Raw genomic sequence first — 144179 nt, 5'->3', positions numbered from 1 at the left:
TAGAGGAGAAGAAGTGGGATCAAGATGATGGGGGTGATACTAATCATGTAGGAGATGAGATTTGAGATGTGATCCCTTCACTAGTGATGGATATAGGAGAAGATGTAGTAAGAGAGGATGATGATGTAGCCCTTTAGAGGCGTATCTCAATAATTTGTAGGGCACCACTACCTAGGCCAAACTCTAAGGCACTAAGGCAATACAAATATGGAAAGAGTAGTGGTATGTGTCCTGAATCATAGTGCCTTAGACTCCCTCCTTGTCTGATTCTACATGGAAGGAAGGGGATCCAAGAAATAACGATGTACTTTTTAAGTTGTTTGATTATTGATGAGTTATATGTATATATGTATGGGTAATATGAAATTATTTCTCTATGCAACTAGCGCATAGGGTTGGCATGAATTTATCTATCACATACTCAACAATATCATCACATCAACATGCTTTCCATAGTCCTCACAGATCGTGCACAAATCTTAGTAGAAATTTTAGCATCTTGAGGATGTCTTTGATGTTGTTAGAGTGGAGCTAGAGCTTCAATACAAGGAGAGAAAATGACTACAACATGAGCTTATAGAGGATTAAGTAGAGTCGATGATGTATATAAGTGTACTGTCATAAAATTGCGACCGCTGCAATTTTAACCATATTTGGGGTCTTCATGTTCACGATGGCATCTCCTTTCTTAACTAAGACCCATTTCTTTATTTCCAACCCTTTTCCATTCCTCCTTTATGTCTTGTGTCTTCTTTAGACCTTGTCTAGGCCCCAAAATAGGGCAGGACAAGCACATGGTGACCCTATCCCTCTAGGACATTGGCATGGCGCCCCTGTCCCCACCTCTTAGGGTGGTCCTATGTTTGGTCTATTTGGCCTCCTATGCATTCCTTGTCTTCGAGGTTTGTTATTCCTCTTTATCGGCCTTCGGTAGTTGAAAATTAGTCGTTGAGGTATGTATACATGGGAATTCAATACCCTTATTCAAGGATGATGGATGGCAGATGATAAGAGAGAGAGCATGAGGAGAAGATACAAAACTTCAAGATCATTATCAAGCATTCAAGCATTGAATTCTTCTTCATTCGTCCATTGGAGCAACATTACAATGTGTAGCGTCGTAAATTGTACGCACTTGCTAGGGTGGTACAATTTCACACCTAGTTTAGCACCCGCCTTGGCACATTTTGCATTTTGCATTGCATTTTCCCTTTAGCACTTAATTAATCAAATTAATTAGGTCTAAGTTTCTATTTTATCATCTCCCATATCATAAAGTTGGGCCCTTTTCATTAAAGCGTGCCCCTTTCATTTTATTCCTCTAATACATCATTTAATCAAAAACCCTAATTAGGTCCTATTTTGAACTTGGGGGCTTGATTTCGGGGGTCAAAACATCTCGAAATCACCTGTAACTTCGGGATTCTCTCTAAAATCATCATATACGACGGCCCTGAAAATTTAGTGAAAAGTTGTCGAGACCATGGCGCCCAGAGTGCACATGGTCCCGGACATTTTTCTCAAAATTTTAGGAGCGCGATCCAATCATAAAATAAAGCTTAACCCCAAGAAATTGGTGGGAGATTCAATCTCTAGGTCGGCCAAAAGTTGAAATTAAGACCTAGGGTTTCATATATAAGAGCTCTCTTTCTTCATTTGAAAGGAGGGAATTTTGGTTTCAAGGGCCTTCTATGCAGCGAAAGAGAAGATCTTTGAAGACTTCAACAACATTCAACATCCATCCATCAAGCATTCATCAATTTCATTCATCCATTTAGGGCTTTGAACACATTGAAGAGCAATAGGGGATCACCGACTGAAGATTGGCTTGTACCCCTCCCTTGGGGTTGGGTATGATTTCATGTTGTTTTCATGTCTTTGCATAAGCCTCATTATATCACTTATATTCATGCTTTAGATCTCTTTACATCTTGATTTGGAGCATTTACATTATCATTTGCAAGCAATTAGGGTTTACTTTCTAGGTTGCTCTAGTTTGCTTACTTTCATTTTAGGATCTTGCACACACACAAGGTCTGCACACACATTACTTTTACAATACAACTTGGCTATTCGTGGAGGTGGAAATCACCAAAGCGGGGGTTTGACTAAGGCAAAACCCTATATAGCCGCCCACCACACCTTTTCAGATATAAGTGCTGGTTTCGGAATTCGGATGACGTCGCAAGTTGCAGATCCGGGAGAAGCAGGCTGAGATAGCACTCCACACCAAGTTTTAGAGAAAAAGACAAGGACGGGGGCATGGGATGCCCTGGTCCTACCAGGATAGAGGCGCTGGACGCCCTGGTCCCTCTGTCAGACAACAACTTTCAGCAACTTTCTGACAGCTTTCCAAGTTGCAAAACAGTAGTTTCAGGGGTAGAATCAGGACAGTGGCGCCTGCACCCTCGTCCCGAACATTTTCACTCAAATTTTAAATCTAGGTACGCATTTGCATTCTTGTCTTGTCCTTGTGTTTATAGCTTTCCATAGTTTAAGTTCAATTCTGCAATCTTGTTATTAGTTCATACTTGTACTTTGGGGTTGGGAATTGAACTTGCATCATTCTATCTATCATTTGCAACAAAGGAATAGAAATCCTAATAGGTAGCTCGTGGCTCTCTCTTCCACAAAAATAAGTAGCCAATTGTGTGATACCTCTAGGCTCTTTCGTATTCCACAAGTGTGTGGTCGAAAGTGAGATTAGGGCCTGTTTGCTTAGTGTCACTTTTTCCCCCACACATTTTGGTGAACCCGACGTGAAACTCCAATCCTCTCTAATTCTGATTTATGTTTTCAAATTTGAGTGTTTATGCTTTTTCAAAATCAAATTTGTATTTACAAGTTTTTTGCAAGATTCAAAAAAAAAAAATCTAGAGGAAATTTTTGCTAAAACCCTAATTTTTCAATTCAAAGTTGAACTTGTCGATAGCTTAATTGGGATCACTAATTTCAAATCTGATTTAGGAACTCATTTGAATCATAAATTTCATTTTCTAAATCTACATTCTAAGTGCTTGCATTGGTTAAAATTAAACATTTCCTTCTATTTTGCATGTGTTATCATTTGAAAAAGGAAAATTGTTGTCATGATGCATTCATTTCATAGATGTGATAATGGGTTAGCTTCCCTTGTTTCAATTTTTCCTTCTCCTAAAGAACCTCCCCCCATCTATAACAACATTTTAGTGCCTAAAAGAGTTGCTTCCAATCCCTTGAGACTCTCCCATGCTCTAAGGATGAAGACTTTAAGAGTGATCTTGACAATTCTCCTAAAATGTGCCCTTCCTATTTAGCTATCCTAGAGGAAGAGAATGATATCATAAACATCTTTCTTAATGTTACTTCATCTTCCCTACATGATGCCTCTCTAAGTGAAAAGGTATTGATGGACATTGACTTATTTTCTCCTAAAGTTGGTCCTTCCAATGGGGGCATGTTAGTGCAACAAGAGGTTATGAACACTTCTTTCAAAGATCTCCTTCCTAAGAATGAATCTTTGAAGAAATATGTTCATGTTCCTCCTAAAAAACACTCCCTTCATGAAGATCCTTTTGTGCAAGAAGATGACATTATCCCTACATTTCCTAGTGATGGCATTTCCCTTTCCAACAAAATTCCCACTAGAGATGATGAATTGATGATAAATGCTTACCCTTCTCCTAAAGTTTGTCTTACCCATAAGCATCCCTTAGAGAAAGAAGATGAAATAAAAAGCAATTTCCTTAATTCTCTCTCCCCTAAAGATCATATTGAGCATATTTTGAGGAAAGAGGATGAGTTTAACACATCTATTGATGCTCTCCCTCCTAAGAATGAGGAATTAATAAACAATGTTATCTCCTCTCCCGAAATTGACAATACTTCAAACATTCCTTTCAACCACTTCACTATTTGGGATGAACCATTAGAAGAAGGTGTAGATTATTCTCTACCCCTAGCCAAAGGGGATGAAATCAAGATTGAAAACTCCCTTGATAGTTTCTCACCTTCCTTGAATCTCAATTATTCTCCCTCTCCTCAAATTGGTTCTATTCATAAGGAAACCCTAGTTCAAGGCAAGATGGTTAACATCTCTTTCAAAGATCTCCCTCTCAAGAGTGAGACTTTAGAGAGAAATGTTGATCCTCATCATAGAGAGTTTATTCCCCATCTAGATCCTTTGATGATAGAGGATGATATGACCTTTCCTAGTATTACTCTTCCTACTAGAACATCAATTCCTACCCCTTGTCTCTCTCCTAAAATTGATTTAATCCATGATGAGATTTTAGTGCAAGAGAAGACTATCAACAATTCTTCCAACACTTTTGTTCATTCCCCTAAACCCTCCTCAATCAATTTGATACATGTGAATGAAACACCTAACAAACCTCTCTTCACTATCCAAGGTGCTTGCCCTTCTCAAAATTCTCAACCTTTAAATAAGCCTATCTTAGTGGTTCAAGGTGGTTATGCTAATGATTCTTTTTTCACTCCTAAGAAAACTATTATTACTGTGCAAGGAGGTTATTCTACTAAGAGCCCTTATGAGTATGATAAGCAACTGACTAGAGAGAGTTATAATGCGGTTGCTCATACCTATAACACAAGAAACAATAGGCAACCTAATCCTCCTCCAGTTATCCCAACTTCACTTCCTCCTTCCCAACCTATTCTTCCTCAAGCTCCTCGTATTTCACAAGTTCTTGGTAAGGAATATGATCTCATAGAACAACTTAAAGCTACCCCTGCTAAGATATGCCTTTGGGATTTGATCCAAACTTCTTCCACTCATCATGGAATGTTACAAGATGCCTTGAAAGATTTGAATGTTCCTCCACTGAATACATCTAGTAATATAGTGTCTTTGGTTAACTCTGTGATGAATCCTAAAGCTCAAATTGTGTTTACTCAAGATGAGTTGCCTACTAGTGAAATTCAACATCAATATGATCCCTTGATGATTGTGGTTATCATAAATGACACTGCTGTAAGATGAACACTGGTAGATAGTGGCTCTGGCCTTAATGTGTGTGGAATTAATCTATTGCATAAGATGAATGTGGATACATCCCTTATTGAGCCTGACTCTCGTCCCATTCGAGGCTTTGATAATGTGGCTAAGTCTTCATTAGGTATTATCACCTTACCCATCACAGTGGGACCTGTTACTTTGCCTACTCCTATCCATGTTATGTCGGGAAATCTAACATACAACTTGTTATTAGGGAGACCTTGGATTCATAGTATGCAAGTTGTCCCCTCTACATTGCATAGGCAAGTTAAATTTATTTATAACAATAAGACATATACCTTGATAGGTGATACTAATTTTCAAACTTGTTTGCAAACATCTACTTCCAAAGGGAGTTCTTCTAAGCCTTCCTCTTCTAGTGATGACTCGTTAAACAAGATACCTATGGATGAATCATCACCCTCTGATAATCAAAATTTTTTGGATGAGTTTGAAGTTCCTGAAGAAGACTCTTCTCAACTTGAATCTACACATGAAAAGGTTCTCACAGAAGATGATTGGGGATCTCTTGATTTTAATCCCACCTTTGTAGGTGAGTATAGGGTTCCTCCTAGAGAGCTTAAAGTTAAAAAGAAGGAAGAAACTAGAGATCAATCAGTCTTACCTGAACCTATGAGCAATAATTTTGTGGCCGCTTCTCAAACTTCTTCTCCTCACACCTCTAATTCTGAAGAATTTGATTCTTTGTCTTATGAAAAACATCCTTCTCTTTCTGAAATGGCTAATCGTTATGGTCGTGGTTTCCATATTTTGGCTAAGAGTGGCTATAGTGGAAATGGTTGTGGCACAAATGAACAAGGAATTAAAGTTCCTTTAGAACATAACATGCATGAATATTCATTTGGACTTGGATATAATCTTTCTAAGCCCACCAAAGCATCTAAAAGACCATCTCTCAATGTGAATGCTATATTTAATAGTGATGATGATCTCACTTCAACTAAATCATCTTCTACTTCTATCAACTCTCAGTCCCCTCATAAGGAAACCTTGGCGATGAACAAATCTCTTTATGAATCCCCTCAAATTTCTAAATCCACTTATGAATCTTTATCTCCTATTCATCATAAAGTCCTTTCCTCAAGGGATAAGGCTCTAATAAATTACACTCAACCTTCTTCTAAGACTTCTTGTGACTTTTCTTCTTCAATTTTTATCATTTTATACATGTTTTTGATCTCACTTATAGTTGAGCATTTAACATGTCATATTCAAATACCTCATTCAATTTGTCATGTCTTTAAATAACATTAATGGCTATTATGTTGCTCATCATTATGTGACATTGGTAGCTCATTTACTGGGGGCTCATTGTCATTCATGATGGTACAATTTCAAGTGCAATCATATTTTTGAAGCAACATAATAGCCTAATTTTCTATGTTATCTCTTGTGCCTATGGGGTAATAGTGTGGAAATATTGATCATCTTTGCTTTAGAATTCTCTTTTCCTAGATATGGGAGAAGATGTGTATTCTCTTTCTTATCCTACCTACTTCTTGTGAGGAACATTTTACATACACTAATGTCTTGCTTGCATGAACTCATGTGAGTATGTAGTACATTTTGCTTATGTCTAGATCTCTCCCTAGAAGATTGTGTAAGTCATTCTCATTATCCTTATCCTTGGGAGGCAATGATCTTTCCTTATTTTTATCTAAGGATCCACTTTTTCCTATTTCGTGGATGGTGTGAACTTTATTACTTGATGTTATTCCTTGTATGCATTTGTTGTTGTTTGTTCAAGGATTCTCTCTTACAAGGGGTGTAAGTCCTTGACTACAACCTCTTTTGCACTTGGTAAAATACATCAATAATGAATTCACTCTCCCAATTGGGTTAAAAAAAGTGTCATCCTTCATTAAGAATCACTTTCACCTCGCAAAAGAAGGAAGTATTGCATTCTTATTCTCTTCTTTGTCGTATTCTAGAAGATGTTATATTTGTCTAAGACAATTCCTCTTGGGGATAGATGTCTTTTGTACAAAGATCTCTTCTCCTCTAAGGATCTCCTTTACACATACTACAAGATATCCCTTTTCAACTATCTTATCCTTGCTTAAAGAGTGCAAAACTCTCTTGCTTGGATCCATGACATTGTTGCATTTTTGGGGTATCTTCTTTTGTGATGAAGGTAGGTATCCTTGTTCTACTTTGCTTATGACATAAACATTACACTTTTTGAACAATGGGTCATTCTCGGAACCAGAGCATCGACTCTTAGAGTGAGATGTCTCCATTTTTCTTTTATGCAAGGTGATTATTCTCGGAACCAGAGCACAGACTCTTAGAGTGAAATGTCACACTTTTGTACTATACATATATAGGTTGTAGCATACTCGGGCATAGACTCCTATGAGGTGCTTCTAACCTCCCTTACACACACATGCACGAGGTTGAGTGGAACTAGCGGCATAAGGCTAGACTTTCTCACTCTCCTCCCTTACATGGATCACCTAGACAAACTCTAGGGGCTAGTTTTCCATGTCCTTTTTCCCATGGATCACCTAGACAAGATCTAGGGGCGAGAAGTCCATGTTTTCTCTCTCACTATTCTTTTCATGGATCACCAATCTGTGTATTCATGCTTTTTTCCTTTCTTTTCTTCTCTTTGCATTTTGTTTCCATTTACATCCTTCATCTTGTGTTAGAGAACTCTCAAATCCTCACACTCTTTGTTGTCTTGGAATTGAGATTTGGTCCTCTTTCTTACCAAATGATTCTCCATTAGTTTTTGATCTCATATCAAATCTTCTTGTGAGCATTTGTCATCAATATTCTTTAACAATTTGAAGTGGTAAACATGATACCCTGTTTCAACTCACTAAAATTAGCAAGCTGAAACAGGGGGGGGCATATAGCTACCCTCGAATTCTCATCACCTTCCTTAGTAAGCATTAGGTGATTTTGTGATCTAACGTGTGTTTTGTAGGGTGCGGTTCCTAACTGTGTACTGCAGATACCGCTGGGGGCTTCGTTCGACAGACTTATGGATATATCCTTTTTCAAATAATGTTTACTTTTCTGTACTTTAGCTTGCATATGCACGTAGTGTTCATATGACCGCTAAAGTGGGCACTAAATGTAGCATCGTAAATTGTACGCACTTGCTAGGGTGGTACAATTTCACACCTAGTTTAGCACCCGCCTTGGCACATTTTGCATTTTGCATTGCATTTTCCCTTTAGCACTTAATTAATCAAATTAATTAGGTCTAAGGTTCTATTTTATCATCTCCCATATCATAAAGTTGGGCCCTTTTCATTAAAGCGTGCCCCTTTCATTTTATTCCTCTAATACATCATTTAATCAAAAACCCTAATTAGGTCCTATTTTGAACTTGGGGGCTTGATTTTGGGGGTCAAAACATCTCGAAATCACCTGTAACTTCGGGATTCTCTCTAAAATCATCATATACGACGGCCTTGAAAATTTGGTGAAAAGTTGTCGGGACCATGGCGCCCGGAGTGCACATGGTCCCGGACATTTTTCCCGAAACTTTAGGAGCGCGATCCAATCATAAAATAAAGCTTAACCCCAAGAAATTGGTGGGAGATTCAATCTCTATGTCGGCCAAAAGTTGAAATTAAGACCTAGGGTTTCATATATAAGAGCTCTCTTTCTTCATTTGAAAGGAGGGAATTTTGGTTTCAAGGGCCTTCTATGCAGCAAAAGAGAAGATCTTTGAAGACTTCAACAACATTCAACATCCATCCATCAAGCATTCATCAATTTCATTCATCCATTTAGGGCTTTGAACACATTGAAGAGCAATAGGGGATCACCGACTGAAGATTGGCTTGTACCCCTCCCTTGGGGTTGGGTATGATTTCATGTTGTTTTCATGTCTTTGCATAAGCCTCATTATATCACTTATATTCATGCTTTAGATCTCTTTACATCTTGATTTGGAGCATTTACATTATCATTTGCAAGCAATTAGGGTTTACTTTCTAGGTTGCTCTAGTTTGCTTACTTTCATTTTAGGATCTTGCACACACACAAGGTCTGCACACACATTACTTTTACAATACAACTTGGCTATTCGTGGAGGTGGAAATCACCAAAGCGGGGATTTGACTAAGGCAAAACCCTATATAGCCGCCCACCACACCTTTTCAGATATAAGTGCAGGTTTCAGAATTCGGATGACACCGCAAGTTGCAGATCCGAGAGAAGCAAGCCGAGACAGCACTCCACACCAAGTTTCAGAGAAAAAGACAAGGACAGGGGCGTGGGGCGCCCTGGTCCTGCCAGGACAGGGGCACTGGGCACCCTGGTCCCTGGGACAGGGGCGCTGGGTGCCCTGGTCCCTCTGTCAGACAACAACTTTTAGCAACTTTCTAACAGCTTTCCAGGTTGCAAAACAGTAGTTTCAGGGACAGAATCAGGATAGTGGCACCTGCGCCCTTGTCTCGAACATTTTCACTCAAATTTTAACTCCAGGTACGCATTTGCATTCTTGTCTTGTCCTTGTGTTTACAACTTTCCATAGTTTAAGTTCAATTATGCAATCTTGTTATTAGTTCATACTTGTACTTTGGGGTTGGGAATTGAACTTGCATCATTCTATCTATCATTTGCAACAAAGGAAAAGAAATCCTAATAGGTAGCCCATGGCTCTCTCTTCCACAAAAAGAAGTAGCCAATTGTGTGATACCTCTAGGCTCTTTCGTATTCCACAAGTGTGTGGTTGAAAGTGAGATTAGGGCCTGTTTGCTTAGTGTCACTTTTTCCCCCACACACAATGTTCATTTGCAAGCATGTGTGTGTGTTAGCATTTGGTCATGTTACATGCTATTTCATACAACATTTGTCATTACATTCAAGAAGAAAAGATATCATCATCAACAAGTTGCAGATCTACAAGGTATACATCTCCATTATTTACATTCAAGCATTTGGAATTACTTTCTTTCGAGGTTGATTCCTCAACCCGGGTTTGACTAAGGAAAAACCCTATCCACAAGCCCCCTTTATTCTCTTTTTTGTGTGTAGATTTTAGGTGTACATAGCTATAATTGTAGGTTTGGGCTTCATTTGTAGAGATAGAAGAACCCTTTTTATTTCGCAGATTTTGTGGTAGACAATGTACATTCCCACCATGGTCTCGATGAGTTTTCTCCAAGTTTTTAGGGTAGATCCGTGTCAGTTTAATTAGTTCAGATCCATAATTATAGCGCGATCCCGCACTAGTAGTACCTCATTTCACTCACTTTCTCTCTCTTTTTCACATAGTCAACAAGTAAACTTTCTCATTTACAAAAGAGGGTAAATCATACTTCAACCACTTGAAATCTACTCAAAATTCACATCTTTGTTTCCTTTGGATTTGGATCTAGTAGATTCAATCCCTCTTTTGAATGTAAAGTTGTTCCCAAGTGAAAATCATCCTAGTGCCTTCCTTTCTCTCTCCTAGGTCAGGAGTCACTGAGATCCAATTTTCCACTTTAGATTTTGGTGAGCCCGACATCTTATACATTAATTCTAATTTCTCATTCTTAGATTTGATTAATTACAATTTTAATTTCAAATCTTCATTTTCAAGTTTAATCTATTTGCAAATTTTAGAGGTTAATTGCATAAAAACCTTAATTTTTCATTTTGTGAGAATTAAGCTTGTGAGGTGTAAAATTTAAATTTCTTTTTATAGATCTAATTTCTATTTCAAAATTACAATTCAAATTTGTCTCTTTATTCTAAAAATTCAGTGGTTAAATCATAAAACCCAAATTTTTAAGATCTTTTCATATTCGACCTTTGACTGCAAACTTGATTGATATAGACATCTCCAAATCTTTTTTTTTTTTTGGATTCCACACTAAAATCATAATCTCTATCATCCCTAAAAAATTTGAAAAAATTTGGTCAGACCGTGTGCTTTCTCGCCATGGTCCTCAACTTTTTTCCTGAAATTTCGAGAGACAGAATTGACTGTATTTTTCTACTCAGATCCTAAAAATCAACATACTTTATCAATTTTAACACTCTCTATGATCAAACACAAATTCAAAATTCATCAAATTCACATCTTAAAATTAATTTTCATAAGAAGGTCCTAATTTTAGATCCACTTTTCCAACAAAATCAGATTTCACTTAAGAGACTTTTAATGGAAATTAATAAATTGGATTTACTTGCTCTTTCACATGTGATTACATTAATTTTTGCATATATTTAACATTTGCCAGATAATAGTTTCTTCCATTTTCTGTTGCTTCTCTTTCTTCATAGCACTTGGTCATATTGTGTTATTAGGATTTCCAAATTATTAGATCTCAAAGATTTCATTTATCATTTATGTTGCATTATTGTGATGTTGTTAAGAAAATGCATTTCCTATGTTAATCACCTTAAAGATTTTGTAGATCCTAAACCTAGAGATCCTAATTTTTGTACCTCTCCTAGGATATCTTGTTTGAAAGAAATGAGATCTAATGCTTTACCTAATGATCTTTCTACAAGAGAGAAAGCATTGGAAATTAATATGGATCCATCTTCTTCTTCTACACATACCCTTGAGCAAGGGGGGAAATATGACAACATCAACATTCTTGCATATTTAGATCCTCCTTATTCTCCTAGGACCTATCTTCAACATTAAAGTTTATGTACAGAGGAAGATGTCATGCATTTTATTCTTGACCTTTCTGTTCACATAGAAATCATGAAAAAATGAGCTTTTACATGATGAAGATGTTCTTCCCCAATCTTCGAAAAAGGATAAGCTTGATAAAGGCAAAGGGATTCTCATGTCACATGATACTCCTCCTTTAGCTAAACATCCTTTTTTGCCTCCTTACACATCAGATTTAAAAGAAATTCATGATCGTGTTCCTCCATCTAGTCAATTGGAACATGCTTATAGTCATGGCTTTCATATAATTACAAAACAAGGTTTTAAAGGACAAGGAATTGGGAAATTTGAACATGGAATTCATGTCCCTATAAACCCTCCTACACAAACTACTACAAGAGGCCTAGGAAGTGGTACCCCTCTTTCTGTGGACGAATTCCTTAGACTTCAAAACTTTCAAGATAACCTTCCAAAATAACAAATCAAGAGATCCTGCAAGAATGCTTCTTCTTCAAAGTGTCCATTTTTTTCATTTCATCAAACACATGACCATAATGGTGATGATTGCCCTGATTTTCAAAAATCTATTCAAGATTCCATAGAAAGTTCCAAAACTAGAATTGTGGATAATAAAACTCTTTCTAACAAACCTTCTTCTTCATGGGAAGATGATATTTACCATCTTGATAGATTAGCTACAAGAATCTATTGGAGGTTGAAATATGAAAAGGACATTTCCTTTCCTCAAAATAAAAACAAAAATCTTAAGCAAGTGAAAGGTATTGAATATTACATTTTTCATGATTTATATTTACATTCTATTCGAAAATGTTATGCATTAAAGAAATGTGTTCAACTACAATATGATCTTGCACATATTTGTCTCACAGAAGATCTAGATATATTTCTTGGTAAAAAAATTGTTCCTTAGCACTTCCTTTCCCTTCATGTTTCTCTTCACCCTATGACATAATTAGCCCATTTACCAGGGGATATTTATCATTACTGGTGGTAGTATTTCACTTTAACACACTTTGGGGTACCAACATGAAGTCCATTTTTCTTATTTTCTACACTTATCTGTATCTTTGTGCATTATCCTTAATAAGATCTCTTTTCTTGCATAGGGCTATTCCTATCTGATCATATAATTGTTCTTTGGTTTTCATCTTTGATGAGTACTACACTTCTTCTCTTTGCTTCATTATCTTGGAAAACTTACCTCTTCTATGGTTTTAATTATTTGCAGGTATGATATGCCCCTTAGCATGGAATGATCTCTTAGGAGGTATGTATCCTTTCCTTGAGACTATTTGTTCCACTAGGCCGACATATCACTTGAAGCTAATTACCATCAGGACATGTATAATATTTCTCCTTGTTCTCCACACTTGGGGGAAAAGGATGTTCACTCCTTTCCTTTATATCTATTTTCCTTTAGGAGCTTCCATTTTCATATGTGATTATCATTTCTTACAATTGTATTCTTTCATGACTAATCCCCTTTGAGGAATGTATGATGCCTCTTCTCTCTTTCTTTTGAAGATTACCACTTTTTGAGATGTGTATTTTTTATTTACTAATGTCTTTTCTTGCATGTGGTCATGTAAGTTCATTGCACATTTTCTTATGTTTAATCTCTCTATAGTAGATTGTCTAAGCTCTTTTTTCATTGTTCTATTATCAGGGGGAAATTATCCTTCTCTCTCTCTTTCTCTAGGGATCCACTTTTCCCTATTAACTCGATGTTGTGAGTTCTATTACTTGATGTCACTCCTTGTGTAGAATTGTTGGTTATTGAGTTAAGGATTCTCTCTTATACAAGAAGTGTTAATCCTTGACTATGACCTCTTTTACACTTGGTTATGTACATCTATGATAAATCCAACCATCTCTCTAGGGGATAAACATGAGTCATCCATTAGCAAGTATCCCTTTCACCTAGAAATAGGAGGAACGATTGTATTCTTGTTCTTTCCTTTTCTTGTTCTGGAAGATGTTATATTTGTCTAAGACAACACCTCTTTGGAGTAGATGTAGTTTTGAACAAATATCTCTTCTACTCCAAGGATCACCTTTACACATAAGATATACACATTGGTCTATGTTGACATATTAAAAGGGGGGCACCCACACTTCTCTCATGCATTGAATAGTGAGACATTCTTCGAACCAAAGGGAAACCTCTTAGCGCAAGATGTCATCACTTTTTGTATAGTGGATAATTATCGGAACCAGAGCACAGTCTCTTAGAACGAGATGTCTTCACTTCTTCTTGTCTTGTACAGTGAGACATTCTTGAAGCCAAGGGGAACCCTCTTAGAGAAAGATATCATCACTTTTCTCATGTACAGTGGGTCATTCTTGGAACCAAGGGGAAACCTCTAAGAGAAAGATGATACCACTTTTCTCTTATGTGGGGTGATTATTCTCAGAACCAAAGCATGGTCTCTTAGAGAGAGATATCACACCTTTCTTGAGATTTGTACTATACATTCTATATAGGTTGTAGCATACTTGGGAATAGAATCCTAAGAGGTGCTTTGAACCTCAGTTGACACATGCACATGAGGTTGAGTGGAGCTAACAAAATTCTCACTCTCTCTCTTTACATGGATCACCTAGGAAAGCTCTAGGGGTGAGATTTTCCATGTTCTTCTCTCCATGGATCATCTATTTTTTGGGGTGAGACGTCCATGGTTTCTTTCTTCTTCACTTTTATTCCCATGGATCACGAAAGTGTGTATTCATGTTCTCTCTTCTTCCTCTCATGAACTCACATTTTTACTATTGATAGTTCATGGATGATGTCAAATTTTCTCTTTTATGTGATCACTTATGTTTATGTGATGGCATTGGTCTTTGTATCTTGATTAGTTGTTAAGACATCTGAGCTCGAGATCTCTTCGGCTAGTTAGTTTATAGTCTTGTTCCATGTTCTTGTTGTGTGTCTTGTGCCTTTTTTTTTTCTTTGTGTGCTCTTGCATATGTTGGCATGATTTAAGACCCTAATATTGGGGGATTTTAGCTCCACAATATTAGTGATGTCTTATACTCCTTGTGATTTTTCTCCACATCTCTCATCTTCATCTCTCTTTTTCTACTTTATCGGTAGTAGTGGCGTAAGACATACTCCCGCTAAAGTGGGGGCTAAATGTAGTGTCCTAAAATTTTGACCCCTGCAATTTTAACCACCTTTGGGGTCTTCATTTTTGGCGATAGCATCTCCTTCCTTAAGTGAGACCTATTTTTGTATTTCCAACACTTCTCTCTTCCTTGTTTATGTCTTGTGTCTTCTTTCGACCCTGTCCGAGCCCCAAAATAGGGTAGGATAGGGGCCTGACTCCCCTGTTCCACCTGTAGGAAAGGGATGTGGAACCCCTATCCCCTAGAACAGTGGCATAGTGCCCCTATCCCCACCAGGTATGGTGATCCTATCCCCACCACTTAGGGTGACCCTATTTTTGGTATTCTCGGTCTTATATGCACTCCTTATGTTCAACGTTTGTTATTTCTCTTTGTCGGCCTTTGTTGGTTGAAAATTAATCCTTCAGGAATGTATAAAAGGGAATTCAATACCCTCTTTCAAGGAGGACAGATGACAAATGATACAAGATAGAGAGAATAAGGAAAAGATACAAGATTTCAAGGTCATTAGCAAGCATTCAAGCATTCAAGTCTTCTTCATTCATCCATTGGAGCAAAATTACAACATTCATTTGCAAGCATGTATGTGTGTTAGGGTTTGGTCATGTTACATGGCATTTCATACAATATTTGTGGTTATATTGAAGAAGCAAAGACATCATCATCAACAAGTTGCAGATCTACAAGGTATACATCTCCATTATTTACATTCAAGCATTTACAATTACTTTCTTTCTAGATTGATTCCTCAATCGGGGTTTGACTAATGCAAACCCCTTTCAACAACCCCCCTTTCTTCTCTTTTTTGTGTGTAGGTTATTGGTGTGCAACTATAATTACAAGTTTGGGCTTCATTTGCAGAGACAAAAGAACCCCTTTTCATTTCATATTTTTTGTGGTGGATCATGTACGTTCCCGCCATGGTCTCGATGACTTTTCTCAAAATTTGTAGGGAAGATCAGTGTTAGTTTAATTAGCTCAAATACAAAATTACAGCATAGCCCCAAACTAATAACACCTCATCTCACTCTTTCTCTCTCTTTTGCACATAGTCAACAAGTCAACTTTCTCATTTAGAAAAGATGGTAAATCATACTTCAACCACTTGCAAGCCACTAAGAATTCACATCCTTGTTTCCTTCAGATTTGGATCTACTCGATTCAATCGCTCTTTTGAATGTAAAGTTGTTCCCAAGTGAAAATCATCCCAGTGGATACCTTTCTCTGTCCTAGGTGGGGAGTCACTAGGATCCAATTTACCACTTTACAAGAAGTATCATGATGGATAGAGATATGAGAAACTTATCAAGGAGTCCCTCACATTCCACATCAATGTTGGCTTGACGATGATTGTAATGGATGACTTCATGTGTTGTCATCGATGGAACATGTTTACACACACATATGTTCACATTGTCATTTTAGTTAAGACAAACCGATATTACTTCTAAAAGCTACTTGTATTGAAACTGGTATTAGATATTTAGTTAAAGATTGTTTAGAAGGTTTCTAACTGGTATATGTAGATAACCAGTATATGCGCGAATGGATTGACATGAGCATGCAAATTCAATGGAAACCATGAAAGAAGTAAATAAAGGACAATCAATTTTATGTGTTGAATGTGGTTAACTTTTAACCGATATCAGTGCTCCAACCCGTAATTGTTGATTGTGCGATGAGTTATCACCGATCATGATGAATTATTCCTAACCGATAGATTTCGCAGCAATCTATGATGAGTTATGTTAGATTGTTCAGATAGAGTCCACCTAGGAAATTTTGATATGATACCTAAGCCGACATGAAATCTAATGTCTATATAATGATATTATGATGAACTATTTTTATACATGAAAAAATGGATGCAAGATAGAAATTTTAAGTTTTTGAAGGTGTTACATAATATGTCGATGATGAAGTTGTTGATGCAGTTTTGAGTGAGCAAAAGAGGATCTATTCAAGCAAATTATGATACTTCTAGATCACACCACCTGTTGTTTTATAATCACTACAACTGTCAAATACCTTAACCGTGTAAGCTCTACCAAGCTTTAATTTAAAACTCCTTTCACAAGGTGATCCATTAGTTTGGATTTAGAAATCCTCTACTAAGGTTACTCCTAACAAGGTGAAACCTTTACAAGGGTATAGCTCCTAACAGAGCTTTGGAATTCTTAATAGGATTCGCTCCTAGCGGAATAGTTTTGTAGACCTTAATCGGTCAGTCATCTATTACTGCAGATAGTTAACTTGTGAGTTCCATCTCACTATAGTTTTTCTTAGATGGGTTTTCCAGGTATAAATACTTGTGTTATGGTGGATGTTTTACTCATTGTGGATGCTTTAATATTATTTGGATTGCATCCATAGTATTTAGTAAACCTATTATGTATCTCTACCAGTCAGTGATTAAAGTGGTATTATTAATGTTGTCACTAATTCACCCCTTGAACTCTCGAACTCTCCATGCTTTATAAGTCTACCAATTGGTATCAGAGACAAACATCCTTAAGGATTATTCAGTTGGAAGGAAACCCTAAAGCCAACATGGGGGATATGAGCTACTTAGAGATGTCTAGAGTTCTTGATGCTACTAAGGAAGAGCTTGAAACCCTAAGGGTCAAATTTAAAGCTTCATAAGTCAAAAAGAGAGAGCTGACTGGGCAACTATTGGAGATATCTAATAATAGTTCTTTAGACGAGGCTAACATTGATGTGCTAGCTGAAGAAGTTGAAAAACTTAAGAGTGAGAAGCTAAATCTCAGAAGAGAGTTAAAAGCCTTAACTATTCAGATGAGCCAAGAGTTGCAAGCAAGGAGGGCAGCTAAATACCTAATCAAAGAAAGAAATCATGAGATTGCTAAGATCAAACAAGAGAATGCAACTTTGCATGAGCATTGGAATGAAAGAAAAGAAAAAAATGAGGCTTTGCATGTAGATCTTGAAATGGCAACATCTCTAAGAGAGACTCTTGTAAAACACAATAAAGATGTTACAAGGGATCTCATTGAGGTTAATAGAAAACTAGAAGAGTTCAATAAGAGTTCTTCTATGCTGGATGAGCAAATCAAATCTCAGAGGATGAAAGGTGACACATCTGGACTAGGCTTTACTACATCTAAGAAAGGAGAATCTTTCGGTACAAAGAGCAACATACACAAGGAAAAAATGCTCCTAAGGCTAACAAGCCTACCGTTAAGAAAGTTTTTAAACATGTTTGCTTTGTCTGTCTTAAACCTAGACATACTACAAATATGTGTAGAAATAGACCCAATGAGAATGTAGGATATAATGCAAATGATAGGTATGTATCTAAGAGATTTGAAGGTCAATATTTTATATGAAACATGTACAGACATAGATTAGTGAACCAAAGACCTAATGGTGACAAAGTGAGAACCTATGACAACTGGGGAAACATGAATTGGCAGAAACCCTATCTCAATCAGTTTAGTCGATTTCAAATGGAAAAGGTAACTAATGTTATTTGCACCATTTGTAAAAATTATGGTCATGTGGCTATGAACTACAAAAGGAGAATATGAAGAGGAAATGTAGGACCTTGGAGATCATCCAGAATGACATACTATCATTATCACAAACTGGGACACATGGCAAAGTTCTATAGAACTAGAAAGAACAAACTGGTTAATCATTTTGCGGATTAGAAAGGTAAGCAAAAGGTAAATGTTGACGAAACTAGAGAGGAGATTAACTGAATCTAGAAGAAGAAGAGTGAGGATAAGCTTGCAAAAGAACCTAATCCTTCACCTAGTGTGGAGAATCCTACATCGGTAAATTAAGCCTTTCATCAGGGCTAAGGGGAGCATAGTGGTAAATCTACTTTCGGACCCCTTGAAAAATGTGTGGTAAGAAAGTTTGCATTTTTGAGTTATTCTAAGAGAAATCTTATCTTTGTTTATCATTTTTTTGAAAGACTGTCAACTGGTTTTGCACCTCTTAGTATTGGAAGTATCGCTAAGCAGTGTATTAGGGTTTGTAACCCTATCAATTGAGAAATTAATGCAGTAGGTAAAGATGATAAAAGTAACTTCTACTATGATATTTTTACCCTAAATGCATTCGAAATTGAATTCCTGAGCACTTGCTGAGCGAAAAGAGAATTGCTAGCTGGTTACAGATGGATTTGTGTTGTAAATTGAAATATTGAAGTTGATTCAAAGATTAGTGAAGGTGGAACTGGTGTATATGTGAAAGATCAACCAGAAACTATGTCAGAGCGGAATAATTAAGGTATTCCTTTGTCAATCCCTTTCAAATCAAGTTTATCAGAATGACATCATCATCTAGGCAAGTAGAGAGACTTATGATCACATCAGAACCTATGGAGACTATGGAATTTGAACAAATAGTGTCTTACATTTCTTTGTCTGAAGTTCCTGACGATGTTATCATAAAAGGTGAATTATCTAGTTACATTGAATGCAAAATTGAAGATTTAGGATCATTTTCAATTTACACTCCACTGAAATCCTTGTCTGGTAAAAGCGGCAAGATCAAACCCAAGTATATTAGGGTTTATGAAAATGGTTTTCACAATGCAGCGTATTTTCTTGAATACTTTGAAGAGGAAAATGTTATGATAATTCTTAGTCAAGTACATGGTAAAAATATGTATCTTGAAAGGTCACACATAATCACTAAGGAAGAAATACATTCTGTGACTAGTTTTTGGCAAACCGGTGAAGTTCCAATACTGAGGAGGATTTCAAAAGAAACTGTAATGAGACTAACGACATGAATTTTCAATTAACAACATTAAGGACCCAATGGTTAGACTAACTAGTATGGTTATGGGCTACAAGATATTTTAATTTAGTAGAATGAATAGTGGTCCATCTGTTGCTATGCATACAACTTAAAAAATGATTACTAAGAATGCAAAATATGACCCATGAAAGGCTATAAGGAGTCAATTAATATTGAATCTGCAATCAATAAAGAATGATAGCTGTCAGAAGTTCAAAGTTGGTTAGTTAGTGATTGGCTATCATTTTATTTTTAGAATTTCTTATTGAGAACTGGTAACATTCCATAGTCAAAGGACCTACTAGTAACTGCTCAAATCAAGAACAACATTAAGGCTATTAAGAACACTTTCTCTGATACAATGAATAGATACTTTAATGAATCCTAAAAGAAGATGAGCATGAGGGTGAGGTTGCCTGAATATATGGTGAAAAACTTTGCAAAAGATATCATTTTCATAGTCACCACTGATTTTTGTCTCATGGAAGCCATCAAACCCAAAGAGGATGAAATGGAAGATATGAGTTATGAAGTCAATTATGACTTATTGATCAGTTATAATAATAATGTGTTGGCATCTCTAGTAGATAAGACCAAGAAAAGACTGGGAACATTTGAGGAGCAAACTGGAGAGAATGAAACCAGTAGTGCTCAACTGAGTAGTGATAAAGGAAAGAAGAAGAAGGTTGAGCAAGAACCTTTGGTGCCAAATAATACAAAAGTGACACAAAGTGTCCAAGTCAAGAAGGAACTGGCACCAAAAGTATATATAAAGAAGGGGACTGACAACTTATTCTTCAAGTAGAATTTGATGATACCGACACTGAAGAGGAGCCAAATAAAATGAAGGCAACTAGTAAGAGAGCCAAACCAATAGAAGACACCTCTCAATAGTGTATTCCTATTAATGCTTTATCTTACAAGCCTATGACTAATTTTGAGAAAACTGTAAAAACATTAGGGAGGAATAGGTTTGATAATGTGAAAAATTATTTTCAATCATTTGATGAACATCAGAAGGAACAAATTGTTCAAAAGTAAATCAACTATTTGTGTCAATATAATCAATTACCTTAGGATATTAAAGATGAAATTTTTGATTATTTGTATTCTATTCTTTCAAATAAGTGGGAAGACACTGTGGAAAAAGATCAAGAAATCATTGATAGTGTATTCATTCAATATTTTCCTGAATTGTCTATAGATGAATTAGTTGCATTGATTGATATTTTCAAATGACAATTTCATTTTAATGCAAGAAGATTAATGTTAATGAATGAAAAAGTGCAATCTATTGAAGTTGAGACTTATTAGATAGCAAGAAATATTCAATAGATGCATAAGTAGATAAAGTCTTATCAGACTGATCAACCAGAGACTGAAGAACAACCAGAGTTGGATGAAGAAGAAATTGTTGCACCTGATGTTGTCTATCCTATCAAGCATAAGGATGACACTACTTCTCAACTAGTTATTTTTTGTTGATAATATTTTGGACACCATTGATCTATCTGGTAACATTATTGAACCAGATAAGCAACCACGATAGCCACTGGTTATTTCTATTACACAGGTTAAAGCACTTGAAGTGCCAGTAATTCAACCAAGTGTAGATATTCCATTACCATCAGAAAAAGATCACCAAGTGAAAACTGAATTACCACTTGTTACAATGGCTACTTAGGAGAAACATGAGGAAAAACATTGAAGAAAAGGCATATAAACATGAAAAGGATCAAGAGAAAGAGAAAATTAAAGATAAAACACTAGCTGAAAAAGAAAAGGCAATAATCAAGCAACAAACTGATGATGAAGATGACTTAATAGGTATCAAAGGGCCTATAGATGTAGAAAATATGAGTTCATATGAACTAATGTAGATTGCAACTATGATGCAATCTAGAGCTCAGAAGAAGAGACTAAAAGAGAAAAGGAAAGAAGCAAAAACAATACAAACTGCTATTGAAATTTAGTCTTGTCTTCTACCAGAGTGATATTGGAAACTTGTCAAATCCTATTGGAAAGCTTGGCTAGTTGGTTGCTGATGCTTTTGACCAACTAAAATCCCTTGAAGAAGCTGCTCAGACTTTAGATGAGAAAAACTATAGAAAGAAAAGAGGAGAGCACATAATGAAAGGTGTGAATAGAGGGAAGATTTCTTTGTCGCTGACGAAAGATATTTTAAGAAAAGATATTGAAATAGGAGGTAGGATAATAGCCTATACATCTAATTTTTCATTTTTCTATATTGATTTAATTCAGAGGCGAACAGAGACAAAACAGGAATTGGAAAATATATGTATTGCATACATACCTTTAGAGAATTCATCCTTAGCTTTTGGAAAATCAGTTGATGATTTGCAAAATCGGTTAGATATGTATGATTTTGAATAGGCTAAGAGACTCTGATCACTGAAGGAGCTAAAGAACTTGTTGAGACCCAAAGTGGACATCCTGCAATGGTCATAGAAGGATGTAGAAGCAATTTTGGCTACTCTAGAAATGAGCACAATTGATGCTATGGAAGAATTTGCTACACTAGTTATGACAACCATAGAGAACATTTAAACCTTACTAGAAACATGGGAAAATGATTTTTCTCAAATGAAGATCACTTTCAATGACATTTTCTTGAAAATTGCAGTTAAGGAGTAGTGAATACTCCTTAATACAGACTCTTTACATTTTTGTATATGTAAACTTTTGATGCAAATTTTTCTCTACATATATGTTTTTTACTTTTCAATTTGGCATTTTTATCAAAGGGGGAGTCGAAATATGTATGGGTTGTGAAAAAATTGTATGTATTGTTAAGGGGGAGTTGAAATATGTTTGAACATTTTTTTTGTAAGCACACTTAGTTGTAAAGATATAAAATTTTATGTGTTTTCATCAATGCAAACGGGGGACATTGTTGGTTTGATGATGATTGTAATGGATGACTTCATGTGTTGTCATTGATGGAACATGTATACACACATATGTTCACATTGTCATTTTAGTTAAGACAAAACGGTATTACTTCTAAAATTTACTCGTATTGCAACTGGTATTAGATGTTTAGTTAAAGATGGTTTAGAAGGTGTCTAACCGGTTAATGTAGACTACCAGTATATGCATGAATGGCTTGACACCATCTTGGAGATTCAACGAAAACCATAAAAGAAGCAAATAAAGGACAATCGATTTTATGTGTTGAATGTGGTTAACTCTTAACCAGTATTGGTGCTCCAATCGGTAATCATTTATTGTGTGATGAGTTATCACCGGTCATGATGGGTTATCTCTAACTATCAAATTTGGTGGCAATCCGTGATGAGTTATGTTAGATTATCCAGATACCTTGCACCTAGGAAATTGTGATATGATTCTTGAGCCGACATGAGATCTAATGTCTATATAATGACATTATGGTAAACTATTTTGATAAATAAAAAACTAGATGCCAGATAGAAGTGTTAAGTTATTGAAGGAGTTATAGAATATGTTGGTGATATATTTTTGAGTGAGAAGAAGAGGATCTATTCAAGAAAGTTGTGCTACTTTTAGATCACACCACCTATTGTTTTCTAATCACTACAATAGTCAAATCCCCTAACCGGGTAAGCTCTAACAAGCTTCAACGTACAAATCCTTTAACAAGGTGATCCATTAGTTTGGATTTAGAAATCCTCTACCGAGGTTACACCTAACAGGGTACAACCTTTAAAAGGGTATAACTCCTAACAGAGCTTTGGAATCTTTAACATGATTCGCTCCTAGCAGAGCATTTTTGTAGACCACTGCAGATAGTTAACTTGTGAGTCCCATCTCAGCGTTGTTTTTCCTAGTTGAGTTTTCCATGTATAAACACTTGTGTTATGGTGGATGTTTTACTTATTGCGGATGCTTTAATATCATTTTGGATCGAATGCATAGTGTTTAGTAAACTTGTTAAGTATTTCTACCAGTCAGTGTTTAAAGTAGTATTGTTTTTGTTGTCACTAATTCATGCCCCCCTCTCAGTGCTTTATAAGTCTTTCAATCAACCCATTCGAGTATTCACTATCCATAGAGTTAGTGATATGAGCACCACATTTTGTGTCAAAGGTGATGAATGATGATGATGATGATGATGATGATGATGATGATGATGATGATGATGATGATGATGACGATGACGATGACGATGATGATGACGATGATGATGACGATGACGATGATGATGACGATGATGATGACGATGACGATGATGATGACGATGACGATGATGATGATTGAGGATGATGATGATGATGATGATGACAATGACGATGACGATGACGATGAGGACGATGAGGCTGACGATGATGATGATGACGACGATGATGATGATGATGATGATGATGATGATGATGATGATGATGATGATGATGATGATGATGATGATGATGATGACGATGGCGATGATGATGATGATGACAATGATGATGAGGATGATGATGATGACGATGATGATGATGATGATGATGATGATGATGACGATGATGACGACGACGATGACGATGATGACGATGATGATGATGATGATGATGACGATGATGATGATGATGATGAGGATGATGACGATGATGACGATGATGATGATGGTGACGATGATGAGGATGATGATGACGTTGATGAGGATGATGATGATGATGATGATGATGATGATGATGATGATGATGATGATGATGATGATGATGATGATGATGATGATCTGTGTTTCTTTAATTTCAAAATAATGTGTTATATTGCTTTGACTAAAAGTGACAAATTTGGTATATTACATATGTCTCATTTAATATCCATGTGATTTATTTCTCAAAATCATCATGATTAAATTGATACATTTGTAATTAAAGTAAACAAATGAAGTGTTTTGTTGAATGCTACTATTGATAATACAATTTCATTATGTTAAAGTAGATGTTGAATGTGATCTAACTAAAGTATGTCTTAACTAAATATAAAATAATGTAATCAAACATACAACATGGAAAAATTGAAATGAATGCTCATAAAGAAATGTAAATTCCTAAGAAAATATAGAATGAATTAAAGAGAACTTAATTTTTTTTAAGATGAAGCAACACATATTAAATAGAGTGTATTTAACACATTTATTTAATGAAGACATTCTAGCATGAAAGAGAGAATAGAAGATTAAGCATAGTATCTATGAAGATGCATAGAATTTATGGGTTCCTTAAGTGGTGTACCTTCCACATCTCCTATCTTGTAGGCATCTAATCCATGAATGACAATGATGATGTATAGTCCATTTCAATTTGGACTAAACTTCCATTTCTCACCTTGGAAAGAATTCACGTTACGCTAATTCTAATAGAGCACCAAACCACCCAGTAAAGAAGAACATCGAATAACTTTATCATTACAGGTTTGTTGTAGAGTCTACTGAGAGGCTTGAATATGATCAAGAGTGTGTAGATGTTTTTCATCAGTATTCAAAGTTTTTGAAGGATTTTTTCTCTATAAAAACCATCATAGATTATCCCTTTAAGAGAACTTCCAAGTGAACAAATCTTTAACTCTAAAGGTGTAATTGTGTTAGCAACATAAACAAGATTATAAGGATTTTTACCTATATCTATGAGAACACTTGTCTGATAGGGCCAAAAAGTATAGGTCAACTAAGTATGCCAATCCTTACAATGCTTATTTATAACCTTATGAAGAATTTGTTTTGAAAAATAGTCTCAGTTTGACCATTTAATTCAGAGTAACATAGGGTATAAATTGATGTTGGATATGTTATTTCTCAAGGAAATTCTTCACAAATTTATTCTTAAATGAAGTAATATTAGCAAAATCAAAGGTGAAGGTATACAAAAGAAAGAAATGATATTATCGAGAATGAATTGACATATTACTTTAGTAGCAGTGGAACAAAGAGGAACAACCTCTACACACTTCATAAAATAATCTGTGGCATTGAGAATTAAAGTATGTAATTATGGTGAAGGAGGAGAAATTTTACTAATAAGATCCAAAATCCATAATGAAAGGACCAAGAAGCCACTTGGATCCTCAATTCATGAGTGCAAGCATGAATTAAATTGCTATGTTGTTGACATCGATGTCACTTTTTGATAAAAGAAAAGGAGTCTCTTTACATGGCTTTCTAATAGTATCCCATTAGGAGCAATCCTTAAAAAAAATATTTTCCCTTGAAATTCTCCCTAGAAGAACTTGAATGTGCCACCTCAAGAGTAATGGGGATCTCTGATTTGTTGAGATAACAAAGGAGGCCATTATAACCTTGTCAATAATAGATATTTGAAAGACTAATGTATTGCACAATAAGTTTACTAATTCGAGCTCAAGTATTTGTACTTGTAGAATCTAAAAATATGTGATCAGTCAAGTATCAAAAGATATGAGAGTACCATTCATCAAATTCTAAAGCATAACAACAAGCTACATCATTAACATTATCAGTAGTAGTAGGTAAGTTGAGATTATGAATGATAAATTTATAATCCACATAAGTATCATTCATGGATATAAGGGAAGCTACATTTTCCATAGAATTTGTATGTCATTTGTCTTTCCTAAGAACAGGATCTATGATGTAGGAAGCAAACATTTTTAATAGTGATAAGGCCAAGTTACAATATTGTGATAGTTTACTCTATTTAGGGAAATAGGTTTCGATAAATTATCTTATAATCAACTATGAATAACCATAGATACACAAATGTTGAACAATAAAGGATAAAGCCACATTTAAACCAACAATAATGTCACAAACTGTATTTTCAATAATGTGTTATTAGGAAAAATAATGTAGGTTTTTATTTATGAATTGAAATTGAAACAAATATGAACATTTATTTTGATGATAATGCAATTTGTGTGCAAATGATAAGAAATTATGTATGTACTTTACTCATGCAATATGTAATTAGATGGATAGTATTATCTTTTTTAGGGATCACCATTGCTGATGAATTATTGAGTGCAAGTGATGCAGGCACAAGGGAATGAAAATGAATGCGAGAACAGGACTCGGGTAGAGTTATTTTAGCTTATGACTTTGGTAGACTAGAGGAATTTCACACACCATAGTAGAAAACTTGTTTGTACAATTGTGACTTCACCGATGGATTATTTTAAATTAAAATGATTTGAGTAATTAGTAGTCGTTACATTGATTTCATCAATAAAAAATGACTATTCTAGTTGGATATTTAGAGTTAAAAAAAAAATAGCAACTTAACATCATGATTTAGAGTTCTATCTTAAGAAAATGCAAATTTTATGTTAATTACGGTTGACATGATTACAATTGTATGAAGTTCGTATGTATAAAATTTGATTATTGTTTAATAAGTTATGTTTCATTTGAAAGTGAATAAAATGATCTTTGTCAATTTGAAGTAATAGTTTATGAGTATATATTACCATATTTATTTTAAAACCTTCTATAAATGAAATCAAATGATATATATATATATATACATATATATAATTATATATTATTAATTTATTAGATATCATTAAATTTTTAAATTAGGATTTCTTTTTAACATTTAATAATTAAATGCAAAGAATGTATTATCAAATATATTATTTTTTAAGTTTTGAATGGTATGTATTAATGTTTATATGTTTATTAGCAAAGGTGGTGGGTGAGTCGACTTAACAAAAACTATAGTCCACTCCTCCACGTGGTGGCTCGCGACCGATGGGGAAGGAAGGAGACTTGGCATGTAGTGCCATGGCAATTTGAAAACTGTAGTTCCCACGGTGATAATTATTTCTCCCTATCTCACAGTGGTAGTAGGAAAGACTGCAGTTCGATAGTGCTAGCATAGAAATCAAAAAATCTCCTCCACGATCCAAGGCTAGAGGAGGTTGACTCAACTGTAGAAAACAACAGTTAGGATCCAACCACCCTAAACTTGTCGACAAGATAGTTTAATAAGAGGCAGATAGACTAGGGAGTCTCTTAGGATGGAGTAGACATAGAGAAGAGGAGTGAAAGACTTGTCAATAATGTAGCTAAGGTGTCAAACCCATAGCAATGTCTAAGCCAAAAATGTAGCAGATAATGTAGAGAAAAATAGTTTAAATATAAGCAAAGGCTCAAGAGAGAGAGCAAAGAAAGATAGGAAGTTAGAGAAAGTTAGAGCAAGTTAGATCATGCTAGATCATGTTATAGGAAATTAAGTTAGAAGAGAGAAGATAGAAAGACAGAAAGTTAAAGGAGAGCAAGATACAGTAGAGACAAGAGAGATTAGAGAGAGAAATTTTGAATAGAGATAGAAAGAAGAATAGAGAGGTAATAGAAGAGAGGAATAGTCAAAGAATCAATAGCGAATTGTGAACCATCAATCAAAGGAGAAGTAGGAAGACATAAAGGAGGCACACGAGACTTCACCTCAAGCCAACAACAAAGTAGAAGGAGGTAGGAGCTACATATATTTTTGGTCAATTTGCATTTAGAAATGATAGTGAAATAGTGCTATGGTTAGTAGAATGAGATCTGATTTATGACATTCCATGTTTAAATTCAATTTGTTTTAATATTCTTTTGAATAGTCATAGAGGGGAATACATTAGGTGGTACATCTTGATGAAATAACTATGAAATGCATGTATATTGTTAAACAATGGTATTTAGTGCTAATGGGTTAGAATAGATAATCATTTAAAGAATGTGTACCCAAATATAACTCATTTATATGAAAAGATTCATACTTGCGCTACACCTTCATTTTAAACTTAGTTTATTTATTTGATTTAGAAATGAAATTATGTTTGCCTATCAAAATTGCGAAATCATTATTCTACGAAAGATTGTTTTCAAATATGTTTGAAAGAAAAAGTGCTTTATTTATGAATGGAAGTATTAGGAAAGATGTTAGTTCTATTAGACAAAAGATTATTTTCTTTATGGAATTGTATTCTTGATTTATGTGAAACAAGCTAGATAGGCTTGTGTATGGGGAAATTTACCTTCTAGGACGGGTGCTAAATATTGAATCCTAGAGAGAATAGTTTTCTTTTTCTAAACTATCTATTTTTTCTATGCATGGCATTATACCCAACCGAGTAATTCAATTGAATAAACCATTGAAATAGATGGAATTCTTTTATTTATGATCTCTACCATATCCTTGATTGAACTTGCTTGTTTCTTAATGGAATTAGAAAAATGAAAATGCTTTTATGATCTAGCCATGCACCAGATTCCATCTTGTCATTCGAATTCTTTTGCTAAATCAATTTGTGCAGGGCCAGGTATTCTTCATTGAACAAGAATTCTGGGGAAGCGTAAGCTTCAAGGTTGGGTAGAAAAAGCACTTGATTCTTGTTCTCATCTTCATTCGATGGACTGAATTGAAGCAACTCAAATTGGAGATCAACATACACATCTCTCTTTTTCTATGTTTGATTATTACTTATGGCATTGGAAAGCCTAAGTATGGTATAAATATATTTAATGAGATATTTGTACCTTCCATTGTTTATGAAACTTTTCTTTAACTCCTTGATATCTATGATTGTTATATCAATTTATTAAGCTTGAATTATATTATGTATGAAATAGACATATTAACTGATTTATGAGTTTATTTATGAATAAAGAGTAGATTATGTCTTATAGAGTAATTTACGTCTTTGCATTTTGGTATCAAAGCTTAGGTTATATAACACTAGGACCTATGAGTCACTTCGCGAGTTGAGCACTGAGAATAATAGCTTTCTGTTGAAAATTACAAAAATGGTGCAAACAAAACAAACAACTCGCAAATCAGTATCTGGGTATGCTCACTACCTAAGGGTCAAGAAGGATCCTATATCTCTTGTCAGGCCTATTGTAGATAATCATCCAAGTGGAGGATGGATGAGTGAGGAAGAAAATATTCCTTTCATAGAGAAACAAGTTTCTGATGAACCAAAAGGAGAAAAAGCTGTTGAGATAGGAGTAGTTCCTACTGATTCCCTTGAGGATAAGACTATCCCTATAGAAGAGGAGGAGCCTACGTTAGAATATTCTCCCATTAGGCCAATTTTGATTAGCTCCGATGAGTCCAAGAAATATTCCCCACTCAGTGATGATGAATATGAGGGATATACCCCACTCAATGCTGATGAATCTAAGGGTTATACCCCACTGAGTTCTAGTGAGTCTATAGGATATACTCCCTTGACTCCACCAAAAGAGTGATGCATTATGTAATATCACTTATATTTACCAATAAATAAAGATGTTACTCTATAATAAATTTAAGTTTAAAGTTTTGTTTTTGAATGATTCCTATGATAATAAAATATGTACTTTGGACCTTAGTTCATTTAATCATGTCGGATATCATAAAACTTGGATGCTATAGATGTGAAAATTATCTAACTATGTCCTATATTAGTACTATATTGTGTTTCTCCTAGTAATAAATATGGATATTAATCTCTATGGCTATATTGTAAAATTAGATTTATAGGGAGCTTTGATTAAGTAGAAGTTATGGATATCGTAACCCTTGCAAATATTTCTTTCTTTTGTGCTAAGAAATATTAACATTGCCTGATGCAAAAATTGTTGAATTACAATGGGTTCAAGGACCATAAGGGTTGGGTATAGTAATGGAAATGAAAGACTTGATCAAATCCTTGATCTAATGAACCAGCATAGTGCCAGAATGGATGGACTCACATAGGAGGTTTGAAGGGTCAAAGAAGTCTGAAATGAAGCTCCAAGGGTTGAGGAACAACCAGATTACCAAGCAAGGATTGAAGGAGAATTGGCTAAGGACCTGAAAAGAATAGCCCCACCAAAGTTTGATGGAAAAACTATTGGTGATGGTGTAGAGGCATGGGCGATAGAAATAGAGAAGTATTTTGGTCTCCACAACATGTCCAATGAAACCAAAGCAGTATGGGCTGCTTACAAGCTTACTGGAGAAGCTGCTACTTGGTGGGATAATGAAAAGTTTGAAAGAAAGTTGCAACCTATAGATGTTACTTGGGATTTTTTTTTGTAATCCTTTAGGAATAGGTGGCTTCCTCAGTTATTCTTTGATAAGAAGATGACTGAATTTCAAAATCTAACACAAGGTGGCATGTCGGTGACTCAATACTGGGAGAAGTTTACCAACCTTCTTAGGTATGTTCTATAGTATCAAATGGATGAGCGATTTCACATCCAAAAGTTCATCTTGGGTTTGAGAACTCATATTGGAGCAGAAGTAGATATTCATAATCCACTGACTATGGAAGATGTATTTGAGAAAGAAACCAAGAAAGAGAAGAAGTTGTAGTAGTTGGCGAATTTCCGTAAACATGTGAATACTAGACCAGGTTTTAGAAATAGGAATTTCTAGAAGAACAACAACACCAACCGACAAATAAGGAATCTAAAGAGAGGACCCAACACTCAAGAAAAGGGAAGAGTGAATCAGGATGGTAATAAGAGTGAAAATTGTAACACCAGCTACACGAACCACAATACTTGACAGAACTTGGATAGAGGTAGGTCAGGTGGCAATTCCGGACCCAAGGATGAGTGTTGCAGTTGTGGAGGGAATCATTATGCCTTAAATTTTCTGCAATGTACCCCCACACAAAGAGGAGCAAGTCAGCAAGGAGCCTCACATCAGCAGATTCACTCAACTGTTTATAACCATCAGGCTGATTTCCAAGACTCACCTATCTAGATGATGGGTAACCTTTTTGGGCAATCAATTTCTATTTTAATAGATACAAGAGCTACTGGATGCTTTGTTGATCCTAAAGTAGTTTCTATATTATCTGTTAGACCTGGTTATATGTCAAATGCATGGATGGTCCAATATAGGAATCAAGCAGAACAGAGGGTAGATTCTTGTCTATTTTGCAGTGAACTAGAGCTTTCTAGTTTCCAAACCCAAGTTAACCTTGATGTGGCACCATTAGGATCATATGATGTGATCTTAGGTATCAATTGGCTGACTAAGCACAAAGCCATAGTAAACTGTGAGGATAAGGTCAATAGTTATATAGATGATTTTGGGAATTCAATTGAAATTATTGGGTCTCAAAAGCCTCTTGAATTGAGACACATTTCAGCAATGCAACTCAAGAAAGCCCAAAGGAAAGGATGTTCCATAATTGTTATCATGGTAAGTGATTTGGATAATGTTGAGAAAAGTCTTAAGGAATATCCTATCCTTAGAGAGTTCCTGGATATTTTTCCAAAAGACCTTACTAAGTTACCACCAAAGAGAGAGTTTGATTTTTCTATAGAACTCTTACTAGGAACGAAGCCACAATCAAAGGCTCCATACAAAATGACAACTATAGAATTGTATGAGATTAAGGCTCAATTGCAATAATTGCTTAGGCAAGGATTTATTAGACCAAGTGTATCCCCGTGGGGTGCACCAGTGATCTTCGTAAAGAAGAAGGATGACACTTTAAGGTTATGCATTAATTACAGGATGTTGAACAAAGTGACTATCAAGAATAGATATCCTTTGCCAAGGATAGATGAATTGTTTGACCAATGAAGGGTACAATGGTATTTTCCAAGATTGATCTTCAATCAGAATACCACCAATTAAGGATTAAGGATGAGGATATTCCTAAGACTAATTTTTGAACATGGTATGGAAACTATGAATTCACAGTCGTACCTTTTGGTCTAACCAATGCCCCAACAATATTCATGAAACTCATGAATAGTATTTTTAGAGAATACCTAGATGATTTTATTCAAATATTCATACATGACATTTTGATATATTCTAAGAATGAAGAAGAAAATAAGAAGCACTTAAGGATAGTCTTGCAATGATTGAGAGATCACAAGCTTTATGGGAAATTTTCCAAGTGTGCTTTCTTTCATAAAAAGGTGCATTATTTAGGTCATGTTATAACTACTGAAGGAATTTTAGTTGATCCTACAAAGATAGAAGCAATAGTGGATTGGCCAACACCTCAGAATATTTCAGAAGTCTGAAGATTTATGGGACAAGTGGAGGATATTACAGAAAGTGTGTGTAAGGATTTTCTAGGATAGCAACACCCATTACTTCACTTCAGAAAAAAGGAAAAAGGGTTTGAATGGACTGAAAAGTGTGAAGTGTTGTTTCAACTCTTAAAACAGAAATTGACAATAGCACCAGCCTTAACTATACCAGATCCTAATGGACATTTTATAGTAATTACATATGCCTCAGGTGAAGGTGTGGGAGTAGTGTTAATACAGGAGGGAAAGATGGTTGCATTTGAATCAATAAAGCTGAAGCAATATGAATTGAATTATGCACCGCATGACTTATAACTTCTAGCTATTGTTCATGCATTACAAATGTGGAGGCATTACCTTTTAGGGAAGCCTTTTGAGCTAAAAATAGATCATTTAGGATCGAAGTATATATTTACAAAACCTAACCTTAATGGAAGATAGAGAAAGTGTCTTGAATTCCTAAGTGAGTATGATTTTGGTATTGAATATATCAAAGAGAAGTAAAATAGGGTAGTCGATACTCTCAACAAAACAAGACATCTATCTGCTATGGTTACAACAAGAACAAACTTGAAACAACAAGTGTTGCAGAATCTTCTAGAAGATGAGCATTACTTAAGAGTTAAGAAAGCCTTGGAGAAAGATTCTTTAGATCATCGCTATGATGGATATGAAATGGAACCTAATGATATTTTAAGGTACCAAGGAAGGATTTACATACCTGAAGAGGGAGAGTTGAGGAAGTTAATATTAAATGAGGTGCACAATACACCTTATTTAGGACACCCTGGAGTAATAAGATGGTAACTGACCTAAGATATTAGTATATTTGTCCTAAACTCATAAAGGAAGTGATTGAGTATGTGTCACAATGTTTGGAATGTCAGTGAGTGAAAGTTGAGCATGTTCATCCAGCAGGACTTTTATTTCAACATGTTATACCAAAATACAAGTGACAAGTAATCAGTGTGGATTTTATCCAAGGATTAATGATGATGAAAAATAAGCATGACACTATCTTAGTAGTGGTGGATAAATTGACTAAAGTTGCACATTTCATACCTGGGAATCTCAAGGATGGATCATTTGTTCTTGCCAATAAATTTATGCAAGAAATTTTTCGGTTACATGGTGTACTAGAACCCATAATATCCGATAGGGATACCAGGATGACTTCTAGATTTTGGACAACATTAAATACAACATTGGGAACTAGACTGAGTTTTAGTTCAACATATCATCCTCAGACTGATGGCCAAATAGAAAGGGTTAATCAGGTTATGGAAGATCTTTTACGAATGTATTGCATGGATCAACAGTACAAGTGGGAGGATTATTTGCCTTTGGTTGAATTTTCATATAAAAATTCCTTTCATGCATCCTTAGGGATGGCAAGTTTTGAAGCACTCTATGGGTGCAAGTGTCACACACCTATCAGTTGCGATAAACTGAATGATAGGATCATCATTGGTCCTGATTTACTTAAGGAAAGGGATGATAAAATGATGTTGATCACGAGTAGGTTGAAGCAGGCAGCTGGCAAACAAAAGAGTTATGCAGACTGAAATAGGACTTAGAGACAATTTTGTACAAGAGATAAAGTCTTCTTGAGAGTCAAACCTCATAAGAACTCTATCTCATTTGGAAAATCATCGAAGTTGGCACCAAGATATGTGGTACCCTTTGATGTACTGGAAGTTATTAATCCAATTTCTTATAGATTAGCTTTACCATCTTCTCTAGCTTGAATCCATAATGCCTTTCATGTTTCTTTGTTGAAACCTTATCATGCTGATGCATCTCATATTCTTGATTGGCGATCTTGACAGGTAGAAAACCCAGGCGTGGTGCTAGTGGATCCCATTTGAATCCTAGATTAGTGTAGCGTGAAGCTACGTAGCAGAGATTTCACTCAGTATAAGGTCCATTGGGACCAATATTCTAAGGATAGTTCTACATGGGAGGACCCTAAGATGATTGACCATCATTTTCCTCATTTTATTTCTTAGAAAAATACTTCCTTATCATATGAGATACCTTTGAAACAATGATTTTATTTTATGATGTGAAATTGGATAGCATGTATGCTATTGTTATTATTTATATTTAAAACTTGATGTATGGTTAACATTTTATGAGATATAATTTCTATTACCTTATTGATGGATAATAAGACATCGAGACAATGTCTCTTGCAAGAGGGGAAGGATGTCATGAACCATATTTTCAATAATGTGTTATTAGGAAAAATAATGTAGGTTTTTTATTTATGAATTGAAATTGAAACAAATATGAACATTTATTCTGATGATAATGTAGTTTGTATGAAAATGATAAGAAATAATGTATGTACTTTACTCATGCAATATGTAATTAGATGGCTATTACTATATTTATTGGGGATTGTCATTTCTGATGAATTATTGAGTGCAAGTGATGTAGGTACAAGTGAACAAAAATGAAGGTGAGAACAGGACTCAGGTAGAGTTGTTTTAGCTTATGACTTCGGTAGAATAGAGGAATCTCACAAATCACAATAGAAAAGTTGTTTGTACAATTTTGACTTCATCGATGCATTATTTTAAATTAAAATGATTTGAGTAATTAGTAGTCATTACATTGTTTTCATCTATAAAAAATGACTATTAGTTGGATATTTAGAGTTAAAAAAGAAAATAGCTACTTAACATTCCTATTAAAGGTGATTTAGAGTTCTAGCTTAAGAGAATGCAAATTTTATGTTAATTATAGTTGATGTGATTACAATTGTATGAAGTTAGTATGTATAAAATTCGATTATTATTTTATAAGTTATGTTTCATTTGAAAGAATAAAATGATCTTGTCAATTTGAAGTAATAGTTTATGAGTATATATTACCATATTTATTTTTAAACCTTCTCTAAATGAAATCGAACGATATATATGTATAAATATATATATATATATAGATCAATTTTCATATGAAAGTGAACTGGCTATCGATGAAAAGGCCGATTCACACTTTGCGGAATGGTCTCCACACTCATACATACATATACATATATATACATACATACATACATACATACATACATACATATATATATATATATATATATATATATTCATATATTATTAATTGATCAAATATCATAAAAAATTTAAATTAGGACTTCTTTTTAACATTTAATAATTAAATACAAAGAATGTATTATTAAATATATTATTGTTTGTTTTGAATGGTACGTTGGTGCAGGAGCACCTAGCTTCATTTCATCACAGGTTTGATAGCAAGTTTAATTTTTATTAGTCTTGAGTTGGAAAGTTTGTCTAAGATGTTTTTGAGTTGTTCTAGGTTGTTTGGATGAGTTTTGAACTCATTGTGTGGTCTTGGTTTCCTGTTTTCATCTTTTTGCTCAAAGTTGTCAGTTTGGAGTTGCTTGGCAAAATGATGGATAAAGTGAGTTTTCAATGTGTTTTTGTTTTGAAAGTTTTTACACATTCTTTGTGTTTGGTTTTTAGGTGTGAGTAGTGTTCTTAGGTGATTGGTAGTCTTTGAGATCAACCTTGCATCATCTAGGCACTAAAAGTTGTCATTTTAGACATGAAAATGTCAAATTTGAGTGCCCTTGGACATGTACCTATCCATAAAGGAGGATAACTGACCTGGAGAGGTACTTATTCTCCTATTTGAACCATTGTAAGGGTTGATCATTTGGAGATATTAAGCATTTTTGAAAGTTTGCACTAATTTTACCTTGTTTTTCTCTATGTTTTGACTCCATGTGAGCAGCAGTCTGTACACCTGCTGTACGTGGCCATACTATTTTTGCATTTTCAAGTTCTCTTGTGCTTCCGGAAGCTTTTCCCTTTGGTGGCATCAAATTTCATTAAGTTTTGAGTTCTAGGCAAAATTATTTAGTTTTGACAGTTTCACTGCCTTATCTAGGAAATTGGCAAGGATGCTTGACCAACTTGGCTTCTTGAGGCCCTAAATGTTCATGGCTTCCCAAGAACCAGTTGGTCAACTTGTAAGATATGTAAATACATGTTTTGATTTCAAGAATGAAGGTGCAAGAAGTTTTGTGGCCATGGAGCCCTAGGCAAGTGTGCCATTTGGCTAGGGTCTTTGAAGAAGTTTGATGCTTTGCTCTTCCATAGCAAATGAATTCATCAAATGGACAAACCTATTTTGATGTTTAAGGTTGTATGTAAAAGAAAAGAAGCTTTCTAAGCCATGACAAGGATGATTGCACTTTCAGTTTGTGAAAATTATGTAAAAAACAGTGTCACTATTTTGGTGTTGGTTTGCATTCATTTGCTTACTCTCCACCATGTTTTGGTGTTTGTAAAACCTTGTATCTCCCTTAATTTGCTTGCAAAAAAAAACAAGGAGTGGTCTTTGACCCTGTCCATGGGTTTTGAGATTGCCAAGATCAATTAATGATCCTTCAGGCAAAGTTGTAATGCCCAGCTGGCTGTAACAGTCAATTATGACTGATTTTTGCATTTTAGTTGAAGTTGTTTTTGCAATCTTCCTTTTCCAAGTAGCAGGTATGAAGGACAACAAGAATCCAAAGATAGAGAATTGATCAAAAGCACCATTCAGACCTTTAAAAAAGAGTTTGGCAATGGTAAATGCAGGGTAAAGTGAAAAAAAATAGTGAAAGAGGCATAGTGCAGTGATGACAAGGTTTGACAGTGAATGTTTCATTGTTTTGTAATTGCCTAATGCCTTTTTGTGCAGAGCTAATGTGGTTCTTTTTTGTCACTAATGCTAGACATGTTCACATGCTTTAGAATGTAACTAGTTCTCATGCAAATGATGTGTTTGTAGAAAGCAAGAATGGAAAAGTTGTCAATATTGCACACTTCCTATAAGCATTGTTTGTAAAATCTTGTTCTCTAACCTTTTAAGGTGTAAAACTACTTTATTTTGGCCTAAATAGTATGTGGCATGGTAGAACCAAGTTTGTATGGTTCACTTTGAAGGTTTCTAGCTTGTAAGTTGTTTCTTGCCTCCAAAACCCTTGCAAACCCTTCTTTTTGCACCCATTTTTGGGACAGTCATGGAGGAGGCCTAATGGACCCTAAAACTTACAAAATACTCAAGCACTTCCAAAAGGGTATCCAAATATCAGGTTCTTTTTGTCTGGTAGTCCATCGTTGGAGCAGGGTGAGCACAAAACCCCAAAAAGAGGGCTAATTCCTTATAGCCTGTTTTAGGCCTAAAATTTGGGTTTTTGTCAAATCGGGTACACAAAGGAAGGTTGTAAAGCATAATACCCATCAATTCCTATTGAAACAAGTTGATCTTGCATGCATTTAACACATTTGGTGAGATAGACTCCATAACTCAGTTTGTAGCACTTGTGAAGGACTACTACGCTCTAAACCATAGAAGACCAAAGACACCCATGGGGGTAAAACTTGACACAAACTTATAATTCATCAAAAGGAGACCCTGTGTAGTCAGAGAATAGATCAGAGATAGAGGAAATGAATTCTAGTTGAGAGAGTGAGGAATTAGACCACAAAGCCTAAAATAATGGAGTTGAAGCCCTTGAGCAACCAGGGAGTGTTTGACTTAGGGAGGTGGATCAAGGGGAGTTGCTAGGTTGTCTATAAACCTTTTGCACTCTGATTTTGGTGACTACACTTTGAAACTAGCAAGGACCTAACACTTAGTGAACATACAAGCCTATTGGGAAACCCCCCCCTTGCATTACCTCCCTATCATATGTATTAATGCTTATGCATTGATTAGCAAAGGTGGGTGGGTGAATCAACATATAGAAGTGGATAAGTTGACTTAACAAAAACTGTAGTCAAATCCTCCACGTGGTGGCTCACGACTAATGGGGAAGGAAGGAGACTTGGCATGTAGTGCCATGGAAATTTGAAAACTATAGTTCCCATGGTGATCATTAATTCTCTCTATCTCATGGTGGCAGTAGGAAAGACTACAGTTTGATGGTGTTAGTATAGAAATGAAACAATCTCCTCCAGATCCAAGGCTAGAGGGGGTTGACTCAGCTACAAAAAACATCAGTTATGATCCAAGCACCCTAAATGTGTCAACAAGATAGTTCAATAAGAGGTAGATAAACTGGGGAGACTCTTAGGAAGGAGTAGACATGGAGAAGAGGAGTGAAATTCTTGTCAATAATGTAGCTAAAGTGTCAAACCCATAGCAATGTCTAAGACAAAAATTTAGTAGATAATATAGAGAAAAATAGTTTAAAAAGAAGTAGGGGCTCGAGAGAGAGAGTAGAGAAAGATAGGAAGTTATAAAAAGTTAGAGCAAGTTAGAGGAAAGTAAGTTAGAAGAGAGAAGATAGGAAGGGAGCAAGTTAGAGGAGAGCAAGATAGAGTAGAGACAAGAGAGATTAGAGAGAGCATTTCAGAATAGAGATAGAAAGAAGATGTAGCATCGTAAATTGTACGCACTTGCTAGGGTGGTACAATTTCACACCTAGTTTAGCACCCGCCTTGGCGCATTTTAAATTAATTAGGTCTAAGGTTCCATTTTATCATCTCCCATATCATAAAGTTGGGCCCTGTTCATTAAAGTGTGCCCTTTTCATTTTATTCTTCCAATACATCATTTAATCAAAAACCCTAATTAGGTCCTATTTTGAACTTGGGGGCTTGATTTCGGGGGTCAAAACATCTCGAAATCACCTATAACTTCGGGATTATCTCTAAAATTATCATATCTGACAGCCCTGAAAATTTGGTGAAAATTTGTCGGGACCATGGCGCCCGGAGTACACATGGTCCCGGACATTTTTCCCAAAATTTTAGGAGCGCGATCCAATCATAAAATAAAGCTTAACCCCAAGAAATTGGTGGGAGATTCAATCTCTAGGTCGGCCAAAAGTTGAAATTAAGACCTAGGGTTTCATATATAAGAGCTCTCTTTCTTCATTTGAAAGGATCGGAATTTTTGGTTTAAGGGACCTTCTATGCAACGAAAGAGCAGATCTTTGAAAACTTCAATAACATTCAACATCCATCCATCAAGCATTCATCAATTTCATTCATCCATTTAGGGCTTTGAAGACATTGAAGAGCAATAGGGGATCACCGATTGAAGATTGGCTTGTACCTCTCCCTTGGGGTTGGGTATGATTTCATGTTGTTTCCATGTCTTTACATAAGCCTCATTATATCATTTGTATTCATGCTTTAGATCACTTGGCATCTTGATCTGGAGCATTTACATTATCATTTACAAGCAATTAGGGTTTACTTTCTAGGTTGCTCTAGTTTGCTTACTTGCATTTTAGGATCTTGCACACACACAAGGTCTGCACACACACTACTTTTACAATACAACTTGGCTATTCGTGGAGGTGGAAATCACCAAAGCGGGGGTTTGAATAAGGCAAAACCCTATATAGCCGCCTACAACCCTTTTCAGATATAAGTGCAGATTTCGGGATTCAGACGATGCCGCAAATTGCAGATCCGACGGAAGTGGACCGAGATAGAACTTCACACCAAATTCCAACCCAAAAGACCAGGACAGGGGCGTGGGGCGCCCTGGTCCCTGGGACAGTGGCCCTGGGTGCCCTGGTCCCTCTGTCAGACAGCAAGTTTTAGACAGCTTTTCAGGTTGCAAAACAGCAGTTTCAGGAGCAGTTTCAGGGGCAGAATCAGGACAGTGGCGCCCGCGCCCCCGTCCCAAACATTTTCACTCAGATTTTAACTCCGGGTACACATCTGCATTCATATCTTGTCCTTGTGTTTACAGCTTTCCATTGTGTAATCTCAATTCTGCAATCTCGTTATTTGTTTATACTTGCACTTTGGGTTAGGAATTGAACTTGCATCATTTTATCTTTCAATTACAACAAAGGAATAGAAATCCTAATAGGTAGCCCATGGCTCTCTCTTCCACAAAAATAAGTAGCCAATTGTGTGATACCTCTAGGCTCTTTCGTATTCCACAATGTGTGTCAAAAGGTAGGATTAGGGCATGTTAGCCTAGTCTCGCTTTTTCCCCCACACATTTTGGTGAACCCGACATGAATTCCAATCTTCTCTAATTCTGATTTATGTTTTCAAATTTGAGTGTTTATGCTATTTCAAAATCAAATTTGTATTTACAAGTTTTAATTTCTTGCAAGATTCAAAAATCTAGAGGAAATTTTTGCTAAAACCCTAATTTTTCAATTCAAAGTTGAACTTGTGGATAGCTTAATTGGGATCAATAATTTTAAATCTGATTTAGGAACTCATTTGAATCATAAATTTCATTTTCTAAATCGACATTCTAAGTGCTTGCATTGGTTAAAATTAAACATTTCCTTCAATTTTGCATGTGTTATCATTTGAAAGAGGAAAATCGTTGTCATGATGCATTCATTTCATAGATGTGATAATGGGTTAGCTTCCCTTGTTTCAATTTTTCCTTCTCCTAAAGAAATTCCCCCCATCTATAACAACATTTTAGTGCCTAAAAAAGTTGCTACCAATCCCTTTGAGACTCTCCCATGCTCTAAGGATGAAGACTTTAAGAGTGATCTTGACAATTCTCCTAAAATGTGCCCTTCCTATTTAGCTATCCTAGAGGAAGAGAATGATATCATAAACACCTTTCTTAATGTTACTTCACCTTCCCTACATGATGCCTCTCTAAGTGAAAAGGTATTGATGGACATTGACTTATTTTCTCCTAAAGTTGGTCCTTCCAATGGGGGCATGTTAGTGCAACAAGAGGTTATGAACACTTCTTTCAAAGATCTCCTTCCTAAGCATGAATCTTTGGAGAAATATGTTCATGTTCCTCCTAAAAAACACTCCCTTCATGAGGATCCTTTTTTGAAAGAAGATGACATTATCCCTACATTTCCTAGTGATGGCATTTCCTTTTCCAACAAAATTCCCACTAGAGATGATGAATTAATGATAAATGCTTACCCTTCTCCTAAAGTTTGTCTTACCCATAAGCATCCCTTAGAGAAAGAAGATGAAATAATAAGCAATTTCCTTAATTCTCTCTCCCCTAAAGATCATATTGAACATATTTTGAGGAAAGAGGATGAGTTTAACACATCTATTGATGCTCTCCCTCCTAAGGATGAGGAATTAATAAACAATGTTATCTCCTCTCCCGAAATTGACAATACTTCAAACATTCCTTTCAACAACCTCACTATTTGGGATGAACCATTAGAAGAAGGTGTCGATTATTCTCTACCCCATGAGAGAACCCTAGCCAAAGGGGATGAAATCAAGATTGAAAACTCCCTTGATAGTTTCTCACCTTCCTTGAATCTCAATTATTCTCCCTCTCCTCAATTTGGTTCTACTGATAAGGGAACCCTAGTTCAAAGCAAGATGGTTAACATCTCTTTCAAAGATCTCCCTCTCAAAAGTGAGACTTTAGAGAGTAATGTTGATCCTTCTCCTAGAGAGTTTATTCCCCATGTAGATCATTTGATGATAGAGGATGATATGACCTTTCCTCTTCCTACTAGAACATCAATGCCTACCCCTTGTCTCTCTCCTAAAATTGATTTAATCCATGATGGGATTTTAGTGCAAGAGAATACTATCAACAATTCTTCCAACATGTTTGTTCATTCCTCTAAACCATCCTTAATCAATTTGATACATGTGAATGAAACACCTAACAAACCTCTCTTCACTATCCAAGGTGCTTGTCCTTCTCAAAATTCTCAACCTTTAAATAAGCCTATCTTAGTGGTTCAAGGTGGTTATGCTAATGATTCTTTTTGCACTCCTAAGAAACCTATTATTACTGTGCAAGGAGGTTATTCTACTAAGAGCCCTTATGAGTATGCTAAGCAAATGACTAGAGAGAGTTATAATGCGGTTGCTCATACCTATAACACAAGAAACAATAGGCAACCTAATCCTCCTCCAATTATCCCAACTTCACTTCCTCCTTCCCAACCTATTCTTCCTCAAGCTCCTCGTATTTCACAAATGCTTAGTAAGGACTATGATCTTATTGAACAACTTAAAACTACTCCGGCTAAGATTTCTATTTGGGATTTAGTTCAAACTTCTTCCGCTCATCATGGAATGTTACAAGATGCCTTGAAAGATTTGAATGTCCCTCCACCTAATACATCTAGTAATATAGTGTCTTTGGTTAACTCTGTGATGAATCCTAAAGCTCAAATTGTGTTTACTCAAGATGAGTTGCCTACTAGTGAAATTCAACATCAATATGATCCCTTGATGATTGTGGTTATCATAAATGACACTGCTATAAGATGAACACTGGTAGATAATGGTTCTGGCCTTAATGTGTGTTGCATTAATCTATTGCATAAGATGAATGTGGATACATCCCTTATTGAGCCTGACTCTCATCCCATTCGAGGCTTTGATAATGTGGCTAAGTCTTCATTAGGTATTATCACCTTACCCATCACAGTGGGACCTGTTACTTTGCCTACTCCTATCCATGTTATGTCGGGAAATCTAACATACAACTTGTTATTAGGGAATCCTTGGATTCATAGTATGCAAGTTGTCCCCTCTACATTGCATAGACAAGTTAAATTTATTTATAATAATAAGACATATACCTTGATAGGTGATACTAATTTTCAAGCTTGTTTGCAAACATTTACTTCCAAAGGGAGTTCTTCTAAGCCTTCCTCTTCTAGTGATGACTCGTTAAACAAGATACCTATGGATGAATCATCACCCTCTGATAATCAAAATTCTTTGGATGAGTCTGAAGTTCCTGAAGAAGATTCTTCTCAACTGGAATCTACACATGAAAAGGCTTTTAATCCTGAGAAGGTTCTTGCAGAAGACGATTCGGGATCTCTTGATTTTAATCCCACCTTTGTTGATTTTAATCCCACCTTTGTAGGTGAGTATAGGGTTCCTCCTAGAGAGCTTAAAGTTAAAAAGAAGGAAGAAACTAGAGATCAATCAGTCTTACCTGAACCTATGAGCAATAATTTTGTGGCCGCTTCTCAAACTTCTTCTCCTCACACCTCTAATTCTGAAGAATTTGATTCTTTGTCTTATGAAAAACATCCTTCTCTTTCTGAAATGGCTAATCGTTATGGTCGTGGTTTTCATATTTTGGCTAAGAGTGGCTATAGTGGAAATGGTTGTGGCACAAATGAACAAGGAATTAAAGTTCCTTTAGAACATAACATGCATGAATATTCATTTGGACTTGGATATAATCTTTCTAAGCCCACCAAAGCATCTAAAAGACCATCTCTCAATGTGAATGCTATATTTAATAGTGATGATGATCTCACTTCAACTAAATCATCTTCTACTTCTATCAACTCTCATTCCCCTCATAAGGAAACCTTGGCGATGAACAAATCTCTTTATGAATCCCCTCAAATTTCTAAATCCACTTATGAATCTTTATCTCCTATTCATCATAAAGTCCTTTCCTCCAGGGATAAGGCTCTAATAAATTACACTCATCCCTCTTCTAAGATTTCTTGTGACTTTTCTTCTTCAATTTAATCATTTTATACATGTTCTTGATCTCACTTATAGTTGAGCATTTAGCATGTTATATTCAAATACCTCATTCAATCTATCATGTCTTTAAATAACATTAATGGCTATTATGTTGCTCATCATTATGTGAAATTGGTAGCTCATTTACTGGGGGCTCATTGTCATTCATGATGGTACAATTTCAAGTGCAATCATATTTTTGAAGCAACATAATAGCCTAATTTTCTATGTTATCTCTTGTTCCTATGGGGACAAGAGTGATTTCATACATCTCTTCTTTTTATGGTTAAAATTTCCCTTTGGGGTAATAGTGTGGAAATATTGATCATCTTTTCTTTAGAATCCTCTTTTCCTAGATATGGGAGAAGATGTGTATTCTCTTTCTTATCCTACCCACTTCTTGTGAGGAGCATTTTACATACACTAATGTCTTGCTTGCATGAACTCATGTGAGTATGTAGTACATTTTGCTTATGTCTAATTCTCTCCCTAGAAGATTGTGTAAGTCCTTCTCATTGTCCTTATCCTTGGGAGGCAATGATCTTTCCTTATTTTTATCTAAGGATCCACTTTTTCCTATTTTGTGGATGGTGTTAACTTTATTACTTGATGTTATTCCTGGTATGCATTTGTTGTTGTTTGTTCAAGGATTCTCTCTTACAAGAGGTGTAAGTCCTTGACTACAACCTCTTTTGCACTTGGTAAAATACATCCATAATGAATTCACTCTCCCAATTGGGTTAAAAAGAGCGTCATCCTTCATTAAGAATCACTTTCACCTCGCAAAAGAGGGAAGTATTGCATTCTTATTCTCTTCTTTATCTTATTCTAGAAGATCTTATATTTGTCTAAGACAATTCCTCTCGGGGATAGGTGTCTTTTGTACAAAGATCTCTTCTCCTCTAAGGATCTCCTTTACACATACTACAAGATATCCCTTTTCAACCATCTTATCCTTTCTTAAAGAGTGCAAAAATCTCTTGCTTGGATCTATGACATTGTTGCATTTTTGGTGTATCTTCTTTTGTGATGAAGGTAGGTATCCTTGTTCTACTTTTCTTATGACATAAACATTACACTTTTTGAGCAATGGGTCATTCTCGGAACCAGAGCACAGACTCTTAGAGAAAGATGTCTCCATTTTTCTTTTATGCAAGGTGATTATTCTCAGAACCAGAGCACAGACTCTTAGAGCAAGATGTCACACTTTTGTACTATACATATACAAGTTGTAGCATACTCAGGCATAGACTCCTATGAGGTGCTTCTAACCTCCCTTACACACACATGCACGAGGTTGAGTGGAACTAGCGGCATAAGGCTAGACTTTCTCACTCTCCTCCCTTACATGGATCACCTAGACAGACTCTAGGGGCTAGTTTTCCATGTCCTTTTTCCCATGGATCACCTAGACAAGATCTAGGGGTGAGAAGTCCATGTTTTCTCTCTCACTATTCTTCTCATGGATCACCACTGTGTGTATTCATGCTTTTTTCCTTCCTTTTCTTCTCTTTGCATTTTATTTCCATTTACATACTTCATCTTCTGTTAGAGAACTCTCAAATCCTCACACTCTTTGTTGTGTTGGAATTGAGATTTAGTCCTCTTTCTTACCAAATGATTCTCCATTAGTTTTTGATCTCATATCAAATCTTCTTGTGAGCATTTGTCATCAATATTCTTTAACAGTTCAAAGTGGTAAACATGATACCCTGTTTCAACTCACTAAAATTAGCAAGCCGAAACAGGGGGGGGCATATAGCTACCCTCAAATTTTCATCACCTTCCTTAGTAAGCATTAGGTGATTTTGTGATCTAACATGTGGTTTTGTAGGTTGTGGTTCTTAACTGAGTACTACAGATGTCGTTGGGGGCTTCATCCAAACAACTTATGGATATATCCTTTTTCAAATAATGTTTACTTTTCTGTACTTTAGCTTGCATATGCACGTAGTGTTCATATGACCGCTAAAGTGGGGGCTAAATGTAGCATCGTAAATTGTATGCACTTGCTAGGGTGGTACAATTTCACACCTAGTTTAGCACCCGCCTTGGCGCATTTTGTATTTTGCATTGCATTTCCCCTTTAGCACTTAATTAATTAAATTAATTAGGTCTAAGGTTCCATTTTATCATCTTCCATATCATAAAGTTGGGCCCTGTTCATTAAAGTGTGCCCTTTTCATTTTATTCTTCCAATACATCATTTAATCAAAAACCCTAATTAGGTCCTATTTTGAACTTGGGGGCTTGATTTCAGGGGTCAAAACATCTCGAAATCACCTATAACTTTGGGATTCTCTCTAAAATTATCATATGTGATAGCCCTAAAAATTTGGTGAAAAGTTGTCGGGACCATGGTGCCCGAAGTACACATGGTCCCTGACATTTTTCTCAAAATTTTAGGAGCGCAATCCAATCATAAAATAAAGCTTAACCCCAAGAAATTGGCGGGAGATTCAATCTCTAGGTCGGCCAAAAGTTGAAATTAAGACCTAGGGTTTCATATATAAGAGCTCTCTTTCTTCATTTGAAAGGATCAGAATTTTTGGTTTAAGGGACCTTCTATGCAGTAAAAGAGCAGATCTTTGAAGACTTCAATAACATTCAACATCCATCCATCAAGCATTCATCAATTTCATTCATCCATTTAGGGCTTTGAAGACACTGAAGAGCAATAGGGGATCACCGACTGAAGATTGGCTTGTACCCCTCCCTTGGGGTTGGGTATGATTTCATGTTGTTTCCATGTCTTTACATAAGCCTCATTATATCATTTGTATTCATGTTTTAGATCACTTGGCATCTTGATCTGGAGCATTTACATTATCATTTACAAGCAATTAGGGTTTACTTTCTAGGTTGCTCTAGTTTGCTTACTTGCATTTTAGGATCTTACACACACACAAGGTCTGCACACACACTACTTTTACAATACAACCTGGCTATTCATGGAGGTGGAAATCACCAAATCGGGGGTTTGACTAAGGCAAAACCCTATATAGCCGCCTACAACCCTTTTCAGATATAAGTGCAAATTTTGGGATTCGAACGACGCCGCAAATTGCAGATCCGATGGAAGCGGACCGAGACAGAACTTCACACCAAATTTCCAGGCAAAAGACCAGGACAGGGGCGCTGGGCGCCCTGGTCCCTTAGACAACAACAGTTTTCAACATTTTTCAACAGCTTTCAGGTTGCCAAAAGGAGCAGTTTCAGGTGCAGAATTAGGTCAGTGGCACATGCGCCCTCATCCTGAACATTTCCACTCAGATTTTAACCCCAGGTACACATCTGCATTCTCCTTTTATCCTTGTGTTTGCAGCTTTTCATCACTTAATCTCAATCTTGCAATCTTGTGCTCAAAGTTACTAGTTCATACTTACACTTTAGGGTTAATAGTTGAACTTGCATCATTCTATCTATCATTTGCAACAAAGGAATAGAAATCTTAATAGGTAGCTCGTGGCTCTCTCTCTTCCACAAAAAGAAGTAGCCAATTGTGTGATACCTCTAGGCTCTTTCGTATTCCACAAGTGTGTGATTGAAAGTGAGATTAGGGCATGTTTGCTTAGTGTCACCTTTTCCCCTACACAGAAGAATATAGAGGTAATAGGAGAGAAGAATAGTGGAATAATCGATAGAGAATTGTGAACCATCGATCAAGCGAGAAGTAGAGGAGGCACGCGAGACTTCACCTGAATCCAGTAACGAAGCATAAGGAGGTAGGATATACATCTATTTTTGGTCAATTTGCATTTAGAAATGATAGTGAAATAGTGCTATGGTTTGTAGAATGAGATTTGATTTATGACATTCCATGTTTAGATTCAATTTGTTTTAATATTCTTTTGAATAGTCATAAAGGGGAATACATTAGGTGGTACATGGGATGAAATAACTATGAAATGCATGTATATTGTTAAAGAATGGTATTTAGTACTAATGGGTTAGAATGGATAATCATTTAAAAAATGTGTACTTAAATATAATTAATTTATATGAAAAGATTCATACTTGCACTACAACTTCTTCATTTTATACTTAGTTGATTTATTTGATTCAGAAATAAAATTATGTTTGCCTTTCAAAATTGCAAAATCATTATTCTATGAAAGATTGTTTTCAAATATGTGTGAATGAAAAAGTTCTTTATTTATGAACAGAAGTATTAGGAAAGATGCTAGTTCTATTAGAAAAAAGATTGTTTTCTTTATGGAATTGTATTCTTGATTTCTGTGAACCAAGATAGATAGGTTTGTGTATGGGGAAAGTTACCTTTCAGGACAGGTGCCGAATATGGAATCCTAGAGAGAATAGTTTTCTTTTTCCAAACTATCTATTTTTTCTATGCATGGCATTATACTCGGCCAATTAATTCAATTTCATAAACTATTGAAATGGATGGAATTCTTTTCTTTATGGTCTCTACCATATCCTTGATTGATCTTGCTTGTTTCTTAATGGAGTTAGAAAAATTAAAATGCTTGTATCATCTAGGCATGCACCAGATTTCATCTTGTCTTACGAATTCTTTTGCTAAAGCAATTCATGTAGGGTCGGGTATTCTTGATTGACCAAGAATTCCAGGGAAGCGTAAGCTTCATGGTTGGGCCAAAAAAGTGTCTCATTCTTATTCTCATCTTCATTTGATGGACTAAATTAAAGCGACTCAGATTGGAGATCAACGAACACATCTCTCTTTATTTTATGTTTGATTATTACTTATGGCATTGGAAAGCCTAAGTATGGTATAAAGATATGTAATGAGATATTTGTACCTTCCATTATTTATTAAAATTTTCTTTAACTCCTTGATATCTATCATTGTTATATCAATTTATTAAGCTTGAATTATATTATGTATGGAATAAACTTATTAACTGATTTATGAGTTTATTTATGAATAAAGAGTAGATTATGTCTTATAGAGTAATTTACGTCTTTACATGCAAGGACTTCATACTAGGCGATATTGTTATTACATAGGAAATTGAGATGACAAGATAAACGGATAGGTTTTTCACAAGGGAGTGCCTAAATAACACCAACACTTGAACCTATTAGACATTTAGATCCACAAAAGTACAATTCCAAAGTGCTATCACTGTCTAAAGGAAGATTAAAATCATTAGGAAATGAATCTTGATTAAGTAAAGTGAGGGGATAAGGAGCCTTAGCCAAATGGTCGGTTAAAGCTTGCCTTTTAATTTCTCTTTGGGGAATAAATTTTAGGTCAAATTCAGTTAACAACATAATCCATTTTTCCAAGCATCTTGAAAGACCAGTTTTAGAAAAGATATTTTTTTAAAGAATCAAATTTAATGAGAACATGTGTCTTAGCTTTCAAAAGGTAATGTCTTAATTTTTTATTTTCGAAAAAGAGAAAAACATTGCCTTTCTATCACAATATGTCATACCTCATAATCAAGTAAAGTGTGTCTTATATAATATTTCTAGACATTATTTAGGATCACTATTATATTACACCAATAAATCTTAAAGAGCATGAGGAGAAGTGACAGTATAAATAAGAGAAGTTTGACCAAGAATAGCAGGTTGTAAAATAGGAGGATTAGCCAAATTAGGTTTCAAACATTAGAAAGATATTTAACATTCCACATTTCATTAAAAAGTACTATCTTTTTTAAGACATTTAGTGAAAGAGAATGTTTGATTTGCAAGTTGTGAAACAAATCTAGAAGTAGCTTGAAATTTTCCTCGTAAAGTTCAGTATTGAGATATTTCTAGGAGGTGGCATGCTTACAATGGCATCTCTTTTCTTCGTATCAACCTCAATACCATTATGCAACACTATGAATCACAATACTTTTTCATTGTCCACACTAAAAACACATTTTTGGGGATTCAAGTGCATGGTGTATTTGTGAATTCGTTAAAAAATTTGGTAAAGGATCCTAACATGTTGCTGACAAGAAATAGACTTAATTATGATATCATCAACATAATATTCCAACATTTTATGCATGTAATCATGAAAAATAAGGGTCATAGTGCGTTGATAGGTAGCACCAATATTTTTCAACCCAAACAAGATCCCAACCCAACTAAATGTACCCTAAGGTGTTGTTAAAGTAATTTTATATTGAGCTTAAAGTTAATGAATATTTTCTTATATAAAAAGAACCCAGCCATGAAAGATAATTAAGAATGACTAGCTATAGAATCAACTATCATATCAATGCTCGGAAGTGGAAAATTATCCTTCAAAGAAGCCTTATTGAGATCATCAATGTTAGTCCACATCCTAATCTTATTGTCAAGTTTGACAATGGAAACAATATTCAAAATCCAATGGGAATAATCAATAGAGTGAATAAAGATAGCTTATAGAAGTTTGTCTACTTCATCCTTAACAAGCAAATCTATTTTAGGGTTCATTTTCCTAATCTTGTGCTTCATGGGTTTGGCATTAGGAACTAAGACAATGATATGGGTGAAAATATTAGGATAAATGCAAAGAATATTTGAATAAATCCAATCTGAAATCTCAAGTCATCTAAGAGAGAGGAGTATTGACCTTGTTCATCATTACTTAAACATTGACCAATCTTTATGAGTTTTTCTTCATTATAAGGATCCATTTTGAAATCAATGGTATTAGTCATGGGAAGGTTAATTTGTTGAGGTACATCGATTGTTTGAGTTAAGTCATGAAGAATCTCTTCACTATTGTATCCTAATGCAAGTATGCTTTGACATTTAAATGATGAAGAAATACATGATGATGATGATAACAAGGAAGACAATGACTCCTAAGAACTCAACTAAAGAATCGTTTTTAGAAAAGATATCAAGGGTAGGTGATGAGTCATACTCAATTAGTGAAGGGTGTATTACAGAAAGAGAATTTGAATAATTTAATATGACATCTACATTAAGGGTTGGTCTCTTAGATTCTTTGGTGGGCTTAAAGGGATTATATCTAATTCCAAAAGATGCATCAAGAGCATTATTATCTAAAGGAAACTTTATCCCTTTTTCATTTAAACCACAACCATTACCACTATATTCACTCTTAGCTAAGATGTGAAAACAAGAACCAGTATCCATCTCCATAAGGGAGGGTAGGATATTATATGTATCAATGTTATAAGTACACGAAGTTTAATAAATTTTCTATTTTGAAGTAGCTAGAAATTTTTTACTAAGTTGTGTAAAAAAGTGAGTTAGTTTTAGATTCAACTATGCCATCCTCCTTTTTATTCTTAGGCTCTATTGGGGGGATTTTATATTCTCCTATAAAAGAAGGTGTAAAATCTACAGACCCCCAATCATCACCTAGGAGTACCTCTTGAAATGAAGAAGTATCTTTAGGAAGAGAGGGAGATTCATTTTTAATAGAAGAAGAAGTAGGAGTGCTTAGAGAATATTTGGAATTACATGATGTTTGAAAACAAGCTTGTAAATTGGTATTAGTGGGCAAAGTATACATCTTGTTATTATAAATAAATTCAATTTGATGATGAAGACTAGAAGGAACAACATGCATACTATGAATCCAAGTTCATCCTCATAAAAGATTGTACTTAAGGCTATCAAGCATGAATTGAATAGGTGGAAATAAGAGAAGAGGTCATGGCTTAATAAGAAAGGTTATAGTACCTAAAGAAGTTCTAGAAACATTGTCAAAATTATGAATAGAAAGAGACCTAGGTTTTTTTAGAGTAGCATCGACATTTATCTTATGCAATAGATCAACGCTACAAAACTTAAGCCTAGATACATTGTCAACAAGGGTTCATCTTATAGAATTACCATTAATAATGACAACAATAATAAGAGGATCATATTGATTTTGAATCTCTTGAGAAGGCAACTCATTTTATAATTACACAATTTGATCTTTAGATGTTTTCATAGAACCAATTAAATAAGCCATGTTACTAGGTTTCACTATAGTTGCGACATCTAAGTTCTTTAAGGCATCTTGTACTATTACATGATGTGTGGATGAAGCTTGAATAAAATCCTAAACAGATATCTTGGTGTGAGTAACTTTAAGTTGTTTAATAAGACCACACTCTTTACCAAGATGCTATAATATTCATAGTGTTAGTGGAAGAATAGGTTGAGAAGAAGGAATATAAGAAGAAACCACTAGACAAGGATTAGGGTGAATATTGTTCCCTATATTATAGGTATGGGTAATTTAATTATAACTCTCTCTAGTAATTTGTTTATCATACTCATATGGTCTCTTGGTCAAATAACCTCCTTGCACAGTAATAACTATTTTTTTAGGAGTGTAAAAGGTATCATTACTATAACCACCTTGAACCATAAAGATAGGCTTCTTAAGAGGTTGAGAATTTTGAGGAGAACAAGAACTTTGAAATTAAAAAGGAGGTTTATTGGGTGTTTGAAATTATGTCCATATCTAGTCACATTTATCATGTTAATCAATCTCATGGATATTTTAAGATTGTTTGAAAAATTTATAGTAAAAATGAAACCATCAAGAGAATCATCTAACATAACTAATTATGACATAACTGATTGAATATTAGATTGAATGAGAGGTAAACTTCATAAAGTGGATTGTCATACATCACCATATTACTATATTTGGAGGATGACTTCATAAGGATGATTTTGTGAGCAGAATCATCCAACTTATCTGCATCATCACTATAAAATGGCATACTAATTATGTTGATAAGTTTTTGGCAAAATGTTTATGTAGAAGGATTATGTTAAATAAACTCATCAAGAGCCTCATAAAGTTCTTCCTTACTAAAAGTGTAATCACCATAAGAAAATTAATTATCATATGAATTTAAATATTGCGAATAAAGATCTAACATGATGAAAAGGAAACCTTTTGAAATGAAAACTGTATATTAATCTTAAAGATGTACTATTGATTAATAATTTTTGAAATTTTTATACTTTTATATAAAAGAAACATGTAATAACAAAATATAATCATAAAATGCAATGAAAGAACATTGGACTCACCCAAATATTTTGGGTGAAAATTTAATTAGGTAGTTTTAGGACCTAACCTCACTTTCACCAAATATTAAAATTTGAAAGCACATAGTGGAGTGATCCTCCTTGACTAACTTTTGTGAAAGAGAGTCAATGAATACTTCTAGCGATTATATATGTTGGTTCCTAATAATGCCTTAATAAAACAGACATAGATTCTTGACTCAGTGAATCAATTTTATACATCACATATATACTAATTCACTAATAGATACACATTTATTTTTCAACCTGGGAATGCACATCTTGGAAAGGGTCGCCACTGTGTGTGCACCAAGAAGTTATGAAGTATGCTAATTTGGAATTAAAGAGACTAATAAGAAATGAACAAAATATTATTAAATCTAGTGTTACCTTAATGATATGATTCTATCTTAGTACATATAAAACCTATATCTACATACATAAATGAATTGGCTAATCAAAAACATAATTAGTTGTTCTACTTCGCTGTAGGAACAGACACAAAATGGAGTTTTTGTGGCTGTAGGGTAGTAAACTACTAACTAGAAAAGAAAACAACATAAATTAACCTACTTAACAATATAGCATAGATGGAACACTCCCGAAGTGGGCCACCTTGTATGAGCTTCCAGTAACATAAACAAACCTAAAATTTACAATAGCATCATTGATAGATTGAATTCATAACAACACTAATGATAAAAATAGAATTCTCTTTTATTCAAATTGTAAAAATAGATCACACTAAGATCTAAAAAATAAGTTGCATAACATATTGAATCATTATTCCTATACAAGGCTAATTGATGGATTTATAAGAGACTCTTATGACTACATCATTACTCAGTTAATGTACTCCCAACAAGCTAGGAGGACAACTCTTATTTGAAATAAACAAACAGAGAGATGAGTAATCTCACGATTCAGTCTTCCCCACAGGTCTAGGATAATTTTCTATCTAGATCTCCTCAACTATCCAACACATGTTTGAAGAAAAAGCCTACCTTGACCAGAACTAGGAGTCTTCATTATGAATTGGGAGTATTCATTATGGAATAAGTTACTGGCTTTGACAGGTTCAACAAATTTCTATCCAAGCATGACTACTACTCTATGAAACAACAACAAATGTCTTCTTGTTGACTTATTCCTCCTTCATTAGCTACATACACCAAGGTTAACATGCACAATATACACATGCATAATATTACCTTAAAAAAACATTCAATCCCATCATTTATATATTATTAATATAGATTTATTATAACATTTATAAAGCTATCTGGTTAATAAAAAAACTCACAAGTCGGGATCGAAAGACTATCTAACATAGCAATAATGTTTGAACCAAGAAATGACAATCCTAATCAAATGTAAGCGTTCATATAAACAGACCAAAAATAAGGCTCATCGACTAATATGATAGGTAATGTATAAAATTTAAAGGTGTTGTCTAGCTACAATGAGAATGAAAATAAATGTAACTAAATAACAATAATAGACAATTGAATGGTACAAGAATGGAGACAACAAATACATATTTGATATTGAAATTTTGGTGTTCACTTATGAGAGAAAAATAATCTTGATTTGATACGACCAAGGCACTACATGTCTCGGAAATAGTGAAGAGCTACTATCGAGACCTAAAATTGTCTTGGGCTAATTAAATAAATATTTATTTAATTACTTTATCCTAAGCCTTCTATTAATTAAATATCCTTCTATTAATCAAATAGATTTTTATTTATTTAAATTATCCTTTCCCTAAATTAAATAAATATTCTACTTATTTAGTTGGTCCCATTTTGTCAATTAATTAAATGAATCTTCTAATAATCAAATAGATTTTTATTTATTTAAATTATCCTTTCCCTAAATTCAATAGATATTCTACTTATTTAGTTGGTCCCATTTTGTTAATTAATTAAATGAATCTTTATTTATTTAATTAGTTCATTAGCTTATTTCTCCACGACACTTTTCATGTATCTCTTAATTTCCCTCTAACCATCCCTTTAATACTAGTCGACCATTTATCTTTTCACCTCTTAATTCTATCCTTTCATTTTCTAAGGTGTTCTCTATATAAGAGGATACTCACATCCTTTCAAAACCGGAGGTAATTTTGCAATCAATCCTTCAAGCAATCAAGAAACTTCACAACCACAATCCACTATTTGTTAAACGCTTGTGCGAACATTAAATTTGAGAGAAAATATATCAAACAAGATCAATGGAGATAGGAAACAATGGAGAGCAAACCCTACTAAGCATGTGAATATTATAATCTTTCATTTTTTTGATATTTTTTATGTTTTAGGTTCTTCATTGGTATATGGTGGATTCTTGATTATTGAACTAGGGTTTTATGTTGTTGGATATTTTATGGGTTTTGAATAGTTTTGATCTTCCAAATTTCACCGTATACAACTACAAACTATATACCCAAATTCTGAGCTTGCTTCTAATGAAGTCTGAAGCCAAACCTGGAGGACCAGGGCATGGAGCACCTTGGTCTTGGAGGACTGGGGCATGGAGCAACCTGGTCCGAGAAATGCAAGATAAATTTCATGCAAAGAACCTATGTTCTTCTACTAAGACTTCCCATAAATTTCCCTATCCAATAAAAGCCTATAACTACACCTACAATCTAAAAAAAATTCTTTTTGTGGCTATATAGAGTATTTCCTTAGTCAAAACCTTGGTGTTGGTGATTTCCACTCGGTGAACCCACAATAGTGGGTTACACATTTTCGCCAACTTTGACACTTCAATTTTTATTTTTACAAAAAAACTCACATCCAGACACTTGTTACCACTAAACCATAAGGAATTTGCAGTTGATGTAAACTGGTGATTTGTGACATTTTGCGCATAGATTCTAAATATAATTTTTCGAATCAATTTATTTTCACTTTTTATCTCCCTCGAAAACTAGTTTTTTACAAAAAACAACATTTTAAAATAGTAATACTCACTTGCTATGGCATTAATTTTTTTCTAAAATAGATATGAATGTGATTCTATCAAATTTAGTTTTGTGACGTGCATATCTTATTTTTCCAATTGGTTTCATAACATTATCTTCAATTTTTCATATTTTATTAAATTTTGAATTCGAGTTAACTATAATTTTGGCATATGTTGATTTGGTTGATCATGACTTATTTTGTATGTATCCAAATTCAATTTTTTTATTTGTGTGAAAGAGGACTTCAATACCTAGTGCACAGATATTTTTCAAAACAATTCTTCACTTGCTTACTATTTTTCCATAACTGTCGAACTCAGAAGTTGATGTTTAGTATGAAATCTATGTTTAGTTAATCTAGAAAAACAATCATAACAAACTTTTTATACATTAAAATAATAATAATTAGAAATATTTCTTTGAGTACTGCTATCATTCATTTGGGTTTGTCAAAATTTGTCCATTTGAGCCCCTAATTTGAGCTTCGAAGGCCAAAAATCTTCAAAAACCATGAGAGGTTTGGGAGGAGTCCAAAACCAAGCACTTTTGATATAACATATATTCTATCAAATGGGGTTCGATCGAAACCCCCTTCTATCAAACCCCCTAATACAAATTATGTGGTTTATTCTTTTTTGGGTTCAATCGGGAGTGGGTTTCAATCGAATTTGGTTTTTAAATTCAATCAAAAGGGGGTTTCGATAGAACATGGATAAAATTGAGATTTGGACAAAAGTGTCAATTTTTTTCATCTGAAAAAGTGGAACCCACTATTGTGGGTTCACCCCACCTCCATAATTAGCTGATGATATAACTAAATATGTATGTATGCCCTCAAATCTTATGTCTTAGTAAGACTTATACAAGATAAATGCAAACTCGAGTTCTACCTTGTGCTTTTGAGAAAATCCTAAATGATTTTAATGAGAATTATTCAAATCACAATTGTAATGAAAATATAATACAATAATGAAAATATGAAAAATAATGTGATGTATATATGAAGCTCAACACAGAGGCATGAAAACAACCAGAAATCACACCAAATCCTAAGCAAATGGAACAAGCCGATCAATAGTTGGTAATATCCTTATCACTCTTTAGTATCTCCTAAAGCTTACATAATTGATGAAGATTTGATTGATGAATGAGTTTTAGATCTGAGACTTAACAAAATAGAAATACTTTTGCTTCATAAGGATCTTCTTTCATATTCCTATATTGAAATTCTCAAATGAGGGAAAGAAACACAATATATATGTAGCCCTAAATTTAAATTTGATAAAATTCCAACTTAAAACTGATGAATTTTGACACTAAGAAGGATTTGAATATAGCATACCACCAATTTAAGCTCGCAAAATTAAGAGGAAAAAGTTTGGGACCAGGTAGTATATACTACGTAGTCCAACCAACATTTTTTTAATTTTCAAAGGATGCGAGCTAGCATGATCCTAATGCTAAATCTAGCTCAGTGTTACAAACCAAGAGGTATAGATGTAAAAAATATATCTTGAAGATTGAAATTAGGGTAAGATTAGGATTAAATTAGGATTATAAAAAAGGGTGCACCCTGGATCAAGGGTCCAACTTTATGATATGTAAATCAATGGGAGAGGACTTAGGTTTAATTCAATTAATTATTATGCTAGTATTTTGATGTTGTTTAGTTGTGATTGTCATTGATGGACACACACTTACCTGATGTATGAGTTATTCTCAACCGGTATTGTATATCATTAACTTGCATAGTCTTTGTTTGTTGAAGACTATCAGTGTTTTGCAAAAGATGCTTACCGATCAAAGCATGATTGAAGACCTCAAGCGGTATGAATATCTCAAAGCAAAATGAAGACCCCAAGTGGTACTTGATCGTTTCATCGGAACACTATGTTCCAGTTTTCCAGTCTTCACAATGACAACCAAAAATCGGTATACTTTGTTAACCAATATAATTGTAATGTGTGATGAGTTATCATCTACCGACACTATGATGGTGTTTCTGTGTCATGTCAACAAATATGTCTAGATGCACTGTACCTAGGAAATTGTAGTCTAATCTTATTGGACCGACATGAAATCCTATTCCTATATCAGGACATCATGTCTAGGGTTTTAGTAGTTGATTTTGTGTGCAAGTACTGAGGAGCAGATTAAGTCTATGCAAAATAGGCATCTCACTATGAAGATTGTGAATGCAAAGGATAGAATACTGAAGTAATGCTGTGATGCAATAAGAGAGAAATATCAAGGATCTAATCAAGAATTTTGTGCTACTTTCTTGATCATTCAATTATTAATTTCTAATCTCTTCGACAAGTCTAAAACCCCTAACCGTGTAGGCCTATCCAAACCTTTTGTAAATCCTCTAACTAGGTGGTTCATAATTGTGGATCTAAAGTCCTTTAACAAGGTAGTCTCTAACAGGACTTATCTCCTAACAAAGATTTGGATTCCTAACAAGATTTGTTCTCGTGAAGAACATTGTAAGGCCTTAATTGGTCTAACCTAACCAGTCTGGTTACTATTCTGTAGATAGTTGACTTGTGAGTTTTACTCACCGTGATTTTTCCCATTTGGGTTTCCACGTCAAAATATCTTGTGTTATGGTGATTGTGCTTCTATGGGTGGATGCTTTATTAGTTATTTGGCTTGTATATGTTATAATTGGTTTAATGTTTAAACTTCTACACCAGTCTGCAGTAAATTTGTTTAAGAATTTGGTTAAGTATTTAGGCATACTAATTCACCCCCCTCTTAGTATTCATCAATTGGTATCAAAGCCTCCCTTTCTATAAGTCTAACCACTTGGAAGGAGATATGGGGGAATACAACATGAGGGAACTCACTCACCATCTTACCATGTCTGAGAGAGCTTATGATGAACTCAAAATAAAGTACAAAGCCTCTTTAGCCAAGAGAAGATAACTTGTTGAGCAACTGATAGAATTTACTAAAAATAGCTCTTCCGATGAAGCAGACATGGAGGCCCTAGTTGGAGACGTGGAAAAACTAAATGAATCCAAAACTAACCTAAGGAGAGAGTTGGAAGGACTGACTATCAAGATGAGTCAGGAGCTAGAAAATAGAAGAAAAGTTGAAGATTCAGTGAAGGACAAGGAGCTTGAGATCTCTAAGTTGAAGAAAGAGATTGGAACCATCACCGCTCATCTACAAGAGGGTAATATAGAAAAAGAAGAAATACAAGCAAACCTAAATGCAGATATCTCTCAAAATGAAACCCTGATGAAAACCAATGATGCTCTTTCCAAGGAACTTTTTGAATCAAAGGAGATACTTGTGATGTTCAACCGGAGTGCTACTAAGTTGGAATAAAAGATGGAATCATTGAAGTCATCAAAAGATACTACTGGACTTGGTTTCTCTGGATACGAGGAAGGTGAGACCTCTAGAACCAAGAGTGATGTACTAAAGAAGGAATCGACACCTAAGAATAATAGCAGGAGTAAAGGTAAGCAAAAGTTTAAACTTGTTTGCTTTAATTGTCTTAAAGAAGGACATACTACCAATGTATGTAGGAGCAAGGCTTACAATAACTATCCTTACTTTCAAAACAATGTGGCTATATCTATTAGATTTAATGGTCACTGTTATGCATGCAACAAGTTTGGGCATAGAGATTTTGAGTGCAGGTCAGTTATGAACAACTCTGGAATTTATCCAGCAAGATATAAAGGAATTGTCCCAGAACAAGCAGTATAGAACCTATAACCACTGGTCAAATGGTTATGAAGCATCAGCCAATTGGAGAGCAACCTGTTTTATCTGTCATGGTAGAACTCACACTACTGTAACATGCAGAAGGAATAATGTAAATGTGAACACTAGACCATGGAGAACACCTGGTATGGTATGTTATCATTGCAACAAATCAGGACACACTGCCAGAGCATGCAAACTAAGAAAGAATCCATTGGGAGACATACCGATCAATCTAGAAGGGAAGATTGACATTGAAATCATTCAAGCGGATATGGATAAAACTCGCAAAAAGAAATCTGAAGAGAAGCCAAAAGATGCACCAACTTCTGCACCTAGTGTGGAGGCCCCTAAATAGACAAACTAAGCTTCGAAAAGCTTAGGTGGAACATATTGGTAAAATGCTTCAAACCTCCAGAGTATATCAGTAAAGTGCCTTATCGATCTTTGTTACCTGTCAACGGACAGAAGAATTGAAGCAGTAAAAGGTAAAATTAGGGTTTGTGCCCTAGTAGGTGGGATCATGTTTAAAAGTGACTTTTGTTGTCATTTTTACTTACCTTTTACAAAGAAGAATTTTTCTAATCTTGAGAAGTGCAACTAGAGCAATTTATCTTGAATTCAAAATAATTCCAAAAGGAGTCTTGCACAAGATCTTGCTGCCACTTCAAACTATTAGTGTGGAAGTCAAAGTGGTAAACAAGCTTCTTAAGAGGTGTGGTGTCCTCAACAATGACAAACCCTAGTTCAGAGTGTGAAGGTATTTCTCATTGAAACATTCTTGTTATTTGGAATCTTCTAGTTATGGCTTCTGTATCTAGAATTCCATCTAGTTCTACTAAAATTGAGGAATCACTTGAATTCCTTCAAAAGCAGATGAAATATAATGCCCTATATCAAATTCCCGTTGGAGTCACTATCGAAGGTGATGTTTCAAGATATATTAATTACAAACTAGAAGACCTAGGGTCCCTAGTAATTCACTCCCAACTAAGTCTGTTCTGTGGAGACATAAAAAGATTAAAACTGAATACAACATAATAGAGGAAAAGAAATTACATAATGTAGTATATTTTCTCAAAGAATTTATAGAAGAACACATCCGGATTATCCTTAGTAGGGTTCATGGCGATAAAATGTACCTTGAGCGAACCTATGATATTACACTCGAGCTAATTCATGCCGTGACTGGTTTCTGAAATGTTGGGGAAGTCCCCGTTCTTCGAAAGATCACCAAAACCAAAGTGATAGAGCTCACCGGCTCTGTGAGTGACCAACGGACAATGACTGTGAACACCATTAAAGATGATTTGGTGAAATATGCATGAATGGTAATTGGGTATAGAATATTCTATGCTACTAGAATGAATTTTGTTCCTACAGCTGTGATGCATGCCACTTACAGAATGGTTAAGGAGAATGCAAAATATGACCTATGTACCTATATGAAGTAGAATCTCATAGATAACCTGAAGGCTATCAAATTGGACAAAATTTTGAGGTTTAAGTTTGGTCAACTGCTTGTCGGTTAATTTTTCTAATTTCAAGGATATTTTCCTGGAGTTGGCGATGTTTAATGGTCAAGTGACCTACCAGTTTGTAGACAAATAAAGGAGAGTCTACAAGTAGTGGGAACTGCATATCCAAAGACTCTGAATAGATATTTTGATGAGTTAAAACTAAAGATGAATCAGAGAATGAGAATATCTGGTGATCTAGTTAAGAAATATGAAAATGACATATGTTTTACAACCAAAACAGATCACTGTATAATGGAAGCGATCAAACCTAGAAAAGATGTAGTTGAGCCTATGGGGTATGAACAAGTAAATGATATACTAACAAGGTATGCCTCTACTCTACTTGCTTCACCACTGGATCCCAAGATGAAGAGAACTGATACTTACTTAGAGAGGATCAAATCTATTGAGGTACCAAAGAACAAAAAGAGTAAAGCAGTGCCATCAGGATCGACACCAGTTACATCTGCTGCCAGTTCTAAAGTGACCAAGAGGTCACTAGCCAAAAAGAAACTGGAGGCTATTTCCCCTAAAGTATTTGAAAGGAAAAGGAAAATCAAGAATAACTCGCCAGAATCAGAAGGCACTGAACCAAAGGTAGAAATGAAAAAGACAAGGTAATCAAGCAAGAAGATGAAGTCAACCGATAATGTACCAGCAACCTTTGCACCAATAAATTTAGATATTTCCTCTTACAAACCTATGACACATTGTCAAAGAACCATAAACAATATTATAAGAAAAGTTATTGATGATTTAAAAGAATATTTTGATGATTTCAATGATAGTGAAAAGGAAGATGTTGAACAAGAACTTATTAAGTATTTATGTATTAATGATCGGTCACCTTATGATATTAAGTCAGTTACTTCTAAATCTTTGTATGATTCTTTGGACAATAAATGGTGCATTGCCATTAAAAGGGAACAAGACATCAAGGAGAAAATTTTCACTCAATATTTTCCAGATGTCTCTAATTCAGAATTGTTTGAGATTATTGATAAGTACAAAGGCATATTCTTCATGAGAAGAAGAAGATTTTAGTTACTCGAAGGCAAAACTTCCGAAGTGGAAAATGAAACCCATCTGCAGGTTAAGGCAACTTTTTAAATGCAAAAATTATCCGAAGCTAATCGACTGGCTGAGAAAGAGCCTAACCTATCCACCACAAAACCGGATGAAGTTTTTGGCAGTTTGGGTGAAACAATGGAAGAACAAACTAAACCCATTCATGTTGATGGATTGGATATTGAGGATATCACTCCTAACAAGGATGAGATAGTAGAAGAACAGAAAAGAAAGGAATAAGAGAAAAGGAAGGAATAAGAGAAAAAGAAGGAAGAAGAGAAAAGGAAGTAAGAGGAGAAAAAGAAATAAGAAGAGTGAAAGAAAGAAGAGGAGAAGAGGAGAGTAGAAGAGGATAAAGTTAAGGCCACCATGGTAGCCCAAGAAAAAGAAGAAGAGGAGAAGAAAAGACAAGAGGAAGTCAAGGCAAAGGAAGGAGGACAGACTCCTAAGGCAACTAGAGATCAATCTAAGGAGGTTGATCCCATGAGTCCCACTGATTTGACTCTTGCCTGTTTGACTCAATCAGTTGATAAGACTAAGCTATTGCAAAGCATTCAACTAGCGTAGGATAGATTGGAAGAACTTAGGAAAAATAAAGAACAAGATGTCATTCAGTTTGTTGTTGACACCCTTTCCAATCTAATCCCCAGTACTAACCTCCCAAGTACTGATTCCTTGCTTGCCAAGCTCAAACTTCTTTGCACAATAGTGGATGATTAGGTACAATATTTGGAAGATGTTGCCCATGCCACTGCAAAGAAAAACCATGAAAAGGAACTCGATGTTGCCTTAGTAAATAAAATGGATGAAGACAGGACACAACTGTTTAAGTAAAAAGGTGATATAAATTTAGCTATGAGTGAAGGTAACCTACTCTTAAGTAAAATCTATTAACCTCACCTATTTTGTGAAGATGCTCTGAAATAGAAGACCCAACTTCAATCGAAGTTACAGAAACATATTGGTAACTTCAAATTGCCCTATGATCTATTCACAGTATATAGACAAACTATTCGTACTCACTAGCATCAGATTGCGAAGCTTGACTCAGAAATCCGCCATCAGACTTGAGATCTGCAGGTTTCCTATTACCAAAATTGCAGGTTCTTCAGAAGTGCTTCTTGAACTTGGAGGCTATTACTGTTACATAGGAGCTGAGCACCATCAATGCAATGGAAGAATTAGCCTTCCAAATGAATACCAAAAGTGAAATTGTTGCGTCACTTCTTGAGTCATGGTCTTCAGACATGAAATTTTTTATGCAAAACTTTAAATCACTTTTTGAGAAGTTTTACTCCTTATTATCATTAACATGTACTTTATTTTTATGTTATGCAAAATGGGCATATTTTTCATCACTTTTCCATTGTTGGAAAAGGGGGAGATTATAGTTTACAATTAAAATTTTGGGAGTAGTATTGAAATTCTCATGCACATACTTGTAATTTTTGCAAAATAAAGTAGTGTATATGCTTAGGGGGAGTAATTTTGATTGTGGCTTCTGTTTTTGTTTTGTAAGCACTTAGATGTCAAAATTTTCCTAAGTGTTGCCATCAATGCCAAAGGGGGAGATTGTTGGTATTTTGATGTTGTTTACTTGTGATTGTCATTGATGGACACACACTTACTTGATGTATGAGTTATTCTCAATCGGTATTGTATATCATTAACTTGCATAGTCTTTATTTGTTGAATACTATCGGTGTCTTGCAGAAGATGCTTATCGGTCAAAGCATGACTGAAGACCTCAAGCAGTATGAAGATCTCAAAGCGGAACAAAGACCCCGAGTGTTAGTTGATCGTTTGATCGGAACATTATGTTCCAGTTTTCCAGTCTTCTCTTGACAACCAAAAATTTGTATACTTTGTCAACCAGTATAATTATAATGTGTGATGAGTTATCATCCATTGACACTATGGTGGTGTTTTTGTGTCATGTTACCAAATATGTCTAGATGCACTCTACCTATGAAATTGTAGTCTAATCTTATTAGATCGACATGAAATGAAATTCCTATATAAGGACATCATGTCTAGGGTTTTAGCAGTTGATTTTGTGTGTGAGTACTGAAGAGCAGATTAAGTGTGTGCAAAATAGGTATCTCACTACAGAGATTGTGAATGCAAAGGATAGAAGACTGAAGTAATATTTTGATGGATTAAGAGAGAACTATCAAGGATCTAATCAAGCATTATGTGCTACCTTCTATATCATTCACTTGTTGATTTCTAATCCCTTCAACAAGTCTGAAACCCCTAACCAGGTAGGCCCAGCCAAACCTTTTGTAGATCCTCTAGCAAGGTGGTTCACAATTGTGGATCTGAAATCCTTTAATAGGGTAGTCTCTAACAGGACTTATCTCCTAACAGAGATTTGGATTCCTAATAGGATCTATTCTGGTAAAGAACATTGTAAGGCCTTAATTGGTCTGGTTACTACTCTACAGATAGTTGACTTGTGATTTTCCTCACCATGGTTTTTCCTATTTGGGTTTCCACGTCAAAATATCATGTATTATGGTGATTTTGCTTCTATGGGTGAATGCTTTATTAGCTATTTGACTTGTTTATGTTTTAATTGGTTTATTGTTTAAACTACTACACTGGTCTGCAGTAAATTTGTTTAAGAATTTGGTTAAGTATTTAGGTATACTAATTCACTCCCCCTCTTAGTATTCATCATATTAAATACCTATAAAAGTCCTATAATACAAAATACAATGGGACACACTAAGGTGGGTGCTAGCCTACATGTGTAATTAGACAACCTAATTAAGGGTACACAATTTATGATGTTGCATGGCTTTATAAGCCAATACATATTATTGTAATATTATCCCAATTATATCAATTGAATACCCAATTTTGTTTTACTTTTTCTATTCCACATTCACAATTATTCCTTACAATGTATATTTTATATATTTTACAACATATAGGGTATCAACACATAAATATAAGGTTGATTATTTTGACAAGAGAAAGCATTAAAGTTTTTTAAAAATTTCAAATGAGTTTAATTCATTAGAAAAAAAAATTATATGTCAAGATTATAAATATTTTTCTATTTTTGATAAATCATTCATCAAAAGATGATGTTCCATTGAAATAGTTATTTTTTCAATAAATATAATTTTTAATATTTATTTATAAATTTACTAATCAAAATGACAAATAAATAAATCCATACACTTGACTTTCAAAATATAAATATACAAGAAAATGAGAAATAATATAGATATAAAAATTGATGTACCATTTAACTTCATTTTTCAATATTTTATTGGCCACTAATTATAGTGTTAATTTTATTACAAAACTAAAATAATATCACTTTTAAATTATGCTAAAATGCAAGAAAATATAAAAAATATAAAAGATTATAAATTTTTATTACTTCGTATTTCTTTGAAATTTAAATTCTAGGTATCAGATTCTAATGATTCAATTAGAAATGTTATTTTAACATGAGCTATTTCTTTTACAAAAGTGTGAAATAGTGTTAAAATATTTATTCAGTTGAATTTGAACCTCCATATATACAATATAACATGTCATATTCTTAGTATAGAGAAAAAACCTAGAATCCATAAAACAACAAAAAAAAAATAGAGGAATTCAAATCTTTTTAAATTCTAGAAAGAGTATACAACCTAAAAGAATACAAAATATAATTAATTAATAAGGTTTTGATCCTATCCTCGGATAACACCATATTCCTAGGAAAATTCCCGCAACTAAAAGGTGTCAAGAAGTTATGAATCTAGGTTCAAGCGTCTTGAGACCTAAAATAAAATTAGAAGAGATTCTCAAGAGAATCTTAATTAGCACATAAAGGAAATCAAGGACCTAAGATCCTTACGAAAGTTATTCTAAAACTTGTGGAGAGGGAATTGAATGGAATAGTTTTAGATTGAGTGAAATTTGTCTCTTTCTAAATTTTGGAAAGAATATATAACCTAAAAGCATACAAAATATAATTGTACTTAAATGGGGTTCTATTATAATCTTCCAATAGAATAGCACAATATTCTAGGGAAGATTCCCACAAATAAAAGGTGTGAATAATTTATGGAGCTAGGTTCAAGCACTTCAGACCTAAACTAAAATTAGAAGAGATTCTTGAGAGAATCATAATTAGCACATAACAAAAATCAAGAATCAAAGATTCATAGGAAAGTTATTCTAAAACTATTGGAGAGACCATGAAAAGGAATAGTAGAAAATGTGAGATAATTTTCATTTATGAAAAAAAAAAATAGTGTGAATACACTATCAAAGGAAAAATAGAGAATGAAAAAGAATATTTAATTCAAAGTAGGCACCAATTCACTTTTATTCATACGTGTCAAACCAAGAAGGCTTAGGTAAGAAGGACTATATATAACACTGAATTTTTGCACTGAATTGCGGAAAGAGAATATTTATATTAAAAAAAAAAAATCAAAACATTAAATAGATTAATGTACAAGATTGAAAATAAGTTTATAAAATTAACTATTAATAGGTGTGAATAAAGAATTAGGTAAAAATATATCATTGACCAGTTCTCAAGAAATTTAATGACATAAGAGGTATCTAAAAATTTTAGTGAAAATCACATACATTAATAGAAATAAAGGTATTTGGTGCAGGAGCGCCAAGGTCACCGTTTGCAGTTAAGGGTGTCTAGTGTTAGAATTTAGGCATTTTGAGTCAAGTTTTTGTGCAATAAGGTCATTGTGAAAAATTTATAATGCTTATAAAGTCATGTACATGTTATATTGTATATACTGTGAAATTTTCAAAATATTATAATAGTTTTCATTATAAAATTCTAAAATGTTGCCAATTGGGAAGTTGAAGAGACAAATTTTTAAAGGGTTAGCTGGAGAAGTTGATACGGTGCATTAAGTTATAAATAGTCCCTTGTGAATAATTTGTTTGTGTTCAAGTGTGGAGGAAGGTGTGAGGATGGTTGGAAGATGGAATGAATAAGAAACCTCATTTTTCCTCTTTTTTTCCATATATTTGTCATTCTTTTGCTCAGTATGGCCTATACAAACATGATCAGGGTTTTAATCTTATATTTTTAGAAATATAATTCAATTCAAAACATTTTTTTCTTCTTACCAAGTAAAAGGAAAAGGTCATTGAAATTGTCTAATGGTTGAATCTTTCCAATTACCCAGTACAGAAACTAGGTTTTTCCTATGTAACAGTCCATTTTTGAAGGTTATGTTACAGAGAAACCCTATCCAATTTCTATATATATTGTATAACTTTTAAATGGGTATCTCAAAATGGTTTAATATTTCTTATATGATTTTTATAGTTAAATTTATACCAAAACAATCCAATTTATTGTTGTAAATTAACCCCCATGAGCAGATTAACACTCATTATTTGAGGGTGTTGGTGTAAATAATTATTCATCATGGATATTATTACACTTACTTAACTTTACTTAGGATAATGCATTTCATAGTATTTTGGATATGAGACACTTGGGTGTTTGTGCCACATTGGGATAGTGTGTGTAGGAGAAATTCCACCTTTTATGGTGTTGATCTTGTTATTACACTATCATATCCACTTATTGTGGAGTGATAATTCCACCTTTGGTGGGTGATCCACCTCATGTGGAATATTATATTATTTCTCCTACCTACCCACACCTATTTCCTACCTACCCTTGTTTCTTATTGAGCCACATGTCATGTTTGTGTGCTCATACATATCCGTAGCCTTGCCTATATAAGCAGGCTCATCTACATTGTATGTAACTATTGAATCATTATTGTTGATCATTTCTATTGATGAGAATACAGTTTATTCTTGTCCTATATTGTGTCTCTATTTTGTACATTTCATTGAGCTCTTGATCTTGGCAAAATCCAACAGAGGGACGTGTTCCAAAATAGCCATACCTCCATTTTAAATATATATTTTAATTACCAAAAGAATATATTAAATTCTATTTGGTTTCTGGGATTGATTTGTTAATGGAAAGTTGTGATCAGTTTAGTCTCTGGACAAGGCTACAAGAAACTAGGACAAGTTATGTGGAAACTGTGACAATTAGAGGAATTTGTGTTTGTGGAAGTTTCTAAGGTATTGAATTTTTTTTTTTGTGATGATATAAGGTGTTCTTGAATGATATCAAGTCTTGTGAACACTAAAGCCCTCATTTTCTATTTGTAGCCTAGAAGGCAAAGTGTCTTTGTGAAGAGGAAGCATGAAGTTGTGAAGTATCATGGTGATGGGATGTTTGAAAAAAACCTTATTAGAATACTTGTTCATTCAAAGATGTTCTTGTGTCAATAATGTTTTCATGGTTTCTTGATTGGTTTATGAGGAATTTTTGAGCCCATTGTTGTGAAATATGCCTACTTAGTATTGATATATTTTCATGTTGTTGAGTTTTGAACCCCACCTCTACATCAGTAGCCCTGTTAGAATCAAAAAGTCCAAGTAAACCATATTTTTGTTCATTGATGGTGATAGAATATAAAAATACTAAAAATATTATATCAAGTAAATGAAAAAATTAAGGACCAAATCTAATTCTCAACGACATGATGAGCATAAAAGACCCTCGAATGTGCTGATAAGATTTGATAAATAAATTTTAAAGAAAGTAGCCTATTCACTATATTTTCAAACTCATTCCATTCCTTCTAAAACTATAATTACATTATCTAAAATAGTTTTTTATTTTATAAAACATATTTATTCAATTTTAAAATCTATAGAAGAAGGAATTAGAATTTAGTATAAGGGATTTTCTAATGATTTTGTATAATACATTGGAAAAATTTACTCTCTATGAATTAAAAATATATTTTGGATCAACAAAGTTGGATATAAATTTTATATTTTTCTTATTAATAATGTTTTATAAATAATTGGAATGTGTTGGCATATGATGAAGCGGTGACAATGTATGTTGTCATTGATGTCAATAGGTGAATCAGTATGAACTGGTATGAAGATTGGAAGCAGTTATGGTCAACCGAGATGGAGTGGACTGGTGTCGGGGTTCACTGAGTGTGACTACTGGTTGGTAGTCTCTATTCAACTCTAGGGTTTTCAGTTTGGCTTATGCAGTGCAAACAATGACATTTTGTGATGAGTTAGTTAAGAGATAAGGATGAGATCGTGGTGCCATGTCAGCTATGTGCATGTGAAGGATTTCCTTGAGGATCTTGCACATGAAGATTGAATGCATTGAATGTCAACCTTGGGAATGCGTGATGTTCTGAGCGGTGTATGAAGAGCGTGTGATGGGTTACTGATTTCTAGATGCAATTAAGTTCAAATGATGCAGAATGACTTGAGATATGTTTTAGATCACTTCATTTTATCCAATGGATCTAACGGTTAGGATTGGACCGCTTGTAATTGTAAACCTAAACTGTTTAGGGTTTAGGGTTTATACTACTGACCTAATTGTTGTCTATAAGGTCGATGATGTCTGTAATTGTTAGTGTTGGAAAATGATGTGTTTGTGTCCACATGTTGAGATACTTGCCAAACCAGAGTGTGGAACCTACAGAGTGTGATTGTAGAGGAGAGGAGTCGAAAAGGATCTGCCTTAGCAAGTAGTGCTGTTATAAGATCAAAGCTTTACCTGTTGACTTCTAACCATTTAAATAGAAGGAAAACCCCTTGATCAGGTAGCTTTAATAGGCTTGTTGCAAATCCTCTTACCAAGTGACTCAAGTTCATTGATTTCTTTAAATCCTCTAGCAAGGTAACCTTTAACAAGGTTTCAACCTTTAACAGGATTTAATATAGCCATCCCTTAATCATGTGATCTCTAATAGGATCGGTTCCTAACAGAACCTTATTGTAAAGTCTTTAACTATACTAGGCTCCTAACAGAGTGGACTTCTAAAGAATTTAAAACAATCTTGTGGGTATTCATCCTCATCGTGGTTTTTCCCATTTGGGTTTCCACGTAAAAAATCTGTGTTATGGTTGTGAGTTTTCATGTGATGATTGAGTAGTTTTTTATTAAGTTAGTTATGCATGCAGTGCTAAATGATTGTGGTATTGTTGATACAACTCATGCTTGATTATATCAGGAAGTAGTCATCAAGATTTAAGATCTATTAAATGGTGTCTGAAGTATTTGTTCTTAACCAGTATACTCATCATTAAGTTTAGTGGTGAAGACAACCGGTCAGCATTGTTTTAATATGATAAAGTGTTGAGAAAGTTTTTGTCTATACTGATTCACCCCCACCCCCCTCTCAATACCAGTTAGGGTATTATTTGTTCATCATTATTCATTAGAATGAAAATCTTGAATGTATAGTTTATGAGGACCCTCACAAGTATAATTGAAAATATTTAAATAGAGTAAACAAGGAAACCCATAATTACTAAGGGCTTGATCATTCATAGTAAAACAAAAAAAAATAGTTGAAAAAGATTAAGAATGAAGATCAATTTATTACAAAAGTTTCACTAGCAAGAAGAAGGCTCATGGGAAAAAATATGGAGGACTTGTTACAGGGTACAGTCATATTTATGAAAATTCTACTAAGGTTTAAAAACCTTCTTGTGTTGTGTGAAGATAAGAAAAGTATAAGAAGGGAAAGAACATAAATATTTAGAGATAATGTGGTAAATTTACCTTGTTTACTCATTTTTCCTTAGATTGAGCTATAGGAAGAGTTGCACTGAACACTCTCTTGAATTTCTCCTTTGATGCAGAAATGTTGTTGCCTATGAGATCAATAGCATGGTGAGTGATCAAATAGATAGATCAATCATATGATGAGGATATGATAGTGATAGATTAAATAATTTAAATATTAATAGGATAAGGTTATGAAAGAATATATTGATAAAAAATTACAGATAATAAGATTACGTTCGAAAAAGATGATTTAAAATTGGATGGTTGGCCTCTATTTTATAAAAACATCAGAATGAAAAATTAAGGGATAGGATTAAATAGTTGATGGAAGGATAAGATTGATAAAATATTATGTCTAGGATCAAAGATGTAGTCATATGAAAAGTGTCATAAGATGGATAATGGCTAGGTGTTGAAAGCTTCATCCGAGAAACATACTTGTACAAATGGCAAGGATTAAGTGACTTAAATTGAAATAAGTTTAACTATTTGGGAAGATGTCTAGGTTAAGTGAATGGGCACAAGGCTTATTTTGACATATGATGGGGACACTTGTCACATTATGATAATTTTATCTTGTTATCCATATGAACAAGTTTAAGGTCTACGATGTAATGGAGAAGGGTAAAAGTTATACATAGTAAAGGATAGAGTAAAAGATTGAATTAATTAAATAAATAAATAATATTTAGTTAGTTAATAGATAAGATAGGGTCGAATAACAACTGGATAAATTAATTAAATAAATTTATATTATTGTTTATTTAAATTAATAGCTTTGGGTATCGTAAGATTATGTATGATTGAGTATGTACAGTTTTAGGTGTCTACATTTTGCCTACGTATTTGAGATGATATTATAATTAAGAGATGTCGCATCATTACACATAATAATAATATATAGATTGTAGAAAAGGGATGAGGACGACTGGAATGATCCACTAGCCATTGAAAGGATGAGATTTAGTAATGCCCCCCGAAGACGACTTGCAAGCTTAAAGAGCGTGAATATATTCTCTTAAAATGTATGGGTGGATTACACGATGGATGAAATAAAAGAAGATAGTGATGATGATAATATGGATGGAGATGGAAGATGGATGATCATCATGATACAATAATATAGGCAACCTATATATGACATTTTAGTTGATGAACTACACACCAAGGTATAAGTGTTGGAATCAAGGAACACTGAGAGGGGGTCTGAATCTTTCTTTTTAATTTTTAACCTTATTAACTTATTTTTTTAGAAACTTAATGCAAATCAACAAAAGAAAGATGTATAAATATAAAGTAATCAATAACAATACCATAAAACCAAGATTTATGCATGGAAAACCCAATTAAGGGAAAAATGATGGTGGGGATGAAACCCACAAGATAATTATACTATTAAAAGTATTACAAGGGAATGCACATGCATTCGGGAATACTTCCTAGAGCTCACTGCTCAATTACAAAGCAAGAATGACTACAACCCTTGGGAAGGCTCACTCCCTTACAATCGATTAACAATATCCTTCACCTGTGCATGTGAAATTGTATACAATCGATCAACAATAATTTCTACGCACGCACACACACACAAATATGAAAAATGATCATATCCATCAGTCTTTTATATTCACAACATGAAATTAGGTCTTCTACATATCGCCATCAAGAACACTATCCAAAAAATAAAATGTACATACGTAGTCAGCTCAATCCAAACTCTAATGCATATGCAAACCAAAAAAGTTATCGACATGCTTCCCAAATGTCTACTTAACATTATTGATCACACAAATAATAACCAAAATTACTCCACCAATTCCACAAAATGATCAACTAACCGAAAAATTCATACCACACTATTCAACCCAAAAGCCTAGACACTAGATCTTCTAACTCACATGACAATCATCACTAAAGGATAAGATTATGAAATAAGGTACTCTAGACATCTAAGTATATTCCTCTATCTCCACAACTCAATACCTTTAATCAAAATTAAATACCAACCAAAATACTATATTTTGTTAAGTGCACTGTTCTAACTCATTGACCTTGTCCAAGTATTCATTTTTTACTTCTAGTAGGATCAGATTACACATTGTGGATGGAATAAATGAGTTCAGTTTCCATGAATTACAAAATATTATTCCATATGCAATGTCTCTTGGAAACAATCTCCCCCTTTGGCATTGATAGAAACACTTAGTGAAAAATGACTGTGTTAGAATCAGTGGCAATATATATATATATAGTTATACTACAAAACTTAAAAAATTCAACATTCCAAAATTGCAAAACTCCAAAAGACTCCCCATAACATTATTATAACACTTTTCACTCTTCTACATTCCCCCTTTGACATCAATGAAAAAGATGGGGTTCCAGAACCAAAAATTCTATACAGAGGCATATATACACACAGACCTTACTATCTTACAAAAACTTGAAGATATCTACAAAAGTGTTCTTCAATGAACTCAAATGGATATCCTTTGGAGAATATTGAGAATCCTTTATAGCACTAAGCATAGTGTCTAACTTTGGAGTGATATGACTCTGAAGCTCACCAACTCTGCCAATAATCCTTTATGTGTCATGGTTCAAACTCTTGATTTTTCCAAGTAGGCATATTAATTGATCCTCTTGACTACTCATAGAAACTGACAAAGGATCAAGAGACTTATATATTAGTGCTAATTGATCCTCATGCTCCTTGTTCTTCTCTTCAATATCCTTAGTCAACTTCTATAATGATAGGAACGATTTGTAAATATTGCCTCCTTCAAATAATCCACCTTGCATACTCTCGACACAAGTATTTAATGTATCTCTATCATAAACAATCATTCTGTATAACGACGTTATCCTCTTGGCATTAAATTCACTATGAACCTTCACTTCAATTGACTTCTCCAATGACTCGAAATGAGTATCCACCAAATTGATCAAACTCTTCACTTGTCTAGATGGAGTGTCAGATGCATTCTTCTAAAATATGGGCATTAAATTTTTAGGAACATTGTATCCTAGGGTAAGAAACTCATTATCCCCCGTGTGAGATTTCAAAAAATCCTCACTTGCCTTAGCTTGAGAAAATAAAGGTAATTGAATCTTTTGAATACGTGACATAGAGGAATGGTTGGTTGAGCCTTGGATAAATTCTAGATCATCAATAATCTGCTTACCTTTCATTGTCCCTATATACATAGATAGTTCTTCAAGAAATCTGTTCTGGCTCTTTAATTTCATCAAACTCTTTTGGAAATTGTTCAAAAACATCCACACCACCATCATTCATCTTTTGATAATTTATCAATCTTCTGACATCAACATCTAGCAGGGGATTAAATATTTGCATGAAGACTCCCATTAGGCTATAGGCCTCAATCTAATTCCTGGAGGAATTTGCAGCACTAGAATTAGGAGTGGACCTATTTCTAATATCAGAATTATTCCTCTTCACCCATGTCGTCTTCATCTAATCTTTGATCTCCTCCACTTTTTGTTCCCCTTTTCATCTGCCTATACACTCTTATCCTTTTATGTTAGACTATTTCTATTTACATTTTTTCTTCTATAGAATCTTGTAATGTGATCGGATTGGTTGCAATTGTAGCACGCAACATTTCCTTTCCTAGGCCTGAAATTTCCTTGATTCCCTCTTAATCTGCACAGGTTAGAAACATGTCCAAGCGTACCACATGCTTAACATCTGACATTCTTTTTATTTGGAAATTTATTCGTCATAATTTTAGATTCATTTGCCTTATGTTGATACTTGTTACATTTAAAACATTGTTCAAAGAAAGATGGACCATTCCCATTCATTCTATTTCTGCATTGACTAGCCATATGACCAAATTTATTTAAAATAAAACAGTTACTATTGAACTTATGATCATTAGGTTGCCTTATCAGAGATCTTTTAGCTTTGTTCTTCTTATCTTGAAACTTAGGACCGCTTTCACCAGATTCAGACTTTTCACCTTTCTCAATATAAGTCCTTTCTTATCATCTTCACTCTTCTAACTTTCAAGCATCTCATTAAATCTGGTTGAACTGGTCTTGAACTTCTTCTTCTACTCATTTGCAACTTTAAGATCATATCTAAGAAGAAGGTTTTGGCTCCTAAGCTCTTCCTCATGTTTTTTGGATTCTTATAGATCAAGCTTTAGTTGGCCATTCTCACAATCAAGTCTGCAACATTCATCAAATTTCTTTCAATAACTAAGCAAGATTCTCTTCATTCTTCTTTCTTTCTTCAATCTCCTTTGTTAATTTCATCACAATATATTCTATCTCATTCTTTTGAACTACATTATCTCTGGAAAGCTTCTCCTATTATTTTATCTTCTCTTTCAAGGCTTCATCATCAATTATTTGGCTTTCCTTCTTTAGCTTATCAACAAGTTCCTATCTCTTCTCTCTTCACTTGTTCAACTGATCTTTCAATGACTGGATGAATTTCTCAGCATCCTTAAGATTTGCTTTCATTTGTAAGACCTTTTCTTGGGATTGATCAAGATCCTCAAGTGCAACAATAAGTTGATGTTGAAGACTAGTGGAATCCATTGATTCACCTTCATAGGCCCTCCTCAAGATATTAGGATTCTTTTGAGGGACTAGGCTCTGATACAAATTGTTGGAATCAAGGAACAATGAGAGGAGGGGGTGAATCATTGTTCTTTAAGTTTTAACCTTATTAACTTTTTCTTTTAGCCACTTAATGCAAATGAACAAAAGAAAGATGCAAAAACAAAAAGTAATCAGCAACAACACTATAACACGAGGATTTATGCATGGAAAACCTCGTTAAGGGGAAAACCATCATGGAGATGAGAGACAAAAGATAATTATATTCCATTAAAAAACATTACAAGGAAATACACATGCATTCAGGCATACTTCTCAGAGCTCGTTGCTCAATTACAAAGAAAGAAGGGCTACAACCCTTGGGAAGGCTCCTTGCCTTACGAACAATTACAAAAGGTCACAAAAGAGAAATGAATTAATGAATAGAATCTACCAGTACAAAATTATAGTTTCAGTTAATCAGATTCTACATACTACACACACTTCAACTCATACTACTCTATTCCACTATTCTACATTATTTTTTAGCACAAATCCTTCACTTACACACCTAAAACTATTCATAATCGATCAAAAACACTTTCCACACACAAACACACCAATATCCAAAAAGATCATATCCATCATTCTTTTATATCCACAACTGAAATTAGGTCTTCCACATGTCGACTTCAAGAATACTATCCAAAAAATGTAATTTTCATACATAGTCAGCTCAATCCAAACTCCAATGCATATGCAAATAAAAAAAAAATTGTCCACATGTTTCCCAAATGTTTTCTTAATATACTCAATCACCAAAAAATAACCAAAATTACTCCACCAATTCTACACAATGATCAAATAACCAAAATGTTCATACCATATTGTTCAACCCAGAAACCTATACATTGGATCTTCTAGCTCACATGGCAATCATCACCGGAGAATAATATTCTTGAATAAGGTACTCCAGAAATCTAACTATATTCCTTTAGCTCTGAAACACAATATATTTAATCAAAATTAAATGTCAACCAAAACATTGCATTCTATTGGGTGAACTGTTCTAACTCACCGGACTTGACCAAGTCTTCATTCTGACTTCCAATATGATGAGATCACACATTGCGAATAGAATAAATGACTTTATTTGCCATCAAAGACAATTTATAATGCCCTATGTAGTGTCTCTTCCCAACAATAAGAAGCCAAGGTAACCATGTTCTAAGTAGGTGATAAAAAATGGTTAAATGTAAACATATGCCTAATAACACCATAGTATGGAAGATTGTGATGTCATTGTAGTAATAGGATACAAGCACCATTGTAAGTGATAAAAGTTACAATACACAAAAGAAAATAGCAAGCACGCAAAAAAATAAAAGAAAAAAAGGACTATTGTCCCACTAAAGTTGAAAATGAGTTGATTGATGGATAATGATTATGCAGATATAAGTTTTAATATAAAAACAATATGTACCCCAAGAATTTTGTTTCTAATGATAAGAAAAGAAATTGTATTGGATGGATACATCTATACGATAATAATTGGATAAAAGTTGAGGAGTGGATTGGTTCGGAATTGTCAAGGTACATTCCTATGATGATAATTAGATTGTTTAGTATAAAGAGATGGATGGGATAAAATCAAATTAGAAACCTAAGGTATGGTAAAAGATGGAAAGTTGTAGGGAAATTTCCTAGATAGGATATACCCAATTAAGTTGATTGATAGGGAGATAGGAGGACAAGAGAGTATAAAACCAAGGATGATGTTACAAAGGAAAGCATGACCCACACTAGAGGTAGTGAAATTGAAGTTTGAAAATGGCAAGATATGCATGATATGGATGGATAGTGCATGGAGAAAAAAAGGCTCACATATTTTCAAAGAATGCCTAGATACTTTACCAATATATTTTATCTAGATCAAAGATGAAAAAAGGGTAATATGGATTAAAATTTTAGGAATGTAATATATAGTTATGATGTTATTATGTGAATAGGATAAACGTGTAGAGATATAGGATGAAAGGAACCTATAAGAAATAATTCAAAATAAGGTAAGAAATATATTGTGAATATGCATAGCTAGTACGTCTAAAATGTTTTGCCAACCTTATCAAGATAAATTATGGGAAGGGTGGATGAATATGCTTATGAATATTCTTAACCTTATTAAGATAAAATGTGGGAAAAGGGGGTGCACTTAGATAGAATGGTGGACAAGTAGATCAAATAAAATGGCATGGATGAAGGTTTCCTCCAATTGTAGAGTGATAGAAAATGGGTGATGAAGAAGTTAAGGGAGGACTTAAGCATATAGTTCTATGGATAATATCCCTTCAACATTTCCTATAATAGACAATGACAATTGAAATTACTCTCTCATACACTGGTTGAATTATGCAAAGAGAACTCAAATAGATGGGGAAATAGGGAGGGTTAAATATTTATCAAAAGGATTGGGTTAAAGAAGGATGGTGAGGCAATAATGTTGGATGATGACTATGATAATGGAAGACCTTGGGATAAATGGTTGGAAGCATTGACAAGATAAACATTGGGACACACCTTAACGGGTGGTAGAGTTTTAAATAAGTTTATTATGGATTTAGATATTTAAATGGAGGAGTGTATATGCATTTGGGGATATAGGAAACGATACTCAATTTGGAGGATATGACACACTTAGGTATATTATTATATTAAATAGGAGTGAAAGAAGCTAGATTGGATTAGCATGTTTGGATGCCAATTTGAATTTTTCTTTGGGATGTATTTCCTCTAAGAGTGTTTGTGGAATCTACGTGGTTTTTTATTTTGATTACTAGGTCTTTGGGTCCTTTTAGATTGTTCTCTTTTCTTTATGGGCCTTCGTGCCCCTTTGATTTTTTTTTTATAATTTTAGATCATATTTATCTTTATTTTGGAAATAATTTAAGGGACATGTTGATCCTATAATGCATGTGGATTTATGGTTTTATGTATTTTACATTTAACATCCAAAATTCTTCCAAGAGAATTGGGATTGGCAGATGAGGATGGATGATTTAAGGGTCTTATAGATGGATTAATTTATGTAGGCTATTGGAGGGGCTTCAATGATATGCATTTTGTTTATGTTAATGTATGTTAGGCAAAAATATAACAAAATAATGTATATAGATAATAGAAATAAAAACCTTAAATGAGCAAGAAAAAACCAAATAGAGTGAAAATGGATCTTTATTTTTCAAACTCTTAATATTTATACAATGCTTAGAGGGTCTATAGAGAACCCAAGGATAAATAGAAATAAACCTTAACCCCTATAATTCACCTTATCAGCATCAAGCATGTTTGCAACTATAATGGAGTTGTGAAAAGTGAAATAAATAAGGATAAAAAAGGGAATCTAAAACTCTTAAGTTCTCAAGTAAGCATTCACCACCTTTGATAAGTTCTATAGATATAAATAACATACCACGTATCAAGAATGGAAGTTAAAATTTTAAAACGATAATATCAAATCTTTAAAAATCTATATTCCGAGTCTTGTTGAAAATATGGTAAGTTCATTTATTCTTTCAAAAGAAATGTATTTGTTATTGGTTTTGAAAAGAGGCAAACACGTCTTTTCTTCCAATAAAAAATGACATTTTTAACATTAATAATTTTAGGTTCCGTTGAGGTTGTAACTATACTTCGAGCATAATTGGAGATGTCTCATACCTCATTGAATACTATGATAACTTTATCACATCATATTATTCAAAAATAGTTCTAAAATATGATGAAACACATAAATTTTATTAATAAAATTAATTTATATTTATACCTAGTACACATTTTTTAAAATACAAACAAACATGTCTAGTACATAAGTTAAATTCACTCCTTCCACCACACTTCCATCTCTATTTTGTGTTGGTATGACCTCTATAATTAAAGTGGGTTCTCTTAATTTGTGCTTTAATTAAATTAGTCTCCCACTTTAGTAGATTTCACTTCTTCCAATTCTTTAATCATTAGTGCATAGGATTACTCTTTATAATAGATGGATCAATATGTTTCTTAGTATAAGGCCAAAAACTCCTTAGATGTGAAAATACCATGTCTTTGATTCTGAAATATTTTTTCCCACTCCATTTTTTATGAAAAAGATATTGGTCCTGATCAACTCTAGAGTGATAACATCAACCTCTTTTAAAATTAGGTTCACAATCTACTCACTTTGTTTGATACTCAACCTTCACAAGGCTTCATTCAATGTACTCAACTATGGATTCCAAATCCAAAGGCTTATCCAACACATCCAAAGGTCTCAAAAAATCACATTAAATTTACAAAAGGCTCTATACTCTTCACACTCAAGGTTTTAACTTTATTACACCCAAACTCCTCTATAACACTTATTCCTACTAGCCCTACTAAACTAGTATTTGCAACTTAAATCCAAATTATTCGAAAACACTTGCCAAAAAAAAATTCAATATTTAGACACCCATTTAGGATTTATAAAACATATCCGAAACTTAGGTATAGGTACTTTGGACCAACTATACCAACCAACACCTTGATACGCATGAAACTAGGCTAATTAGTCAACTTTTCCAAAAAAACTACCTCAAATACTCTTCACCAAGGCTCAAAACCCTAAAAAAGTCTTACTAAAGGATTAAAATCAGCAGATTTAAATGTTTTTAGGAAATTCCATGAATATTCACACTCCAGAACACAAATCCCTCCTTTTTAGGACTACAAACTAGGGCTTTCTTAATCTCACCCCTCAAATCACTTCAAGACTACAAAAATGGACCAAAAAAATTCCATATGAGTTGAATCAACTCAAACAACCATGAATGTACCCACTGATTAAATGGTTTCACTCAAATCCACACATGGCACCATCAATTCACTTACTCAACACACAATTCCTCACCACTCTTCACCCTTGGGTTTCACCATCACATGTTACAATGCCTACACTAAAGTTATTACAATAGGATATAATATAAATTTCCACACCCATTCCAAAAGAAATAGTGGATACATAAAGTGGAATGGGTCAATTATTCATTGCGACCCTCAAACCCTTACAAAACTATGAAATATGGTAAAATTTAAGACATTCAACAATATATGCATGAAAAGGATTGATTAAGCCATAAAACCAATTCCAAATGAGAGTTATAACATTTACCTATCACATCCAATGAAAATACAATCAAGTATTGCCCTGTACGAATCGTTGCAACCAAGGAAAAGTTTAGATTTTACACAAAATTGCAGGGAACCATTTTATTTATTGCCAAGAAATATTATTTTTACAATATCATACCTTCAACCATAAACAAAAACATTTTATAGGAATTAACATGAGTATTTAAACTTTCTCCATATCTATTCAACTAACTTCAACTTCCTAACCAACTTTTAAACTGAACATGATCATTGGAATTCAAATTTGACAACTTTAACAAGTTGTTTCATGATGACCTTACATTGCTTGACCTTTTAAATTTTTTGATTAGTCAAAACACCTAATTATATTCAAAATCACCTAAAACATGATATTCACACCAATAAGGATAATTTTAACATTTATTTTCTAATATGACAACTTTGTGACTCAACTAGACAACTTTTGAAAATAATGAGACATGAACCCTATACATTACACCATGGACCATAAATAGTCTTATTACATCACAAAATGAGAAAAATGACCTTATTACACATCATCTAGACTCAACTTGACACATTTACTCATGTGTTGTGATAGGACCCTTAGGTGCTCCTACACCATACAACCCCCTTACAAAAAGTCTCTTGTCACAAGAGAATGTACTAAAAAGGTGTCTTCCTCTTACTCCATTCATCCTCCTTACTAGTCTTCTATTGTCCTATCCATAAAAAGAAAATTCCTTGCCAACTCTATCATGCATTTGCACACTAGACTCCTGCAACAACAACTCCTTGCTGCCCCTTACTTCTTTCACCAACCTATGACCCGCACCAGCATGAAATTTGCATGGAATATTACTCCTCCAATATTTACCAATAGTTCTCTGCCATTTGTACTGATTTCTTAGTTGTCTAGAGTTACCATCAATCTACAAAATGGAACATAACCGACATCCCACCCTCTTGGACACAATAGGAACCATACAAACACTTGTTTTCCCATTCAAGGAACATTATATGCTCCCAACCGTCACACTAATCTAATCATCAACTAAATTACTTCGTCTCAGACCTTTCACCGAGGTCTCCATATGCTTCTCCACCTTATGACTATCACAAAATTTAATCTACTATTCACATGACTTCTCAGCAACATTCTTACCTTTGTACATAGTCCCTTCATTACTAGGAACACTTGCATTCAACGACTCTTTTCTTCCCATGAAAATAACTTTGGAATTGTTAGAAACTTCATCATCATTTAAAGAATGTAACACAAAAACTTTCCCATCCTTCTTGATGGTGTAGACATTATTGAAACCATCATACATAGTCTCCCTATCATATTGCCATGGTCTACCAAAGATCAAATGACAACAATCCATTGGTAATATGTCACACAAGACTCTATCTTCATATTTCCCAATCTTTAAATCAACATAAGCTTTCTCATTGACCAAAAGTGATTTCTTATCATTCACCCAAGATGATTTATAAGGATTTTTATGTGGTAATCTTGTTAATTGAAGATTATCTACCATTTCTTGAGAAACGATATTGTCTTGAACCAGAATCAATAATCATTTTACATACCTTACCCTTACTCTTGCAATGGATTTTGAAGAGAGATTTCCTTGGTGTCTTTTGTTGATCCTTTGGTACTTTCAATAGTGCTCTCCTAAACATTAGCATCTCACCAACCTCTAGAGTGACTATGACCGGTTTACAAGATGTAACATCTTCACCTTCATCTTCTTGTACTAGTTGAACTATTTTCTCATTCTTCCTCTCAAAATTTGAAGTCTTCTTAGGATACTTGAATGATTGATGTCCTACCTCATTACAATGGTAAAATATTCTTGTGAACACACTTGAACCTCTACCTGATTCAAATCCAAATCTATCACCTCCTCTAAATCCACCTATTTGATCTACACTTGCCTCTTTGTTCTTGCTGCTATCTCCTTGTCCTTGACTCTCAGTGGTCTTCCTAGAGCCTCTTCCTCTATTAGCATTACCTCTACTACCACCTTGTCTTTATTTTTTCCTCTTAATTCTTTCCTCGACATTGATTGCAAGCTGAAAACATTCATCCAATGTCTTAGGAACACTTGACCCTATCTCATCTTGTATGTTATACCTCAACCCATTCAAACACCTTACTACCTTTTCTTCTACATCCTTTAAACCACCTCTAAAACTTAGCTTGTGGAATTGCTCAGTATAAGTCATCACATCAAGATCTTTTTGTTTCAAATTATTCCTTAACCTTTTGGTTTGAATTGCATAATTAGAAGGAAGAAATGGAGTCTTCACCATAGCTGCAATTCTACTACAAGATGTAACTTTTGTTCCTCCTCTAGCAACTCTCTCTACTTGCTCACTAGCCCACCATGTCAATTTTGTTCCTCTAAACTTAGTTCTAGAAAATTTAACCTTTTCATCCTAACACATTTCCTCATACTCAAATTAGTTTTCTAGGGCATCTATCCATTCCAACACTTCTTCAATATCCATCTTCCCATAGTATATTGACAATTCAATGTTTGTTTTAGTTCCACCACCTTGAACAGCCTTAAATAATCTCACCATTCTCTTCTCATCAAGATCCAACTCCTCTTCATTCCATCCATGTGGATTCTCATTTTCTTCAGCATCTCCATCTCGATCAACCTACTCATCCCTTCTAGGATTCCTCTCTAAGGCTTCCAACCTTGCTTGTATTGTTGCATTCTCTCTTCTTACTTGTCTCAGTTCTCTCTCCCTTGATGCATCATTTACTCTACACTCTCAAATCTTTATCTCTTACTTCCAATTCTTCTCTCAATTCCTGCACCTATCTAGCCATCTAGTTCTTTGGAGGCATCTTCACACACTATCTTCAAACTCTAATTTAAGGAAAAAAACAATGTTGCCACAAATATATACTTTATCCTTTGATACCAATATTATGTAGAGGATATCGGTCTTCATCAACTCTATATGGATAGCATCAACCTCTTTCCAAACTAAGTTCACGATCTACTCACTTTGTTTGATACTCATCCTTCACCAGCCTTCATTCAATGCACTCAACTATGGATTCCAAATCCAAAGGATTATCCAACACATCCAAAGGTCTCAAAACACTCACATTAACTTCCCAAAAGGTTCTGCACTGTTCAAACCTAGGTTTCTAACTTCATTACACCAAGACTACTCTATAAGGCTTATTCCTACTAGCCCTACTAAATGGGTATTTCTAAATTAACTCCAAATTATTCCAGTACACTTTCCCCAAAAACTACATATTCCTACACCCATTTAGGATTTATACAACATATCAAAAAATCAAGTATAGATACTTCGGACCAACTGCACCAACTAGTACCCTGCTAGGCATGAAACTAGGCTAATTAGCACACTTTTCCAAAATAAGTACCTGAAATACTCTTCGCCAAGACTCCAGACCTAGAAATACTCTAGATAAATTATATAAATCAATATATTTTCAACGTTATAGGTATTTTCATGACCATTTCAGCTCCCAAACACCAAACCCTCCTTTTTAGGACTACAAATTAGGGCTTTCTCAATCTCACTGCTCAAATTACTTTATGACTCCAACAATGGACCAAATATATTCCATATGACCTGCATAAACTCAAACAACCATAAAAAAAAAATATGACTTATTCAATGTTTTCACTCAAATCCAAACATGGCACCATAAATTCGCTTATTCAATACACAATTCCTCACCACTCTTCACCCTAGGATTTCACCATCACATATCCATGGCAATACCTGCACTCCAATTGTTAAAATAGGCTATAATACAACTTTCCAGATGCATTCCATAAGAAATAGTGGATACATAAAGTGGAATGGGTCAATTCTTCATTGTGACCCTCAAACCCTAAAAAAATGTCAAATATGGTCAAATTTGGGACAATCAACAATATATGCATGAAAAGGATTGGTTAAGACATCAAACTGATGCCAAATGAGTGTTATAACATTTCCCTATCACATCCAATGAAAATACTATAAAAACTTGCCTTGTACAGATTGTTGCAACCAAGGAAAAGTTCAGGTTTTAAACAAAATTACAAGGAACTATTTCATTCATTGCCAATAACTCTTTGTTTTACAAGATCGGACCTTCAATCATCAACAACAACCTTTTCGAGGTATGAAAATGAGTATTTAAACTTTATCCATGTCCATTCAACTGACTTCAACATCCTAACCAACTTTTAAACTAAACATGACAGTTGGAATTCAAATTTGACAAATTTAACAAGTTGTTTCATGACAACCTTACATTGCTTGACCTTTTACATCATTTGATTGATTAACATGCCTAATTAGACTCAAAATCACCTAAAATATGATCTTTACACCAATAAAGAGCATTTTTACATTTATTTGCTCATATTACACCTCATCTAGACTTAACTTGACACATTTACTCATGCAGCCTCATAGGACCCTTGGGTGCTCCTGCACCAATTTTCTGTCATCATCAAACCTAATATTTGTAAAGATAACCCAATTGATATTAAAGATCTTAGTATTTATGATATTCTTCCAATAATTATTTCAGGCCTTTTAGTAGAAAATAAAGTCCTCCCATTGTTTCCTATGTAGGATTCCATGCCTCATTTTAAGGATCTAACTGACTCTTTTTTATCTAAAATATGAACATAATATGTTTCAATCATTTTAAATTTTGCATCAAGTTCATGCAAACAACTAGAGAGGAAAGTATAGATATGTAGATGGAGATGGAGATTGAGAGAGATAACGAGAAGAGGACATCGAGAGAGAGATAATGAGAAGAGAGAGAGAGAGAGAGAGAGAGAGAGAGAGAGAGAGAGAGAGAGAGAGAGAGAGAGAGAGAGAGAGAGAGAGAGAGAGAGAGAGAGAGAGAGAGAGAGAGAGAGAGAGAGAGAGGAAGTAGATAAAAAGTTAATTAATATGAGATGAAAAGGATGGGAGTAATTATTCAACAAAATCAACATAAGTTAGAAAACAAATAAATATAATGTATAACTTATAAATATGTGTATAGTAGTATACATATATATGTAGAGCCATCAATAAAAAATATATATAGAGCATGTTGTATCATGATATTGACCATAATTATGGCCTACAAATAGAAATACACACCTATAAGTAAGAATAAATATTCAAATAAATAAGAAAAAACAATCTGAAAAAGAATATGCCAATAAAAAAAAAGTCAATATAAATAAACATAGAAGACATACAATATAAACATATAGAAAACCATATTAATATGTGAATTTGCATAGATTAAATTTGTGTGTACAAAAATACGTGACTATACTAATGAAGCATAGGAAGGAAATATACAAACACATACAAAGAAATGTTAGCATACCAAAAGTGCAAGTGAGAAGGTCAAGCATGTGTGTGTGGGGGGGGGTCGGGGGAATGTACATATAGATATAAAGTAAAAAATACAAAAAAGTGAAATAAATATTAAAATATCTCTTTATAAAACTATAAAATAAATTAAATAAGATAAATAAAATCATTTTTAAATAATGTTTTGATCTTGTCATATTTTGTTGACTAAACAATTTATCATAAAATTTCCTTGTAGATTGATTATTTGTTATATTTAAATATAATTTTCTTTTGAAAGTTTACACATATTTACTTAAAAATATATTTTTTTTTTATTAGAAATAAATAATTTAAAAATAAAATAAAATTATTTATTTTTTATTTTAAAAGGTGTGAATCATGAAATTGCATAATACACTAAAGTATGCTCTCCACCTACTTACATGTGAACGGCACCAAACGCAAACAATTTAATTTAATTATGAATAAAAGAATAAAAATAAAATTAAATATGACTACACTGTTTTGACATTGAACAGAGACGGAATTAATGCGTCGGGCGAACAATTGATTTTCTTATAGTTTTGAAGGACTAAAATATTCCCACCTTTATAGACATAACTCATGCGATAGAACTTATAAAAAATCCGTATAAAAATTGCAATCAATGCCGAGAAATAAATAGAGAAAAACCAGCCATTCTTGTAGAGACGAATGAAGAAATGCCACGTGTGTGAAAAAAGTTGGGAGAAAAATGGCAGGTAACAGAATAAAATAAATTTTTAGCCTGCATAGTGATGAACGCGTCTATTTTGGTCGCACGTTTTACACCGTCGATTTTGTGGTCTGTTTTGGAGCTAGAATAGCCACCACCAATAGTGATTGGGTGTACAGTAAAATGATGTAATAAATTTCTTTATATAAAATTTATAATTTGTATGGGTCAATAAAAGAACATAAATACCAAGTTTTATAATTATTTTAAATAACAATCAAATATACTATATAAATTTTATTTAACAATTCAAATGGTTTATAATGATTCATTAAATTAATACAATAAAAATTAAATGAATATTTGAACTCAATCTTATAATCAGATAATAGCTTTTTAAGTTAAAAAGACGAATTCCACATGCTAAATTCTAATATGCTTCTAAATTACCACAGTTCAATATGCTAATTTCTACAAAGCTGAATTCAGAAGCATATTCAAATTAATTGTCGGATTTTTAGAAAGATAAAATGACTTAATTGTGTGTATTGCCTAAATAACCTTTAAAAGTAAGAGACAGTCCGGATTTTCAATAAGATAAAGGCACTAAAAACAATCCAAAAGATATAAACTTTACAGAAATGCCATCGTAAGTAAGAACGTGGACAAAGAATGCTTGAGAGAGTAAAATATTGAAAAGGGAATCAAATACATAAAAATGTCTTTCTGGGACGGAAACAAAGTATCACATGTAAATCTCACTACCATAATAATTAGTTTATTAAAATTTGTAGCCTCTCACAGAGAAAAAGACTCACTAATATTTAGTTTATTAAAATTTGTAGCCTCTCACAGAGAAAGAGACTCTCACATAGAAAAAGTTGTAGCCTCAGTCCCACTTCTACTCCATAATACATCCTCACTTAGTTTATTGCAAGCAACATCGCTCGGTATCTGCGGAGTTGGAAGCTCCATCTTCCCTTCCAGCATCCGCACCACTTGCTCCATGCTTGGCCTAACATCCTCATCCTCTTCAATGCATAGCAACCCAACAACAATAGCTCTTCTGGCCTCTTCTATATCTTCCTTCTCTGCAAGTACAACGCCCTCCTCCACGATATCAATTGTGTTCCCCTGGTCAATTTGGGCTGCGGCCCAGGTGGGAAAGTAATGCTTTTTTGAATCTTCAACGCTCATGTCTAGATTTCTTCGTCCCGAAATGATTTCCAAGAGAGTCTTACCATAACTGTACACATCAACCTTGGGAGTTATGGGAAGACCCCAGAGCCACTCTGGAGCCAAGTAACCTCTCGTTCCTCTCGTTGTGGTCAGGACGCGGCTGAAATCTCTACCCACAAGCTTTGCCATCCCAAAATCAGCCAGTTTTGGGGAAAATTCGGTGTCGAGGAGAATATTTTCAGGCTTAACATCATTGTGAATAATGTGCTCTCTGCATTCTTCGTGTAGATAAAATAAGCCTCTTGCAGTGCCTAGGGCTATCTGAAATCTTTTCTTCCAGTCCAGTACGTTCCGCTTGCTTTGGTTGTTGCTACTGAACAGTAAAGAATTCAGAGAGCCATTGGGCATGTAATCATAAACCAGTAGCCTTTGTGATCCCTCTGCACAAAATCCTCTAAGCCTTACCAAATTGACATGTTGTATGTTTCCAAGAGAACTGATTTCTGCTCTGAATTGCTTCTCGTCTTCTCTTGATTCCTCCAGTTTCTTTACAGCTACAAGCGTGCCGTCTGTTAGGGTTCCTTTGAACACCGACCCAAAACCACCACTTCCCAGCTGAGACCCGAAATTCCTAGTTGCAATCTTCAACTCCTTATAACTAAATACTCTTAGAAAAGAGTTCGCAGAATCTGTATGCATCTGCCTCAATCGTAGCCGCTTTCTCCGCCACATTGCAAATGAAAAGAAACCCAAAGCAATTGTGACAGTACCAACAATACCAAGAACACTGCACATAATACTCACAGCTGTTTTACGTCTGGAGGCGGACTGTTTATGATCTAACTTCGTAAGTGCAGAGGCAGCTAATCGAATGAAGACATCCGAATTTCTTTTCGATCGAGAAGTGTGCATATTTACCAGATTCCCGGACCATGTTTGGCATGTCCGTGAAAACCCAATGAAAGAAAACGCATTGCAGGAGCAGTTCTGGAGGCACGCCTTCTCGCAATCTTCATTTGACCTTGCAGGGTATGTGAGAGCCTGATTAACAGGCAAAGTTACGCTGTAGCCCATGAATCTGTCAGAGCTGCCATTTTTCGGATCGCAGTTTAACGGGCTCTTTCGAACACAGCCACTTGAGGACCAATCCTGCAAATTCCAGGACCGATTGTATCTGGGTATAAAGCCTTCCACACAGCTGCAGAAATTTACATTGTTGGAGTTGCAATTTCCATAAGAGCCACAGATACCATATACGCTGCATTCATCTGTTGGTTGAGACCAGACCACACTCCAATTACTGTTATCAAACAAAGCATACAATTGCAATACTCCGGATCTCTTTAGGACGAATCGTGTGAGCACATTGACAGGAGGCCTCAATTCATAACTGATATAAAAACCAGACGTAGTATTTTCAGCCCTGTAATTGAACAAGTCATTTAATGTCATTTCCGGAATTCGACTGAAACTTTCACCATCCCAAACACCGCTCTCCCAATACTGTACAGAATTGTTCCATATTAGCACAAATTGGCTGATCCCTGATGGATCCATCCTTTTAGAAAAAATCCCCGGAGCTGGATCCAATGAATTTTTCCAACAGGCTAACTCTTTCTTTCCTCCGAGCTTCATCCCAGGCAACCAGGTATCGACGGGATAGTCGAAACTCTGCCAAACAGTCTCAGATTTATTGCCATCGCTCACCATTAAAAAGTTCCCAGAATCTAATATCACAGCCCGGAAAGCCTTGTTCGCGATGTTGGCCGACCAAAGAGACACATTCTCTGCATCAAACAGTCCCAGAATACCTTGTTTGGACAGCATCAAAACACCAGGCCTCTTCTTTGCGGGTCTCTCTCTGTTAGCAACCCAAACAATCGTCTTCTCTGCCACTTTGCCATACCAGATACCAATGTACCAATTATCGGTTCCATCTGGGCAGAAGAATCCCATTTCAAACGTTCCATTCTTTGAAATTATGGTCTTATTTCCTGTTAACGAGGTACCCAAGGAAAGAGTATCTCCGCTACCAGCAGTGCACTTGTTACAGTTGTGAACTATAGTTATAACAGTAAGAGCGAAGAACATATATGCTTGTGCACCGTTCCTTCCCATTTGTGCATTGTAGGTTTTCATATTTACTGAATTATTAGCAGATCAGGAAAGGAATAGACCTGCATTAAACAGTATGAAAAGTATGTTTTTCTTGAAGATTAACAGAGGAGCTGAAACCGCGTAAGCCCGCCAGGATAATGGCTGGAAATCCTTAGAAGGAATTAGTCAACGTCAAATTCTACAGGAAATGGATGCTTCTAAACGTGGGTGGCTGAAATATTCTCCTTTCTTTTCAAAAACCTAATTCGGGTGTCACCTCTAATTGTCAAGTAGTAGTTCGATAGGTAGTTTGATAGCACGTGAGAGAATAAGTTGTCTTTTAAACTGAAGGGTTACTTTCAAGTTTCTTGGTCCATTATGTTTCTTTCAATTAATATTAATATTTTTTTAATAAAAGAATAAATCTTATTATAAGAGTGAAAAAAAAGTACACATATATAAAAATGTGTGAATAAGAAAAGTTAGATAAATGGTATGTATATATTATTTTAATTACAATATATTAGCAATAGTCAAAGGATAATTATCTAAATATTTAATTTTTTCTTATTTTGAGTCTTTTGTTCATTTTGGTCAATGATAAGTTTTCTATGTGATAATTTTTTTGATTTATTGTACAAGAAAAATATTGATTTCATACAATAAGTCTTGCCTAAAAAAAATAGGTCACCTACTAAGAATAGGTCATCTATCAAGAATAGGTCATCTATTGTCGAAAACTTGTGTGAAAAAGAAAAGTTAGATAACTAGTAGGTATATATCATTGTAATCAAAATATTCTAGTAATATTCAAAGGACAACTATCTAAATATTTCAATTTTTCTTTATTCTAAGTGTTTTGTTCATTTTCATCAATGATAAGTTTTCTATGTGATTTTTTCCTTAGTTTATTGTATGCAACAAGTCTTGCCTAAAAAGGATAGGTCATCTATTATGAGAGATCGAGATTGGAATATGAATTTAACCATCAAGGTAAAAGCATGGAATTGGAATATTATTAAAAAACGTTTTCTTGTGGCTTTCTTAAGTATTCTTATGAGATCATATAATTGATTAGTCTATTAAGAAAAAAATTAGATTTAAGTTTATTAAATCAAAATTATGTCGCTAGAAAATTAAATTTCAATTACCAAGATGACTTGTTTGAAACATCACCTCTAAATTTTACCACTACTCTTGAACAAAAATAGTACAACTATATAAAAATGTGTGGATAAGAAAACATAGATAAATGGTAGGTATATATCATTTTAATTACAATATATTAGCAAAAATCAAAGGAAGTTATCTAAATATTTAATTTTTTTCTTATTTTGAGCATTTTGTTCATTTTGGTCAATGATAAGCTTACCATGTGATATTTCTTTTTATTGTACAAGAAAAGTATTGATTTTATACAATAAGTCTTGCCTAAAATCATCTACTAAGAATAGGTCATCTATTGACTAAAAATGTGTCAATAAGAAAAGTTAGGTAACTGGTAATTATATATCATTTTAGTTACAATATACTAATAATAGTCAAAGGACAACTATCTAAATATTTACATTTTTCTTTATTCTAAGTGTTTTGTTCATTTTCACCAATGATAAGTTTTCTATGTGATTTTTTCTTTGGTTTATTGTACAAGAAAAGTATTGATTTTATGCAACAGGTCTTGCCTAAAAAGAATAGGTCATCTATTAGGAGAGGACAAGATTGGAATATGAATTTAAATGTCAAGGTAAAAACATGGAATTGGAATGTTATTAAAAATCATTTTCTTGGGGCTTTCTTAAGTATTCTTATGAGATCATAGAATTGATTAGTCTATTAATAAAAAAATAAGATATATGTTTATTAAATCAAAATGATGTGGCTAGAAAGTTAAATTTCAATTAAGAAGATGACTTGTTTGAAACATCGTCTCTAATTTTTACCAGTACTCTTGAATAATGAGTCAGAGACAAGAAGTCAAGCACTTATTCAAGTTTATCTATATTTATACAATCAATATCATTTTTTTTAATTATAAAATTCAACAATAACACCCCAAAGGAATTTGAACCTTGGTGGAAAGAATAATAATACCACATTGAAAAATGATGTGGTTAGAAAATTAAATTTCAATTAAGAAGATGACTTGTTTGAAACATCATCTCTAATTTTTACCAGTACTCTTGAATAATGAGTCAGAGACAAGAAGTCAAGCACTTATTCAAGTTTTATCTATATTTATACAATCAATATCATTTTTTTTAATTATAAAATTCAACAATAACACCCCAAAGGAATTTGAATCTTGGTGGAAAGAATAATAATACCACATTGAAACTATCACACTTGCCAATAACAATTAATATCATGGAGTAAAAGTAGAAAAAGGCTAACTTATCAACACAAATGAATTTAAATGCTTCTTACTAAAAACTAATTTTAATAAAACATATATGGGCCACAACTTTCACCATATTAAATTATAGTGTTTACTTTATAGAAAACTACATTTAAATAAATTTTAAAAATTTTGTTAAAATTACAAACATAAAATAGACAAAAAAATATAAATTTTATTAGTTTCCATCATTTCAAAATTCAAAACATATATTTCACTTTCTATTGATTTAATTTAAAAAGTTGAATTGGTATTTTGCCAATGTTATATTACATCTATATATTATATAATGTAATACTACTAATCCATAATTGAAATAAATTGTATAAATAATATTAATTTATAATAATAAAAATACTACATGGCATAAAGGTACAAACCTATGTCACATTTTAGGTTAACTAAATAATTTTGACCAAACATATTTCAGCCACAAAAGTTTCAACCATATAAATCTTAGTCAAAACCATGTGGCATCACGATATCCTCGTTCCAATGGCTTTTCAAACCCTTTGGCTGAAACCTTGAAACCAAGTCACTCATGCAGTTTTTTTGGGTTTGCTTTGTATTTCTTATTCATGAGATTATATTTTTGATAACTTTCACAATAAAATTACTTAGATTTTATTTTCTTGATGTTCTAACAAAATTGATTCCTAGAAGTATATTTCATATATTGTGAATAGTAGAGATCAAACAATTTTCATATGTGAAACTTTTATATTTTTCTTCATTAACATTTTATGTTGTAAATAATATTTCTTTATAATCTTGTGTCATTATTGAATTCTTTCTAGTTAAGCTTATAATGTTCATTGGGATCCCTTTAACATGCTTAAAGAGAACACGATAGAATTATGCCAATCACCATCTAACTAGAAACCAACAAAATTAACATACTGTAACAAAAGACAATCCAAATTAATCCTAGATTTGCAAAGAGATTTAACAAAATAAATTTTCTAACATGGGCCTCAAGATTTATAGAAGTGGGACAAAGAGAGGGGTTGAGAAACTAACTTGGAGAGAGACTATTTCATCCAAAATTTATTGTCAACTCTTGATGCATTAACTATGGATAAACATCCACAACAAGATTCATTTTTCCTACCCATCCATGCTTTTATTAAAAATGGTCGAGAAGCTCTATATAAACAGCCAAAGACTTAGTATATGTGTGTTTGTGTCTATTGGAAGTGTGTATTAACATTGATCAATATGATAGATTTAATAATATTTCTCACATCATTTTTAAAATTAGTGTGTTACTCCCCATAGGTACATTTAAATTTTTACATGTTTCTTTGACTTCCTTTTTAGAAAAAGTTGTAGCCTCATGCGATAGAACTTATAAAAAATCCGTATAAAAATTGCACTCAATCGGCCCAGAAATAAATAGAAAAAACCAGCCACTTTTGTATAGACGAATGAAGAAATGCCACGTGTGGAAAAGTTCGGAGAAAATGGCAGGTAGCAGAATAAAATAAATTTTAGTCCTCATAAGTGATCGGGTGTACAGTAAAATGATGTAATAAATTTCTTTATTTAAAATTTATAGTTGTCAATAAAAAGACAAATACCAAGTTTTATAATTATTTTAAATAATAATGAAATATATTATATAAATTTTATTTAACAATTCAAATGATTTCATTAAATTAATAGAATAAAAATTAAATGAATACTTGAACTTGATCAGAGACGAGAATTCCACATTCCATGCTAAATTCCAATATGCTTCTGAATTTCTACAATACAAACTGAATTTAGAAACATATTCGAGTTAAGCTTTTTATATGTTCAGGAAGACAAAATGACTTACTTGTGTGTATTGCCTAAATAACCTTTAAAAGTACGGGACAGTCGGGACTTTCAATAAGATACGGGTTTCTATTAAATGCACCAAAAACAATCCAAAAGATCCGAACTTTACAGAAATTCCATCGTAAGTAAGAAAGTGGACAAAGAATACTTGAGAGAGTAAAACATTGATAAGGGAAGCAAATATATAAAAATGTCTTGCTGGGACGGAAACAAAGTATCACATGTAAATCTCACTACCATAATAATTAGCTTATTAAAATTTGTAGCCTCTCACAGAGAAAAAGACTCTCTAATATTTAGTTTATTAAAATTTGTAGCCTCTCACAGAGAAAAAGACTCTCACATAGAAAAAGTTGTAGCCTCGGTCCCACTTCTACTCCATAATACATCCTCACTTAGTTTATTGCAAGCAACATCGCTAGGTATATGCGGAGTTGGAAGCTCCATCTGCCCATCCAGCATCCGCACCACTTGCCCCATGCTTGGCCTAACATCCTCATCCTCTTCAATACATAGCAACCCAACAACAATAGCTCTTCTCGCCTCTTCTATATCTTCCTCCTCTGCAAGTACAACGCCCTCCTCCACGATATCAATTGTGTTCCCCTGGTCAATTTGGGCTGCGGCCCAGGTGGGAAAGTAATGCTTTTTTGAATCTTCAACGCTCATGTCTAGATTTCTTCGGCCCGAAATGATTTCCAAGAGTCTCTTACCATAACTGTACACATCAACCTTGGGAGTTATGGGAGGACCCCAGAGCCACTCTGGAGCCAAGTAACCTCTCGTTCCTCTCGTTGTGGTCAGGACGCGGCTGAAATCTCTACCCACAAGCTTTGCCATCCCAAAATCAGCCAGTTTTGGGGAAAATTCGGTGTCGAGGAGAATATTTTCAGGCTTAACATCATTGTGAATAATGTGCCCTCTGCATTCTTCGTGTAGATAAAATAAGCCTCTTGCAGTGCCTAGGGCTATCTGAAATCGTTTCTTCCAGTTCAATACCTTCCGCTTGCTTTGGTTGTTGCTACTGAACAGTAAAGAATTCAGAGAGCCATTGGGCATGTAATCATAAACCAGTAGCCTTTGTGATCCCTCTGCACAAAATCCTCTAAGCCTTACCAAATTCCCGTGTTGTATGTTTCCAAGAGAACTGATTTCTGCTCTGAATTGCTTCTCGTCTTCTCTTGATTCCTCCAGCTTCTTTACAGCTACAAGCGTGCCGTCTGTTAGGGTTCCTTTGAACACCGACCCAAAACCACCACTCCCAAGCTGAGACCCGAAATTCCTAGTTCCAATCTTCAACTGCTTATAACTAAATACTCTTAGAAAAGAGTTCGCAGAATCTGTATGCATCTGCCTCAATCGTAGTCGCTTTCTCCGCCACATTGCAAATGAAAAGAAACCCAAAGCAATTGTGAGAGTACCAACAATACCAAGAACACTGCACATAATACTCACAGCTGTTTTACGTCTGGAGGTGGACTGTTTATGATCTAACTTCGTAAGTGCAGAGGCAGCTAATCGAATGAAGACATCCGAATTTCTTTTCGATCAAGAAGTGTGCATATTTATCAGATTCCCGGACCATGTTTGGCATGTCCCTGAAAACCCAATGAAAGAAAACGGATTGCAGGAGCAGTTCTGGAGGCACGCCTTCTCGCAATCTTCATTTGACCTTGCAGGGTATGTGAGATCCTGATTAACAGGCAAAGTTACGCTGTAGCCCATGAATCTGTCAGAGCTGCCATTTTTCGGATCGCAGTTTAACAGGCTCTTTCGAACACAGCCACTTGAGGACCAATCCTGCAAATTCCAGGACCGATTGTATCTGGGTATAAAGTCTTCCACGCAGCTGCAGAAATCTACATTGTTGGAGTTGCAATTTCCATAAGAGCCACAGATACCATATACGCTGCATTCATCTGTTGGTTGAGACCAGACCACACTCCAATTACTGTTATCAAACAAAGCATATAATTGCAATACTCCGGATCTCTTTAGGACGAATCGTGTGAGCACATTGACAGGAGGCCTCAATTCATAACTGATATAAAAACCAGACGTAGTATTTTCAGCCCTGTAATTGAACAAGTCATTCAATGTCATTTCCGGAATTCGACTGAAACTTTCACCATCCCAAACACCGCTCTCCCAATACTGTACGGAATCGTTCCATATTAGAACAAATTGGCTGATCCCTGATGGATCCATCCTTCTAGAAAAAATCCCTGGAGCTGGATCCAATGATTTTTTCCAACAGACTAACTCTTTCTTTCCTCCGAGCTTCATCCCAGGCAACCAGGTATCGACGGGAAACGGTCTCAGATTTATTGCCATCGCTCACCATTAAAAAGTTCCCAGAATCTAATATCACAGCCCGGGAAGCCTTGTTCGCGATGTTGGCCGACCAAAGAGACACATTCTCTACGTCAAACAGTCCCAGACTACCTTGTTTGGACAGTATCAAAATGCCAGGCCTCTTCTTTGCGTGTCTCTCTCTGTTAACAACCCAAACAATCGTCTTCTCTGCCACTTTGCCATACCAGATACCAATGTACCAATTATCGGTTCCATCTGGGCAGAAGAATCCCATTTCAAACGTTCCATTCTTTGAAATTATGGTCTGATTACTTGTTAACGAGGTACCCAAGGAAAGAGTATCTCCGCTACCAGCAGTGCACTTGTTACAGTTGTGAACTATAGTTATAACAGTAAGAGCGAAGAGCATATATGCTTGTGCACCGTTACTTCCCATTAGTGTATTGTGGGTTTTCATATTTACTGAGTTATTAGCAGATCAGGAAGGGAAGAGATCTGCAATAAACAGTATGAAAAGTATGTTTTGCTTGAAGATTAACAGAGGAGCTGAAACCGCGTGAGCCCGCGAGGATAATGACTCGAAAACTTTCCCAAGCAATTAGTCAACATCAAATTCTACTGGAAATGGATGCATTAGGTGGGTAGCTGAAATATCCCCTTTCTTTTCAAAAACCTAATTCGGGTGGGACCTCTAATTGTCAATTAGTGGTTAGATAGGTACTTTGATAGCATGTGAGAGAATAAGTTGTCTTTTAAACTGAAGTGTTACTTTGAAGTTTCTTGGTCCATTATGTTTCTCTGAATTAATATTAATATTTTCTTAACAAATCTTATTATAAGAGTTCGAAAAAAAATAGTACAATTATATAAGAATGTGCGAATAAGAAAAGTTAGATAAATGGTAGGTATATATCATTTTAAGTATAATATTTTTATTTTGAGTGTTTTGTTCATTTTAGTCAATGATATGTTTTCTATGCGATAATTTTTTTGATTTATTGTAAAAGAAAAATATTGATTTTATACAATAAGTTTTTCCTAAAGCGAGTAGGTCATGTACTAAGAATAGGTCATCTATTGTCTTAAAATGTGTGAATAAGAAAAGTTAGGTAACTGGTAGATATATGTCATTGTAATTACAATATACTAATAATACTCAAAGGACAAATATCTAACAAGAATAGGTCATCTATTATCAAGGTTGGAATATGAATTTAACCATCAAGGTAAAAACATGGGATTGGAATATTATTAAAAAGATTAATTATTTGAAACATCACCTCTATTTTTTACAGTACTCTTGAATAATGAGATAGAGACAAGAAGTTATAGCACCTTCGTCGCAAAGGGTTTTCAACCAAAGGGGTTTCAACCAAAACATACTTGACCAAAAGTATGCAAAATAAAAATATAAAAACAAAGCGGTCCTTAGGGTTTTGTGTAGGACCTACTAAATGCCCTTCGGCTAAAGCTAAACATTATGCAGGAGCTCTTTAAACCCTTTGGCTGAAACCTTGAAACCAACACACTCATACATATGTTCCAATTTTATTTTATTTTGTTTTCTTTGTATTCCTTATTCATGAGACTATATTTGTGATAAATTTCACACTAAAATTATTTATATATTATTTTCTTGATGCTATAATAGAATTAATTGCTAGAAGTATCTTCATATACAGTGAATAGTAGATACCAAACAATCTTCATATGTGAAACTTTTACATTCTTCTTCATTAATATTTTACCTTGTGAATAAAATACTTTGTAATGTTGTGCCATTATTGAATGCTTTCTAGCTAATCTTATAATGCTCATTGGGCTTCCTTTAACATGCTTAAAGAGAATACAATAGAATTATGACAAATGACCTTGCAACCACCAACTAAATAGAAACCAACAAAATTAACATACTGTAACAAAAGATGATCTAAGTTAACACTAAATTTGCAATGAGATTTAACAAAATAAATTTTCCAACATGGGCGTCAAGATTTATATAAGATTGACAAAGGGAGGGCTTCAGAACTAACTTGGACGAAGAATATTTCATCCAAAATTTATTCTCAACTCTTGATGAAATCACTTAGTTGGAGCCATAGGAACATTCAGCTCATTGATCTTGCTAGCAAATTCAATATTAAAAGTATATGGATAGAGAGGGACTCTAAAAACATTATTGAATGCCTTCTAGGAAATTCCCCCCCTCATGGACCATCAAAATTTGGATTGACGATGTCACATCCCTCCTTCACAACTTTGAAAATGTTAAAATCTCGCATGCGTTTAGGGAAGAAAATGTAGTGGTTGATTATTTTGCGAGTGAAGGAGTCAAGTTGACTGTCAGGTGGACGTGGCACTCCTATAATGATATAGAAGTTGGGGTTAAATCCTTAATTGGATATGATGCCAAGAATGGAAAAGTTGTCATTTCAAAAAATGATTAAGAGGATCACTAAAGGGCATTGCTCCATTCACTACAATGATGGTGCCATTATTACCTTTTTAAACTGCATTAAGTGGCATATTTTATGGGTGCCTAGACATCGTTGTAGGATTGTGGCCAATTTTATCTACTTTATTATTGTCAAAAGAGAAGTCTATGAAAAAATGGGGTGTAGCAAGAAGAGGGTGGAGCCTAAAAGTTGGAAAAGGCACCAAAAGAACTAGAATATTTGGAATCAAATTGTCAAAGGTGGGCTAAAAGATTTCCTAGAAAAACTTCACGACGTTAACCCTAACATTGTGAAATATTTTTTCAAAAATTGGAAACAGGAAGGTTTCATTCTCTCTAGAAGAAAAGTGATAATCAATGAGGGTCTTATTGGGGAAGTCACTGACCTTTCTACAAAAGGATTAAAGTTCTTTCATGACAGGAAGATCTCTAATGAAGTGGTTGGTAAACTTATGAAGACAGATGAGGAAAGGGAAGCTCTAGTTAAGGTTTCGAACAACTACTTTGAAGCCGACACCATCAAGAAGCTCTGGAGGAAGGTGCAAAGAGTGGTGATGGAATACATTACTATGGATGGTAAATTTACAAGAGTCTACAACTGCCATTTCGTTCTCCTTAACCACTTCGAGTACAAGTTCAGGGTTTCTTTCCCCTACTATCTATTGTGTTTTCTTAAACATTGTACCCTAGAACATCATAAAAGTCCTAGGAATTTTCTTGTTCTGCATGTTGCTCTTATTCAACTGATTCATGATCACTTTTCTAGTTTTCCTACTTCGTCTAACCCTATTTCACCCCCGGGTTTGAATGGGGATGATATGGAAAGTATTGTGTCTGATGGTAATCCTGATGAAGACTCTGACTAGGAAGAAGAAATTACCCCCCTCCTAAAAAAGTGCCTAAAAAATTCCCTTTGACTAGGACTTCAAGTACGCAAGAACTCTCTGTGAAAATTGAATCCAAAGAAAAAAAGAAAAGAAATGCCCTTCCCAAGAATAAGCTTGTCTCTTACTCTGAGGACTCGTCAGGTGATTGGACCTTGATACCTCTAGCTCCCCTAAAGTAAGAAAAGGGCACTTGCAAGAAAACTAGACGAGCTAGTTTTAAAAAAGTAGCCTTAGACAACAAAAGGGGCAATTTGGACTAAGGAATAGAAGATTTCCATGGTGGACTATCTACAAAAGAACTATGGAACTTATGGAAAAGATAAAAAGAGAAAATGAGAGAAAAACCATGCAATTGGAAGGGGGAGATTCTAAAATCAGGGAAACTTCGAATCCAATTATGAAACAAAGCCACAAGATTGTTAAAAGCTCTACGACAACTATGAACACACGTGTGGATAAGCTGGATAAGTCCCAACAAGGTTCCCTAATTGTGGACCTTGACGTTGACAGAGAAAAAGGCAAGAAAGAGGAGTCTTTTCCCTCAAAGAGAACTAGAGCTAACCTAAAGTGAAAGGCGGAGTCCTCCAATCAGGAGTTCCAGGACTTGAAAAAGGTGGCCCAAGAGATTAACACTCTAGAAAATGAGATAGTTGAGACTTTAAAGTCGTTAGGTTAATGTTTATCTGGATTAGTTTTTGTTGTCCTTTTGTTTAGCTTACTATTTTTTTGTATGTTCGATATTTTTTCTATGTTGGTGAACTTAGACTACTTATTTTATTTTAGTTTGTAACTATGTGATTTTCGGGTCCCTGTAAAACCCACTTTTTCGTAATAAAAAACTATGGATAAACATCCACAACAAGATTCATTTTTAGCACCCATAAATGCTTTTATTAAAAAATGGTCCGGAAACTCTATATAAACAACCAAAGACTTAGTATATGTGGGTTTGTGTTTGTTGGCAGTGTGCATTAATATTGATTAATCTAATAAATTTTATAAAATTTCTCACATCATTCTTAAAATTAGAGTGTTAATCTGTATAGGTACATTTAATTTTTAACATGTTTCTTTGACTTCTCTTCCCTTGGTAATTCTTAGTTAAAGATTAATCAATATTATCATGGTAGTATACACATATGTCTCTGTATGCTAGTTAATTTCCTATAAGATTGGATTTCCCTAATTCATAATCCTTAATATTTTTTCTTATTCTCTTACACATCAAACTCTTATTTATACTTTTTGAACTTCCAATCCATAGATCTCTTATTCACTAGCATAGTTTATATGTGAATGTACAAAATTGGTAGGTCACTTCAACACATTTAAGCCTAAAATTAAACTTTTTCATCTCAAAATTCAAATTAGATCCTTTCAACATTTTTCTTAGTAGTTTTTGTGTGCTATCGTAGCTCACATTTATGTGAATTTTTATGTTCTATTTTTTTATTTAAGTTAATTCTTTATCCATTTAAAAGTATAAATGAATGAATTCCAGAACTAAGAGTATCCTAGTCTAGCTTAAATAGAGAATCAACATTATATCATCTATTTACATCATCATCCTAGATATTTTATTTGCTTTTCTATTTCTTTTGTATTACCAATAGCATGTTATAAGATTCGCATACACATCTATATGATATTATTTTCTCTTATAACTTCTTACAACATCATATATTATCTTATATGTGACAAAGAGTACCACAGCAAAATGGGATGCCCTTTAAATTGGATTATTCTTTATGCAATGAAAAGTTTGCATGGTATATATTCCTACACTAAATTCAACTCACGACCTTCACATGTATCATATCCCCATTATCACTCATGCCTAAAAAGGGATATATATTGGCTATGGGACTTTCTTTGTTAGGAGGAATATAACCTAGCTCACATTCTTAATTAAATATAATTTTCAAATGAGTTAAAAAAAATTAAATTATTGTCATGACAAGGTTTATAAATTATTAGCATAATTTTCTATATCATATAATTTAGATACTAGCTATAGTTTTCAAAATATTTTGTATTATGTTTCCAATTCTTATTTATTTTTAATACATGCTTTAATTAATTTTGATACATGTATAGATAAATTTAATATGGTATTTTAACTTTAAATTAAACATAATTTTTGGTTTCTTTTTAATTGCATGTAGATATTTTTCACATGGCTGATTAGAGTTCAGATCATCTGTCTAAGCCTAGTGTTCATTGTGATGGTGACCAAATTTCTCATCGGTCTAGTCAATTACCAACTGGGTCTTCCATTTATTCGAAGGCTTGAATTTATGTTGAAACTATTGGTAGATTGAAATGTTCTATACAATACCTTGACCAATCACTACATAAAACCTTCGTACTAATAAATAGAGATACGATACTCAGTATTAGGGATGAGCTACTACTTATGATTGAAATTGTTTGATCATATAAACCTTACTATAATATTAGCATTGACGCCTTTATATTTCTCTTTCTCATAGTGTTTTTGGTGGCACGAGATAGAAAACCATATCCAAGGAGGTTTCTATTACTAATTTGCATAGCATATTTCCTCATTGTCACCTAAAAAAGATAGAATCAAAGATTATCTCATCACTAGGTGCAGTGATGTACTTGAGGCACAATTAAAATATCCCAGATGATTGGAGAACCATCATATATGACCCCAAAAATATGATTCACCTTTTTATTTTTGCAAGAAAATATATGCAAAGTTTCATTTATAGTATGATGTAGATTATACAAATTTTCCATCATATGGTGGGCAAGTAAGAGGTAGGTTTTTTGACAAACATGAGTCTAGATGATTTGATTTATTGTCACACATTAATAAGCAAGCATTAGTTGGTCCAAACCTTTTATTTATTTCAAAACATTTAGAACTAGCACATGCAACAAATACTACAGTTGATGATACTAGACAAGATAATTTTTCTAGCATTATGACTGTTGTGACTTAGGTTGAGAAAATTTCATTTAATTGTGTTGGGAGATATTTTTTCTGTATGTAGATTGGAATTCCTCCTACCAAGGCTACATCTACCAGCTATGATTCTTACATCTGTGACAATATTCCATATCTTGTTGATGTTCCATGATTTCCCAAGGTTGATCCTTTGCATCACATGAGTCCATTCCTCTCAAGAGATCTATTAGATGTTTATCTACTGAGTATGGGATTCTTCTAAGTGATATATTGGCACATGTGAGATGATTCTTGGTAAACAAACTTCTAGTAGCCATGGTGGTAGAGCTTCTCAGGCTGTAGTGAGACATGAAGATATTCTAGTAAATCCTATAGATCTTGAACATACATCAGCTGATCCTACACCTCCTGCACAAAATACATCTATTGATCCTACACATGAGCACCCTAAGAATACAACACCACTACATGTTCCTATATCTCCCCCTACATAGGAAACATGACTCTAGACTTCATATTGTAGCTCAAGGCCTTTATACCTCGTATCCTTATGGGTACAAACAATACATATGTAGATATATTTTCATTGGGACAGTATGAGAAACATGTCCTTTAATTCTTCTAAGTTGAGTTGGATTGAGAGAGCCATAGAGGTTGCAAATCAAGTATAAATTTCTATGATATTTTAAAATTGATTTTAACCTGGCTAGATCACATGTTGAAGTTTGAAGACTAGATTTCAACTTCAAAATTGTTCACATAATTTGAATTTTGAATTATATTCTAATGTTTTATATTGGAAACATTTGGAGATTTGCAGTTTCTTAACGATCCTATTCATCATCACACTCAAATATTTTAAGATTTAAATAGACATGTAGAGAGCTCATTTCAATGAAGACATGATGTTTTTCTCAATTACATGTACAATTTTTCCTACACAATATGTTCATGATGCAAATATTCAAGGTCAAGTTAATTTTAGGCTATAAATTTAGAATTTAATTCTTAATAAGTACAAATGTAAATATGTCAAAGATTTATTTTTACCATGTTCTTGTAAATACATGTGCACATATACTTTCTTCTGGAGAGCTCAAATTCAAGGCATGGATTAGGATAGGGTCCACTGACCTATATAATGAGGCTTAATCCACAGGTTGTGCACATATATATTAGACATCCTTGTTTATTTGATTTATGTTATACATATATTCATGCACATATGTACATCAAGTGTGAATTATATATTATTTTATACATTTTTTATGAGCTTCTTCACTAGATGCATATCTAGACATATCATTATATCTATCTTACAATATATATGCATTCTTGTGTGTTGATGTATATTTTTCATTAGATTTCACAAGTTATTTACATGTTTGATGATCACGTTTTTCTTTCTTATAAATTAGATATGTGTCAACTATGAATTTATGTAAAATTTAGGTACTGATTGTAGCCAAATATAATATATTAAAAATAAATAAAAGAAAATTTATGATGGCCTCTATATCACATATTCCATGGTCATTAAATACTAGGTGTAATTTTTAGAGTTTCGGTGAGGTTTCAAAATTGCAAATTCATCCATTGATCAGGTCTTCATCAAAATTTTCATAAATTATAAAAGATTTAGGAGATATTCAAGAATGATAAAGAAATCACTAACTATTGATTGGCTTGGATCTCTTGTAGAACACAAGATATCATTGAGAGGGGGGTGAATCAGTGATTAAAAACAATTTCAAATAATGTTTGCAATTGGTAGGATAACGCAAGCACTAACAATCTAACACACACAAGAGCACATCACATAACACCGAATATATGAGGAAAACCTAATGTGGGAAAAACCTCAGCGAGAAAAGTTGTTGGAGATCTGCTACTCCAATCCAACCTCATAATGAAATAATAGTTTATAATATTTAGGGAACCAACCCAAGGAGAACCAACCCCTAGCAATTTATGAGCACCTACCCAAAGGAGCACCAACCCCTATTCTATTCTAATAACCAACACAAGGAGCACCAACCCCTGCACTGAGCACCCACTCAATTAAATACAATGAGATATAAATCAATATAAAGATAAAAGCTTGGTTACAAATGAGTTTTATAACATCTGGAAGCTATTCACTCTATCGGTTAAACGTCTTTTCTATTTCACTTCTTCTCTTTTCTAACGGTCCTCTGTTCTCACTATCTGAATCCTCTACAACTTAGTTTCAGCCTTGCCGAATCTTCTCTGAAACTCACTCTTCTCTCCTTCACTCTCTTCTAATATCTTACCAGTTTAGACATTGTTGATTTAACATACTGATATCCTCTGTAACAGTTCACCAGTTACTTTAATCCTTGGAAATTAAACCTTCCTTACCGGTTCTTCTCCAACACTCAGTCGCTTCAATATTTTCTATCACACTCAAAGTGATCAACTCTTTCCTCACAGAGATTCACTTTTCCATAAATCTCTCATCAACCATCCTCTATCCACATGCTTAAGTTTTTGATCTGCATATTTATCTATCCTTTCCCTCATAAACAAAAATAGAAAATTCACACACTTAGGGTTTTCTTCACCAACCTCGATCCATATCAAATCAAATCTCATCTTTCTTGAATTGAACATCTATAATAGTACAACAAAAAGATCTGTCCTCTTTTATTCTTCCTAAGAATGTTTATTATATTTAGAAAACTAAAGTCTTTTCATTAGTCTTGATTTTGTCAATCACAATAAATGATCTAACAGTTTCATTCTCCAGATTAGCAAGACAATTAGATATCCTTCTTTGATCATAATGTCAAAGAATTAAATCTGTGCCCTTTGATCTGATTTGAGTTGCAATTCTCTACAACAAATCCGTGATTTTCATTATCGACATTTAATATCAACCTAGTCAGCAACTACCTCACCGACGCACCATTCACCTACCACTACATGTTTGCCACGTGGAGTCCACATGACACTTCTGTCAGCATCTAGCTCACTTAATTATGTCAGTTCAACTTTGGTCACAGATCGAACATGCTACCAGTATACACTAACTGGTTAACCTTCATGTCATGCACTTCTTTGTTCAGTCGGTTAGAACATGTTATATCAGACTGCACTTACTGGGTTTCCTTTCTTATCAGTTGACAAACCATATCGATTGACATCAACATGCAAACAATCTCCAATGCATACCGGTTGACATACATACTGGTTGACATCAACAAGCCAACAATCTCCAATGCACATCGGTTGACATACTTACCGGTTGACATTAGTGACAATATAATACCAACATTCTCCCCCTTTCGCATTGATGTCACCACCCATATTATCTATTTAACCTCCACAACCTAGGCTCACAATATGCATTATCTCCAACTATGTTCTTTCTCCAACTATGAACTTTCTCCCCCTTTGACAACAATGACAAAGGGCTAGGATAGCTTTCTGAGGTCTCCTCATTTGCAGATAATTCATGAATTACTATATTTTTCCCTTTCACCCTACGGTCCAATTTGTTATTTTTATTAAGTGCAAATTGAATAGACACTAAAAACAACCACAAACATGGACTAATGAGCACATTCTGCCCCGTCGAAGTTACTATCCCAGTCAAGTTGATTGTGACTTTTGTAGATAGACAAATTGAATAGATAACTTTCCAAATTCCCAAACCTGTCAGTATGGCAGTATAAAAACCTAATTTCTTTTTTGATACTATTTTTTTTTGATCCTATGAATTTAAGAGATGACTAACACAACTATGAAAATCACAAACAAGATGATGATGCATACTCTCCCCCTCATTACATCATATGGTCCAAGCATAAAAAATGTATGGCTATGAACTCCCCCTAAACCACGGATCTCCATACACATTTAAGTGCATAAAGTTGGTGAGAAAAATCCTAACTTGTGTCTTAGATATTCAAATATGTTTCCTGGTAGAGGTTTTGTGAAGATATTAGCAACTTGTTCACTTGAAGGAACATATTCTACCTTCACTTCTTTCTCTACGACCTTCTCTTTGAGAAAGTGGTGTTTGATAGCAATGTGATTTTTCCTAGAGTGCATAACCAGATTCTTTGAAACATTGATTGCACTTGAGTTATCACATCGGATTGAAATAGGGTCAGATATTTCTATTTGATTATCCTTGAGAGTCTTCTTCATCTATAACACTTAAGAATAACATGTAGCAACAACAATATATTATGCCTCCTAAAGCTAAGGTAAAATTCTCCTCAACCAAGAGTTCCTTCTCCATAGCCATCTCAATAGTCTTGGGTTCAAATACCTAAACACCTCCCCTCATATGGTCATTAATACCTCTAACAAAAAGTTGCATTAACATAGCCTCATCATCCATCATCCCATTGTACTACATAAGTTGAAAGAACTTACGCTTGTACTGCTCCAATTTTATAGTCAACTATCTCAAATCATGAAACCAATCGACCTTTCTCTATCTCCAAAGATCTCACACGAGCATGAAACCGTTGTAGGAATAACTCCTGTGAAACTATAGCAATATCCAAATGTGATTTTTTATCCTCCATACGTCACTAAGTAGATGCAAAATAATGAAGATGAAAATTAATGTGCCTAGCCTTGGTATTAATGCTATATAGATGCATATAAAAATACCTAATGAAATTCAAGACCTAAGTCTCCACCTCCATACCGATACTTGATCCATCAAAAGTAGCAGGTCAAGCCTTGAGAAGATCTCTTATATGTCTTGCCAATACTACATCCTAATATGGAACTACATCCACCCTCCTCTGAGGTTCATGTGAATTCTCTCTCTCATTATTTTCCTACTAAAGTCTATCTATACATCCAGAATGACAAGAATCCTCCTATTGATTCCCCTCCTACCTCAGCCTCGAATCATATAAAAAATCTCTTGAAGCACATTAACCAATTGTTGAATTGCATCTAGTTACCCTACTGATCTTGTTGCTTCTCCAGGTGGTAAGACTCTTAAAAAACCTCAAGTCAAGGATTCTATAGAGTACCCATGTGACTACCATGACCACGACCTCTACCTCTAGCAGGCATTTTGTCTAAACAAGACACAAACAAACTATAAGATGACATCGAGGGCAACTAATGCAAAGAAAATAATTAGCAGGGATAACCACATGGGTAATATAAGATATATTTCTACTATCCACAATGGGCTCATATAGAAATATAATACCTAGGGTATAAACATGGGCTCTGAAACCAAATGTAATGCCAACCATAATACGTTAGAGAAATACAATAATCTACTACACATATAGAAACATGTTTTTTTACATTAACACTAATGCTTCACATAGGTATAACCTAGATAACACATAACATTATTCACATAATCAAATTCTTCCAACATGATCATAAACAATCTACACAATCATATTACATAAGTACGCAAGCAGAAAAAGATAACATCTCATCTACAACCATTCCCTAGGGTATCTTAATGCCTTTACTTAACTAAGGTGAAAACATCATAATCATAACCACATCATAACTAATCTACATTTATTCTATAATCATTCATCTAAGAGCATAGAAAATTATGGATTTATATGGCCTCCTTGTATATGTAAAATAACACCATTCAATCCTAATTCTAGGTTGATTTTAAATGCACCAAATTCAAGTGTTCGTAATTCCCATTTTCTTAACCATATAACTATCATCATAAATTCTTACTAACATCATCTATAACATGTACATTTCTTTTTTCTTAATTATGAAGATCCATATACCCCAATATTTCATCAAATACATAAATTTTATTGAAGAACAAGTATAAATAAAATTAACTTCTTTCCAAAAGAGAACATATATTCTATCTCATTCAAACTAATCCCATAGCATAACCTCATTAACCAAGAATCCAAGTACATTAAGTTATAACAACGTTTCCTACCAAAGCACATATTCTAATTTCATTTAGGACTATATAATAACAATATATCCATTCATAAATCTAGATCCATTTCTAGAGAAGAACAATATCCAAGGTATGACCATAGAATCATTGAGGTTTACAATAACATATCCTATTAGAAATACCATGGCTTCAACTTAATACATCTAATTCCATTACATGTGAATAAAATTTTCTTTACATCAAGATACATGATAATAAATCTATAATACAACTATCTCATGAAAGTCACATGAATCATAATACATTAGTTTGTTCCAAGAACCATCCAATAGCTAAGGAAATATAGAATCTGCAATCATGTATATGAGCATCCAATAAAAATCATCCCATTGGAAGAAGACATAAATGAACCCGACTATGTGGAACCAATAAGGAACTACCCCCCATGCTATGAGAAAACAAAAGGTCCCACACACAGTCTACACCTAGGCTTACACCTAACAACCAAAGAAACTCAACAAGGCAACAATAACAAAAATAACTACCATATAGAATAATAATCCAAGGCACTTGATAAGGCTAAAATCAAAGATCTACATAAACTCCTAGAAGCACATCAACAATAATGGCATTAGGAATAAGGAAACATGTAGAGGAGAGTGTCATCACATACCACCCTCACAAAGAAGGGTGATCCACACCCCTAATAGACATGTGAAGTTGTCTCTACCTATATGAGCATTGATGGAGTTCAGTTTCCCATCTCTATGGCCTTCCCAAACTCGTCGAGAGTCATCCCTCAAGGGCTATGAGATGGGGCATGCACAAAAAATACATTTATTATCTTTATTAGATGATTCTTATTTACCCAACCCATCTAGTTAATTATTAATATTATCAGTTGATTGCATAAGGAAAACTTTCATTAGCTTGTATAACTATAGACCCACAAGAATCCTTACAAGGAACATCTTGATGACCTATTCTCACATGACATCGACTATCACATGATATCCCACTCCCACTAACTATGCTCCAAGATCTTAGGGTACAATAATAATAATATAATAACCTTAACAATAATAAGGAGACTTAGCAAATGAATCCAGAATACAATATCCATATGAACATCCAAAAATGAATCAATAGCCAAAAGAAAAACAATATAAAATAACCCAAGAACCTCAAGGAAAATTTGCAAACGTGAGCAAGGAATGATCCTTCTTGCTAAGACAATAATAACATCATAAGTATCCTCATCAAGGAAATATCATCTTGCTGTAAACATAAAGATATACATTTACTGAAGCAAAGAAAACACAACTTCCTAAATCACCAAATATCGATACATCTAAAAGACTCAATAAATCAAATACACAAGCTCATAAATCTCAAGGGAATCGAAATACAACCTTTGGTACAAAAGACATACTCAAAAAGCCATCACAAAAAGCCAAAAATATCAAATACAATAGATAGAGTTATTTAGCGCAATAACTGGATGTAATGGCAGATTCATTTAATTTAGACAATTCATATGCTAGATGGATTAGTGGTTATGGACCATTCTACATTGCATACATAAAACTCTACAATGCATGTGAAAGACCCTGCAGTGCCTCTGTGGGATAGAGTAGCACATTTTATAATAACAATAGCTCATATAACCATGTAGAAAATTCATACAAAAGACAAAACAACACATACCCTAGACTCACAAGTGCATTCGATACATAGGGTGGTGCATATACTAGATAGTATAGCGCATATACAATAGACAATAGTGCATTTTCTAAAATGGTGCATTCACCAAAGGGATTAGCACATACAACTAGAAAACCAAAAATAAATCAAATAAACTTATGAAAATGTGAATTAAATGCCATTGGAACAAGGCCAAGAGAGACACAAATACAAGTAATAATCTAATGGACAATTTGCAACACAATATCTAAGTTGACACTTCCTATACAAACATATCGGTATAGGATAATGTATAGGAGAAGCATAAAAGATAATCACAATAGTACCCCTGAATCCATAACATTATGATAATCCTAATTTAACATTAATAAAGCCATAAAATCATTCTTGTAATACCAAATCATTCCCTGGAAAATAATATTTTCTAGACAACTATTTTGAAATGAAATGTAGAGAGGAATAAGAATCTTGAGCCTACTAGAAAAGGATGTTAGGAAATAAAGGTTGAAGAAGAGCAAGATTCAATATATTCTAGCCAATCTCCCAAAACCACAACAAAAATTCCAGCTCGCACAAATAGAAAATCAATCTCCCAAGAGCCAACCTCAACAATTCATAGGAAACCCGTATAAACAAAATTTATTTTAAAACTATGAAAATATGTCCGCTCATCAAGAATAATAGAAAATATTATATTTTACACCTACGTTTCCCAAAATCAAGGTATGAAATATATTTTATAACATTATTTATTCTACCCAAAACTCTCAACCAATCATAGCATGGGGTAAGTAATATAAATAATTACATAATCCGAGGAGGTATTAGTAAATTAAATAAATAAGAAAGGCCCAATAAAAGAATAAAACATAGGGGATAATAATACAACACCCAAATAAATATAAATCACAAATCTTAGTAATATAAAACCAACAATCAACTAGACAATTAATAAAAAATGATAAATACCCATGTAAATATTAAACCACTGAATAATAATAAAATACCCACAAAATATAAATCCATAAAATATTAATAAATAACAATAATAAATCCCCAAAGGAATAATAAGCACACATACAATATTAAGGCCACCCAATAATTTATTTTACTACTTAATAAATTATGTCATCCAAATGAATAATTAATTAATAAATAAATACAACTCATAAGACATCCTAACATAGGGTTGAACAACATACCACACAATACCATAAGACAACTCATGCCAAGACACTAACTAACAAGGGTATCAATTTAAGCCTAGAGTGCATAGAAGGAACTCATGTCATCTCTAATCAACCTACCATTGGGATGAAGACATGCTTAGACCCATGAGACTACGTAGAGTCAATATCTAGTACCTACAATCTTACAACCACCAATATCCATGAAGTAACAAGTACAATAGCATATATATATAATCAGACAACTGAAGAGAATCACAATGTCATATAATGCTCATAATGAATGATATGACATTGTCTCCATCATGAATATAGTCGTATGAAATCACAACCATAATAGAATCATCTCATCCATTATAATCATGAAATAAGGTTATTATCAATAAAAAATCATTATGACAACATAAGCAACATAATAACAAGTTCATATAAATCATCAAATGTAAGTCCATCAATCATAATAATCTAGGATAAAACATTGTCCACATAAACCACAATGTATTATATCCCATAGTAGAGATATCTAGTATAAACTATATGCATCTGTTGTATAAATGAGTCTATAAGTATCAATAATAATACCACCTATGAATCTAAACAAGTCTATCAATGCACAAAAGAAAGATGAATCAGAGAGGGGCACTAGAATCCCTCATCTAGGATTTGGAAGGAGATTCTTGTGAAGTAAAAGGATTAGTTTTTCGTGAAAAGACTGAAATCTATAAATTCATCCACTAATCAATTCTTCATCAATAATTTTAGTAATTATGGAAGATTGAGGACAGATTGAGAAATGAGAACGAAATCACTAACTATATATAATTGGCTTGTACCTCTTCCTTAGGATTTGGTATGATTTCATGTTATTTTCATGTCTCTATGTTGAGCTTTATATCAACGTCACATTGGTTTTTAGATTTGTATTATTGGTTTATAGTTGTATTAAAATTATGATTTAAAGAATTCTCATTACAATAATAAAAAGGTTTGCTAAAAACCATAGAACTCTAGCTTGCATTTAGCTCATAGCAATCTTACAAACACATAAGATTCAATAGCACATACACTTTTAGTTTGACTATTTGTGGAGGTAGAGATCACCAAAGAAAAGGGTTAGACTAAGGAAAAGTCGTGCATAGTTACAAACACACCCTTTTTTATGTTGCAAGTGTAGTTATAGGTTTTTGTTGGGGCAAGAAATTTTGGGGATGGCTCAGCAGACAAGCACATGTTCTTCACTAAAAAGTGGTCTTGGATTTTAGGAACTAGGATCCCCTATGTCCTAGTCCTCTAGGACAAGGGTGCTCCACATCCTACTACTCCTAGTTCTACTTCAAATTGCATAGGCACCCAAACAAGCTTAGAATTCAAGTTTCAAGGTTATAAATCTTCACTATTTGTCAAATTAGGGTGTATAATACATTGGTGTTGTTAATTAACTCTCAATTTTCTATCACAAGTGCATATCAGAGATTCCATTGTCAAATCTATACTTGTCTCATTTTTGTTATCATGGAAAATAGATTGTTATTCTTGTTTAGTCACTTTTTCTTACATTCTCATTGTAATTTTACATTTCGTCCATATTTTACATCACCTTAGAAGTATCCCTTAACTCTCTTTTACAAGATTTAGTCAAGTAGGATCACTTCTCTAAGTGCTTTCGTACTCCAATGTTTGATGAAAGTAGGGTTAGGTCCTAATCCTACTCCATTCCAATTCCCCCTAAAAGACCTTCATATCCCATTTACTCCCCCTCACTCCCACCTCAGCCAACACCCTAAGTCTGTTAATTATTTTAATAGCCGTATCAAACTATGAGAAGATCCATTTAATTACCAAGTTTTGTTGCTCGATACATTCCTCCAAAATCAACACATTAGAGTCCAAATTAGGAAGGCCAATAATAGGACTGGGAAACTCTTGGTCAAGGAGAGAGGGGGATACTTCCTCAAAAGTCTTAGGGGAATAGTCTAATTTCAAGTCTAAGGAGGAACCAAAATCTACATAAGCTTCCCATTTTTTTTAATCTAGCACCTCAACATATTTAGAAGGAACATTAATAGAGATTTTTCATTTTTTTTCTTTGATGGGGTTAAAGAGGGTAGTAACTAACTTGGGTCTAGAAGAGGAGCCAACATTGAGGTTACGATTTACAATAGGAGAAACCTAGAACTCTGACAATAAATTAGTGTTTAGTGAGGGGCTAGGTGGACTTACAAGGGACACGCTAGATGTGTTTAAAGCTATATAAAAGTTATAAATCCTAAGAATCAACCCTTGAGGAAGGGCATGGGAAGTTTTTGGAATTGGCTCTAGACACCAATTGACTCAAAGAAGAACAAACCTAATATGTAAAATTCATTGTAATACCACCCGTTAGGTGGTCTAGCATCGAGAATAGTTGGGTATGAAATGTTTTAAACCACCCATCTAAAGTTAATAATTTAATTAGAAAAAGGGAAACATCCTTCTAAGTAATAAATAGGTATTCTCTATCATACCCACTTTGCAACCTTTAAAACCCTTTGTGAGACTTGAAAAATATCTTAAATTCCTCCTTATATGACCCTTTTACCTTCTTTAGGAGGGTTATTCCCTAAAATAATAAAATTGTGATAGCTATAATTATGTTTGGAGTGAATCTAAAGGCCCCCCAGTGTTCACCTCCCCTTTCATCTAGGACGGAGAAAAAATCTTAGAGACCTTTGAGTTGGAACCTTGCATTCCTTCAACATAACTGTACAAGTTCCTCTTTGCCACTTTTTTCCATAACGTGATAATACTATTAAATTATTCACACGAATCATGTTCAGTTTGTATAGGGTCCCCTCCCATTGTAATAATAGAGAGTTTCAAAGAAAAAATCAGGAAGGGGGAACAAAATCAATAGTTTGAACACGACAACACTTACAAGGGAAATGGAGAGTAACACCACTATTTGAAAGAGACATCCACCACCTAAAAAAAAAAGGAATATCAAAATGGGTGGTGAATATAATTAAAAATATTATCCTTGGATTATACTCCATCATTAAACTTTACATCCTTAGTGATAAAAACACAAACCAAACCTAGAATATCATTTATATCCATCCATATTTTTAAATTATTGGAAAATGGTGTCAATGAAACCAACCTATCCATAACTTTATTTCCTTCCCTTTTCACGTGGTAAAGGTGGACATGGATAGTCTCTTTAATAGGATCCCAACAATTGGCAACAAGGTCTTCACTCTTTCAATTGGGCTTGGCTTCGTTCTTAAGAAAAATGATAGTTCTTTCTGAATCACCTTCTATAATAATTTGATTGTACCTCATTTCATTTATTAGCACAAGACCATAATGAATAGCTACCACATCTGCCAATGCCAAAGTTTGCAAAACCAAATTGGTTAAATAGGCAGTGATTAAATTTTCGTTGTGGTCATCAATGACCCCACCTACAATCGAGCGACATAGATTTCCTTTAGAATAGTCATCAAAGTTTAATGTCAACCAACTAGTGTCCCAAGATGCATTTAATAGTTGTTTATGCCAATAGACGGGGATATGAAACTAGCTAAAGAATCAGTTAATCACCATTTTTTAGCCACCAGTTAGCCCAAGCTGGAGGGTGGCCAAGAGTTCGTGTATCTTTCAAAGTAGCCCATATTTTCCTTCACATTATTCATAGTAGGGATTGCTACAACATCCCAACTAGTCTTTTGGCCCCTACATATTATGTTGTTCCTTTCTTTCTATAGGCACAAACCTATATGGAAAAGATCTTTCCACTAAAATTATTTGGAAAGGGGATGATTCGAGGGGGGAAATCAACTTGAAACAAAATGCTTTAATTCTGAATTCCAAATCCACTCAATAAGGAATAGGTGGGCAATACTTTCTTTCACATTTCAAGAGTACTAGCAAAGAAATATCCTTTGTCGTGGGTTAAAATATTAATTTTTTATGATTTTTTAGATATTTCTAATTTGAGTCTAGTTAATATCTTCATTCTAATCCAAGTTTATGAATGCTTAATTTCATATTTCTATACAATTTTCATGTTTCTATATTGTTGTAAACTAAGCTTTGTATCTCGCCAAGTTGTTATCATAATTGGATATTAACAATAGGTCTAGATATTGTAATTTCTCAACAAAAAATCCTTTTTAAATAATTGTTTGTAGTAAATATAACAAGGTGTCCCTATGCAATCACTTATTAATGTTTGTGACTTAAGTTTTAGCAACATGAGTTGTGTCATTTAATATTTGAAATAAGAATTAAGGATAATTAAGGAGGAAGTACAAAATTATGTAACTAGTGTATAGTAAAAATATGCTACATGGTTACAAATTACATTCCCTCTTCCTTTATATTTCCCTCTAAAGTTTTCCTCTAAATTTTCTCTCACTTGACATAAATGAACACTCAAATTTGAATGAATTAATTTTCCTTGACTTCTTATAATTAAAAGAAAAAAAATTAAAATGATTACTCAAAAATTATAGAGAAAATACTAAGGAAACATGGAACCGTTAGCCTTATAGAAGAGTCTTATATATTTAATTTGAAAAATAAGTGTCTTATATTACTTTGTATAAATATTCATGTTAGACATATTGATTGAAAAAAATGGTAGAAAAAGATTAAGACTTTGAAATTAAAACAAAATCAATTCTCAAATAATAAAAATTGAATAATGACTGCGAAACAAAATAAAGTACCCACAAAAAACCATTTCCTAAATATAAAGATCTCTTAGAAAAGATTCTTTGATATTATTTTTAATATAATAATGATAGATTCTATTGCAAAATATATATACCTAAACATACATGATACAAATCTCATGCATGATACATAAATCAAGATGCTCCTTAATTTCATCAAGTGAAAAAATACCTAAGCATACATGATACATATCTCATAATAATATACACTCCAACTTGTTAAAAAATTCCACGTTCTTTTATTAAATAACCGAAAAAAAAAAAAAATTATATAAAAATTATCTTCTAATTAATTAAGAAAAGGTAACCTTCAATTTTAAGACAATTAAAATTATTAAATATTAGAAAACCAAAGTAAATTGTATAGATTTCAATATATATAAATAGGAAACAATGCTTCTCCAATCCACAGCGAATAGGAGTAAAAATTCATTTCATACCAAATGGTATTTTGGGCGGCTTCTTCCATGGTATAGCCGACTTTATTGAAAGAATAAATTGGTTGATATCAGATCTACTAGGCCTATTTTGTCATTTGTTTTTGTAAGAAATGCATTTAAAATGTTTCTTAGAGTGTTAAAAATATAGAAAGAACTTAATCATGAAGCCAATCCAAATTAAACTCTGCTTCCACAATCTCTACTTCAAGGTCGGGGATAGAAAATCTCTTGGCTCGCAGCCACTGCTTCCCAATCTCCTCATCACAGACAACACGTTTCAACGAACCTAACCCACAGACAGTTCTAGGAAGCCTCCTCAAACGAGAACACTCCCTCATATCAAATTCACTCAATTTCCCCAATTTTCCTATTTCCTCTGGAAGTTTTTTCAAACCCTCACATACTGAAATGTCCAGATATTCCAGCCACACAAGATTTCCAATTGAGGAAGGAAGTTCCTTGAGGCCTGGTAATGCCGATAGCCTTAATACTCTTAGATAGCTCATACTTCCAAGATCAGAGGGTAAATTCTGAATAAGATGACAATTTGTAACAGACAGCATCTGAACGAATTGAATATTACAGATTCCAGGAGGCAACACCTCCAGATCACTGCAGTGATCCAGGTTAAAATCTTGTAGCTTGTTACTGATCAACGTCGAGGTACTTTCAAACCCTTCACATAAGCTTAAAGAGAGCTTCTCTATGTTCTGTATTGCTTTGTTCTGTATTTCAACCGGTGGTGCAATTAACCTCTCCAAACGGAGAACTTTTAGCTGAGTGAGCAAAGATAACGCATGTATTCCTTTCAATGTGGCCCTTTTTGAACCATAATTGAATACCATGAGAATTTTCAGTTTTTTCATGGATTTCAAAAAGGGTGGAAGAAAGTATTCGCTTGCAGCAAATACTATCACCATAACCTCTGTCTCTGGAAAATTCATTTCATCCCACTGAGTTTCATTCATAGGACCTGCAGGAATGCATCACAAATGAAATCCAGTTAGCGCATTTTAGGTTGAACATGAATGTTTATTGTTTGCTTAGTTTATTGCAATCGAAACAGGGAGAACGGAAAATGCAAATCCACAGAAACATTTGTGTTCTCCTTACAAACAAGTAGATAGAGGATGAGACAAGTTATGTTACATCTTCATATGTACGAGAAAGCTAGACAAATACAACAATAAATGTATAAAAGTAGAATTTTCAGCATTGTCTGTTGAGTCGACCGACTACAAAAATGACTATATATCACAGATGTTTCATTAGTTTATTGAGTTGTCTTAGAGAAACATTTTTCTAGGACTCTTGGAAGATTGAATGAAATGAAAAATAAGCTGCATGGGCAATTATTGTGTGCTGAACAATATTGTGACAGTTTATATATGGAGAACCCTTTTCAATAACCCACCTGTATGAATAGAGACGATTTGAGCATCAAATGTTTTATTAGTAACCAAATTCCATTTCTGAGGTAAACTACTTTCTTTCCTAGGCATGAGTAACCTTTTACTATGGGCTGCACTGTCTCTTAATCCCAAGTACAAAGCTAAGTCTCGTATTACATCATGCTGCAAAAAGTACAGCTCCGAGGCATTTCCATAAGAGATGGCTGCTTGATTCCTGCTCAGAACAACCAAAAATTCAGTTCAATGTTTAAATAAATGATAACAACAAGTGTATATATACAAGATTGGAGAAGTTCACCTTGGATTGCTAATTAAATTCAAAAGGTTTCTGCTTGCAAGTTCCAGTAAGATGACAAAGGCATCTTGCCACTCTAATTTCCTCACATTAACCCAAATATCCAGTAGTGCATCAGCACAGATCTTCTTGTCCTCTGGAAATGACCCTAAGTCTAGGAAACACTCTCTCACTGTATCATCTAATAAATCGATACTAATTGCCAAGCATGCAAGTAACCCTTCTCTGTGATAATCTGATATAGATTCTCCTTTGGAAAGCCTCTTCTTTGCCCTTTCCCAAGCTACTCGAGGTTCCCCATGCATAGTGCTTCCAATCACCTTAAGAGCAAGCGGCAGCCCTCCACATTCTGCTTGCACCTGTAATTGATTTCGTGGAAATAAAATTATCAGGAAACCTTACAGTAATTTCAGCTTCGCAATTATCTTCAATTATATTGCAACATCTAGAAGATAGTTAATGCAAACTTTTAGCTAATGTTTCGATCTTGCTTACATATAACTTATATTTCTTAGGCCTAATATTCATAACAATGAATCTCTATGTAATATCTACATGCAATATCTCAACATGGATGAATATGTATTCTTTCATCATATGCCAATAAAGGGAAATTGCAGAAGCACTATGTGTTGATAGACACAATAAACTGTTGTATATTTTTATATATAAGTTCATATCCATTCATTACATTTTCTTTGAGTGTGTATAAAGCTAATTTATCCATTACCCATTGAAAAATTATTAAATATTTTACCTTTATTAATGCAAATACACAAAACCCTGTAGTCAAAAAAAAAATATTTACCTCCATAACTAGATTTGCATCTGCGGTTTCTGGAATTGATGTCTGTCCGAATGCCCAGAAGCAGAAAAGAGACATTGCATCTTGTTGCCCCAACACTGGTAATTCATACAGTTTAGTATAGGGGTTCTTGGGGATAATGGAAATATCTCTTGTTGTTATGAGGGTCTTGTATCCTCTACCCTCAAATAGTAATTTATCCAAGCTTGATCTGGACCAAACATCATCCAGTATCACCAACATTGGCATGGCTTGCTTAAGAAGTTGTTGCTGCAGCTGTCTCTGCCCATCCTCCACATTCTGAAACGCGGGTTTCTTCTTTTCAAAAAGACTTTCCCACATGGTCTCCAATATTCCCTTGAGGTTTGGGCATTGTGAAACAGTGATGAAAAGCACGTTATTCTTGAAGTAATCTAATATCCAAACGAAAACAAGTGTGTTTTAGATGTTGAATTCCAGAATGCGAAAGAAACAAAAGATTTAACTCTAAAGTAAAAAATGACATTCACATATTAGATTGCTAGAGTACAAGTACATGTGAACTACACAATATTCCACTACATATTCTCAATACCCCAAAAGTAATATACTTCTAAATGAATAATCTGAGTAGTGAAGGGAGATGCACCAAAGAAAATCCCTGTCTTCTATCTTATCTAGGATGTCAAACATTCTCATAGAATATAAGATAATTATCAATACAATGGCTGTCAGAATTTTAGGCTCAACTCTAACTGAGATAATTAATATATTTAGACAGAGAACTTTTGTCTGTTGATTGGAACATTAAGACCATAGAAGATGATTGGCGTTTTGCTTTCAAGGCCTATTTATTTTTATTTTTTTCCGAAGGGCCACATGCTAGATAAATTGTATGATAAGCAAAACAAATAATTTCCATATTTCGTCCATAATGTAGACATGATTCAGTTATCTGTGTGTTCGATTAGAGGTTGACATATGAATAATGTTTGCAATTAGCTGCTAGCTTATATAGAGACATATGCAGTGTATTCCTTGACGTATTTATCAACTTTAATATAGCATGAAAGCTGTTACGAGTCACGTTGATATAAAATGGAGGATGCTGGTTCAATTTATTTGCCAATTTTTTAAACCTTGATAAATTTTATTCAGTAAATTTTCGTCTCTGCCACAACAACAGGATAGGCTACCTTTCCATATTTTAGAGACCTCTTTTGACTCTGAAACATATTTGCAATATATAAATTTTATTGTCTAACTATAAAGAAGAGATTAGACATGCTATGCAATGATCCGATGTGAATACATTTTGACATGGATTTCTTTGAAGACAATGTTAATGATATTGGGTTGCAATGTTTTTTATTAGATGAGAGATATGTGCTGAGCAGCAAAAACATAAGGGAAAAATTAAGGATTTATATTTTAGATAATAAAAAGAAAAAGAAGTTTTCGGACATGTAGTGTCGAGGTTTAAACATTTTGTTGGTGAAGTGGTCATCAAGGTTCAAATTCTTGTTGAGCCATTGTGTTCGCAAGGCCTTGTGCCTTCGCCTTGCAAGGCCTTGTGTCTTCCTTGGGCCATTGTATTCACCGATTTGAATAAGTGAACTGTGGGGATGAGGTCCCTCGTTTGTGGCCTCACCGGTTCATAGCTCCAGGTCAGGCATTTATTAACTAATCTAACAACTAATTTATTGATGTAAACATTAATTTTCTTATAAACTCACGTCTGAAGCTTTACATTTTGACAAAAAATGAACAGAAAAATCATATATCAACATCAATCAAAAGTTCTTTGTTTAGCTAAATGTCATCATTCAACTTTGCGTATTCATAAACCTAAACCTCACTATCTAATCAAATGTCTTAATTGTCCAACTCAACATTAGCATCAATACAATCTCGTCATGTATAGGAAAATGTTTTTATTATCCAATTGACACTCAACTATCCATAGCAAATTTATGGATTCAATATTTACAAACAAATAATTTGCCATGTTTGTGGATTCAACCAAAGAAGCATAAATCCTCAAAAAATCTTGACTTTTGTGATTTAAAAAATATCCCCAACCAAAATGATTTTCTCCTAGAAAATTTCTATTTAATCAGCCATAATTTTTAATAATTTTAAAAAGTTTAAATCACAAAAAAATTGTGAAAAAATCATCCAAGAAACACATTTACTATCCATTGACGTGTCCTGATACCCTAGCCATGCTAAATCATATTTTAATTAGTTTTTTCATTGATCTTGAGTAAAAAAACTAAGAGCTAGGCACTAGGACAAGGTTCACCATGAGAGGTTCACTAGATCTTATCACAAAGTTGATGCAAAACACAAATAGGTCACATTGAATTGACATATATTCCTAAAATCATTTAGAACATTAAAAATGAGACATGCTCTATGGTATGCTTCTGTGTTAGATGTGAAGAATATTACCATGGAACAGATAAGAGATGTGTTGTTTTTTCTTAGTATTCCACAATATTGTCATTAGTCTCCGGGTTGGAGTTATTCTTTCGATGTAAAGAAACAAATTAGTGGAAAATCATACACTAACATAAATACTAATTAAGCTTCTATCTAATTCTTTTAACATATCTAAATCTTACAAGTGTACTTGTCAAAAGTCACTATAGAAAGCTAGAGTAAATAGAAAAAAAATTCTATTGGCTTGATATCAAACTCAAGAAGTTTTGTTTCTTACAATTCTTGTAATCCTAACTATTCAAAATAATGTTAACATATAATTTTCAAAAACAATACCAATGTGGCTATTTACATTATCAAGGTTAGCATGGGAAAAATTTACTTTTTGAATGCTAACAAAATGTGATAGTTTGGAACTTCAATATGACACTAGCCATCAATTTTTAATGTCAATCAAGTAAGGTAGTGACAATTGTATAATAAAGTGGAGAGTAGAAGTACATACATAATAATATATAAGAGTTGTGGAACTAGATGTAGAATGGTTCTTGTTAGAAAGATAAAAATCAGCTTGTAGTGCTAAACAAGATGAACTAAAGCAATATTTTATATCAAAATGAAAGAATTTTTGGAAATATATAAACTTCTTATATGTTCTATAGTTTTAATGATTTTTCAATTGGTGAAACTCACTACTTAAATACATGCTTCAATTATTAGGAAACTATTGATGTGGATTGCAGTCACATTTCAGCTAGATAGGATTCTTAACAACATAACCTATCTTTCTTGAAAAATCAAGGGACAATTTATTCCAAATCTCATGAGGATTAGTTCATAGCCTACTATTTTCACTTTGGGTCCATTTATTAATATTATTTTCACAAAGAGCACCAATGTATTTTTTTCGAACAAATAACAATAATGAACTAAAAATGCATCGATTCAATTCAAAACATTCTTATTATTCAATGTTTTAGACTTTAACAACTTTTCCTTCAAAAGAAATCTCAAAAGAACAGAGTGAAGAAGGAACCTATTTCTATGTCATAGATTTTAAAGAGAGCAAATCATGAAAACATGAATTGAAAAGACAATGAATTCACATTTTATCATAATGAACTACAGTTCTATGTAAATTCATGATATACTTAAGAGTTAAAAAACCATTAACAATTGAAATAACATAACACACCAAAAAAATTTCCTTCATAGAGTTATGTATTCACACATTAACAGATGTACATTACCAAATTTCCAAATTTCTTAAGTAAAACAACTTTGAGTCTTCCCAAATTGAATACTTTGCAAAGGAGTTATAATTTTTAAGTCTTCTATAAAAGATAAATCAAGACTCAAAGTTGAAGAAAGCAAGTTGCTTTTCTTAACTCTTCAAAATTCTATAATTTTTAATCTTCTCCAAAATAATAGGTGAAACACTCTTTATAGGCAACAATCTTTGATATAACTCAAAGATGAGAGACTTTTTGCCAACTGGCAAGCATAAACATATAAAAATAGTAGGAGAAGGTCGAGTAAGTTAACAATCTTCCTTCTGTGGCGTTTACAAAACCCTTCACTATTTGCAAATCACAATCCTTTTGAGTATTTTTAGTACCTTACCATTTAGTAACCATTCTCTTGTTATGAACCTACAAAATTTAAATCTTGTTACTGAAGTGCAAAATTTTAAAACTAAATATGGCCTTCATTTCTTCCTTTTCAATACCATCTACTAGGGACCAATTGAGCATCTGAGAGTTATATGAATGCTCTATTGTGGCTATTTTCCTAAATTTCTATTCAGTAATACCCTCATATTCCTTTACATTATATTCTATTTGAGTTACATCTCTTATGAATTGAGAGCTTGCACCTTTTTCTAGATCTGCTACTTGTTCATTCCAATACCTTTCAAACTCCTTTACTAACCCTTCAACACTGCCTCGCATATCATCTTCAATTATCCACTCCATGAGAATTTTACTGATCATTTTATCTTGTGCGCTCAAATCATTTAGATTTTCGAGCATCACTTTCACCTTAATAAGACACTCATTTAGTCTATCTAATTGCTACTATTCTTGTATTTTCTATACATCAATTTTGCGAACTTATTCCTTGGGTAAAAACCTTTGGTTATTGATGTAAAGTAGTGCTTTAATCCTATCTACCAGTACAACCAACCACTCACTTTTAATGTTGGACATGGATCAATAGTAATTCCTTCACAATTAGGCCTCTTTCCAAGTAGCCTTTCAAAATGACCTTTTGGACTACAACTTTCGTCTCAGACCTGATATTAAAAATGTGAGACCTATTTGGGATACCCTTTTGGATTTTATTCAACATACCTAAAAATGGGTAGTGCCTCCTTTTTATAAATAAGGAAAATTTTGACTATCCTCTTTCCTATTATGCTAAAAAGGAGTAGTAAATGGGGTTTTTTGGGCATAAATTTAAGTATAGGATTCATATTAGATAAATAAAACCACTTTTAGATACCAATTTTCTTTTTCTATAATAGACCTTGAAATTAGAATGAGTTCCTTTGGAATGAAAGGCTCATAAATTGATTGCCCTCCTTGGAAACAAGCCTAATTTGGCTTGCTTCATTAGGGTTTTATTGGTTCTCTATTTCACAAAATACAAATTATCAAACCACCACCTAAAAAACCTCTTATATGGCCTTCCTATTCTTCTCAAACCAAATTCCATACTTTTCCAATGGTTTCTAATCAAGACCCTACTCTTGACTACCTTCTAATACCCGAAAACAGGCGGTTTCCAGACTAGGGCATCACCAAGTCAACATATAATCTTCATCCCTTATCCTAAAAACAACCAAAACATTAAATTAATCTCTCATATATCCATTCAATTAATTCTCATGCCTTTTCACTAGTGGAATGAACTAGAAATTATTTTTTAATCACTCAAACTCTCATAACCTAGGGTTTCAACCTAGTTACAGAAAAATGGCAATAGCTTGCTCAAATGTCAATAAAAATAAATGCGATGAAAACCAAATTAAAGAGGATTCAATTATTCATCCAATACAAGTTTTTTAAGATCATTAATTTACCAAACAGGGTCGTACAATAGTCTGAAACAACAAGAAATTTTTAAAAATGCACAAAAACAGTATTGTTTTTACTGAATTTCTCACTAATACACTATGTCCAGCCTTCGAACTGACCTTAAAAGGATTATTTAAATATATTTAAATGGTCACATATCAAATTTTGAATGCCAACTAACTTCTTACATCATTTACTCATTTTGACCCTTCATATTCCTTTTTTGCATTTTTGCACAATGACAACATTTTCAAAATTGAACAATGTGATTCCACAAACCTACCAACCTAATATGATTTTAAAAAACACATAATATGGTCTTAATTCATCTTATTTTATAGGAAAAACATAATATAACACAAAAATGACAAAATTGCTTCATGGAGGCATAATTCAACTAGGTGCTCCTGCACTAGTTACTAAGGCACTCATTCTCATCTTCTCCATCTTTTTCAACCTTCGTAATTAAAATTTAACTGATTCTAATGTTTCTCTAAACTTTGGCTGTAGATTACTCACTCAATCTAGTAACTGTTCCAATGATAGATACCTTGCCACCACTTTCTGCAATGTTCCCTTTACATTGGCTAAAGTATCTTGTACCATTTATCTAAAGTTTTGTCCTTACCCTTCAAAGTTGTCATTCTATCCTCTTCCTCCTTTCCTATGTTGAAAAAATTATTTAATTATCCAAGTCAATTGGTCAATATGATCCTTTTGTTCCCACAAATTTGTTTGATCTTGGTAGATCCTATCTTCCATCATTGCCATCCATTCCATAGTCACTCTTGTTCCATCAATCCTTAAAGGTTTCACTATTTTTATTATTGTCACTTGAGAACCATGTATAATACTTTGTAGGTCCTTATTTATTATTAGTTCTACAATGTGCAGTTCTTGATTTCCTTCTACATTGAGAAAAGTGCGATACTTGATTTTGGGTTCCCTTCCTTTCTTTGCTTCTTGATGATTTATTGATGAATTTTTAAGATCCAAAGGAACCAACTCTACCTTGTCCTTGGATTGTATTTCTTGTTGTAGTCATTTTGGGACTTTATTTGGACTTTTTCCTTCTGTTTGGTGTTGTTTGACATCTTTCTATGTATTGTCTCTTTCTGGTTCTTTGACTTGGTCCTTCTACCCTCACTCTATCCCACTTATTTATGTTGGGAACATGTGGATTGTAGACTTCCTCTATATCTTTTATTATTTCTTCAACGAAATCCTTTTCCACAAGAGATTGGATAATATCTTTAGTCATTGTCACAATCTTTTCTAATTCGGTGACTACTTCAGTTCTATCATTTTCACCATTCCATTCTTCTTTATGTGGGAGGTCTCCTTCTTGATTTAACACCTTGTTTCTACTTTCCAGTGATTTTCGCTTCATTTCTTGTCTTTCAGTTTGTCTAGAGAATTTATTTCCTATGCTCAATTATATCTTGTTGACTTTGTCTACAAAATTTATTTCCTGTGCTCACCTAATTATGCTAACATATCATGAACATTTTCTTCATGACCTTCTTCATGTAACATCCTAAAAATGCATCTCTTGCAATCTTTTATGGTATTTGGATATTTGCCTCAGTGTTTGTGCCCCTTGGCTTGATCGGAGACCTGAACATGCTCATGCAGTTAAAAAATACACTGCAACTCAACACAGCAGTCTACCTAAACCTTGATCTTGCCCCAAAATAGGGCAAGACCAGCATGTGGTGCCTTGGGATCCCCTATTTGGGACCTATCTCAGGGTCCCTCCCTTTGGCTCGTCTCAAATTAAAGTTGGAAAATACCCCCTATGTTGGGCCAAGTCACAAAATCATTCAATGAAATCCCACTGGAAAGTATATAAGGGGGATTTCCCCTCTCATTTGAAATTGAATAAAATTTAATCAAGCATCCAAGTGTTCAAGAGATGAAACATTCAAGCATTCAGTCTTCCTTCAATCTTTGGAACAACAATAGAGACAAGATTTCAAGCATAAAGAGGAGATCTACAGTCTTCATGAAGCCTACTTCCAAGTGGAGGCAAATAAAATCACAAGAAGGTATAAGCATTTCATTTTTTAGTCAATTCAACCTCTCCTCAAAGAGGAGGATTTCTACATTTAGTCATTTCATTTTCATTACTTCAACCACTTGATTAATTCCAAAACCAAGATTTGACCTAAAGGCAAACCCTTATTCCAAATACATTTCCCTTTCTTTCTATGTATAGGGAACAGGTATGCAACTATACTTTTTGAATTAAGCTTTATTCGCAAATATAGAAAAACCCTTTGACGTGCAAAAATTTCAGAGGACCCGTAGGAGGGTTTCTCTGTCTAGACACACGGTTACACAACTTTTGCCAGATTTCGCAGAGTAGTTCCAAATCAACTCAAACTTCTCAGATCTAGGTGCATGACTGAATCCCAAATTTGTAGCTCGTTGTTTTCTCATACTTTGTCTTCATTTCCAACATTTAGTCTTTATTCAAATTGGCAACTTACAAAAGAGGGTCAATTACATTCTAATCACAACCAATCTACTTAGTATTCAATCCTTCCATCCTTTGGGACTGGATCTAGTATATGCATCCCCCTCTTTTTAATGTAAAGTTTCCCCAAGTGAAAATTGAACCTTAGTAAAGTTCCCCCTTCCTTCAAGTGGCAAATTTGGCTAAGGTTCTCCAATTTTCCACTTTACTTTTTGGTGAACTCGACTCTTACACCCTTACTTTTGATTTTTCATTTTTAGATCTGACTGTGTATTCCATTTAAAATTCAAATTTTCATTTACAAGTTTAATTTCCTTACAATTTTTTAAAATTTAGAGGTTGAATGCACAAAAACCCTAATTTTTAGATTCAAAAATTTTCAAAAATTATGTTGTTGAATCACAAAACCCTAATTTTTAATTTTAAAATAGACACTGTGGATTGTGTAGATTTTGAATTAATTTCAAATTTGGTCTTTGCTTCAATTTTAAAAATTCGTTTTCCCTCCTTGCAACATTGATATTTTAAATTTAAATTTTTAAAGTTAAGCAGTTTATGTAACAAACCCTAATCTTTAAAATTAAATTAATCTTGTGCAATTTCAATTTTTCCTTTAAGCATTTAATTGATTCAATTAAATCTAAAGCCTCTTGTTGTCCTTCTAAACATCATGAAAGTTGGCCCTTAAGTGTGCCCTTTTTGTTGTTCTTTCAATTAATCATTTTATCAAACATTCTAAGTGTGCCCTATTTTGACCTTCAAGGCTTAATTTCACATATCTTGATATCTCCAATTTCCATATCCTTCTGGAACTTGCATAAAAATCACAATATCTTGCTTCCTCGAAAATTTGCAAAAAAGTTGGTTGGACTGTGTGTTCAGACCAAGTCGCTACCTACTTGGTCCCAACTTTTTTTGCTCAAATTTTAGGAGCTTCTTTTGACTATATTTTATTGCACAATTCCAAAGATTTGTGAATTTTTATTGATTTTAGGTCACCCGAAGGTCTAAAACAAACCCGAATTTCAACATTTCCATTGTCAATTTGAATTTTAAAATTACGTGGTTCACTATGAATACCCTAATTTTTAAAATTAAATTAATTTCTTCAATATCTCAACATTCCAAAATCTCAAAATTTTAATTAAGAGGTTAAATTTAGACAACCCTAGTTTTAATTTTGATTTTCTCTCATTTCAAACATTTAAAATTAAGAGGTCATTTTCAGCCCTAACTTTAAATTTTAAATTCCTAGAGGATTTCATTATTCTTTCCATTCTCTTTCCCTAGTGCATGATTTTTACTACTATTAGACATACCTATAGTATTCTCATTAGAAGAAGTTGTATAATTAAGGCTGCCCAAGGTTTAATTACTGAGGAAATGGAGCCCAATTTGGCTAGCTTTCTCAATGAGGATATTGTTGCTTCTTCCCATCCTTCAAATATTCCTACTTATCCTCTTGATAATTCTCACAATGAGGAGGAATCACTAACTAGAGTATCGATTGACCAATTGGCAAAGATGGACAATCAATTTGACAATCTTCAACAATGGATGAGTCAAGAATACTCGGAAAGTGAATCTCTCCCATTGATTGAAGGATTAAAAAGAATGATTCAAATTGATAAAGATGATGTTGATATATTGCATAGTATTTCTTATATTATTGAATGTAATACCATGCCTATGAAGATTTTTTCCGAAAACCTTGGTTATACACAACCTCCTAGTCAAGTTAATCATTCTATTCCTTTGACAACTTCCATGACTACTGTTCCTACCTTCACATCAAACATCATGGCTAATTCTATACAAAATGTCACACCTATAAATGTTAGTCATGGGGGAAATACCTCTTATTTCATTCCTCCTACGATGAGTGTTCCTCCTGTTACCCAATAACATTCACCACCTATAAATGTTAGTCAAGGGGGAAACTCCTTTAATCATAATTCCTTCATTCCTCCCATGAGTCTTCCATGTGTTTCCCATTATTCTCCATTACTTGTGTTCCACCTCCTTATTCTCAATCTCTTCCTTCATTCAATAATATTACTCCACCCCCTCACTTTGACATGTCTCATTTCAATTCTTCTCCCAAAGCTACAATCAATAGTCTTGCCCAAGGAGTACCTTCCTTACAATAACAAATAGCTTATAGGAACAAATCCAAGTATAATGCACCCACATTCGATGTAGCGATCCCATTATCCCTTGACATTGTTATAGTCGTGCCCCCTAAGCATGTAGAAGTCCCTCAATTTAAACTTTATAATGAAAAAGGTGATCCTTTTTAACTCATGCTAAAACATTCCAAACTTTGTGTAGTGACTTTTCTCATGTTCAAAGGTTGCTAGCAAAATTCTTAACTAGAGCATTAAGGGATAGAGCTTTGAAATGTCATTATTCTTTTGCTCCTTATTATATTACTTTTTTTCAATAAATTTCTAATGCTTTTATTCAACAATTTCACAATAACATTGGCCCTAAAGTTACTTTGACTAATTTAATGAATTGTAAACAAGGTGTTAAAGAAAAGTGACTGATTTTATTAGTAGATGTAAGCATTTGTATTCTTATATTTCTTTTCATGTGCCTGATCAAGACATTCAAAATATTTTCATTGCTAATTCACAAAAAGACATTAAGAATAATTTTATTTTAATTGAGTTTACTTCCTTTCTGTAGTTGTGCATAGTACTTCACAATTATCAACTGACTGTGAGCCAATTGGAACAATCATCTCCTTCTATAGCTCCAAGTGATAAGGGTGATAGTGATAAACAATCATTTGTGAATTTCAAACAAAACAAAGGATTCATCAGATTCAATGACATCAACAACCACACTCAAGTAGAAACCACTATAGGTGTGCCTCATTTGTCTAAATTATTTATAAGAGAAAAAGAGTTTACTCCTTTGAATGAATATTTGTATAGAATTATGTCTCGGTTAATACAAAATAATGTGTTAAAATTCCCGAGATCAAACCAATTAATCCATCTAACAGAACTTCACCTTATTTTTATGCTGAATATTTTTGTCAATATCATCATCAACCTGGTCATGATATTGAAAAATATTTTATATTGAGAAGTAAGATACAAGAATTGATTGATAACAAACATTATTATCTCCGTGGTAGGTGTCAATGATAAAGGAAACAAATCTGTAGCTTCTCCTAATTAGAACCTTCAAATTTCATTGATTATTTACCATCCCATTCCACTAATGTGGTTAAAACTAATCATCTTGCTATCTCCCCTAATGATGTGACCATTGAATCTAATAATGTGGTGAACCTTGTAGATCAACAAAACCTCCTTAGGATTTGTGCATAACATGTGATCCTAGTGAGACCATTAAGGCACCCAATGACCCATTATACATAAGTATAAAAATCAAAAGTATACCCACTAGAGGTGTCCTTATTGATCCTACTTGCCTAGTTAAGGTGATAACCAGAGAATTTATTTATACTTTGCAATCACATCAAGTGATATATGATGATACTGATGTGATAGTTAAATTTTTTGATGGCTTCTCTTGTCCTGCTATTGGTTCTATAACACTTCCTATTGATGTTGGCACTAAATTCTTAGATGTTCAATTTGCTATCATTCCTACATGTGATAAATTTCGTGTGAAGTTGGGACATCCTTGGCTCTCTTCCATGAAAGTGATCGCTTCTACTATTCACAAATGTTTAAAATTTACTCATAATGATAAAATCATAATTATTAATCATAGCATATTTCAACCTACAATGAGGCATGGAGATGTTTGTCTTGATTATTCTTGGTCTCAACAATTCAAGCCTCTTCAACCTATAAGTGAATTTTTGTCTTTATATCATATAAAAACTGGAAAAATAAAATGATTTTATCCTTTAGTAAACATAGAAATTCAACACTTAGTAATCCTCTTGATGATCATATACCCCTTCTTTAGGATAAGATTGTTCTTCCTCCTAAGGAAAGAAATAATCTTCTTCCCTAAGAAGCACCCATTCCTTCTCCTAAAGAGAAGAGTATCCTTTCACCAAAGAAAAGAGATATTCCTCTTCCTAAAAAAGAATCAATCCCTTGTCCTATGTATGAGTCTCCTCTTCCTCCCAAAGGTAGAAAAGCTCTTCCACCTTAAAAACAAACTACCCTTCTTAATTTTAGACCTATCCCTCCTCCTCATGATGGACCCGATCTCGTCCCTATACCTCCTATCCCTCCTTTATATTGTGTGGTTCTTCGTCCTTCATCTTATAGAGAGAAATGACTGACCTCTCCTATTTCCTAGCCTAAAATACCTCAACCCATTCATCCTTCCTTAAAACAAGAGACAAAGCTTATATCTAATGAATGCAAACCTTCTCCATCTTCAGCCAAGACAGGATGCAACCGTTGTGCGAGAGAACATTGATGGAGATGTCCTGCTAAGGCTTGTGAAGTTGCTTCCCAAACCATTTCTTCTCCCAAAACACCAACTGTTGACATGATTCTATTTTATCGTAAACATGGTGTTCCACCTAATTCTGCAAGATGCAAAATGCTTAAGACAAATGATGGTTCAAGTTCTATTCCTATTACAGCTCCTATTCTTATTAATATTGATGAAGAAATAGGTGAAAATGTTTTTAATTATGAAAATATTAATCCTAATATTTCTAATGATGAATATTAATATGTTGATGTTGACAATTATTTATTCACAAAATTTTCAAAAGCATTAATCCTAGCTCCTAGTAACGAACAAAGGGACTCAACATTAGAGCATGATCCTTTTTTGGAATGTGTGATAACTCCATCTACTATGCTCAATGTAGATCCTCTTAATTGTTGTCCACATTCCCTAAATAATGATCAACAAGATTAGGGGAGGACGATGTGCTCGATTAGCTTCATTAGCACTGTAGACACTCTCTTGCTTATTTGTGGCATTCTTCTATTTGTTTGCCCCATTCTTCTTTTTGTTATCCCTAGTGTTGTCTACTTGAGGATGATGCAAAACATTGAGATCTCTTTTGGTCACCCCATGTTGACTCAAAAGGCACATGTGTTCCCTTCTTCCATGGTGGTTTCCTCTCTTTGGGGGATGAGGACTATTCTATGCATGTATATATACATGAGTTATCATAAAAAGCATACTGACTCCAAAGTTAGGTGAAACTACCTTGTATTTTGTGCTTTGTGTTCATTATCCTTTAATTTGTCCTCTCTTGGGGGCTAAATTATTGTGATAATATGATTGTCTTCTTTGGGTGTATCCTACCTTAAAACAATTTCTCTTGATAAGGCGTACATAATCTTTTTAACATGGGGGCATATACTCCACTCATGATTCTCTCTTTTGATACGTAAAGTTACTTAGCGTACTTTGTTTATGCTTTGTAAGTTTGGTGCTTCTTTTCATGACTCATAGGCAAAGAACCTTACTAGTTGTACTCATGGTTCTCTCTTCTCTTTCATGATCTTCCCTTTTACCTTATCATTGAAGTCGTAAGATCCTAAATTCCACTGGGGTCTTCGTAATTCTTGCCTCCTTGATGTCATGAATGTCTTTCAATCTGAATTCCTTTTACTTTATCGGCAATATTTGCATAAGTTCATAGTCTCGTAAAGTGGGGGCTAAATGTAACATCCTAAAATTGCACCCCTTGAAAATGTTTGACTGCATTTGGGTCTTTGCCTTAGTGTTTGCACCCCTCGGCCTAATCGGAGACCTAATTATGCTCATGCACAACAAAAATACATTACAACTTAACATAGAACTCTACTTGCACCTTTATCCTACCCCAAAATAGGGAAAGACCAGGGTGTGGTTCCTTGCAATCCCCTATTTGGGACCTATCTTGGGGTCCCTCCCTTTGGCTCATCTCAAATTAAAGTAGGAAAATCCCCCCTATGTCAGCCCAAGTCAAAAAATCAATCAATTAAATCCCACTGGCAATTATATAAGAGGGATTTCCCCTCTCATTTGACATCTAACAAAATTTAATCAAGCATATGAGCATTCAAGAAAAATTGAGAATTTTCAGTTTTCCTTCAATCTTTGGAGCAGTAATAGAGACAAGATATCAAGCATTGAACAGGAGATCAACATTCTACTTCATGGAACTCTGATTCCATGAGGCAAGAACAACTTCACAAGGAGGTATAAGCATTTTATTTTCAGTCAATTCAACATCCCCTCAAAGAGGACGATTTCTACATTCAGTCATTTCATCTACATTACTTCAACCACTTGGTTAATTCCAAAATTGGGGTTTGACTTGAAGGAAAACCCCTATTCCCAACACATTTCTCTTTCTTTCTATGTGTAGGAAATAGGTACATATTTGTACTTCTAGAATTAATATTTATTCACAGAGACAAAAAAACCCTTTTCAACACATGCAAAGTTTAGAGGACCGATAGGAGGGTGCCCCTGTCTAGACACACAATCCCTGCAACTTTTTCCATATTTCATAGAGTAGTTCTAGATCATCTCAAAGTTCTCAGATCCAGGTGCACAATTGAATCTCAAATCTGTAGCTCGTTGTTTTTGCATACATTGTCTTGATTTCCAACATTTATTCTTAATTCAATTTGGAAACTTACAAAAAGTGTTAATTACATTCCAATCACAACTAGTCTACTTAATATTAAATCCTTGCATTGTTTGGGATTGGATCTAGTATATTCATCCCCTCTTTTGAATGTAAAGTTTCCCCAAGTGAAAATTGAACCTTAGTAAAGTTCCCCTCTCCCTTCAACTGGCGAATTTGTCTAAGCTTCTCCAATTTTCCACTTTACACTTCAATATTGACATTACTACCTTCTCTCTTTAGTGCCCCTGAAACTACCTTGTTCCACATCTATAATTTTTTCCAAGGATGGCGTTGACGTCCATCCCACTAACTATACAGGTTCCGCTATATTGTTAGAAATATGACTTGATGTGTTTCTATGGTTGTCATTGATGTCAAATTTATTATTTTGGTTTGGTCTCAAATGTCTATGGTGAAGATTTATCTTGTTATATTAGTTGTTTTGAAAGTGTTGGGGTCTAAAATTTGTTATTGGTTTTGAATATTATTGTTATCTTCATTGGATATAGTTTTGGTATCTTGGTTTTATTGTTTTTCAGGTCTAGAAACATATGTGCATTCTCCAGTTGTTGTCATATTGTTCATTGATGGCTGTGAGATTGTATGTTTAACCTATCCTTTGGTTAAAGATATATTTTGTGGAAGTATGTTTGATGTTTTATGGGTCTCACTATAGGTTGTAGAGATCTAGATTTGATTTATTTTCTTTGAAGAGTATATTTTGATCGATAATTTCTTATATGGTTACGTCACATGCGGATATGTTGTTGGTTAGGTTTTAATGATTATAGATTAGTGAATTAATCTTTGGAAGATGTGTTTTTTTCCTCTCTTTCTCTCGGAATGTATTGGCATGTGCATTTTTGGTTTAAAAAGTATATTTTGATTAAGGCTGCCTTGTTTTAAGCTTTGATGATCTATATTGTATATAAAGAATTTGTATATTTGAGTTAGATCGATTAGAATGAGGAAGAGCGTAGATAATATGGTCAAGTGCAAAGAACAATGAAAGTGTAGGTAGTGAAGAAGAGTTGTGTTCAAATGATATGTAAGTTGTGATGTGACTATGATGGAGAGATGAGATAGAGTGTTGACAATTGAGATTAGAGTTGTCTATGTTGTTGGTCACTTGATGTAGAGTTCAAGGATAGCTTTGTGATTAGGAGATCCCTCTTTTTAGATCATTTTTTATGTATCTTGCCTTGAGTGCGATTAGTTTTAGGTTTTTAAAGTCCTCTTTTGTATCTTTCTCAATGAGCAGTTAGCTCTATCTTTGTAATCATTTCATATATTATAAATTATCTTGTGGGTTAACTCACACTGTGTTTTTTCCCTGTTTGGATTTTCCTTGTATAAATCTTGATGTTCATGTGTTACATATTTGTTAATTAATTATTTATATGCTACTATAATTATTTATTTGGATTGATTCAACCCCCCTCTTAGTCCATCCATGAGTTCAACAATTGGTATAAGAGCATGGTTCCTCTTGTGTAATCTTAACCACTTGAGGAATATCCGGTATGGTACAAGACATTCATTATAAAGTTTGTATTTTTTATGGTATAAATTTTCCATATTGGATGGATATAAAGGAGTCACATTTGGATACACAGAAAAATAGAATTTAAGAGATCATTTAGATTGGATATATAGAGCTGTAGGGTGGTGCTAAGACTCTAGATGAGATAAGGTCAAAGGAAGATAATGAAAAGGCTCTAGAGAGATCTAACTGAGAGCTGCATAAGTGATTCACTATTTGGAAGAGTAAAAGGATTGAAGGAAGATAAAGCTCTGTAGAACAAGTTATGTTTGGCATATGAAGGTGATGCAAAGGAAAAGTAGGATAGGCTTATGAATTTGAAGTATAATTATAAGTATTTGAGAATCCTTGAAGATGAAGGAGCTGAGAAATATATTCATAGAGTGACTGATCTTGTTGATGACATGAGAGATGATGGAGGATATTTTGAGGGATGTGATGTTGTGCATAATATCTTCTTGACTTTGTCTAAATCCAAGCCATAGAGTTGTTCTATATAGGAGAGTAATTACTTGAGAAAATATACTATTGATCAGCTTATTGGTAAGTTTCATCCAAAATTATTGTCTTATGGTAGAATTGGAGATTATACTTTTAATTACAAGTATAGAGAAAATTATAAGAGATCATATGATGATAAAAAGAAGAAGTTTATAGTACATAATTTCAACAAAAAGGAGAATAATGCATTGTGATCTATTGAAGAACATACATTTGAAGATGAAGTTAATAATGAATCGAATGGAAAATCTTTATTTTTATCAATTGAGGATAAGGATAGTGCTTAGGAGAATCTGGAAGATGAAAATATTGTTAAGAGTTCGCTGCATGCTAAGATAGAACCGAATAAATGAATTATAAACACTAGATGTTCCAATCATATGACTGGTGGCAAACACAAGTTTATTAATCTAAATAAATATGATGGAGGATTTATGAAGTTCTCTAGAAAAGATGATGCAACTATTTGAATTATTAGAAGCATTTGAATTGATGGTAAGCATAAGATTGATGATGTTTACTATGTTGAAGGATTAAGACATAGTTTGTTAAGTCTTAGTTAGATGTGTAGAAAAGGGTATGAAGTTTTGTTTAACAATAATGGATGTGTGATTAAAACAGAGAAGACTGGTAAAAGAGTTACAAAAGAAGTTAGAATAGATGAAAATGTTTACTACATTAAGGATAAAGAGGAGAATAAATGTTGTCTAGCATAGAAGAGTGATATTATTTTTGTAATTCCAGAGAAGAAAAGTGATTCAAAAGAAAGAAAATAGAAAAAATTAAATGAAAATCTAGAAGAAGAAGAGGGAGATTCAATGAAAGTTCCTGCTAGGTATGTACAAAAACATCTTTCAGATAAATGAAGATAAAGAAAAAGGTGTTTAGCCGAAAAGGAAGATTGCAAAAGCTCAAGATCAAGAAAATTACTATTTTCTATCACTAATTAAGTCAAAGACTCATGAGGAAGAAAGAAAAGATGAAAGTTAGATAAAAGTAATGGAAGAAGAACTAAATCAGATTCAGAAGAACAAGACTTTGGAGATGGTACATAGACTGGTGTGTAAGACTGTAATTGGAATTGAGTGAGTATTCAAGAATAAGTTAAATGAGAAAGGAAAAGTGATAGGGAATACAATGAGACTGGTATGTGTAGTATATTCTCAAGTAGAAGGTATAGAATTTGAAGAAACTTTTTGCTCCTATAGTGAGGATGGAAGATATATGCATGTTTCTTGTATTTTCTACTTACAAAGAACTTTAAGGTTTATCAGATGGATGTTAAATCTATTGAACACTCAGAATACTAAGAGGAGAGGGATGAATTCTAGTATTCCCTTGAACATATTAAAAAATTTAGACAACCAACTACATAACATTACTTAGCTAAATAAATAACAAGATAGCAGATAAAAGAGTAGACCACATAACATAAAAATTTATATGTGGAAAACCCAAGATACGAAAAACCATAGGTTCATTACTTAGCTAAATAAATAACAAGATAGCAGATAAAAGAGTAGACCACATAACATAAAAATTTATATGTGGAAAACCCAAGATAGGAAAAACCATAGAGAGGGTTAAATATCAATTATATAAAACTGGCTATAGTATTACAACATAAGTGGACCACTGCTGGATGGACTCACTATCTAAAGTATGATGGCTTATAGCCAGTAATACAAAAATGAACTATTATGTTGCATCTATCATGTGAATGAGATATAGTTCTAGTTAAGTGTATATTCTATATTACAATCGCAATACAACATCACTTTCACATTCATTATCTAATAATGCATATTATACACCATAACATATGATCAAAAGATCATTTATCTAAGTATTTCTAGCTAATCGCCTTATATATCATACAGGTCTTCATGAAGTCGACTTTAACCAGAGTAAAGGATAGGCCCCAAAAATCCTTTACATACCACACTACACTAATAATATTATATTGAAAAAGTCAGCCATAAAACAAAAAAACTTCCTCCATAACTTGAAGTACAAAACATCTAATTTGCCGATGATTCTTGATAAGAATAGACTAAGAATGTCATGTTGTCTAATAAATTTAAACCAAAAACAACTTAACCAATTTATTGCTTAATACCGGTGAACCAGTCTGTTATACCAGTGGACATTTTTACAAGATAATTGTAATACGGTAAGAATTAATGCATGAAAAAAAAAGACAAAGTCATCCACAGCACATAACACCAATATTTGTATGTGGAAACCCTGTAAGGGGAAAAACCATAGTGGGAAACCTTACCCATAATCAGATGATACTACTACAGATAGTAACTGTATACAAATGGGGTCTGCACATGCAGAAAGGCCCAGCACCTAGAGCTCACTACTCAATCACAAAATGGGAGTCACACTGACTACAATTGGATGGTTAAATCCAATAAGAATGTACTGCTCAAAATAGCATCTTCATATGCTAGATTCAGTACTAGTGTAGTTTTGATATGCTTTCACCAAAAAAATAGCTTCACCTTCAAATGATGTCTGCGTGTATAGCTCTGCTTATTCTCGCATATACCTTCACATAATTCTTTTTCGCATTCCACACTTGATCTTACAAATAAGATCTTACATTTATACCATAACCTAATACCAATTTTAGTAGGTCGGCTCTACAAGATATTACAATAAAATCATTTTAAAAACAATACAATATCCAATGCAATAATCGATTGAACATGTCATCTTAATGCATTTACAAAAATAATAAATCATCTCCATAGCATGCCATGCTGATCTAGAAGAGATAAACCTATCGATGCATAACCTGGACCTATTTGCCGGTGACAACAAATATGCAAATACGAATATACCAATAAACAATTCTCCAAGATAAGATGTCCAAACAATGTCTTCGACATAACCAAGTGTTTTCCATGCCATTCTAAGTGCCGGTGATCATTATATCATGTCGGTGTATCATATACCGGTGACTGTGCTTAAGTCACTAGCTTGCCGATGAATGTTGTTGAATCTCCAAAGTGCTAGAGTTTTAGTAGGTGTTGACATCAATGACAAAACCATACCAAAATACCAACATTTGAAACTTGTAAAAGGAATAAATCTTATTGCTATCAACAAGCAATGTGAAAGAAGTAGTAGGTTTGAATGATAATGGAGCAGCAAACAAGTTTTCCAATGTGCCAGAGCTAGAGTTGGCTTTGCCCTTTTAGTGGTGTCAGTCGATGCGACACATTCTTTAGATGAAACCTTTTCTTGCACTTCCTTCTCTCCCACTTTATCCTCTTTCTCTTTCTTCTCTTCCATATTTGAACTGTTGGCAATAACATTCAAAACAACAGTGGCATCAAGTGCATTTACCAAAGGATTTTCTTTTACAACAGTGACATCAGGCACAATATTATTAGATAGAACATCATTAGAGACAACCTTTTCATTAACAATGATATCAATGACATCTTCAGTAGACATGTTTTTCAAATCTTCAATAACAGGTTAATTCCAAATTTGTTTGAAATGGATTTCACATATTCTACTCTTTCTGCTTTTAATACATCTATATCTTATGATCGTTCCATAAAAGTATCTAGCCTTTTCATTGTCCTAATTTTTTTTATGCATATTAGTACAAGTGTGGCCTTGTCTTTCTTTGAAAGAGTGTTTCCAAGAAATTCTAAATCATGTTTTTGGATTTCTTTGTCATTTTCTATAGCTTTGATTTTGATCTCATTCGGAATTTTTGAAAGATCTTGGGGAGTATCTTTCTTAAAATCTTCTAAAAAAAAATTTAATCTAACACAATACTGAATGAAATCATTTACAATTATTTCCTTGTCATCATTATCAGCATCAACGTACATATCACTTGTTTTAACTATCCTTCAAGGGCTATCATATTATACATAGATTGTAATTAAAGGGGTTCCATAATAATATATTTGCATTTGCCTTTCTAAGACTGAATATGGAAACCCTTTGTATTAGTTTCTTCTTCTCATGCATCTTCATCACATTCAGCTTCAATAAGTTTCATGTTTCCCCTCATAAGCTTCTTGGAAGAAGATGGAGAAGGGTTTTCCTTCTTCCTCTTGATAGGATTTCCAACTTCTTTACTTGAAAAGCCTTTCTCTTTCACCGGAGCACTGGAAAATGCAATGATCTTGTTGGAACTCTTGAATTTCTCCACCTCCTCAACAATAAGGCCAGATTTCTTCAAAGATTTATTAATAGTTTTCTTCCTTGCCTTTTTGTTTTTCTCCATATGAATTTTCATGGATTTTTCTTCTACATTCCTAAACCTTTCTTTGGTGTCATCAAATGCACTTTCCAACAAAGCTTTTGCAAGTCCTTCCAATCTTTCTTAAAAAAATTCATATCCTACTAGAATCCACTGAAATCTAGGAACTACGACCTCCATAGTGCATTTGTCTGTTGAAATCATGAATGTAATATCATCTTTGTACTTTTGCATGAAGGATCTAGAGATTATTTCCTTGTTGTGCATTTTGAGTTGAGATACATGAAGTACCCATTGAATGCCTCTTCTTGATTAGAGAATTTTGTGAACCTTCTCAAACACTCTATAATTTGATGAGCTACCAGAGTACCTTCTATCCAAATAACTTTTCCACATCCAGGGATCTCTTGTGAGAAATAAAATAAGATACATAGGGCCAATGACCCATACATAAATAAATGCATTTTGTCCTTCCACTGCTTCAAGTTGTTCAGAAACTATTGTTCTATAATTACACACAAATCAAAATCTACATCTTTATCAACCATTTTGTATGCCATATTGACTACAGTGCCTGAGATTGAGTTTTCATGATTAGTATAGTAGCTCATGTTTTCAATCACCATTGAAGCATAGTGTACGATATGCTTTGTGATAATGTCAACTCTAAGGGAACAACCATCTTATGTAGCCTTGGTCAGCTCTCAACTCCCTTTTTCTTTACTAATTTTGTAACCAAAATAGAAATTGTATCACATAGACTGATGATCACCTTCATCAAATTATTGGTAATCTGGAATGGCTCATCGATTCAAAGGAATTCATCGTGAAATCTGCTCATAGCATTCTAACCCATTTGTCATCAAAATAGAAATTAGGAAAGTTATTTCACATATGAATTCATTTCTCAGATAGGGTTTTATATTTCGATTTAAATTCAAAGTTATTCCTATTCAACTTGTCTATCTATAAATTTTCCATCTTTTCATGGTTGAATCCATCCAACTTCTAATGAGTATATGCTTGGATGTCTTCTGACAAAACAAATCCAAAAGGAACACTTGAAAATGCACCCTCTGGATCATATTCAATAGACTTGGTAAGATACTTCTTGAATAATAATTGTTCCTAAGAATTTATATTGACAAGTGTAGGGGTAGCCATGTATAAAAATTTGAGAATAAAATTGTAGAAAAAGTACCTTTATCGCTTCATCAAGAAACCCTAAGCCTTGCTCTTCTTCTCTTCACTAGATATATCTATCACTTTTGAGTGAGAATATCTATCAGTTTTGAGTGAGATAAAAAGACTTAGCAAGTTTCCTTTGATGCATTTTCAACCCTTTTGTGTGCATTAAATACAGCAAGAAATAAGATCAACTATTTTATGAGTTCACAAATTATTTTCAGACCTCAACATTTGACCAAAATTGCATGCTTTCCACTAGAGTCCTAGTCGTCATTCCTATTCTTACTACAACTCTATGATCTTTGGAAAGGGATAGATTTTTCATGATTTAATTTCCCTAGGCCAAAGCCTCTAATACACAGTTACCAGACTTCAATATCTACATTGGAGTTGGGTGTAGTCTCAACTTGCTTTTTTCTCGATATTTTTTTCAATTCTGCCTTCACATCTCCATTGTTGATTTCCTTTATTATTGGACTCGAATTTAATTGTGCTCTACAGTGTCTTGCAATGTGACTAAATTTGTTACAAATTGTAGCATCTACGATTCCTTTGTTCTTGTCTTGACCTACACTAGTTAGCTTTGTGTCCAAACATATTACAAACATAACATTGACCTACAAACTATCTATATCTATTTTGATCTACTACTACAAGGTTTTTGCATTGACTAGCTTTATGACCATAATAGTTATTAGTATAACATCTGGAGAAATACCTAACATTATGGATTAATTTATTCCTATGTTCAAATAATTTATGAACTATTTTATCACAACCAAAACAACGTCTATGAAAAGAAATGTTTTGTTTACTTACTTGTTGCTTAACCGGTGACTTACCTTTGTCATCTTTCACTGTCTTACTAGAATAAGCTTCTTTTTCTAGAGAAGATCCTTTTTCATTTCCATATTTGATTTGCAATCTTTCTCCTATCTCGAAACCTAGACCACTTTTGTTTTCTAAGGATCTTTACACAACAAACATCTAATCTAGCGTACCTAAACTTACCTTAAGTTTTTCTTCTTGTTTCTTTGACTTTTCCAGATCCAACTTCAAGGTTGTGACTTCTTGTTCTAGTTTCTTAAATTCCTCTAATTCATATTTCACCATTTCGTTTAAGTACTCCTTAGTTTTATCATCATCTTCACTTTTGGTTTTTACATCTGTAATGGTGTTGTTTGCCTACTTGAGATCTTCACTAAACTCCTTATGGCTTAACTTGAATATCTCAATTTTTTCTCTTAGTTTTTCAATACATTCATTTGCCAGCTGGACATTTTCTTTAAATCTTTATTTTTATTTTTGACAGCCTCAAGGTCCTCAAGAGCATTTCTAACTTCTTCATTAAAATCCATAATTTCAACTTTCTAGATCCCCTTCGAGTGACTAAACTCTTGTAAAGAACCAGGCTCTGATACCAATTGTTGAACACCTAGAATACTGAGATGGGATGGGTGAATCAGTATTCCATTGTACTTATTAAAAATTTTAAACAAAAAATAACATAACATTACTTTGCTAAAAAAATAACAAGATAACAATCAAAAGAGTAGACCACATAACACAAACATTTATACATGGAAAGAACAAGAGGAGAAAAATCACAGAGAGGGTTAACTCTCAATAATATGTAACTTTTTATAGTAGTACAACATAGGTGGTGTTGGCAATAGCAAGGAAGGAAAACTAAGAGGGGGGTGAATAAGTTTTTACTGGATTAAACCAATTAAGAACAATCTCAGATCTGATCAACTTCAGCAAAAAAAAGATAGCAACAATAACAACAACACATATAAGACCAATATTTTGATCTAAAAAATGCGGTTAAAGGAAAAACCATGGTGGGAGCCTACCCATAATGAGATAATACTCTGTAGTAGTATGTGTAAATATTACAATTAGGAATGCACATGCATTCAGGCACACTACCTAGAGTTCACTGCTCAAATTACAATGAACCAGAAGGCTCCAACCCTTAAGAAAGGTTCACTACATTACAAAAATATTTTGACTACAATCCAAAAATAATGAATTGCAAAATTAGTATCTTCTTATACTTGATGACAGTTTTGATTAAGCTCAAATGTTTTCCCTTCGCAAATCTCTACTTAACACACCACACCAGAATATGAATTCACTTGATCACACATACAACACTCTCTAATAATTAGGACTCCATTGACACAAAATTACATGAACATTAGACCCATTTATATAAATCATCAACCTTGACTACAAGGTCAGTAAACCCATAGCACCTAATTATAAAATTAAATCAGACGATACATAAGTCAACCACTGTACCAATATAATTCCATAGACAACATGTCATGGACCTAAATAAACTCCTCAAACACACCACCACCACCAGAAATCTCGCTAAGATCAGTCACAACATGTTCACCAAAATAATGGATAAAATGAAGAATATCACCAGACCAAAAAGATCATCAAGAACTCACACAATAATCAATACAGATCACCAAAACAAATAGGACATGATTAAGAAACACCATCAAGCATGTCATAACCATCTGCAATAGCTACACCAACACCACTTATGCAAATCTTTATTGATCAACACGCTAACTTTCAAGAACACTTAACAACAACAACTTGGATAAGAAAGATAGCTTCCATAGCACCAAATCATAAACCATTATAAATGAAGATACACACAAACATCCCAAACACTCTCCCAAATCTGCAACACAACATATGATCATATCAGAGCACAACGGATTAAATATCAGAACACTGCAACATTGAATACTGAACAGTGAAAACCAGTCTCCATACCAAAACCCACAACTCAACCAAATTATCACAAAGCATCATGAAATCAATAAAGAATGAATTAAAGATAGTAGAGATACTTCATACTAAACCAAAAATCAAAGTCAATTCTTTACAATCACCGAAACG

The 144179-nt window shown here is 33.8% G+C and overlaps 3 protein-coding genes across 3 annotated transcripts; all 3 read right to left on the bottom strand.

The window, feature by feature from the left end:
• Positions 1–87403: 87403 nt before the first annotated feature.
• On the bottom strand, positions 87404–90047 carry LOC131041455 (G-type lectin S-receptor-like serine/threonine-protein kinase At2g19130). The gene has a single exon (XM_057974567.2). The coding sequence runs from the start codon at positions 89981–89983 to the stop codon at positions 87533–87535; it is 2451 nt and encodes an 816-aa protein (XP_057830550.1). The 5' UTR covers positions 89984–90047; the 3' UTR covers positions 87404–87532.
• Positions 90048–94499: 4452 nt separating this feature from the next.
• Positions 94500–96368, bottom strand: LOC131041442 (G-type lectin S-receptor-like serine/threonine-protein kinase At2g19130). Its single transcript, XM_059218954.1, has 2 exons — positions 95743–96368; positions 94500–95598 (listed from the first exon to the last, which is right to left on the bottom strand). Exons 1-2 carry the CDS (start codon positions 96366–96368, stop codon positions 94500–94502), a joined length of 1725 nt encoding a protein of 574 aa, XP_059074937.1.
• A 20488-nt stretch (positions 96369–116856) lies between these two features.
• On the bottom strand, positions 116857–139297 carry LOC131040807 (probable disease resistance protein At4g33300). The gene is made up of 5 exons (XM_059218953.1): positions 138994–139297; positions 119217–119626; positions 118412–118767; positions 118116–118327; positions 116857–117674 (listed from the first exon to the last, which is right to left on the bottom strand). Exons 1-5 carry the CDS (start codon positions 139295–139297, stop codon positions 116857–116859), a joined length of 2100 nt encoding a protein of 699 aa, XP_059074936.1.
• Positions 139298–144179: the final 4882 nt, after the last annotated feature.

Source organism: Cryptomeria japonica, chromosome 4 (assembly GCF_030272615.1).
Source record: "Cryptomeria japonica chromosome 4, Sugi_1.0, whole genome shotgun sequence".
Lineage (NCBI taxonomy): Eukaryota > Viridiplantae > Streptophyta > Pinopsida > Cupressales > Cupressaceae > Cryptomeria > Cryptomeria japonica.
The sequence above is the reverse complement of the archived record's forward strand: the minus strand, read 5'-3'. Positions and strand labels throughout refer to the sequence as shown.

Bases quoted from the DNA above. Each gene is read 5' to 3' on its own strand.
- LOC131041455 (XM_057974567.2), bottom strand. From the start codon at position 89,983: ATGAAAACCTACAATGCACAAATGGGAAGGAACGGTGCACAAGCATAT.
- LOC131041442 (XM_059218954.1), bottom strand. From the start codon at position 96,368: ATGGATCCATCAGGGATCAGCCAATTTGTTCTAATATGGAACGATTCC. The intron at 95,599-95,742 runs GTCCGGGAATCT...TATTATGTGCAG, and splicing joins TCAGGGACATGCCAAACATG to TGTTCTTGGTATTGTTGGTA.
- LOC131040807 (XM_059218953.1), bottom strand. From the start codon at position 139,297: ATGTCTACTGAAGATGTCATTGATATCATTGTTAATGAAAAGGTTGTC. The intron at 119,627-138,993 runs GTTTGCTGCTCC...TTTGGATATTAG, and splicing joins TCTGGCACATTGGAAAACTT to ATTACTTCAAGAATAACGTG. The intron at 118,328-118,411 runs GTGAACTTCTCC...TGTTCTGAGCAG, and splicing joins AATTTAATTAGCAATCCAAG to GAATCAAGCAGCCATCTCTT.